This window comes from Mesoplodon mirus (assembly GCF_964341445.2).
Source record: "Mesoplodon mirus genome assembly, chromosome: 13".
NCBI classification, from domain to species: domain Eukaryota; kingdom Metazoa; phylum Chordata; class Mammalia; order Artiodactyla; family Ziphiidae; genus Mesoplodon; species Mesoplodon mirus.
In genome coordinates this window covers 24,710,433-24,853,856 of record NC_138989.1, presented here as the reverse complement: position 1 = coordinate 24,853,856, position 143,424 = coordinate 24,710,433, and the positions used below count along the sequence as shown (strand labels likewise).

Below are 143,424 nucleotides of genomic sequence, written 5' to 3'. Positions count from 1 at the left end.
ACTAACTGAAGTGAATTCAGTCTCACTCCCAATCACCTCACTTCCCTTTTTCCCCTAATGGCAGTTTTCCTGCCAATTAGAAATGCTACAGGCAATTTGAAGAAGGTATTTAGAATACTAATGGATGAAAATGGCTTTCAGCCACATCTATTTCATATAAATTAATCGCTGTGAGTTTTAGGGCCTTGGTTGCCTTGACTACACAACTGTTGGTGGCATACCCTGATCAACTCAAGGAGTGGAAATATTCCCCTGCCAGGTGATGTCAGCGAGGGGTGATACAAAGGGGATTAGAAATCAACATCTGAGGTATCGGTATCTTCCTGAGCTCGCTGGGATCCCTCCTGCCTCTTCCTCGGCTCCAACTGAGACAGCCAAGGAGTCGGGAAACCCAAAGGGTGTGCTGCAATTCTGCTCTGACAAGGTCCCAGGAAGGGAGTGCCAAGCCAACAACCCCCACTTTGGCTGTAATGTAGGGCTGCCCTCAGCAGAGGTGCCCTGCAATTTCCTAACCACCACTGCCCCCTTGTGCCCTGACTGGCCACATCCAACAATGTCCCACCCGCCCAAACCTCTAATGCAGCACTGCCCAACAGAAATACAATGCAAGCCACAATGTAATGTTTAATTTTCTAATAGCCACATTTTAAAAGGTAAGAAGAAACAGGTGAAATTAAGTTTAATAATATATTTTATATAACCCAGTATATCGAGAATATTAGCACTTCAACATGTAATCAATATAAAAAATTATTAATGAGATAGTCTACATTCTTTTTTCCATTTTAAATCTTCAGAATCTGCTGTGGGCTTCCCTGGTGGCGCAGTGGTTGGGAATCCGCCTGCCAATTCAGAGGACACGGGTTTGAGCCCTGGTTCGGGAAGATCCCACATGCCACGGAGCAACTAAGCCCGTGAGCCACAACTACTGACCCTGCACTCTAGAGCCCACGAGCCACAACTGCTGAAGCCCATGCACCTAGAGCCTGTGCTCTGTAACAAGAGAAGCCACCGCAATGAGAAGCCCGCGTACTGCAATGAAGAGTAGCCCCTGCTCACTGCAACTAGAGAAAGCCCGCGTGCAGCAATGAAGACCCAAAGCAGCCAAAAATAAATAAATAAAATAAATATATTTATTAAAAAAAACAACCTGATGTGTATTTTACACTTGCAGGACATCTCAATTCAGACAAGCCTTTTTCTTTTCCTTTTCTTTTTTTTTTTTGATGTGGACCATTTTAAAGTCTTTATTGAATCTGTTACAACATTGCTTCTGTTTTATGTTTTCTGGTTTTTTTGGCCCCAAGCCATGTGGGATCTTATCTCCCCAACCAGGGATCGAACCCTCACCCCCTGCATTGGAAGGCGAAGTCTTAACCACTGTACCGCCAGGGAAGTCCCCAGCCAAACCATTTATGTTAAGTGCCCAACAGCCACACATAGCTAGGGCTACTGTGCTGGACAGCTCAGCTCTAGTGCCTTGACCAGCACTGTCCCTGCTGGCCTAACCAGCACTGTCTTGTGTCCCAAGCCACCGGTAACTCTAGACCAATCTTCTCTCCTAAGCTCCAGGCTCAGAGAGCTAGCTGCCCTCTCAGCCCCTCCACTTGCCTAACAGAAATCCACTTGCCTAACAGTTCTCCAAAGCTACATTCTCATTTTCCACCCCCAAACCTATCTCCACAGCCCACTCAACTCAATGACATCACCATCCATTTGTTGCTGGAATTAAAATCCCAAGACTTATCCTTTTTCTTCACCCCCGCCCCACATCCAAACAGTCATCAAGTCTTATCGGTTCAGCCCATAAATACATCTGATTACTTGCCTCCATCTCCACTACGACCACCCTCGTCCAGGCCAACATCATCTTGCCTGGACTATTGTACTCACCTCTAAAATGTATCCATTCCTACCCTTCCACCCCCTCACTCCATACCCACAAGGAGCACAAAGGGATCAGACCTCTCACATCCCTCAGACTGCTCACATCTCTCCATCAGCTTCCCAGTGCCTTCTAATAAAATCTAAACTCCTCTCCTTGCTTTGCCACACCCTTCATTAACTGCTCCCTGCACCTCGCTGCCCATCACTTTCCCACCAGACTTACACTGCAAACATGCCAAACTCATTCCCACTTCCCTCTGTCTGGAATGTTCTTCCTCCAGACCTTTGCATAGCTGGCTCCTGCTCATCATTCGGGTCTCTGAGCGGCCTTCCCTCACCACCCTATCTGCCATAGTGCCCTCATCCTTAGTCATTTTCTATCCCATAACCTTGTTTTTATTTTCTTTATAGCATTCATCACTCCTTGAAGTTGCCTTCTGTCTCCTTCCACTAGAACATAAGCTCCACGAGAGAAAGAATTTCCCTTCTATTGTCCACCTCTGTTCTAGCAACTAGAACAGTAGCTGGCACATAGTAACCTAGGAATGAGAGTGTGAGTGAGTGAATGTTATTCCCTCCATCTGGAACGCTCTCTCCACTGCATGGTTGGTTCCTTCTCCTTCAGGTCTTAGGTTAAGTGTCACCTGCCCAGGGAGCCTTCCCAAACTGCCCTGCTTTATTTTCTCTCTCAGTATTCCCTTTGCTACTCTCATAGCACGATTTTGACCACAGTCAACTTGTTTACTTCCTTTTTTGTCTTCTCTGACCGCTCTTACGACCACTCTATACTCTGCACCCCAGAAACAGGGCAGCATCTGTACCGTTCGCTCCCATCTCTCACCGCCTAGCTCAAAGCTGCACGTGTGGACGGCCCACAAATGCTTGATGGACAGACAGCCTCCTGGCACCTCCCAGCCCCCACCCGGGGGTGTCCTGCCGGCCCCGCCCTCCTCCGGCTCCAGGAGCTGCGGCTCCCACCTCGTGGACCACGGGCCCCGCGCCTGACGGGAGCAGGGCCCCCAGCTTGGAAGAAAGGGGACGGGCCGGGGCAGAAGGAGCGGACAGCAGTCTCCGGAGCGGGGCCGAGGCTGAGACCCCCTCGCCCTCCTCCCTCCCCTCGCCGGCAGAGCCTCCTCCCTGCGAAGGTCTCGGAAGCCCCGCGGGCCGCGCTGCGGGCGCCTTCCGCCCCGGAGTCCCCGCCCCGCCTGGCCGAACCTCCGCCACCGGGTCAAAGCTGCAGGCCCGTCCCCGGTACCCCGCCGTGGCTGCTCGGAGCGCCCCCGCGTCCCGGGGCGATTCTCTTTCCCCTCAGTCTCGGGCCGCGGGCGTCGCGGTCCGGCTGCCCCGTCACCGAAGCCCGGGCAGGGGCAGGGACGCGGCCCCGGTCACGCCGCCGGCCCCGGTCGACCGTCAAAGGCCACGGTATCCCCTGCGGCCCAGGTCAGGCCGCCTCCGCCCCCTCCTCCTCCTCCGCGTCCCTCCGTCGCCCCAGGGAGGCCACCGAAGCCAGGTGGTGACCCGCTCGCCCCCGGGCCTCCGCGCCCGCTCCCACCCACGGCGCGGAGCTCCCGCCACCGGCCCTCAGAGGCCCCGCCGCCCCGTCAGGGTCCCGCCGCCCGGCTCCTCCCGCCCCCGCCTCTGGCCTCGACACGGCGACAGAGCCCCGAGGTGGCCCGAGAGGCCCAGTGGCTGACGAGGAACTTCGGGGCCCACTAGCCGTGTGACTTGACCAACTGACCTTCTGACGGGCTGACTGACTGGCTGACTGGACCGACAGATTGACAAACTGACTGACAGGATTACTGATGGGATTGACAGGCTGACTGGATTGACTGACAGGCTGACTGACGAGACTGACAGGTTAGCTGACAGGCTGACTGACAGGCTGATGGACGGGACTGACAGGTTGACTGACAGGCTGGCCGACAGGATTGACAGGCCGAGTGACTGGACGGCTGACTAGATTGACTGGCAGGTTGGCGGCTGCGGGTGTTGCCGTGGCCTCTCAGCCTAGGCCTCCGCCTGCCGCTCACTTCACGCCAACTCACCCACCACCAGCGGGTTCCTGAACCAAAAGGCGCCGAGGTGGGCGGCCCCAACGTCTTTCAGAGGCCGAGCCGGAGCCCTTACGCAGCCCACGGCAACACCTGGTGGCCGCGCCCGGAACGGAGGGGAGGGGTCGGGTGGGGGGCGGTAAGGGGTTGTGATGGGCGGGGATAACGGCAGGGCGTGGTTGTGGTGAGCAGCGTGGGTGGGCGGGGATAGAGGCGGGGCTACGGCTGGAGAATGGAGGGGCGGGACCTTCGCTTCTGCCCCTGGGTCTTCTTGTCCTCCCCGGCAGAGCGCGCGCGGGTCCCCCTGGAGCCTGAGCCACGAGGCAGGTCTGTCAGGCGACCTGATGGGGGAGCGAAGTTCCCGGCTTCCTTAGACCCGCTCCCCCCAGCAGCCTGGGCCTCCCGGCTGCGGCAGGGGACGGTGGGACCCTTCGGGGGCCGGGCCGACGCAGAGCTCCGCAGGGGTGAAACCTCTACACACGCGGGGCCCCAGAAGACTCTTGAGGAGCCTGAGGGACCTGAGTGAGCAGGTGGGGACAAGAACCGGTTGAATTTGCCTTGTTTCTGTCACTGGGCCCAGTCCTCACCCCCAGTTGCTCCGCAGCTCACCTGCCTTTCAAGGGCCTGTCTGGAGCGTGGCGAACACCGGCAAGCCCCCTAGGTGGCAGCAAAGTCCAGAGAAAGTGCTCCCAGAACGGACCCTCCCTTCCGCCCTAAACCCAGAAAGGCAGGGTAGAATGGAGCTACCTCGCAGAGAAGAACTGAAGTCCAGAGCGGCAGGATCCTGCTCACAGCACGCAGAGATTTGAACTGTGACTTGTGTCCCAGGAGAAGAGACACAGGAGAAGAGGACAACAAGGAGGGGCCAGAGACCTTCCATCCCAACCATGTGACCCAAGGGGCGTCCTCACCTGTCTGAGGCTCAGTTTCCTTACCTGTAGAATTAGGGACAAGAAGGGCACCTGCTTCACAGGATGTTTTGAAGATTAAGTGATATCCTGCAGGGAAATCACTTGGCACAGTGCCTGACACATGGTAAGTGCTCAGCAAATAGTCACATTAATAAACGTAAAGCAGCTTCCCATAGGCCTCCAAGACCATACCTAGCTGCTACCTGAGTGTGATGGTTCTGTTTAATGTGTCAGCTTGGCCAGGTTACAGCCCCCAATTATGCAATCGAACACTAATCTTGGTATTGTGATGAAGGTAGATGTAATTTAATCAATTGACTTTAAGGGAGATTATCCTGGATAATCTGGATGGGCTTGATACAATCCCGTCTGGAAGGCCTTAAGAACAGTTCTGAGGGGACTTCCCTGGTGGTCCAGCGGTTAAGACTCTGCACTCTCAGTGCAGGGGGTGCGGGTTCGATTCCTGGTCAAGGAACTAGATCCCACGTGCTGCAACAAATATCCGGTGCAGCCAAATAAATAAATAAATATTTAGAGCTGAAGCTTCCCTGAGGAAGAAGAAATGCTGCCTGTGGACGGCAGCTTCTGCCCTTGGCAAGAGTTCCAGCCTGGTGTTACGACCACCTAGAGGGGTGGGATAGGGAGGGTGGGAGGGAGACGAAAGAGGGAGGAGGTATGGGGATATATGTATATGTATAGCTGATTCACTTTGTTATAAAGCAGAAACTAACACACCATTGTAAAGCAATTATATTCCAATAAAGATGTTTAAATAAATAAATAATGGATTGTGGGATTGGGAAAAAAGAGAAAGAGTTCCAGCCTGAGCCTCACAATTTCAAACTTGCCTCACCAGCCCCATACTCACATAAGTCAACTCTTTGCAATAAATCTCTTAATTTGCATCTCCTATTGGTACCATTTCTCTGGTTGGACCCTGACTAATAGAGGAAGCATGTGTGTGTGTGTGTGTGTGTGTGTGTGTGTGTGTGTGTGTGTGTCGCGCGCTGGAATCACAGGGCCCAATCCTCATGTTTATTCACTCCTTTTTAAGGTCAAGGTAGCCTGTGCCTTTAGGGGCCTGTAGTTGGAGGCTAAAGCAAAACCATGGCTGTTTAAAGGCAGGGCTGGAGGGTGGGCCAGGAGGTGGATGGAGCGGAGGGCCCAGGTGCAGGCCTCTTACTCCCTTGCACCACCCCTGCCCCCAGGCTTTGGCCTCAAGGGTGCGACCTGCTTGTTTCCAGGCTTTTTCTAAGATCCTCTTTTCCCAAGGGAGGCCAGGCTCATCCTCCTCCCCCTGCAGCCGGTGTAGGATTGGAAGGAAAGGTATAAACCGTGCTGTCTCCCCGGTAGCCAGCTGGTGAGGAGGCTTCTCCCTCAGTCACCAGCCAGTCCTCGTGTCCCCGACCCTGTCTCTCCCACCTCTGTACCACGGGCCGTGTGTCACACGCACACCCACATCCCCACCCTCCTGCCCTAATCCCAACAGCTGCTGACATCCATCCATCCAGTCTACACTGGAGCACCATGCTGAGTGCTTTGCTCACCTCATTCAGCCTCAGCACAAACCGATGGGGTGGGAACTCCTACCGTCATTATCCCCATTTTACAGATGGGGAAGCTGAGGCACAGAGGTGGCTCCTCCTGGGGAGACCAGCCCCCAGGAAGGTCCCTGAAGATCCCCTAAGAACACCTGTGGTAGAGAGAAAGGGGCTCCGATCATGAAGCTCTGCAGAGCTGAGGGGTCTCGTCCCTTCTCAGATCCTCTGTTTGCGCCTCAGCACAGATGGTAGAAGCAAAGAAGAAGAAGGTGGCAGGCCTGAAGGTGCTTGGCTTCCCTTCCTTCCTTCTTCCACCAGGAAACTGGGGAGGCTGTGGAACATGGTCTGGGGGCCAGGGGATGGACTCCGGGGTCAGCAGGCCTGAGTCTGAGGCCTGGTGCAGCCACCTGCGAACGGTGAGTCCTTCAGCAAGTTCTGGAACCTGTCTGAGCCTCGGTTTCCCCATCTGTGAGATGGGCCAGTGAGGAGCTCCCGCCCTGGGCTCCTGTGGGGACTGTGAAGCAGCTGGCACTCGTCGGCACTCAGGCCTCAGGCCTCCAGGCTGTTCTCCCCACTTTTATTAGAGGGCTGGTGGAAGTGAAGGCCCTTGTCATAAACACAAGAGGTGGTCATTATTACTGCTCCAGAGACTTGGTCCTGCACCCCCTAAAACCAAACCAAAGCCTGCTCCTCCGAGGTCGCAGCATTAAGGAGGCACTCCTTTTAGAGGCCGCCCCTACCCCTGCCCCTCATGCCTCCTTAAATGTCACACCCTGGACTCTTCTCTTGCCCACCTTAGCAGAGTCACTCTCCACCCCAAGGCCCTCGTGCCATCCAGGTGTCACCCCTACCTGACCCTTACTCCCTATCCAGTCCCCCAGCAAATCCTGTCAGCTCAACCTCCCAAATATATGCACCTCATCCCTCCATCTCACTGTCGCCACTCAGCTTCCCACCCCCCAATTTCCCTCCTGGGCAAACTGCTCCCCACTCTGCCCCACACAGATTTTGAAGATGCAAACAGGATTGTGTCTCCTCCTGCTCAAAACACGTCCATGGCGCTGCCCAGGGCTCTGGCCTCCGACGCCCTGTGAGGCCTGGTCCCTACCACCTCTCCACCCTCGTTTTACACCTGCCTGCTCCCTCCTGCCCTGCAATTGGCCACCAGCCTCCTTTTGGTTCCTGCTGCTCTGCACACTCCCTCTGCAGATGCTGTTCCCTCTGCCAAACAGACTTCTCCCCATGCCATTCCAACCCCCGTACTAACTCCCCTCCCGCGCTGGCTGCTTTGGGCACTTGTGTTGAACACGTCCCTGGTGCTCTCTGCCTTCCCTTCTGAGCGCTACACTCGGGCTGCACAGCAACACTCACCGGGTGACTGCGCGGTTACCTAGGCCCCACCACACACACACAAGACTGTGAGCTCGCTTAGGCCGGTTTGCTCACTGTGGTATCCCCGGTGCCCGCACACAGAAGAGCAGAATCCATGCTTATAGGATGAGCCATAGGTGAGGGAGTGAGGCCAGGCACCTGCCTGACCTGGGCAGGGGACACATGCCCTGGTTTGCTGGGGGAAGCCCAGTTTTCATCTGTCATCCGGTATAATAATAATGGTGCCCTTATTCACTCTCAAGTGTCCCAATCTGGTGACATAGTAAATGGTCTGCCTAGTTATTAGAAAGGAGAAGGGCTTCACCCCAGAGCTTCTGCTCCTTCCCAGCCCCCGCCCTGGCTTCCCATTTTTTCCCTACAAGCCCAAAGCTTTTACTTCTTGTTCTTGATATCTTTTTCTTCTGTTACTAATCTCCCTACATTGTCCCCAAGCCCCCAGAAATAAATAAGAATTCTATTTGCCCATTTTACTGCAGAACTGTCCCCCTGGAGGGTTGCCATGGTGACCGAATGATGTCACTGCCCTGGAAACAGTTGCCCAGGAGATGAGTGATGTCACTTCCAGGAGATGATTGCCATGGAAACCCTCTTGGAACTAGGGGGTGGCCAGGAAAGTGAAGGGGGGGTGGAGGGCGGATGCAAAAGGGACAGATGTGAAAGGAGGAAGGAAAAGGGAGGGGGGAGAGCAGGAAAAAGGCCAGGAAGAGGATGGGGACCATCCCACATCCCAGAGCAGTTGAAAATAACAGAGAATCAGAATCTCCAAAATGCAAAAGTGCCCAGAGACCACCCCAAGCACCTGCCTCGTTTTTAGAGGCCGCTGAGAGGTGAGGACACGCTCAAGGTCACACCGCCAGTTTACAGGTGATGTTAGAACCAAGCTCAAGGGCTCACAGTCCTCGGTTTCCTACATGGCTCATTGGTAGATTTGGGCGCAGAAATGAAGGATTCCTTTTGGTCACTTCTTTTGTCAAAATTCCGGCCTCAGATCAGTCATTTACTCATGAAGTCAACAAATTCTTACTGTGAGCTGTGTGCTAGACGCTGAGAAGAACCTGAGTGGCATTTTCATAGTTACTGTATTATTTTATATTTTTATTGTATCCCCCACTAGTGTTAGCCCCACAAGGACAGGTAATTCACCAAGGTATCCACCCCCAGCACCCTGCCCAATGCCTACCACATAGTAGGAGCTCAACATGTTTGTTAACAAGACAGGTGATGAATGCCATCATGTGGTGCAGACCCACAGTACAGGAGCCCAGAGAGGGGCTCACAGTAGCTGGCAGGAAGGTGGGATTTCCTAAGTAGGGTTTGAAGAGGCCAAGATCAGAAAGCCATTCCAGAAGGCAGAGTAAAGACCTGAGCCAAAGTGAGAGCAGGATGAACAGGTGGGTCCAGCTGGGCATGCTGTGGTCCACCTCTTCAGTCATCCTGTAGCTGTAGCCCCTACACTTACCTCCCTTCTGGAAGAAGGAGCCCCGAGGATCGGAGGAAGACAAGCATCAAGGTCCACGTCCCTGGATATGCCTGGGGGTGGGGGTGGGGCAGCAAAAAAAAAAAAAGGTTGATCCGGCTGAAGAGGCAAATGTAAAGGAGAAGGTAACAGAGAAGTGGGCTGGAGGGAGGAAGAGGTCCCATCAATGGAGACCTGGACTGTCAGGCTTCCAGCCTCTGCCTGAAGGTGACACATTCATGACAAGAGCAAGGGCCTTGGAGCCCCACACAGATGCTCTGCCCCTTCCCAGCTGCATGACCACATGAAAGTCACTTTTCCTCTCGGAGCCTCCTGACTGGAGCTACAGCTCAGTTCACAAGAATGTTAGCTCTGAATTGAAATGCATGTAAAGCCCCACTTTGCAGGTGACCGCTGAGTCACCCGCAGAAGGCAGTCGGCAAATGTCCTTTCCCTCTCCCTCCTGGTAACAGCCTCTGCCCTTCAGACCAGCATGGGAGCTGTTCTTTGGGAAGATGAACTTGACAGTGGATTCCTTCGTCTTTAGCTCCCCACCTTTTGGAGCCCTTGCTTTGCTTGGCAACACAGGGACCCATGGTCCAGGGGAGGTGGAGGGGAGAGGTGCCCGGTGACTAGGAATAATCAGTCAAGTCTGACTCACAACCACCCGGCAGGGGGGCCTCAACCAGATCAGAGGTTTCATAAGAGACACCATTTCATTAGGCCCTGAAGGAAGGATTTGATTTGGGTAGGATGTCACAGAGGCTGGAGAAGAAAAGACAGAGACCAGAGAGGCAGAGGGGTTAGCTATCGTTATGACTTTTCTAGAACTCCTTTACTTCAGGTGGGGATCAAAAAACCCATGGTGTGGTGGGAAAAGCCTTGAGGTAGGACTGACCCGGTTTTATCTCAGTGTTACCTCTTACCAGCTACGTATACCACCTGATACCTCATCTCCTCATCTGTTAAAAATAGTATCATTCTGGGACTTCCCTAGCAGTCCAGTAGTTAAGACTCTGTGCTTCCATTGCAGGGGGCATGGGTTTGATCCCTGATCGGGGAACTAAGATCCTGAAAGCCGCGAAGCCCTTGTATCATTCCTACCGTCCAGGGTTGCTGTAAAGACTCAGAGACCATGCACTTAAGGTGCCCAGAACACACAAGGTGTTTGAAATGGTTGTTTCCATCAGCCCAACGGCTGTTCTTTGTAACAGAAGACGATCTGTTCAGTCCCACTCAGCTGTGACTCAGTGCCTGTGCCTGCCCCATAGTTTGGAAGTCTCCTGAGAACTGAGGACCCCCCCCTCGGCCTCTGAATGGCAAGTCCTGACAGCTGAACGTAGCCTATTTTACAGAACCAAGAGGCATCCTGAGCTTCCCAATCCCAAGTGACTTAAGATGGCCAAGTATTTACCCGACAATAGCTCCATTATCAAGAATCCTACCCTTTCCTCCAACTCAAACAAATGGACCTTTGAGCAGGGTTTGAGGAGTAATTGAAAATCTGAGCATCAGTTAGCATCAATGTATTTAAACGTTCCTTTCCAAGTATAATTCATTCAACTCTAAGTGAAAATATTAAAAGCACTGAAAGTGTCCCCATAATAGGATGTGTGTCATATCCATTTTTTCTTCTCAACCCCACGACTGTGGCCCGGTGAAAAGAACCATAAACAAGGATTTAGGGGATCTGAGTGCTAGTCTAGGTTCTGTCACTAACTTTGCATTGAGACTCTGGGAAAGCCATTCATTTCTCTGATCTTGTTTCCCTTGCAGTAGCACTGAGATGACCCCATCTCATTTCATAAATTTATATTGACAAGCTTTTTTTGTCTTTTTCCTTTGATATTGACAAGTTTTAAAACATCAGAGTGTGCAGAACTGGAAGGAAGCCTTTGAGATCACACAATAGGGAAGGCTTCAGCTTTACGCCATGTGTAATTTCAAGTCCTCTCAAAGAACCCCATTTACCACTTGTAGGGCTGATTGGAATTATGTGCCCATACTTCCCCACACCCCATTCCAAGACCCAAGAGGATGCCTTGCACATGGTACTTTGGGTTGAATTAAATCTTATATTCCAAATCCTACTCTTAAAAAACGAGGGGCCTGAGCCTCAAAGGTTGTTGGCTGCCTGGAGCCTACCAGAGGGCAGTTAGGACTCTGAATTAGAGGTCGTGGGCAGAGGCCATCCTGTGGCACCAGCTGATTCCAGAGGTCCACCACCTCTGCACCTCAGTTTCCTCCCCTGTAAGGTGGGAACAAAACTTTTCACAAGATGGTTGTGAAATGGAAACGTTAAGTGCTTTTTCTAAAGCCCTTTCTGTGAAGTGCACTAGGCACATAAAGCTCATGGCTTTAAAATACCTGACCTGGGCCTCCCTGGTGGCGCAGTGGTTGAGAGTCCGCCTGCCGATGCAGGGGATACGGGTTCGTGCCCCGGTCTGGGAGGATCCCATGTGCCGCAGAGCGGCTGGGCCCGTGAGCCATGGCCGCTGAGCCTGTGCGTCCGGAGCCTGTGCTCCGCAACGGGAGAGGCCACAACAGTGAGAGGCCCGCGTACAGCAAAAAAAAAAAAAAAAAAAAAAAAAAAAAAATACCTGACCTGCTAATTGGAGCAAAACCCAATAACGATTTTTACTGGCAATTAGGTCAACTTGAAATAGGCTTCCTAAGGACTACTTATTAGCATGTGGGTCATCCCTCTACTTCAGGATGAGAAAATAGGTTAAATGTCCATGCTCCACCAGTGTAGGTTCAAGGACAGAGACTGGGTGTGGCCACCTCCACCAGGCTAGTGTCAAGCTTCAGTCAAGAATAAGGTGTTTAGGGCCTTTGTGTACCTGAACCAATCCACTCGACAAGCACGTCTGGTCCCGAGCACCACGCTGGAGGTGACAGAAATCTTGAGTGGCTGGAGTCCACATCACCCAAGGAAGGAAGAGTCCACTTGGGGACGCAGGGCCTCAGGAGCGGCCTGAGGTGCAGGCAGATGGGGAAAGTGCACTAGAGGCCAGGCCATTCTCTTTCTTAAACTCAGAAGGAGGTCTGCTGTCTTATTTTTTAAATACTCAAAGCTTTCTTAATAATGATCACTAAAGTTTATTTCAGGGATCCAAGTTGTGTCCCTAATTAACATTTTATTCCATCTAGTGCAAAAGAGTATTAAGAAAAACTGAGAACATGTACCTACTTTGAGTGATACACAGCAACCAATGTTCCAGTAGGCTGAGTGGAGCTACACCCTCAAAGTCAGACACACACACACCTTCCAGAGGGGCTGTGCCATGGAACACGGCACTGGGGTCTGCTCAGCTCCTCCCGTACAGGTACCAGCAACAGGAAGAGGGGATCAGAGAGGCTGTTAGCTGGGTTCACACAAAACTATTTACAATTCATGAGTCTTTTGTGTACACTGCAAAACGTGTGATGGAATCAGGGGGCACCAAGACTTGCTATTCCAGAAATGCTTCAGGGTTTGAGAGATCAAACCAGGATTCAAAGCGGTGAGCCATGATAGGGCTCCTTGAGAGCAGGAAAAACAAAGACCATACACACAGAGATAATATCCCCAAAGCAGCATTTATTTACCCACTGAATTCCAAAACATTTAATTTAGAAGTCTGGCATTTCATAATTACCCATCTTGATTGACATGGGCTGACACACATGGCGCTGTCAGGATACACAAGGACAATAGCCAAATAGTTACAAAAAAATAAATCCATGATTCTTAAACAGTCGCAACCAAAACAAAAAGTTACAGGTATCAAAACTTTAGATGCATTGCATTGAAAAGAAGGTTTGTGCACATCATAATTTAAAGAGGCAAACAAGGCGCTACTGAAACCTCACGTTAAAGTTTATTATTAAGCTGATGGAATGGAGCAAGTGGTCTCTCATATCAGCTTCCCTTAACAGTTTTCCATTAGCTAAGAAAGAGGTGGGAGGGGTGAATTCACTTTTGCATGCACAGATGTACTGCTTTAACAAAACACTAGCAGCTGGTTTTAAGTGGACCATTTAAATACCAACTGTAGCCTGTGTGGTTAATTCTCCTAACTTTCCCGAGGCTTTCGCCTGCACTTCACCTAGATCAGCAGGCATAGGAAAATGCCTCCTTCAGAATGCACCTGTCTGCACAATTCAGAAAGGGAGCTCCCGTGGGCTCAAAGCAACCATCAGTCCAGCAATGCCCATAAATTTATCTGGAACTGCTTCCCGGGGGCAGAGAGCAGATCTGAGTAGCTGTGCTGCCATACAGATAGGTTTAGCACTAGATACTTAGTGACTGTGGTGAGGAAGGACCGGTGGTGATGGGGTGGGGGCGGGGGTGGGCCGAGGCGCTCAGTTGCCTTCTCCGGCTTCCTCGTCCTGCTGGTCGCTCGTCCAGAGGGTGAGGTTGTCTCGCAGCAGCTGCATGATGAGCGTGGAGTCCTTATAGGAATCCTCGTTTAGTGTGTCCAGCTCGGCTATGGCGTCATCGAAGGCTTGTTTGGCTAAGAGGCAGGCCTGCTCGGGCGCATTCTGGATCTCGTAGTAGAACACGGAGAAGTTGAGGGCCAGGCCCAGCCGGATGGGGTGTGTTGGCTGCATGTGCTCCTTGCTGATTTCGAAGGCTTCCTTGTAGGCTGCCTCCGAAGCTTCGACCACACTGTTTTTCTTCTCGCCAGAAGCCACCTCTGCTAGGTAGCGATAGTAGTCGCCCTTCATCTTCAGGTAGAAGACCTTGCTCTCATACTGGAAGTCATTGCAGTTCTTGATGAGGAACTTGTCCAGCAGGGCCAGCACGTCATTGCACACTGTTTCCAGCTCCTTCTCGATCTTCTCCCGGTAAGCCTTAACCTTCTCCAGCTTCTTCTCATTCCCATCAGCCGTGGTTTTCTGCTCGATGCTGCTGATGACCCTCCAGGAAGACCGCCGGGCACCGACCACATTCTTGTAGGCCACGGAGAGGAGGTTTCGGTCTTCATTGGAGAGAGGTTCGTTGAGCTCAGTCACCTGCAACATCCCCAAAAGATAAACACTGAGACCCGAGTCTGAAAACCCTGGAGAGAGATCTTCCCTTCAACCCAGTCAACAACCCTCCTCAAAAACAGGATTACGGACAAGCCACTCAAGAAAAACCAACTGGACAAGGATCCTATCTGAAGGGAGACTGCAGTCTAACAGAAGAGATAGATATTAACTCAAAATATTAGTGATAAGGACTGAAAACGTCATAATTTAGGCCTTCTAAGATGCCGCCTTCACCTTGGCGGAGGTGTGGGAATAAAGATGTTGATGGAAGTTTGTGAGGTGCTGGTACACAAGGAGGTAGTGGGGAAAAGCCCTGAGGCTCAGCTACTCTGCGTAAGATATTCTCACAGTAAAATCATACAATTCCTTTGTCAAATGTTCAAAGGTTATCACAGACTGGAAGTCTACTTCCAGCTTTGTATTCTAGAAAGAACCAATCACACCTCCCTCAAACACTTATTAACAAAGAAGAGCTTCCCAGATGAGCTCAAACACCACACAGATCTAGTGGCCAGAGTTTCACCCTGGTTACACATGGAACCCCACCGGTAAACCCAGCCCTCCTCCAACCCAAAACGGATGCATTAGTGACAGTAAAGTGTCCCCATCCTCTGCTGAAAGGAGGCATAACTACTCAGCAGCAAGCTTTACTCCTACCTGACAGGAAACCCTGACTGCCCATCAAGGATGGAAGCACCAATTATTTTAAGTGGAAACGTTAAATTTCAAATTCTTCATGATGCCAACTGCAAGTGAGCCAGCTGTGTCATCAGTAGAAGGAGCACTGGACTTTGCTGTGCTGAGCTGTACCACCAAAAAGTCATGTTGAAGTCCTAACCCCTGGTACCTGTCAACGTGCCCTTATTTGGAAACAGGGTCATTGCAGGTGTCATCAAGTCAAGATGAGGTCATACTGCATAAGGTGGATCCTAAATCCAATGACTGGTGTCCTTATAAGAAAAAGGGAGATCTGGAGACGAAAGCCAGTGCCATGTGATGATGGAGGCAGAGACTGGAGTGATGTGTCTACAAAGGCCAAGGATTACAAGGATTACCAGGAGCTACCAGAAACGAGGAGGGGCAAGGGAGCATTTTCCCCTGGAGCCTTCAGAGGGAGCACAGCCCTGCCGACACCTTGATCTCAGACTCTAGCCTTCCAAACTGTGATAAAATACATCTCTCTTGTTGTAAGCCATCCAGTTTGTGGTGGCTTTGTTTGGTGGTCCTAGGAAACTAATACAGACTTAGAATCAGAAAACTCTGGGCCCCAGCAAAGCCACTAACACACTAAATTGGCCTGTATCTTCTATAAAGTGGGGGGATTCCTCAACTATGTGACCTAGTGGGAAAGGCCTTTAATTTTTTTTTTTTTTTTTTTTTTGTGGTACGCGGGCCTCTCACTGTTGTGGCCTCTCCCGTTGCGGAGCACAGGCTCTGGACGCGCAGGCCCAGCAGCCATGGCTCATGGGCCCAGCCGCTCTGCGGCATGTGGGATCTTCCCGGACCGGGGCACGAACCCGTGTCCCCTGCATCGGCAGGTGGACCCTCAACCATTGCACCACCAGGGAAGCCCGGGTCTTTAATTTTAAAAACAGAAAAAGAAAAAAGAAGAGCACTTAGAAAACCACAAAACTCAACAAAAAGGCATTACTTAAATCAAACTATAAGGACAGAACTTGCTCCAATGGAAGGGAACAGCCAAGTCTGATGGAGAAACTTATTAACAACATAATAAAACAGACATGCTTACCATGGATTAAGAAGACTGAGCAGTAGAGAATCAGAAGTTTAAAAGAAATGAATTAAAAAGGATGATAGGTCTATTTGAAAAATTAGTAGTTCAAGAACATAAGCAACAAATGTAATCATTAAATGTGCAAAATTAGAAAACTTGTGCCAAATTCTTAAAAGTGAAACACGCAACTGTCTACCACCACCTCCCTCCTCAACAAATCCCAGACAAAATAAAAATACCAGCTCCCTCTTCTAACTTCCCCATTTCCCTGTCCCCAGAACCCCTACTCTTCTGCTGCAAATCATTAGCCAGGGATGGCCTCTCCCTCTTTGCCTAGTCAATCAACCCAACCCACTTCCTCCTTCAGTGTGGTCTTCAGCTACAAGCTGCCCCTGACATTCCCCAGGACGGCTGCCTGCAAGCCCGGCTCCTCCCTCATTCCTCCCCACAAAGACAGGAAGGTCTCCACGCTGGTCTGGGGCAATCCCCTCCTCTCTACTAATCCACAATCCACGCTCCCCTCAAGACCTGTAACCCCACTGGTTTTCTCCTCCAGGGAGTGCCTTTAAACACACTTCCTTACTAAAAATATAAAGAGACATTGTAGATATTTTTCTGATAATTTGGCCTTTTAAGGAAGCAACCCTTATAAATCAAAATTCCATCTCAAATACTATGACAAATCTCAGAATGCTTGAGTCCTTTAGCATGACACTTTTCTAGGCCAATATTCAGTAAAAACAAAACATGAGGCAAGAAAAGAATTTGAAAAGCTCCTCAGATCTTCCAATAAGTAAATCCAACTAAGGCCACTTGATGTTAAAATGCAAATGACATCCATAAGGAGCCACTATATACTTCATCCTGCGACCAGTAAAGCTGCTTTTGTTGGACTACTGCAAAGACACCTCAAAGTATGTCCCCAGAGCACATCATTAAAATTGAGTGCATATTTGAAATATTTATATATCACACAGTGTTTGCACAAGGGGTGGTATCATTACTCAAAAAAAATCTTAAGACATCTGGAGTTTAGCCTGAGCTAGCTGTGTGACCTTCAACAGAACACAGTTTATCTGGGCATCAAAAGTCAAATAAGGGGGACCAGCCCAAACAGTCTCCAAGGACTTCTTCAGCTCTGAAATCCTAGGATTCCATTTTTCCTGAGCAACTATAACAGGTGTGGTAAGGCTTGAGGTCAATACTATTGAATATCAACATAAATGTGGGTGTATCTGTGGGTTCCAGAAATCCGAGGATCCCTTCTCCATCAGGAATAAAATGCCAAAAAAGGCTACTGGGCAATATTTATGACACCTTCACAAGAAAAATCATTGACTAGTAGCGTCAGTGTTTATGTAACGATCACCTGGTCGCCTGCCAGTCTGAATGAATCACTATCGGCATCAGCTGAGTGTGACTAACGGCTACACAAGCATTGTTCTCAGAACCCCAGCCAGGGCCTAACTAGGAAATAACTGGATACGTTTAAATATAGTGTGTTTTAATACTCCTGGATTACAGCTCGGTTAACAAAAGGAAACTTATGGGAGGAAGACAGTTTTATTACTTGATCGGATAACTAAAGAAAATTGGGAGTTTTCCCCAGATTGGAAAATTACGGACTGAAGTAAAATCAGATGGCCTATTAAAACAAGATTTACAGCCAGTCTTGGCTGGTGATACTTACTGCAAATAACCTTCGCTAATGTTAGTTAGCACGAGTTCCCAACACTTCAAATTCCAAAATACGGGAGCCAGGAGACTTCAAGAGAAGTCTCATCACCTACTAAGAGGCGCAGACACTGGGAGGCAAACAGTGTAGGGAAAGGAAAGCAGGAACGGGTCCCAACCACCCTAAGACTAAACCAGCGGGATGGCCACCTGCGGAGTCTACGGAGACGATTTACTGCATCTCAACAATCACAAGTTTCCAAATGGTTTCTAATAAGGAACAAAGACTAGACACGGATTTCTCGAGACAGAAGAGAACTAGACAAAGGTTCTCAACATTCTTTCTACTCCAACGCCAGTTTCAACACTCTCGTTTCTGGTGCACACCAGCTGCGCCCAGTGCGGCCACCCCAGACATTATATCTTCACGTGGCTATACCAGCTGCAAGGGGTTCCACCACCTCTGCTTGCAGCCACTCTCCTGCCTTGTTCTCCCGCCCACCTCCCCAGCCCAGGTAACCCTACTTACAGGCTTCCTGAAAACCTTAAATTGATGGACCCTTCCCATTCAGGAAGGCTCTCCTCTCATCTCCTTTGAGGACTGGACCCCCTGCCAGCCATTCTGCTCATGTACGTCCTCACCACACAGCCTATGGCTGCAGCAACTCCTTTCACCCATTTTCTCTGCTCTGGACTACACAGCACTTCTGAAAGTCACGAACAACCTGGTCGGCTATGAATTCATTTATCTTCCTATGACACCACTGGCTTACTCAAAAATCCCTAAGAGCCTCCTCCCACTAACTCACAAGGCAATAAACTATGTGTTTGTGAGTAAAAATAGACCCGCTGCCAAAAACAGCCCAGGGACTATTTGGGAAAACTTAAAGTTCTCAATCTGGGAAACATCCAACCTCAGAAGGAACACTGAGCAAACAAAAAAACATGACCCCTGAGCTGCCAAGCCATGCTGCTCAAGTTGGGGTTGATGCGGCTCCTCCTGAACGGCGCTCTCATCCTTCACAGCTATACACACACACAGCCATCACCCTGAACTTTATAGCTACCCACATCCACATGCTACCAGCAAGCTTGCTTTTCATATCAGAGCTTATAACAGAAAAAAACAATCCTCATGAATAATTATGCAAACATAACCACATCATAAAATCTTTAAGCTTCTTTGGCAGAACCCTGTATATATTTTTTTTAAAAAAAAGTGAGCTTGAGGGATGAAAGCTTTTTTGGCTGATTGTTTCCCAAGTTAATGCCCCGAAAGTGAGGATTCTGCCTGTACCCTAGCTGGCAAAGCACCTGCCATTGGTCACCACTTGCCCAAGCCTGCAAAGACTGCCCTCTGTCTAAACCAGGGCGAGGCCGCAGTTCTGCAAGGCTGGGAGAGGGGCCAGCTTCAAGCTCAGAGCAGGTGAGTTCAGGTTATGAATATTCACTCTAAGCTTAACATGGGTCAAAATAGCTCCCTTTGTATCGTTAAGAGACCACCTTTGTCTTGCTCTAAACACAAGTAAACATTTTCACAGGTCTTGGCAGGCATTATATACAACCCCATCTGAACAGCGTCACTCTACCCTACTGCCCCGGGGCACCAGGACCGAAGGCTTCAGAAGCTGTGCCAGTTGCGATCACAGGGAAGTGCCAACACCCACCACCAAGGAGGGGATGCCACTGCGGCGAGGAGTGGGAGGGGCAGCCTCAACCCGTACACTTGGGAGCATCTCAGCAACAACCTAGACACTGAAATTTGGGGGCCTCTAGGCTTACAAAATATACTAAAAGCAATATGGAGAAACAATTTCCTAAAACACCACAACTATAATGTAACATAGTCTTGCACTTCTCAATTCATAGCAAGAACTCAAATTCAATTAATACTTTGCTTCTTAAGCAAAAAAAACTGGTCTTCAAGAGAACAGCACAATCCAGATGAGTCTGCCTTTCATGCTTCCCTGCTGCAGCTAAGAACCGTAAGTGGTAGATTCTGTTTTTAATCAAACTTGGCAAAAATGACTTACATCTAATAGAGGGAATTATTTGTTCAGTAAGCCCACTTATGTTAATGGCTTGGAACTTAGTCACCAATGATGACAATGGCTAATAGACCAGAAAGTATACTAGAAAGAAATATGATTCCTTAGCCTCATGGGGCATTGTCACAGTGGTTAAAGTGAGAGCTCTATATTTGAGAGTTCAAATCTTCCCTTTACAACTCGACCTTGAGAAAATTAATCTCTTCAAATCTCATTTGTAAAATGGAGTTAATAACAGGATCCATCCAGAGTTGTTCTCAAGATTAAATGAAAATGTACACATGGAATAAAAGCTACTATTTACTAACTGCCTGATAGGTAAAATGATAAATTTCATAAACTTGATGAATTGTAACATGGAAAACACATCTGGCGTATCCCCTCCCAAACCGTTTTTCTGGAAAAGTGTGACACTGCAGTCTACCACTAATATTAAATTCCAGACAACGATGAGAAAAATACATTTTTGGTTTCCTTAAGGGAGTAGTGAGGTCCTTGACTGTGGGAGCTCTTCCAGGGATAATGCAGCAACCCCAAATCCAGATGGGGACCACAACTCCCACGTGAGTGCAGCAAAGCTATGTGAACTGTTCACCAACTGAAGTGTCTTTTAACTGAGAATATTGCAAGAATAATGCAGAGACTTCTTCCTTCCTCAGTCAATACGTGACAAAGCGATACTTACATGGGAAACACGACTTGCTATTTTACATAGATTTCAAACGGTAGTACCAATGTGGCTTTAAGATGTCACACTAACCACAATTCTGGTACACCTCAAAATCATCCTTAGTTTCAATAACTGCAACACGGGTTAGGTCTCACCCTGGGCCACTCAGCTGTGCTCTCCTTTTACATACCACCTGCTCACTTCCCCACTTCCCAGGATCTCACAGTTGTTGGAATAACAGCCTCTGGCCACTGGTTGGACCTCTTCCCCTCCGACCCATTTCCTTAAGCTGCAGCTTTGTTGCCTGCACTTAAGATTGCTACAGATAGGGCCTCCCTGGTGGCGCAAGTGGTTGAGAGTCCGCCTGCCGATGCAGGGGATACGGGTTCGTGCCCCGGTCTGGGAGGATCCCATATGCCGCGGAGCGGCTGGGCCCGTGAGCCATGGCCGCTGGGCCTGCGCATCCGGAGCCTGTGCTCCGCAACGGGGGAGGCCACAACAGTGAGAGGCCCGCATACCGCAAAAAGAAAAAAAAAAAAAAAAGATTGCTACAGATATTCTTCAAGTCCTTCAGACATATTTCTCCCGTCCTTTGTCAATTTTGTAATCGATGTTAAAACACACCATGCCATACCAAACAATTTTGACATTTTAAAACTTCATGATTGCCCCTATGTTTTAATATAAACGATGACTAAGGGCAATAAGTGACATGACTGAATTATGTCTGTCCATGAATATTCACTAGAAATCTATCTGGTTAGTAGAATCACTTAGTATTATGCACAAATATTTTTATGCCACTTTATGGGTTTATCTCATTGTTCTCATAAGATGGTACTGTACTCATTTTATAGAGGTTATGAATTGTATAAGGGCATTCCAAGCCTGGTCTAGAAAGGACTTGGGTTTGAGAATCTTTCACAGTGTTTCTTTCTACTTAAGGGACAAGGTACGAGATGGGGGAGAGCTGGAAGAAACGTCTTTACTTCACTTCAAAAACATTTCTTGCCTCTTCAAATTAGGAGGAGAGGCAGGGAACTGCAGTTCTCAACTGATGTGAACCAACACCTTTGTTTCCAACATGCGTGATTTCTTAAAGCCTTACTGACAGCATCCTCCAGGTGACGCTGGTAGCATACGGAACATCAGTCATTACAGGCAGGCAATGTTATTAGCTACCATTTAAATTATAAAGGAAACAGAAAACAAGTTAGAAGAATGAAAGCTGAAAGCCCACTTGATAGTAACACCAACATTACAACTTTCACACTTCAGAGGACCAGAAGACAAGAGATGTGAGCTTCAAGGTCACAGAGTGGAGGCATCAGAACATCCCCTCACTCAGGTGCGGTAGAGAAGCCTACTTACCTGCCCTGAAGAAAACCCACACAACCCCAGAGGGTTATCAGAATTCCAACTCTTTCCAAAAGCTATATTTTAGGTCTATGATATTAATGAAATAGGGACTGAGTCTTCTCAATAACATTAAGAATTTAACGTACAAACATCAACTTAACAGGTAAAACATGAGAAACAGTTTTCCACTGACCCTTGCCAAGTCCTTTCCAATAAATATATTCCATTAATTTAGATGAGCAAAAAAAAAAATTCTTTAATAGAAGAAACAGACATACTGACCAAAAAAGTTCTTATTTTTAAATAGGAGTTACCTTGAGGGAATGTTTATCACAGTTCTGAAGTGACATAATTAGAGTATGCACTGAATTTTCAATGGCCTATCCAACCCATCAATCATCCCAGATACAGATATTACATATTCCCAATACATGAAAGGGTCCATTAGTTTGCAAAATCCTACCTTAATGTCTCAGAGAAAATCTGTGTACACAAGTAGGTAGCTGCAGGAAAGCATTTTTCAAGCCTGCTTTCGAAGACCAGAAAACCAATTATTTTCTCTCCACAAGCTGTATTCCATTCGGTTACATCTCTGCATTCTTTCCTTACTTCCAATTTCAAGTTGCCTCGGGTTTCCTATAGCTCCAGAACTACCTTCTAGTCATTTTCCCTTAGCCTCAATTCACTTTGCTTCCAGCCCCATCCCTTCTTTATTCCCCAAAAGGCTCCTAAAACTGCGGCCTTCAAGTCCCACTTGCAGGATAGGCGAGGGCCTAGCTAACATGTCCAGAGAGCGGCCTCAACCCGCACAATCCCAGTTCCACTCGGCGACTGGGGAGAAGAGGCGCACTTAAGTGTCACTTGCTGTGTGGACAGAAGTGGCTTCATCCCAAAGAAGATTAAGCTCAGGACCTCTTCCAAGGAAATGCACTCAGTCAGTCCTGTTTCTGTAAAATTTGCTAAACTCATATACCCTACTTTTTTTTTTCTTATAAGACCCCCAGAATTACACAGACTTCAGGTCCCAAACCTAAATCGTCCCTGGTCTGGATGAAAAGCTCCTACCTGGCCCACAACACCATGATCAACTCCGCATCACCAATGAATCAACAAATGGGTGGTGGTGGTTTCCAAACACCTGGTTCAACGTGTGACGTGAACGACATGGAAAAGATGACACTTCTTACCTGCTTAATCCTAAACACGGACCTCAACAACATGTTTCATATATTAATATCAAAAGCTTTAAAAGGATTTTTTCACATGACTCTGAAATTTTACGGAGCCTCGATATTTGTAGTTTTTTCTCTAGGAAATCCCCTCCCAAGGCCCTACGAAAGGCAAATGAGCTATATAACCCAGGGCAGTAATTCTTGAACTTAAACCCAATAGCACTTGCCATGAGGGCTGGTTCAAGTGCAGATCTGAGTCCCACCCCCGCGAGTTTCTGAGTCCGTAGGTCTAGGGTGGGGCCCCGGCGGATCCTCCCACGTCTCAGGAGGTTGTGCACTGGGTGAACATGGCACGTTGGCGGCCGCAGTTGTGGCTCTACCCCTCTGTGACCTTGACGCAGAGATAAGTAATGTTCATTAAGATAAAACGTGAACTACTGTGAGGAGACAGGGACAGTGGGAGGGTCACCGGAACTCTAGGTCTCAGACACGCAGGTGGTATCTAATCCACCGCATTGGCCAGGGTGTGGCCGGCCGCGACTCCTTCCCCGGAAATGGAGCTGCAGACGAGTCTCCGGGGGTCTCGGGAAGGCAAAGGCACAAGGGCTCGGCTCCCCCAGGCGTCAGGACCCGTTTTAGTCTCCGGGCAGATGGGCGCAACATCCAACCTGGGAGGGGGCCCCACGCCAGCCGCGCTCCCGCCCGCGTCCTCGTCGGACTTCAGGATGGGGGGTCTCCGCACACAAAGCGGACCCCAGAACGATGCCGGCGAGCAGAGCAAAAGCGGATCGACATTACACCGATTTCAGGTCGTGGCAGCGAAAACCAGGAGAGACAGGGCGCCACTCACTAGGTGATTCTTTATTACAAGTTGGGGTGTGTGGAGGAAGGCGAGAAGGGGTGACCCAGCCTGGCAGAACGGTCCAGGAGGAGGAATGCGGCTCCCTCACCCTCCCTCGAGCACCCTCCCCCACACGCGGCTCCGAGCTGGGATGCCGCGACCCCCGCCCACCCGCGGGGTCCCCGCAGCGCCCCCTCCCTGGACACCCCCCCGGCCCGGCCGCAGGAAATGGCGGGGCGCGGGAAGAGCAGGCTGAGAGCGGGCGGCCGCGCCCAGTGGGGCGGCGGGGTTGCCCCTGGCCCGGAGGGGGCCACCGCCCGGCTGCCCACCCCTACCCTGCGCCGGGCCCCCGGCCGGCCGCCCGGGCTCCCGGCGCGCTCACCGCCTTCATGGCGGAGGCCATGTCGTCGTAGCGCTCCGCCTGCTCGGCCAACCGCGCCCGCTGAAGGAGCTGCTCGCGGTCCCCCATGTCGCTGAGCCCTGCCTCGCCTCGCGCCCCGCTCCGCTAGCTCGCCCGCTCGTCTTCTCCGGTCGCAGGGGAGGCCGCCGCCGCGCACGCGCACTGGCTCGCCGGCCGGCCGAGGATGCAGGCAGCAGGTACCGCCGCTCGCCCTCTCGCTGGCTCGCCCCGCGCGCTGTGGCTCGCGCCGCTGACGCCGCCTAGGGAGGACAGGCGGCCGCGCGGGGGGATGGGAGCAGGAGAGGACGCCTGCGCAGTGGGAGCTGCCGGGCCGGGCGGCGCGGAGCTGCGCGAGTGGGAGGGGGAAGGGCGGGCCAGCCCTAACGGTCTATTTCAAGGTGACGTCACCTTCTATAAATAGCTGAGGCCACCGCCCCGCCCCAGAGCCGCGCAGGCGCCTAGCGAGTGCTGCATTTTACCGCCGCAGAGGTGGAGGTGGGAGAGGGGAGGACTGGGTTTGGGACGGCGGAGCGGGGGTGGGGTCTCGGTGATGGCAGCCGTGCAGTCAGCGCACTGTCACGACCCCATCTGGAAAGGCGTGTCTGAGTCCAGGTTAGAGGTCTGGCTTGAGAAGGGCCCCAAAAGCAAATAAACCTAGGGCTTGGGGAAGCCAGGAGGCCGCGTGCCCGAGGGACGGACGTGCCCCGGACCCGCCCCCCGCCCAGCCTGGCCGTTGGGTTTCTGGGGGCCACACCCTGAGCTTCGGTCAGCACTGGCCGGGCAGGATGAGGTCCGGCCTTTGGGGACAGCCCCACGTACATTCACTCACTGCGTCCACGTCCTGGGAAGTGGCCTTGTGCAGACTGTGCCCTCCACAGGAGGAGAGACTGAGTGGCCCCGCTGGGACGGGTAGGAGTCACCACACACTTGCTAGGAGCTGGCCCGGTGCTATAGGCCTTTCCAGGTATGATCCTATTTAATGCTCACAACCCTCCACCCCTGGTGGGCCCTGCTGGCCTCCCCATCTGTCAAAGCCAGACTAGTGACTTGCTCAAGGTTACACAGCCTGTAAGTGGTGGCAGGTTCCTCCTGTGGCAAAGAGGAGAGTGGACCAGCTGGTCACTGAACCCAGTCCTGGCGTTCCATGCTGAGGACCCCTGGTGCCAGGCGCTGGTCTGGGTCCCGAACAAGGGAGGAAAATCCCAATCACTAAAGCATGGCCAGACTTAGTACAACATGCCAAGGAGAGTGCAGGCGAAGGGGCCTTATGCTCTCTGAGCATTTTATTGAGCACCTACTGCATGCTCGGCACTGGGGGAAGGAGTAGCCACAGAATAAGTAAGATACAGCCCCTGCCTCTGAGAAGCGGAGGTCTAAAAACCGAAGAGCAGGTAAGCTGGACCTTGAAGGAGGTGAGAGTCAGGGAAAAGGTATTAGGGAGGGGGGTCCAGCAAGGGTGAGGGCTTGGTACTGAGGATAGAAACAAAATGAGGAGGAGAGAGGCCTGGCAGTGGGACATGAGGTGGGGTAGAACAAGATCATGGAATGTTTTCAGTGCCAGGCTGAAGATTTAAGGCTTTATCCTTAGGTAATCAGGAACCACCAGAGGCATGGAAGCCATATTTCAGGCCTAGAATCTTGCTCCACAGAGTTAGATGCATTAGAAGGGAGAGGGAGGGACTGGAGACTGGACCTTTTCTGGACCTCAGTTTCACCATCTGGAGAACTGGACTTGAAGGACTGTTTAAAGCACTGTAGAATAGAAGAAATCCTGGAATGTCAGAGCTGGCAGGACCCTTAGACTCACCACTGTCCAACCCCTTATCTTGCATAAGGGGAGAGTGAGGTATCAGGGGGAGGAGAGGCTGACTCCCAGCAGAGTGGGACCTCCATACTAGGTCTCCTGCCTCCTGGGCCGCCTTCTACCTGCTGTGATGCTACAGTGAGGACCTCAGTACCCATGACACAGCGTTTGGGAGGAAACCCCCACCCCAGCCTTCTCCATGCTTTGAGGATTCACCTTTGCTAACTACAAATGGAATCGAGGTTAACAAACCAGGCTGATCTTTCCCCTAGTGAATATCGTTAAAGAGCGTGGTAGATAATAACTTATCATCCACCGTGAGCCTGATGACAGGTTCCCGTGAGAGGTGGGAGGAGGGCCAGCACTGGGGGGACCTCCACAGTTCCTTCCAACCCTTAGAGGGATTAGAGCCCTTCTAACTTCTGATCATGTTGGACTGAGATTGATTTCAAAACAGTAAAAATCACGTAGACTGGAGCATTCTAAATAACTGATTTTGACATTCATAAATGTCAAATGGGGGACAACTTTGGTTTGCCCATAAAGGTTTGCTTTCCTTCTCACCAAACTTCACTGTCTCCACCTCCTCACCACCCACCCACCACCCCCACCTCAGCGCAGTGTACTCTGGCTCTACCCCTACTCCTCCATCTAGGTGGCCCTCACTGTGGCCACCAATCCAAGGTCACTGCACAGTCCTTACTTTCCTGGCTCTCTTGGCTGCACTTGGCACAACTGCTCGCCCCTCCTTGACAGGCTCTCCTCTTAGCTTTCATGTCCTTGCACTCTCCTGGCTCCCCTCTGCTGCTCCAGCCACTCCTCTTCTGTCTCCTGTGTGAGCTTGTCTTCTCAGCCTACCCGGAAATTCGGGGGTTCCTCAGAGCTCTGCCCAGGCCCTCTGCCTTATCCTGGGCGACCTTATCCACGCCCACTCTTGAACGGAAGGGGACATCTACCACGTTGCCAGCACTGGGCCAGGTGCTTTGCAGAGATGGGCATATTTTTTCCCTCAAGATACCCCTGTAAGGTAGGTAGGATTTCCATTCCCATCTTACAGATGAGGAAACTGGCTTGAAGATGTTCCATGTCTTGAGTAAAATCACACAGTTGGTAATCAGCAGAGCCAGGATTCAAGCTCAGTTCTGTCAGACTCCTAGGCCTGATGGCCCCACAATGTCGTGACGTGTGAGCTGACAAGGGGTCAAGGTGTGACTCCCCTTTGGGGGTCATTCAGATTGTAAAAAGCACACACAAGTCTCCCTCTTGTAGCTTATACACGTATCAGCGTCCATCTCCTTCACCCTCGGGAGAGAGCTGCCCACTCCCCAAAGTCTTGTAAATAAAGCCAGGATGACCACCTTGGATAGGTCACCTTCTCCCAGGGCTCTATCACCTACTCCCAGGGCTCTAAGTCCTATCAAGCAATGTAGCTTTTGAACAATTTCCAAGAGGGCCTCTGAACCAGGGGAAGGGGGCTGATGATCAAGGTCAGACACACTGTGTGGCCCCCAGAGCTCCAAGCAGGTACCCAGAGCAGGGGCCAAGTCCGCTGCATCTTTACCTGGCAGGGTCTCACTCAGGGAACAGAGCAACACTCTCCCCCCAGCTATCCAAGGACATGTGTGTGATGTGATGGGGAAGAGGATCTGAACTCAGGTCTAAATCTTGCTTTGCCAGTTTCCAGCTGAGGACCCTTGGGGAAGCCCCTTTTATTTTTGAATTTATTTTTTTATACAGCAGGTTCTTTTTTTCTTTTTTTTCTTTTTTTGGTTGTGTTGGGTCTTTGTTGCTGTGTGCGGGCTTTCTCTAGTTGCGGCGAGCGGGGGCTACTCTTTGTTGTGGTGCGCGGGCTGCTCATTGTGGTGGCTTCTCTTGTTGTGGAGCAGGGGCTCTAGGCACGCGGGCTCAGTAGTTGTGGCGCACGGGCTTAGTTGCTCCGCAGCATGTGGGATCTTCCCTGACCAGGGCTCAAACCCGTGTCCCCTGCATTGGCAGGCGGATTCTTAACCACTGTGCCACCAGGGAAGTCCTTAGCAGGTTCTTATTAGTCATCAATTTTATACACATCAGTGTATACATGTCAGTCCCAATCGCCCAATTCATTGCACCGCCCCCCGCCAGGAAGCCCCTTTTAAATGGGACTGACCATCCTGTTTCTTAGGGTTGGGGTTCGCAAGAGCACATTCACACCCTGCCTGCACCAGCCATCACAACTGTAGAAAATTCCTTGCTGCACCCCACCCTGAGCCAGTGGTAACGACTGCTTCTCACGCAGGACTGGATTTCCAAAGCGTTGCCAGAACCCTCTGCCAGAGCCCCGTGAATAGGTGACCCAGAAAAGGCACGTCCTGCTTTTTTCCTCGGGTGTCCTGGGACACTTTGAGCTCCCTGCGAAGTCTGGACACCAAGGGACGTGTTACAAAGAAGCTCTGGTATTGTTCTGAAGAAATGGCATTCACACTGTCAGCATGGTTACCGGCTTGAGACGGAGGGGCCACCCACCCACAGATTCGTGTCACCCAGATAGGATTTTCTTTTCCCCCCACCAAATGCAGGCCTCCTGCTGCCCGGGTGAGCCGGCTGATTCCAAGCCAGTGATGATAGCACCACCACCAGGAGCAGCAGCTCTTGCTGTTAATTGCCGGCTGTCTGACTGGCTTGGGGGTAGACACTTGACACCCCTGTGCCAGCTCCCCAAATCCTCACAACGCTGGGAAAGAGGCTGTTAACCCCATCATATGGAAAGGGAGACCTAGAACAGTCAGGTGCTTACTCAGTGGTCAAGGCGGTCACCCGCAGCCTCCCACTCACGGCCACTCTCTGCCAACTGCCTGGGCCCCAGTGTCCTTTCACTGATACCAACTTCCACCCCCTGTGTCTAAGATCAGCCTGAGCGCACAGATTTCAGGATCAGCCAGAGCCTCCCGCCACTCTTTGAAAGCCCGCTTTAGGAGCAGATTGGCTTCCATGGCAGCTTTTGGCATTAAGAAGTGTGAAAATGTCCTGGTAGCTGCAATCTGTGAGCTGGCAGAGCTCAGAGCCCCGTTCTCAGCACACACACACCCCTACACACACACACAGCTTGTTCAAAGGAGCTCAGCTCTGGGGGAGAAAGTGAAGCTGTTGCCTATGGAATCGCAGTTAAAATGAGGGCGAAAAAGGCTTTTGCTTCAGTTCTGCAGATGGTCAAGGAACTTGTGTTTCTTAGCCAGAATTTTCTAGATCCTTTGGCTGGAACCATCTGGATAATTGCCTCAAGCTTCTGTGTGGTTCTCACTTGGTCGGCCCAGGTGGGAGGGGCTGTGGTGGTCCAGGGAAAGCTGGAGGTCAGAGCCTGGAGTGCGGTGACTTCCAGTCTCTGAGCCTTGGATTTCCTGTCTGTGAAATGGGAGGCTACACTGGCTTGGATGGCAGAGTTCTGTCTTTTTTCCAGCTCTGAAGGTCTAGAGTATGTCACCACTGGAAGTTCAGTAAATGACATGGCAGCTCAAGAGGGTGAAGCAGGGATGCCTCACAGGCCCAGTGTCTGGACCACATCCATACAAGGAGTGGAGGAAAGTAGCAGGACCTACTCCACAGCAGGCCACGGGCAGCGGGTGGCCAGCGCACTCCCACTTGGTCAAGGAAATGTCGGTATTATCGTTCCGACTTTACAGATGTGGAAGCTGAGGCCCAGGGAGGTTAAGTATCTTGCCCAACTGCAGTGCAGAGAGCAGGGGGCAGGAACCCAGATCCAGACCCACTCCACCATCACCATTCTTTCCATGCCCACCCCTGACCTTCTGAGCGCCTGAAAACGTCCTTTCAGTCTTTGAGCTGCACACATCAACTGCTGTCATCAACTGCTGCTTAAACCATAACCTTGGAAGTGAGGGTGAGGTTTGCTGAGTTTCCACCAAGGTTCCCTGCCAGGCAACTATGCTACAAAACAGCTTTTCCTCCCCAGTATGTTAGTAGGAGGCAAGCAGATTGCTACAGCCTTCTGTCTTCTTCCAGACAACAGTGGTGGGCTGGCCCTGACTCAGGAGACAAAGGGATCTGGCAGCACCAAAGCCAGAGGAGAAGGCTGACTCCAGGGGGCTGGTCTCTGCAGATAGCCCTGAGCTGCCACTGGGGTCAGAGGTAGGAAGGACACCCTTTTCCCCCTAAAAGATACAAGCTCCTCCACCTGGCCCTTCATGACCTGGCCCTGGCCCACCTTTCCAAGCTCAACATCTACTTCCTGGACATCCTAGGGCCACCAGGCTCACAGAGCCTGCCCACAAGTTTCTACCAACTTTACCATTCTTCTACCTCTTACTCTAAGTCTTTAATACCCAGCTGAAATCTCACCTCCTCTAAGGAGCTTTCCCAGGTCTCCACCAAGAAGCACTCTCTCCTTCTGCTCACTCCCACTGTGACTCTGGAATCCACCACCTGCACGGACTTCTTTTGGTAGGATTGGTGTTTCCTGGCCAGGTATTAGGCATCAAGCCCTGTGCTATGCAATTTCATCTAATCCATGATCTCGTTTAATCCTCATGACAATTGTGAGGTGAGGAATTCCTCTTGTACCCATTTAAGCAGATGGGGAAAAGGAAGCTCTCTTACCCAAGGTCTTGGAGCTAATAGGGGCAGAGTCACTCTTTGTCACTTATACTACCTGCTTCCCACTTCATAAGGAAGTTGGCATTTCCCTCGTAAAATGTAAACACTGGAGGACAGGGCCTGCATTTCATTCATCATCTGAGGCCCTGGGGTGCCCCTCTTCATGAGTGCTGAATCGAATCTGATCACACCTTGTGCCTATTGCAGAAATGCCACCACAAGAGCCTTCTTTGTGAGTGGCCAAGGCCTTCCAGGAGGGAAACACTTTAAATTGGCTGACAGCTAACTGACTGGCAGCCTTGTGGAAGATAAGACTGGGGAGAGAGCCAGGGGAAGGGAGGCAAGATTGCAGGGGCTAGGAGGGGGCTGAGAGTAGGAGGAGGAGGAAGTCTCCCGGTTGAATTTGGCCACCTTGCAGTTACTTGGAGTATAAGATCTGGAGTTGCCAGACGCGGCCTCAAATCCCAGCTCTTCTGCAGTAGCTGGGATAGCCTGGGCAAGTCGCTGCACCTCTCTGAGCTTCAGTTTCCTCATCCGTAAAGTGGGCGTGTCGCTCACGTTGAACCTCCCACCCTCCCGGGGCTGATGCCGGGAGGAACGAGGTTGTGGATGAGGGAGAGAGTGGGTGCTGCCTGCCAGAAGCCTGTGACAGTGCTGTTATCGCCTTTATTTTATTTATTTATTTATTCATTCATTTTTGGCTGCATTGGGTCTTCGTTGCTGCGCACGGGCTTTCTCTAGCTGCAGCGAGCGGGGGCTACTCTTCGTTGTGGTGTGCGGGCTTCTTATTGCAGTGGCTTGTCTTTGTTGTGGAGCACAAGCTCTAGGCGCGCAGGCTTCAGTAGTTGTGGCACGTGGGTTCAGTAGTTGTGGCTTGAGAGCACAGGCTCAGTAGTTCTGGCGCACGGGCTTAGTTGCTCTGTGACATGTGGGATCTTCTGGGACCAGGGCTCGAAACCATGTGCCCTGCATTGGCAGGCGGATTCTTAACCACTGCGCCACCAGGTAAGTCCCCTGTTACCTCCTTTATATGGGACAGTTGGAGAATCAGCCCAAGCTGAAATGCCCTCCCTGTGAAACCACTGGGCCCTGAAGGCCTGGGGGCAGCATGGAACTCACAGAATCACAGACTCATACTAAGGATCTTGGAGACAACTCAGGCTGGCTTTCTTTCTCTGAGAGACAGCACTGCATGATGGGCTGTTAGGCAGCTCTGCCAGCAGATGGGCCTGGCTTCAAATCCAGCCCCCACTTGTATGTGGCCTGGTTCCTCATCTTTAATATGGAATTAAAAATAATTCCTCTGCCACAGCTCTTTGGGAGGATCAGAGACCCAGGCAATGACAGCTGGTTTTAGTGTTAACTATGGGGAACTGAGGCTCAGAGAAGGAAGAAAATTCACTCACAGTCACACAGTAGGTTAGCAGCAGAACAAGGTCTATGCCCAGGCTCCACCCCAAAGCCAAGGCCTGGACTTGTCCTTGGACAGCTGCAGCCTTACCTCAAAGAAGGCCGAGATGGGGAGTGTTGAAGGCCGAGGAATTCACACTGAGATCTCTTGTGGTATTCTGTGTCTCGCTGAGCTGAGGCCACTGCTTGGGTTGCCTATGGCCAGAGAATGTCAAAAAGCCCATGTCAGAGCCTGGGATCTTGTGTCCAGCCTGGGGTCTCATCCACAATATTACCCAGGGCTTTGTGATGTCACCCCTCTGAGCCTCAGTTTCTCATCTCGCCAAATCAAAGTAAGCCTCCATGGCAAGGTGAGGAATTCTGTGAAGGCACAGAGCTATTTTCATAACAGCTATTTCTGAGCTCTTGTCCTGAATCAAGCCCTGTGCCGTCACTCGCCATGGCTTCGTTTGGTCCTCATAACACCCGTGTACAGCGGAAACCCAGCTTGCAGATAAATGGCTGGGAAGGGGTAGAACCAGGGTCTGAGCTCCCATCCTGTTCCCTCTTCCTGAAACACTCACCCCTCCTCTTTCCAGACCTAACTCGGGCTCCTTCTTTGGGTTCAGCATAGACGTAGCTTTCTCTGGAAGGATCCCTCGGCCACAAGCTGGGCCAGGCACCTGCTCTGGTGCACAGTGCTGGGTCTGCCCCTCTGCGTTGAGACTGTTTCTCCCTCTCCTCCACCAGACGGGGAACCCCATGATGCAGGGACCTTATCACGCTCATGACTGTATCCCCAGAGCCTAGAACTGTGCTCGGCATACAGCAGGTGCTCAATAAATATTTGCCGAATGACTAAAGGCATCGTGCCAGCATCGGGATGCCAGCCGGGCCCCGAGGGAGCAGGGGAGATGGAAGGAAAACTCCTGGACTCCTGCCACGCCTTACATTAGCGGCATCTTCTCCGAGTCCGACAGCCGGCCCCCTGGGACGCCATTTGAGCCAGCTGAATTCCGGGCACTGCTTCACTTTGGAAAGGCAGCCACAGCCCTCATCAAGCAGCCCGGTAACTGACGTCACAGTGGTGCCAGGAGCTGCCCCGTTAATATTTAATGCAGACTCCACTGCGGCAGAGCGGCAGGCTAGAAGGGCTGAGGGGCCTGCAGAGTCCCCAAAGGGTCGTGAGGAGGGCACAGACAGGAAAGGGCTTCCTAAACCGGAAAGCCCCCAGCAGATAAGCATTACACCAATGCGTTTTAGCCCCTGGCTTAACTCAGAAAGAGCCAGGGCAGCACGTGCCTGCCGTGGGACAAGGAGACTGCTGACTGAGCCCTGGTGATAACTATGTGGGGGATTAGGGACTCCCGGGGACGTTTCCTGGAGACAGTGGAGGACAGAGCCCTGGCGCCGGCCAGACCTGGACTCCACCCCAGGTTTGCACTGTGCAGCGGTGTGACCTGGGCAGCAGCTGCACCACTGAGCTCTCAGTTAGTTCTCTGATCTGTGCAATGGGCATAATGATACCCTCCCTGAGAGGCTTTTGTGAGAATTAACATAAACGAATGATGTAAAGGACCCAGCTCATCACACAATAGGACCTCAGCAGATTCTGGAGTGCCTTCTCCCAAACCAGGTGTGTGGGTGTTTCATGCATTCATCGGCTGAAGTGATGCTGGAAGGGAGGAAGGAGCGAGGTTTGGACTTGTCACCATGGTGGGGCACCACCCCAGAGAGACATCAGACAGAGGATGGACAGAGAGCCCAAGATAGCAGGAACAGAAGGGCCCTTTTGCACCATCTCTTCTGATTGAACCCCTCATTTGACAGAGGAGGATGCTGAGGGCCCCGGAGGGAGCAGACCAGCCCAGAGGCTCATGCTGCAGAGCTGGGGTCTGACCTGGTCTGCAGTCACCGGCCTGAGACTGCATCCACTGAGGGATTTACCCAAGGCCACCCTCTCAGTGGGGGAGGCAGGTGACATGATGAGATGCTCTGTTCCCTGGCCTCTGCTTCTCTGGCCTGGACAAGGCAGGAGCCTCATCTTCCCCACCCCCTTCCTGGTCTCCCTCCAGCGTGTTTCCCCACAAATCCCGGGAGCTTCACAAAATGTAAATCCGACCACGTCATCCCCTGCTTAAAACGCTTCTGTGGGCCCAAGCTCAGGGTTGCCAGAGAAAATACAGGAGGCCCCATTAAAACTGAATTTCAGATAAACAATGGTTTTTTAGTATAAGAATGTTCCAAATACTGCATGCACATAATTATACTTAAAAATTATTTGTTTTGGGCTTCCCTGGTGGCGCAGTGGTTGAGAATCTGCCTGCCAGTGCAGGGGACACGGGTTCGAGCCCTGGTCTGGGAAGATCCCACATGCCGCGGAGCAACTAGGCCCGTGCACCACAGCTACTGAGCCTGCGCTTCTGGAGCCTGTGCTCTGCAACAAGAGAGGCCGCGATATTGAGAGGCCCGCGCACCGCGATTAAGAGTGGCCCCTGCTTGCCGCAACTAGAGAAAGCCCTTGCACAGAAATGAAGACCCAAACGAAGCCAAAAATAAATAAATAAAATACTGAATACATAACTACTTAAAAAAATTATTTGTTGTTATCTGAAATTCAGAGTTAACAGGACAACCTGTATTTTTATTTGCTAAACCTGGCAATCCTATGCAAATTGGATTCAGGAAAATGTTGGAGTGTTCAACTGGCCTCCGAGGCCCATTTGGGCCCCAAGCTCATCCTTTCCCTCTCTTCCACGTGAACTCTCTGCTTCAGAAACAGCTCTTTACCTTTACTTGAGAATCCCGAGCTCTCCCTCTCCTCTGGCCTTTGCAGATGCTGTTCTTCCACTGGAACCATCTCGGTGCCTCCACGCCTCCTGCTGCCCCACCGTGCTTGACCTGACATCCTTCAGGCCTCAGAAGGGTTGCTGCTTCCTTCTGGAAGCCTTCCTGGCTCTCCAGGCCTGGGTAGTACCTCTTCTGGGTTGCCCCCGTGCCTTGGGCAGGTCCTCCGTCTGTTCTGGTCCCTTGATGCAGAGTAGGGATTCAGCAGACATTTGTTGCATTTGCTAAATACCACAGCCCCTCGCACTTCCCCTAGCAAAAGTTTCCCCTCTTTCATCCAAGTCCTATGTGCTCAAATGTCACCTCTCCTCAGAGAGGCCTTTCCTGACCATCCTGGCTGAAACAGGACACACACACCTGCTGTCCCACCCCACCCTGCCCCGGCCCCACCAGTCACTCCCTGTCCCATTACCCTGTCTCATCCTGTCCACAGCTTTTACTGCTCTCGGGAATCACGATTTATTCACTTATGGACCCACCGTCCATCTCCTCCACTGGGCAGCAGCTTCCACAAGGGCAGGGGCCATAATGGCTCGTTCCTTGCCATCTCCCTAGCGTCTGTGGGGTGTCTAGCCCAGGGAAGATGCTGCAGACCATGGCTTGTGGTGAACTCGTGGGCCTGCCCCTTGCTGGTGTGGGCCTTAGGGGAGCAGAGTGGCGGGCATGAGCTCCCACCTTCCGTGTCCTCCAAAATCAGTACCCTTGGGAGGGCAGGAGGGCAGGCCAGGTGGCTGGCCTCTGTTTCAGGGGCAAGAGCTTCTGGGAGCACAAGCTGAGCAGGAAGGAAAGAAATCTGCCAAAACATTCATTTTCGGCGGGGGCTCAGATTCAGAGCAAGGAAGTCATTGGGTTTTCTCTCCTCCGTGTTGATTGCCAAGTACCAGCTGCCCAGCCACATCCTCCTGAAGGGTCGCAAACCTGGGACACTAGGCAATGGGAGGCAGTGTTGGGGGTACCGAGTCACTCCTTGGGGGCCAAGGATTTCTAAATCCCTAACACAAAGCAGATCCTCTAAGCCTGTCTTTTCCAGCACCAAAAAATAGGTCCAGCCACTGCCTCCACTGAGGGAAAAATGCACACCCAATAGCAAAAGACTCTGCTCTCCAATGCCTCTTGGAGCTACTGTTCTGCATCAGAGAGCCCATCACACTGTTCAAGCCAGCCTGCTCTCGAGTCAGGTGGCCTCCTGTCTGAATTGTGGCCGCACTGTTGACTGTGTGACCTTGGCATGCAGCCTGACCTTCCTCAGCACCAACCTCTGCATCTGTAAACAGTGGACAGTGAAGACCCAAGGCTGCAATGAAGAGTCAGGCAGGCCCTCAGCACAGCTTCAAGCACAGAGCAATGTTAAACTGATTGTAGTTAACTTACTAGTGTTTCTTCTCCTGTCCATGTAGGGGGATGGACAGCAAGGTTTGTAGTGAAACAAGGACCCTTCCTGGGGACTAGAGCCAAATTCTATTGGCTGATTCTATTCAGCCACTGTTCTCTAAACAGATGAGAGGACCCCTCAGAGCATCCCTCCGACCCTCCTGGAGGCCCCCTGATATGGATAAGTCAATGGTTTTTGGGTAGAGCCGTGACAAGGATTCAGGAGGCCTGGGTTGTAGTCCCAGCTCTGGCACAAATATGCTGTGTGACATGCAACAAATCACTTGCCCTCTCTGGGCTCTGGTGTCCTCATCTATAAAATGGATCATTCCTCCCTGACTTACCAAACTCACAGAATTGTTGGGAGGATCAGATAGGAGAGTGTTTTGGAAAGCATTAGCTGTTTGATGAATTAAAGGAAGACTGTTACTAAAACTGAAAGGACTACGGGAAATCTCTGTACCTTCAGCTCTGTGCCTTTGCTATGAACCTAAAAGTGCTCTAAAAAACAAAGTCCATTAAAAAAAAAAAAGGACCCCTAGATTTTCCACCAAAGACCCTCTAAAGCCTTTAAGTCAGGCAATATAATGCGGGTTCAGGTTCTGGCTTGTAACTTGCGTGACTTTGGGCAAATGAGTTAACCACTGGCACTGCCAGAGGTTTGGTTTTCCTTCTGCAGAGACAGTAGCCCTGGAGCAAGAGAAGGACCGGGAAGATGCTGCAAGATACAGGATAGATGAGATGAGGCGGAGAAGCCCAGCAGCCTCCCAACACCCTGGACAACCAGGGAGGAGGGTTCCCCACCTGAATTTGAGCTGAGGTGGGGGCTACCTGTTCCAGTTTGCATCCCCTGCAAGCAGCCCTCTGGATCTCAGCTCCACCCCAGGTAGATAGTGACTCAAGTTGTTCTGCAGAGACTGGTCCCTCTGCCCCTGTTGCTATGGCGCTGCAGCACAGCCTGGCCAATCAGGAAGGAGATGTGTATCTGAGCCTCTGTTGCTAAAGCCGGAGCAGGACGCCCAGCCAATGGGAAGGGCAGAAGAGTGGAGCCACCGTGGAAACCTCAGCCGCGAGATTCCAACCGGGTTTTTGTCTCCATGTCTTATTTGCAGGGGGTAGGCTGGGTTTTCTACATTCCTTTTTTGTAAAGAGCATCTTACAGCCCTTGGAGGACACCCAGGAGTCACAGCAGGGGTGCATGACCAGAGGCATCTTCAATAAGTCAGAAAGGACCCCAGCTCAGCAGGACACAGCTTCAGATGTCCCCTTCATCACTCTTCCCCCAGATGCTCAGCATCACCTGTGTCTATGATCTTAGCCCATCCCCACAGCTCTGCCTAGCCCCATGTGTCCTAAGACATGACGGTAGGCTGCAGAAAAATCCCCACCCCCAAAGTAAGAAGAGGACCATGGGGCTCACCCCGAAGAGTGCTCTTCCTCCCTGTAGCTTTGTGGCTCTACACAAACTGTTCCTCCTCTTCTGCTACGTGCAGGGTCGGGCAGGAAGAGGGAGAGAAGGATCAGACACAGGTGCTGCACCTCTGTAAAATCAGAGGATGGGGCAAGCGGGCTCTGTGAGTCCTTTCAGAGCTCACATTCTAGACTCAATGCTATTTTAACCTTCAGGCTCTGGATAAAGGGGATCTACAAGGACTAACTTTCCAAGGGGGAGCCCTGTAAATAATGCCAGTGGACATGAATAAGACTCAGATTGCTTTATGCCCTTAAAATGCCTGACCAGCAGGGCTGTCAGTTGTAGAGCCAAAGCCCACAGGGGTGAAGCTGGCCCCCCCCAAGGTCACACAGCTACCTGGATGCAGAGCCAAGACTGGAAGGCTAGCTCCCCGGCCCAGCTCTTCAGCCTGCAACGTGCAGCCTCCTTAAACCAGCCTTCTCACCCCTGAGCAGGCGTTCAGGGAGCGGTGCACACCCACACTCCTGACACCCTTATTTTGCAAACACAGACATAACAACAGCAAGGGAAAGTGTGTCCCACCCCTTCCCTGCTCTCTCCTGGCTTTCACTCTGTTGCCTGGCAACAGTTCCATCCAGAAACCTGGGTATCATCCTAGGCAACTCCCTCGCCCTCATTCTTCCCACCACACACATCGCCCCATCATGTCCATTTATCTCTTAAATGGCCTCACGCACTCCTCCCCTCCCCAACCCCTTCCCAGTCCAAGGTTCCATCATGGATTTCCTGGACAACTACATTGGCTTCTCACAGGTCTCCTGTTTTACAACTGCCCATCCCATCCCCCCACTTCCATTTTCTATAACCATAGCCAGACAGTCTTTAAAAACTACAAGTCTGAGCATGTCACCTGATGCTTGCTTAGAACCTCTAAGGATAAAAATCGAAATCCTGAACATGCCCAGGAGGTCCTGCATCATCGGGCCGACACCCCCAACTTCATCTTGCCATGGCATGTGCTCTGCCCTCTCTGCCTGAAACATTCCCCAGCCCCAATACACTTGCAATTCTTCTAGTTACTCCAACTTGCCCGTGAGTTCTCAGTTCAGTGGTCACTTCCTTGGGGAGACTTTCCTGACCTCCCTGTATAGGTTGAATTGCTCTGTTTTGGACTCTCCTGGCACCATGAACCCCTTTGACCTGTAGCACTTACCACAGTTGCAGTTTTACACTTATTCATGTCATTATTTGATTCATATCTGTAAGCCCTGCCCCCCTTGATGTAAGCTTCGAGTGGCTTTGTCTTGTTCTCTGCCTGAAACATATGGATAGATGGATGTGTATGTATGTATGTGCGTGCTATTGGATGATGGACAGGTGTATGGCTATATGGAAGGATGCTCTTATTTTCCCCAGGTCACTTAGAATCTAATCATATCTCCCTCTATTCTGTGGCAGGCAGTCCTGCTCATACAACATGCACCAAGCATCTCTCATGACCCAGGAATGTGCCCGCAGAGCCATGGGAGCCCAAGGAAAGAGAGATTGCCATGCCCTTGAAATTTAGGTAATAATAATAGCTACTGAACTTCCCTAGAGGTGCAGTGGTTAAGAATCTGCCTGCCAATGCAGGGGACACGGGTTCAAGCCCTGGTCTGGGAAGATCCCACACACCGCGGAGGAACTAAGCCCGTGAGCCACAACTACTGAAGGCCATGTGCCTAGAGCCCGTGCTCCACAGCAAGAGAAGCCACCACAGTGAGAAGCCTGTACACCACAACGAAGAGTAGCCCCCGCTCGCTGCAACTAGAGAAAGCCCGCAGCAGTGAAGACCCAACGCAGCCAAAATTAAAAATAAATAAATTTATATTTTAAAAAAATAGCTACTTACTAGACCCGTACTTTATAGACCACTATATGCTCTCCTCCCTGGAAACTCCCCACTCCTTCCTCTCTACTTATCCAGACTCAGGCAGCATCTCAAGGCTCAGTTTAAGTGTTATCTACTTCCCTGATCGCCCATACTCAGAAGCGCCCCAGCACAGACGTCTGGGCCACTCTTGCCCGTCCTTGCTCATAAGTTGCTTCACATTATCCTTTCTCTGTGATTCTGCTGCTCTCTACCAGACTCTAAGTAAGCTCCCTGGGGGCAGGATTCACATCTCCTAGAAGGCCTCGCTCCCTTTTTTAATACTCACAGGACCCTGAGGGTGGCAATAATTACCCCCATTTTAAATAAGAGGAAGCAGACTTGCCCAAGGTCACTTGGATAGTAAGTGGTGAAACTGCTGCTGAAAGCAGGTTGAATCTAAGACCAAGACCCTTAATTGGTACCCCCCCTAGGCCTGAATATTTTCTCCACCAGGTCCGAATGGAGTGGCCCCACCTGTGCCTGAACACTGCTGGGTGGGGCAGCCTTGTCTGTGGTTGAATACTTGCCTGTCAGAAACTATTCTAAGCCATGAACATGCCCACCTGAAACTGCTCCCCAGAGACCCCAAGGGTGCAGCCAGAACAAGCGTGTCCCCTCTTCCACATGGCAGCCCTTCGGTAATTTACAGCCAGCTCTCATGTCTCCTCTGCATCTTATCTTCTCCAGGGAGGGGCTGCAGAGCGGAGAGACAGTTAAACTGGAACCAGGAAACCTAGGTTCTCATCCCTGCTCAGCCGCTGTCCACGGACCAGGAAATTTCAAAAGAAATTAAGTAGGTGATTTGACAAGCCAGGACTTTAAGAAGAAAGAAAGAAAGAGGGAGAGAGAGAGAGAGAAAGAAAGGAAGGAAGGGAGGGAGGGAGGGAGGAAGAAAGAAGGAAGGAAGGAAGGAAGGAAGAAAGAAAGAAAGAAAGAAAGAAAGAAAGAAAAAGAAAAGGAGGGAGGGAGGAAGGGAGGAAGGAAAACCTATCACTGGGACTTCCTTGGCTGTCCAGTGGTTAGGACTCCGTGCTTCCACTGCAGGTGGCACAGGTTCAATCCCTGGTCCGGGAACTAAGATCCCACATGCTGTGCAGAAAAAAAAAGAGAAAGAGAGAGAGAATCTATCACTACCTCCATCAACCTTATTTCATAAACGAAAGGGCATCCTGACACATAAAAAAGGAGGACAATCTGATAATTAATTTAGCTTTATGAGAACACCCTATAGTGTCCCTATTTTTCTCATTTTGCCATGTCCTGTCTCAGACTCGAGGCAGGGGAACTGGCCCAGGACTGAAGCCTGCAAGGACCTCTGTTCCAAGCAATCAAAGGAAATACCATCAGCCAGAAAAACCAGAGCAGAGCGCTCGGCCTTCAGGACCCCAGAGTTACCCTGTTTTGAGAGGGAAGGAAGAGCTGGATGTCTGGCCGTGAGCCAGCAGAGCTCAGGAAGCCAGACAGACTTCCCCATCGCGTTGCTGCTTCACATCCAGTTTCTATCTTGGCTTCACCGAGCAAAGGCTCTCCCAACTCCTGTAACTCTGTGGGCACTGTGTGAAAGAAGGCAGCACGCAAGCAGTGGCTGCCCCAGGCCACGTTGCAAGCAAGTGGACCCTACTGGAAGTCAGGAGGGCTGTTCCAGCTCTGTGGCCAGAGGCCGGTGAGAAAGGCTGGTTGGTTCTGCAAAGGCAGCAGATTTTCTCTTGGGGCATTGTGTGCCCAGCCCAAAGGCTTTCTTTCTCCCCACTCCTTCACTTAATATTTACTGAACACTTACCATGTGCAAACACCGTGAGTACAAAGGTGGGCAAAGGATGACTGGGTCTTTGCTCTCGTGGAGCTTTGGGTCTCGTAGGAAAGGCACGGATCGATCCAGGGAAGGAATGAGTGCCCGCTCATAGCTATGACAAGGGCTGCAGCGCAGGTTCACAGTGCCTGGGGGCGTGCAGGGAGGCTGAGAGGCCATGGCCACACTGAGGAGGCATCAACCAGGGGCAGGAGGAGGGAAAGGTCATTCCAGGCAGAGTGCCTGACATGGGATGAGCATAAACCACACGAAGAACTGACATGAGGCCCGTGTGACTGCAGGAAATGGAGCAAGGGGGAAAGTCATGCAAGGTGAGGCTGGAGAGGGAGGTGGGGCTGCCAGGTTACTTCCAGGGGCTTGGTCTCTTCCCAAGTGGATTAGGAAGCCACTGAAGGGTGCTGAGCAGGCAAAGTGGCCAGGTAAGTGTTATTACTTGAAGGCAGAGAGGAAACACCAGTCAAACTAGTGATGACGGTGGTGATCACAGCAGTAGAGCTAACGGTACTGAATGCTGGGTCCCATGCACTGCAATTAAGCCTCTTCCTGCATTAATGTAATTCTCACATTCGCCCTATGAGGCAGGCACTGTTACTATCCCCACTTTACAGCCGACAAAACCGAGGCACAGAGAGAATAAGTAATTTGCCCGAGGTCACGTAGTTTGTAGGTGGTAGAGCAGGCAGGTAAATGAGCAACCTCTGAGCACTTAAAGAAATTACTGTCTTCAAGAAGTCAAAGGACAGGGAACTGCTGTCCTACAAGAGAGTCCGGGAACAGCAACCTGGGATGAACCTGATTTGTAGCTTAGGCCCTTGTGGTTGGTTCTGTGAACAATCACTCATTGAGCGCCTACTGCATGCCAGGCACACTGTGGTAAGTACTGAGGATGTGGAGGGGATGAAAAACAGTCCTGGAACCTGCATTCCAGTGAGGAGAGAAGACAGTACACAAGTGTGCCAGTGATGCAAGTGGTTTTGGGTGATGACAAGGGCTGTGCGGGGGAGATAACAAGGCAGTGTGATGGGCAGTGGCGGGCAGAGGGGTGGTGCTTCTCTAGACATGGGAATCAGGCAGGGCGACAAGCGACACCAACAATGAGGAAGCAACGGAGCCATGATCTTGGGAGGAGGATTCCAAGAAGAGGGGAGAGTCATGCAAAGCCCCCGAGTCAGGGGCAACCTTGGGACGTCCATGGAACAGAAAAAGGAGACACTGCATGGTTCGGAATGAACAAGAGGAGGTGAAAACGGAGATGGAGGCTTCCAGAAGCCCAGGCCCCATAGGGCAAGGAGTTGGGGTTTCATTCCAAATTGTTGGGAAGTCACTGAAGGGTTTTCAAGCAGGGGAGGGATGCAACCTGTTCGGTGTTTGAAAGACAGTATGTTGGTTGCTGTGAGGAGAGTAAATTCTTCAAGGCAAAGGAGGATGCAGGAGGACCAGTTCTGTGGCTGCTGCATCAGATAAAGGTGGAGACGGGAAGAAGGGTCAGATTACAATATATTTTTGCTGATGGATTAGGTCTGGGGGTTGAGAGAAGGAAATACAGAATAACTCCAAGGCTTTCAGCCTGAAAAACTGGGTAGATGATGGTACAGTGACTAAAACTGGGAAGACTGTAGGTAGAGCAGGTTTGGCTGGGAGCTGGGAGGACGCAACTAAATCAAGAGCTGTGTGTATTTTTTGTTTTGTTCTTGCTTTTTTTTTTCGGCCCTGTGGCGCGGCTTGTGGGATCTTAGTTCCCTGATCAGGGATCGAACCCCGGGCCCTCGGCAGTGAAAGCATGGAGTCCGAACCACTAGACCACCAGGGAATTCCCAAGAGCTGTGTTTTAGACACAACCAGTTTGTTATGCTCTCAGGTCTCTAGAGACCGGCCAAGAAGGCAGCTGGACAAACGGGTTGGAGTTCAGAGTTCAAGGCTAGAGGTCTCACATGGAGACTCACAGGCATGTAGATGGTAATTAGAATTACAGGACCAGGTTGCCCGGGGAATGAAATGCAGAAAGGAGGTCCAGGGGCTCCAGGCTGGGATCCTCCAATGTGCGGAGGCTGGACAGGGGCCCAGAGGCCAGCAAGGGAGGTCACGAAGGAGGCACAAGGAAAGCCCACCGGCTCTGCGCCAACCAACCCTGTAACCTCAGGCAAGCTGCTCTCCACCTCCAGACCTCAGCTTCCTCTCTGTAAACCAGAAGGGTGGCCCCACCCATCACCGAGGTGCCTCTAGCTTGTGTGACACTCCCACGGCCCCTTGCCGGATGAAGAAACCAAAGCTCAGCCTTGCCCACCTTGTTTCCAGGCCTCCTACAATACCCTCACACCGGATGAAATACAAAAATACAGCAAAACCCAGCCCAAAGGGCCACTACCAAGGGGCAGGGGGCAGGGCAAGGTCACGGTGACCTGGAGTAGAATCCAGACTCTGCCACTTGTCAGCTGGGTGACCCCAATCCTCAGTTCCTTATCTGTAAAAGTGGCCAGTAATACCCAGCATGAGGGGTTGTTGCTAGAACAAAGCCAGGTAGCAAGCAGAGCACCTGCATGGCTCCAGGCACGTGTGCCCCGGGTCAGGTCCTTTCCCCTCTAGGGAGATTCCTTCCCTGAATGAGAAGAGAGGGATTCCAGGGTGGCTCTACTGTTGCAGAATAATGCAGTCCTGCTGCCAGTCAACCCCGGGGCTGCCAGGTCTGCGTCACCCCCCGCCCGTCGCCTGCAGGCACGTGGCTGCCATCACAGAGACTGGCTGATCAGTCATCTGCCGGAACCTGGGGCGCCGCGGGGGCTGGGAGGTGGCAGGGGACATTGGCTCCTAGGCTGGCCATGGCTGTGGACCAGAGCCTCTTCCCAGGCTGCATTAGCGTGGCTGGCAAAGGGCAGTGAAATGACAGCAGGGAAATGCTTTATCAGAGAGCTAGTTGGAACTCAGGCCAATGTGTTCAGCCCCGATGAGGGCTCCTGGCTCCGTGTCTCTTAAAAGCAGCCCTGGGCGGGGGGTGGGGGGAGGCGGGGAGGCAGGAACTGCAGGCACAGCCATTGGAGGGGGAGTCGGGCTGGAGCCTGGATTCCTGGCCTGCCTCGGTCACAATTAGACTAATGGCTGCACTTACAGGGCACCTCCACCGTGCCAGACGCTGTGCCAGTGCTTTCCATAAAGGCTCATCAACACCCCTGCAAGGACTGCAAACATGTTCCTACTGAAAAGATGAGGAAACTGAGGCAGAGGAAGGAGGAGAAAGGCTTGCCCAAGGTCCCCCAGCCTTCAACACTCCTCTTGAGGACGCATCCAACAGGTGGAACCCTTACATAGCTTGTAAGATCTTGCGTGATCCGGCCTCTGCAGTGACACCAGTGCCCCCGTCCCTCTCCCTCCTGCCCCCCAAGCTTGTTTCCATCTCAGGGTCTCAGCCTCTTCCAGCCAGCTATTCCCCCTCTCTGCCGTCTCTGCCCCTTGCAAGCCCTGCCATCGAACAGGTCTCCACAGAAATGCCCTGGAGCCTCCCCTGAGCCCCATATGTGGTCGGGGGCCCGTCAGACCTCCCACAGTGGCCTCTCCGTGACCTTTGGAGCACTTTTCATAACTATTCTTATTCCACAGCCATAACCATAGTTATTTGTGTGGTTTTTGTTCGTGCCCTTCTCCCTCCTGTATCCACACAATGCCTGGCACACAGATGGTTCTTAATATATTGGTTGATGGGAGAGTGGAGGTTGAGTGTGTGAACAGTGAATGAGTGAACAAACCACAAATGAACCTCCCTCGTGCAGCGATGGGCTGGCTGTGGCTCTGCCAGGAGACCGTCTCCCTTAGAGCCTAAATCATAAAAACTGGAAACTATCTTCCAATCACAGGGATGCTGCCCAAGGAGGCGTGCATGGTGGGAAGTAGACCCCAGCTCCCTGTGTGGTTCCCCAGACCAGGCCGGCTTCTCTTTGTCGTCCCCCAGTCTCAGATCCCAGCGGTGGCAGCCAGGCTCCTGCAGGAGGTGGTGGTGAGGGGGTGGTCGGACTTGCCTCCTGTCTTGCAAGGGGAAGTGTGCCCCATTTCACTTCTGGTTTGAGGTGAGACACATCCCGTGTGTCAGACCACCCTGGAGTGCTCCCATCCTCCGAGTGCCAACAACCAATGGTGGCTCGTGCGGTGGTCAGGCCCTGGGGAGGCCAGACACGGCCCTCATCACTATGCAGGGAGTCTAGGCCACAAGCCCTGTCCTCCCTACTTCCAGGACATGGCTGCCCCACCCTGAAAGCCACTGTCAGTGGGCTGCTTTCTCCCACATCCCCCCCTTCTCTCTCTAAGGGAAGAGCTGTGAGGTGGAGAATCCCTGAGCCCAATCCTTCCTCTGCCACGTGTGTGCTCAGTAACCCAGGGTAAGTCCCTCCACTTCCCTGAGAAGTGGGGGAACTGTCCTCAGGCTCCAGCACTAGGACAATGGATGCACACTAGCTTGGGGTCCAATGTTACTTTTCTTCTGCTTTCTTTCCCTCCCTTCTCAAGCTTCCAGCCAGCTGGTGGTGTACCAGGCTCAGACACATTCAAATCAGAACGTTTGGACGGCCTCAATGCCCCTTTCTCTAGTCTTCCCCAGCCCCCCTGTGCAGAATTAAGCCCCCTCCTCTATTTCTGTAGTGCTTTACATGTCTGCTGCCCTCCACCAAGAAAGCAAGGCCGCCTTGGTTCGGCTTTGCATAAATGTTGGGCTGAAAAAATGAATTCAACCGATTCTAAATGAACACCTTTGTGGGATGGGGACCCGCAGTGGAGGATACAAGATGAGCAAGATGTGCTCTCTGCTCTTGGGGAGCTTAGATGCAGCTGGAGAGGCAAGCCATGTGTACAAGGGAAGGGAAACACAAGAGCCGCAGTGTAGCACGTGGGCGCTAAATACGACCAGGATTCTGACCCTGGTTCTGTCCATAACCTGCTATGTGTCTCTAAGCAGGTCTCTTAGCCACTCTGGTCTTGGAACCCAGCAAGAGTAATTGCTACAGGACATTGGGGATGGGTATGCCATCAAGAAAGGATTCAGATCTCCACCATTAGGGGCAAGTGGCGGGCCCTCTTCCTCCAAAGTCACAGGAGGAAGGGGCCCCCAATCTGTACCTCTTTCCCCATCAGAATCTAGTTCAGGGCTTCTCAACATCAACAGACATTGGGGACTGAATAATTCTTTGTGGCAGGAGCTGTCCCATGCACCATACAGTGTCCAGAAGCAGCCACTGGATGCAGGTAGCACCTCCCACAGTTGTGACAACCATCTCCACATGCCCCTTGGGGGTCAAAATTGCCCCCAGCTGAGAGGCCGTGGCCTCTCCTGGTTCTCCTCCAGCGCTGTAGCCAGGGGCTGGACAAAAGTCTCTCGGGCTTGCCTCTGGCAGAGCCCTGCCCACCCCCTTGAGCTTGTGTCAGCTCAGGTTCTGAGGACACAGGACTTGAGGAAAGGCAGGACATGACACCTTGAAAAGGGACCCCTTCCCCAAGACAGCAGCTGATCACGCCTCCCAGAGCTCTCATCCTGGGTAGGAGGAGGATCCAGGATGTGAACCACTAGGGTTGGATGAACATCAAAGGCACTAGGGAAACGTTTCTCTCCTGGGATGCCACGGGCTTAAAAATAAAATTTTCTGGTGCTTAAGAGACATTTGAGGATGAACAGGGATGGGAGGCAGGGGGACGGGAATGGAGCCTGGATAAGCAACCTGGTACGTGAGACTCCATTCCAGTCACGGCTGCCACGAGCTGCTGAGGCATCGACAGGGACGCCAGCCTTCTCGGAACTCAGCTTCCCGTCAGTTGAGAAGGGGAGGTCTGGAATCTTGTGGGCCCCCAGGTTTCACCCAGACTCACTGCCAAGGGAGACAGTACTCAGAGAGTAAGGGGCCTCTGGGGGTGGCACCACAGCTCCCCACCTCCCCTCACCCTCGTGGGGGAAGAGGGCACCTTCTTGGAAGGACAGTGTTGTGATTCAATGAGAAACAGATGGATCTTGCTGCAGCCAGAGAAGCAGGTGGAGGTCAAATTTAAAGGCTGGTGTGACTGAGTTCATGGTACCTGCACATTCCAGGCCAGGCTTGGGGCCAGTGTGAAGGCCAGGAGCTGCCTGAAGCACTTGCAGGCTGAAGTCAGGGGCCAGAGGGGAGGAGCCTGGGGAGAGAGGAAAGACCCCGCACCCTTCCTACCAGAGCCTTGAGGCCATGCCCACACCTGCACCCCAGCAGGGCCACACCACACACGGAGCATAGTCAGCCCAAAGGGAGAGAGGGGCCCCCAGGACGGAGCAGAGGGCGACGCCTCACGGTCCCAGCTACAGCCGGAGGGGAGGGGGACAGCACAGTGGGCAGGGCTGAGTTCTGGGGTCCCACAGACATGATTCCAGCCACTGTCAGCTCTGTGGCCTGAGGCTCCGCCACCTGGGGCTCCTACCCCACATCTGGTGTGACTCCGCCAAAGATTACAAGATGGAAAGGCATGTAAAGTATGCTACACTGCCCAGAACGCAGGGAACGCTCGAGAAATGGGGCAACCATTTTTATTTCATGCATCTGAAACTATTCAGTCTTCCCTCCCACTCTTTCCACTTTAGCAAAACCTCGTGGTGTCTCAGGTGTGTATTGTGTACTTGTTCCTCGTAATACCTGAAGTTTCCATTTTGTTTTGATGGGTCTCTTCCTACAAATGGGAGACGGGCTTCTGTGCCTCTCCAACATAGAATTTGGCAGTGTTGGCCCACCCTTTGGGGGTCCCGTGCCTGTAGGGGTCCCGTGCCCTGGGAGGTTCTCTGTCCGCCCCTGCTGCCATTGTGCTGTCACTTGTCGTTTCACCCTGCTCTTGAGTTCTCTTCCGGTGTGTGGCGACCTCTGCTCTGCTTTGGTCTGAGAACCAGATTTCCAGGCTGGTTAGGCCTGCGTGTAAAGTAAGAGGGAAGAATCCCAGAGAAGGGGTCTGCAGCAGGGTTTCTCAAACGGACCACCAAGACCGGAGTCACTCGAGCATCTGTTTACAGCGCAGAGTCCAGACCCCTTGAATCAGAATCTCTGGGGTAGGCTGTGGAATCTGTGATTTAAGCAGCTCTTAGGCACAGGAGCCTTGAGGAATCACGGGCGGGACTAACACAGCTCCTTCTTCTGCTTTGAAGCCCCTTTGGCTGATTTCTTGTTCCTTCGGTAAAGGCATGTGTTTCTTTCCCCATCATGTTTTCTGCACCCACACCTGTGTGGTTCCTCACCCCAGACTCATTTCTGCATCCAGGAGGCTGACTGGCGCTGCCCCAGGTGTACAGGGGCCCGTGTGCATCCCCCTGCCCCCAGCACAACCACAGAACTGAGAAATGTCTCCAGAGCTGCCAGCCTCGGGCCACAGCCCTGTTCCCAGTGGGCAGGAGCCAGGAGGCCCTTCTTCCTGCTCTTAGCAATGCGGCACCTCTGCCAACAGAGGAAACTTCCCAGCAGAAGTTCCTGGGACCCAGATAAGGCAGAACAGCCACAGCTGTTAGAGGAGTGCAGCCTCTTGACCATGCCAACTCCTACACATCCTACAAGGCCCAAGGCTCCTTCCTCTTTAAAGACTGCCTCGTCCATTCCTGCCCTCTGTGGTCATTTCCATCTCTAATCCCCTGGGGTTCACAGAGTCCCAGGCAGTCATCATCGTCATAACAGCTCATGTTTAGGAAGGGCTCACAACCTTCCAGGCATTGTCTTAGCTCTTTATGCGAATTCTCTCGGGCAATTTTCACAACCCCATGAGGGTATTATTGTCTCATTTTTCAGATGAGAAAACCAGGGCTCTGAGAGGCGCAGTAACTCACTCAGGGTCACGTGCTGGCAAGTGGCCCTGCTGGAATCTGGATCCGTCACCTAGAAAGGTACTAGGCCGGGAGCCGGAGGTCCTGGGTTCTCCTGCTGGTCCCACCCTAAACCTGGGGCAGGTCACTGTCTTCTTATCTGGGAGAAAATGAAGAGGTTGGACCAGATCTCCAAGAACTCCCTGCTCTGGGGCTCTTGCCTTATGGGACCAGCCTCATCTCCACCCGCGGTGGGGTAACCCAAGGCATGTCACGCATGTGTCGGGGACTCAATGGCGTCAATTCTCAACATGAATGAGTGCCTTCCAGGAGTCAATTCAGGAAGCCAGACCGGGGATCCCTTCAAGGTCTTTCTCACAGTTCTTGTGTCCCTCCTACATGCTGGACCCCGTGAGGGGCCCTGCAGTGTGCACCAGCTCCCTTGATCTCACCAACTCACTCCTCTCTCATTAGCTGAAGAATGTGCCAGAAGAAAGTCCCAGCAAGTGAGCTGAAACGGGTCAGCAAATAATGACAGTGTCGCAAGCACAGAAAAAGAGAAATACTGAGAGGCATGCTCGCAGGTTTGTTTGTCCGGGTGGGGGCTGGGGAGGAAGCTGAGGCCACACCATCCCTATTTAATAGGGGAGGAAACAGGCTCAAGAGACAGAACCATCCCTGGTTCTCACAGCTAAGAGATGGCAGGGCTGGAATTTAAAGCCAGGTCCTCTTGGGCCCAAGCCCACTGCTTTTCTCTTTCCACCAACTAATGGCTATCACATCCTTACACCCGGTGGTGGCCTTGCGATCCGCACACATCTTCCAAGTCTAATCAAACCGTGCCCTCCCCAAAGGCCGGGCTCCGCACCTGGGCAGCAGGGAGGGAGGGAGGTGGTGGGCGGGCCTGAGGGACAGGTGGGAGTCTGATGGAGGAGGAGGACTGAGTTTTGACTCCCAGGTTCGGTCTTGGACAAGTGGGTGGAAGGCGGTGTGGAACAGCGGGAGGAGGGATGCGGGGGGACAGTTCGAGGGCACGTGTTTCACGCCTGGCTCCCAAGGATGGGTGACTCGGGATTCTAACTCGTCAGCTGCCCCTTCTCCCACCAAATCATTCTCTGAGCCTTCTCCCGGGTCATCTTTGGAAGAGGGAAGAGGGCAGAAAGCAGGGGCGATTGCTGGCCTCACACGCAGGACACCAAGGATCACAGGTATGGCGGTGGGTGACCTGATCTGGATGTGCCAGCGGCTGCCGTGTCCACACAATGACTCAGGAAGCTGGCTCGGAAGCACGTGAAGACTCCCGGCCTGGGAACATGAGGGTGGGCAGCCTGCATTTGTGTACTGCCTGCTGGTAAGTCAGCTCTTTCATATATATCTGTCTTTAGATCCTTCAACCACCCTGGGAGACAGCCTCCCATTTTATAAGTGAAGGACACTGATGCTTAGAAAGGAGCAAAGATTCAGCAGAGGGAAGGGAAGGCGAAAAAGGAAAAGAAAATGGGTTTTTATGGAGGACCTGCTACATGCCAGGAATCAGCCAGTGCGCTCTCACATATGTTAACAGACCTATTCTTTCAAAATCTCTACAGGCAGCATCAACACCTGCATTTGCAGAGGAGAAGACAGGCTCTATTAAATAAGCTGGAAGCCCAGGGAGTGAGGGAGAGATTCAGACGGGACACCCAGTGCCTGGCCCTCGAGCCCAGAGCTCATTCATTCACCCCACGCGCTGGGCCAACAACCACTTCTCCAGCATCTTCCATTAGGCCAAACATTTAGGAAAAAAGGCTGAACCAAATAGTCAAGCACCCTGCCACGTGCCGCGTGTGATGGGAGGAGGGCAAGGTGCCGCGGGAAGATATGACGGGGTCCCACGGAGCTTCTCTGGAGAAGGGACCTTTGAGCTGAGGGCGGATGGATGACGGCCGGGATGAGTGAGGAGTGTTCCAGGGAGATGGAACAGTGTGTGCAAAGGGTCTGAGCCCATAAAGAGTTTCTGACGTTCCTGGTGGCTGGAGAGGAAGCCTGGGACCAGATTGTGCAGCCACGTCTAAGAGTTTTGAAGTTCAAGTCACCAAAGAGGTCTAAATAGGTGGGGAGAACAATCAGAGTGGTGACTGCCGAGTGGAGAAGGGCCTGGAGGGAAAGCAGAGACCAGGTGGGAGGTGCTCCTAGCCATGCAGGAGGAGGAAGAGGAGGTGAGGGCCAGTCTGAGAGCGGCTGCAGGGCTCCTGGGAGAGGGGGATGGATTTGCAGGCCATTGAGGTGGTAGATCAATAGGACTTGTGATTAACTCAGGGGAGGAGGGGAAGTGGCGGGAGGGGAAGTGGTGGGAGCTGTCAGGTCCCCCCACCCTCTACCCCCTGGCCAGTGAGGGCGGGGCTGAGGTTGAGGACCATGCTGAGTCTTATCCCATCGAGCAGTGGGTCCTAACCTCAGCCAGAGTCAACAGAGGCTTCCTTGGATTTTTTTCGGAATGCCGCGACATCTGCACGCCATGCCAGGCTCACCTACTTAGCAAGACTCACCTCCCACAACCAGGCCTGCGGGATCCCAGCACCTCATCCTGTCTGCTCATGAGGCCTGCCCGGAACTCTCCTCTCCTGCCCGAGGGCCCATGAAGAGAAACCTTTCAGTAAACTCACAGCCAGACCCCCAAGTGAATTCTGGAGTCCTCCCCAGCGTCTGTGGCCGCCTCATCGGCCTCCAGGGCCCCAGCGACAGGGCACGACTGCCCAGCCGAAGACAGGATTGCTGCTGCCCGGGACCAGGCTGGGGACAGAGATGCCACACGGGCCAGTTTATTCCTGTTTCTGCTCTGTACAGGTATATACAGTTGGTGTGAGCCTATGGTACATTATTTCACAAAGTTATCTTACATCCTTTGCACACTCCTCCTGGGTGGGAAGTACCTGCGGACGGCGGAGGAAAGGACGCTCAGCGGAGCCACTCTGTTGCTGAGGACGTGCAAGGGGGCGCCCTCCCACCTGCTCCCAGGTGCCGGAGGCTTCCGCAGTCTTCCTCCTGGAGCGGACGGAGGCTGGCGGGGGCCAAGCAGCACCCACAACCCCCACCACCCAAGCCTGCCTGACCCCACCGAGTACCATCAGTAGCAGGACAGTATCCCCCGGCCCGTCACGGGGCGCTGGCGTGCATCTTCTCCAGGCAGCTCGTCCAGAAGGTCACCAGCCGGTTGTCACGGTTGACGCAGAAGTCCGTGAAGTCCTTCAGCAGCCGGTCAGCAAACCTCTCATCGCCGGTGGCGCTGGAGCGCCAGGTCTTGGTCAGCATGGTGTTGTAGGCCCAGCTGTAGCCCACCCTCTCCTCGCAGAAAAGGCTCTGGCTGGCGGAGCTGGTGGAGTTGCGGCGCCGCCGTGGCTGCCCCGAGAACTTGCGCTTGGAGTAGGGCAGCTGCAGGAACACCGTGCCTGTGGGGACAGGGGACAGGTCACAGCGCTGGGAAGGAGGGAGGGAGGGTGTCTGAGCCAGCCCCCCCGCCCCGCCCCCGGGGCTCCCGGTCCTACCTCGGCCGCCCCCGACCCCGCCCCGTCCACACTGCGCCTGGAGCGCCTCACCTGTGACGTGGATGTACTGAGGCTTGGTCTCAGCAGGGAAGTTGAAAGCAGAGGCAGAATATTTATCTTGAACAAACCCAAACCTAAGGGAAGGACAGGGAGACAGGCCGATGAGGGCCCCCTGGGCTACAGGGACACGGGGTGGGGCGCGGGTGGGGCGCGCTGGGGGGAGCGAGAGTGTGGACCGCCAAGGGATCTGGAAAGTCTCTTTCAGGTGGGACATTCAGGCTGCTCCTCACTGTCCTCACCACTTCCCACCATCCCGGCCCCCTTTCCTCTCTGGGCGCTGAGAGCCTCTCACCTGCCCAGCTCTCCCTCATCCAGCCTTCATCTCCACCCAGCCACCCCCAACTCCGTCGCATCGGCCCTCCCCCCTGCGCCCACCCCCAAGACTGTCAGCTCCCCCGGGGAAGGCCCTTATCTTAACTCTGCTGAGCCGGGGCCCTCTCCCCTTCCTCTCAGTTCTCCCACACTAAGCACACAGTAGTTCTCAATAAAGGCTTTGCATTGAGAAATATCGTAACTGAGTCCCTTCCTTAAGGCGAGGAAAGCTGGGACCCTGCCTCGCTGTGTTCTGGAAATAGGCAGGAGGGGCCATTTTTCATCCATGGCTTGTTCTATTCCTGGTTTTTTTATTTCCACAAAGTGCATTTATCACACTCTACCTGCTAAGTGCTGTAAAGAATGCATTGGCAGATATGGCCCCTGCCCTGAGTCTGAGGGGTTTATGTAATGAAGCCTGTGATGAGGCAGAACTAAAGCAGGGAAAACCCTGTCTCCCTTCCTGGACTGAGCTCCAGGGAGGTGCTGTGTTGCATCCTCTACAGAAGCTGCTGGCTTTACACGGGCACTTGGTAATTATTTACTGAAGAACATGTGAAGTCAGACACATAAGCAGATCGGCTGATGGGCACCGCCAGCTCATCACTGTCAGCTGGTTCTAGCACAAGCAGGAACGGCTCTGGAGTCTGCCCTTCTTCCTCTCTACTTTCCGATCAAGGCTCTCTATTTACTCAGCATGGATCAGCAGGAGCTGCTGACAAACTCGTCTTCCTCATAATAACTACCATCTCCTGGGGTCCTACTAGGTGCTGGGAACGTCAGGGAACCCTCCCAACAACCCTGTGAAGGGGGAGAACTCGAAGGCAAAGCACCTCACGGTTCCTCAGCCAGATGCTGGTGGAGGCTGAGGTGAAACAGGCCTGTCCGCTTCCCACATCAAAGTCCTTTCCCACCGACCTCTTCATTGACCGCCCCGAATCGCACCCCCTCCTCCTGGACGGAGGAAGTCAGATGCCCTGGCATTCATTTCACAGCCTTTACCAAGCATCGAAGAAAAGGGCTGAGTAAGGTCTAAGGCAGGCCTGGGCCGGCTTGGGTTGGGGAGGCTGAAGAGTCCGGACTTTATGCTGCGGTTGATGGGGGGCTGTGCACGGAGGGGGGTGTGCCAGGTGGGGCGGGGACAGCTGAAGGCGCCTGAACAAGATGATATGACACTGAAGCAGGTACAGGAGGCTCTGATTTTCTATGAATAACACAAGGCAGCAACCGGACACTGAGTTAGTGATGTTCTAGAGACACAGCTGGACTGGCCTGGGGGATACAGCTAAGCCTAGGAAAGGCTCTCCCTGGTATACATATTAGGTACCAGTAAATACCTACTGAACGTATCTATTGCTTTTTAACCATTCATTGTCTTCTCAACATGTGTCAAGAGGTTCCTGACAGATTCTACAGTTTTTCATCTCCTGGAGAGTTTGGCTCCAGGTCTTGTAGGAGGCTGAGGAGAGAGCTCTCTGCTCTCCTACAAACTGGAAGAGGGAAGCAAGTCTGAAAAACTACAGCTCCAGGAACTGGACAGGTGGTGCTCATCTCTGAAACCAAGGCAGAGGGACTAGTCGGAGATAAGCAGTGAATCTGTCACTGGTGGACTGGGTCCATCTCCCCAGAAAGGGAATGAACTGGGCTTCGCTGTGGTAACTGCTATTTGAGACAAACACTGATGCCTCCCCATGCTTCCCTCTTGCTAAGGGACAAACCTGTGTGCGATGGCTTCCTGGAAAAGGTGCATTCGGTCCCAGTATGTTTCTGGTTCAAAGCCTAAAAGGAAAAAAGAGTAAATGCCGAGTTGTGGTTACAAGATTTGCAAATCTCCCTGGGTCCAGCCGTGGGTATCCTTCACTACTCTTGGCAATGCTCCCCCCTTGAGCCTGAGCTCTGCTTTTTCACACCACCTGCTTTCAGAAAGACCAGCCTCCACCCCAAGGAGGGATATCCTAAAGACAGTGACAGCCCTCAAGCTTCATCGGGGTCTAGAAAGGAGAGGAATATGAGTCCTCAGCGACCAGTGTGGGCTACTAGAACTTGGTATAAGACTCATCCTAATGACTGTTTGTGCCAAAAGCGGAAAGGAGCAGGATGTTAAAATACAACCAAAAGATAAGCTTGAAATGAATGTTATTTGCTTCTAAGGAGAAAAAAAATTCCCCACTTCCATTATAGGGGTGGGGAAATTGAAGCAAATCAATACAAAATGATTTTGGGAAACGTGATCAGCTGGGGAGGGGAGGGGAGGGGGCGGGGCAGGTGAGTGCCCGCCCCCACCGCCCACTTCGTGCTCCAGCCTGGCTGGTGTGAGGACAGGAGCAGGGTGAGGAGGTGGCAGGGCTGAGGCAGCCGTCACACAGCAGAGGCAACAGGCCGGGGCTGCTCTCGGGATCAAGGTGCGGAGGGCTGGGGCAGCAACCACACGAGACCTTGTCCCAGAGGCCAGGGGTGCCTGCAGGGGCTTTGTTTCTCTTTCCGTATTTGGAATTTTATATCTAGGTTAGATTTGAGGATTCCGGGTAACCAAAGAGCAGAAAAGAGAAAGTACTTTGGCTTTAATAGATAAAAACAGGCACAGTGTATTCTTGTCAGATTTTTAAGATTTTGAATTCCCTGTTATCAGAATGGGAGATAACAGGAAGAGAGGTGGCACAGAAGCAAGAAAATTGATTTTTAGATTCAAGTCTTTATTCCTTTCAACTAGGACTCCTTTCGTTCAGCCGTAACCATGGCAACCAACTGAGCTGCTGGTCTTGAAGACTGGGTTACGACTGGCAGGGAAAACCATCGGTTCACACAGAAATGTCCTCCAGTGCCAGCCCTGCGAGCACCCCTGTGCTGTTACAGCGAAGGTGGAAAACCCCAGAAGAGTCTTTGGGTGGTATGGGGGGAGATCTCGCCTTCCCCTCAACATATTAAAAACAGCAGTAGGAGGCGGTGCCTGGCTTAAAGTCATCAAATGCAGACATAATCACCTGCCATTTCAGGACGGCAAAAAACAGTCCCCCCTCGGCCACACCGTGAGGGTACATGAGAACGTGTGTGTGGGGGGGGGTTGGGGGGTGCTTTGTAAACCCTAAAGATCCCGGGATCTTCAGCCTCCAGGGGTCGTGGGGCTCACCTGGAATCCCAACTATCACTTAAAACAGTGTCTATACACAAATGTCTTCCAAGATGTAAAGAATGTACAGGTGGGCCTTCGGAACAAAAGCTCTTTGCACCCCAGGGGTGGGGGGGGCTGTTTCTCTGCCACTGAACACAGCACAGACTCATAAGAACTCAGGAGAAAGCATCTCCTTCACCTCAAAAGTTTTTCTCTCCACACTGATAATTTCTACGCCTGAGAGTCTACAGGGCTCTGACACACCAGCAGCGACTCTAGCTTTTCGTTATAAAAAGATCATCCATGAGCTCATGGGGTGCTTTGTAGGAGCTAATTACATGCTCATCGAAATGAGTGCTTGGTGATGAAAAGTCCGTGCTGTGTGAAGTCAGCTCATCCCTCCCATCTGTCTACACCTGCCCTCAGAGTCTGGTGGATGAGGGTGGAGCAGCGGGTGGGGTCGGCCCCATGGTCTCCATTCCGGGGAAGCACTCTGAGGGGGTCCCGCGTCCTCCAGGTGCTGACGCATCTCAGCTTTACACAACAGCACACTGTGTCCTGTTTTTGCTTTCAATGCCTCCCATTTCTGGCCTTTATTCATGGAGCAGCAGATCCAAGCCTCAGTGAGGATCAGATTCCTGCCGCCCAAACCAGTAAGGCTGGAGCAGAGAGAGGAGGGTGTAGGGAGAAGCCTGGTGCTGCTCGAGATTTACAGAGCACAGCGCCCTCTCCCACCCACCGTCCCCTCCAGGCCTTACGAGGGTCTTCCTGAGCTAGTGAGGCAGCTTTGGTCGCCCCCATTTTAGGAATAAGGCATTTGAGGCTTAGAGACATTAAGTGACTTGTCCAGGGTTGCTCAGCCACTAAGTGAAGAATCAGGATTAAAACTCTGGCCCCAGCACTTCCCTGGTGGCACAGTGGTTGGGAACCCACCTTCCAGTGCATGGGACACGGGTTCGAGCCCTGGTCCAGGAGGATCCCACATGCCACGGAGAAACTAGGCCCGTGTGCCACAAATACTAAGCCTGCACTCTAGAGCCCGTGAGCAACAACTACTGAGCCTGCGTGCCACAACTACTGCAGCCCGCGTGCCTAGAGCCTGTGCTCCGCAGCAAGGAGGGGCCACGGCAATGAGAAGCCCACACACTGCAACGAAGAGTAGCCCCCGCTCGCCACAACTGGAGAAAATCTGCGCACAGCAACCAAGACCCAACGCAGCCAATAAATAAATAAATAAATAAATTTATAAAAAACAAACAAAACCCTTTGGCCCCCTGTCTACGAGGCTCCTTCTTTTCACTGGCCCGTGAAAAGCTGGCCTCCATTTTACCAAATTGAAAAAAAAAAAAAAAAAAAGCTGGCCTCCAGGCGCCTAGAGAGGCGACCCTGCGGGAAGGGTCTACGCGGGTGACAGGCCCTCCGGAGAGGGGTGTCTCTTACTGTCAAACAGGTGCTCGCTGCCCTCCTTGAGCAGGCAGCTGATGTTGAGCGGGATGAAGAGCTGGGCCCGGAGCGGGTCGCCGTACAGGTAACTGGGCAGCGCAAAGGGACCCTCCAAAACCGGCACCAACAAAAAGCCACAGGAGGTGGCCTTGCGATGCCAACCTTGGACCTGGTGGGAAGCACAGAAACACACAGCGTCACCTCCAAGTTCACTCTGACAAGAGAAGTAACTTCCTGAGGAGCGAAGCCACCCGAGTGATGGCCTGCATATTGATCCACACGTTCACTGATTAATGTCCGCCGGCTCCAGACCTGCCCTGGGAGGAAGAAACACAGCTGAACCTCCTGTGAATCCTTGAAAGACCGGGAGGTAAGTGCGTGGCTCCTCACGGCCTAAGCTTCTGCAACTTTAGGGGCTCTTTCGGGAGGAACAGACTAGAGAGAGCTATGTCCTGCCCCTTCTTGCTCCATAGGATGTTGGAGGAAAGTCACAGGATATAGGTTGTCCTTCTAATTTTGTCCTTTATCAAAAATTTACTAAGTCCAAAGTATCAAATAGGAAAACAATCCACTCAGGCTGGCTGAGAGGGAAAGACGCGGGCTGCAAGATGATCATGGTGGCCTCTGGCCAAAAGTGACAAGAGCTGACCTCGCAGAATGAGAGCTGCTCTCTGCAAGCTCCCAAACGCCATCTGTCTGAAGACTGACCGAGAATGAAAGTTACTGGGGCTTAACGACAAACCTCCCCACTCTTAAGCTTTTCTCCCAGGAACACTCCTAACCATGACCAAAACACCAAGGTCTCTGCTTGACCAAGTAATTTCTAAGGCTTATGTAATATTTATCTAAATAAAATGTGGTTTATAACAAATGTGGACATGGCCTTAAAATAATAATTAACCTACACTCGAGATTCTTAAAAACTTAATAAAATCATGATAAAAATATGAGCAGCTTTCAGTGGGTTTTACATGAATTGATGTGAAAAGTGTACTTTTTAAAAGATAGATGCTAAACTCCTCTGAGGAAATAAATACTCTTCTTCTCGCCAAATTATAACTGTATCTGTGTGTGTGTGTGTGTGTGAGTGTGTGTGTGTGTGTGTGAGAGAGAGAGAACACTGTGGCTGTGTGGTTCTGAGACAGTGTCACCTGGTGGGGCTTCTGAGGAGGACGCTATCGCACTGGGCCAGAGGGTTAGTTCTGGCTGGAGGGAGTGGTCATCCCGGCGCTGACCCGCTGGGGAAGAGCTGGTGTCCCCTGCAAGCTGAGTGAAATGGGCAGCTGGGTGTCTTTTTTGATTTGGACCTTAACAATGTTCCCTGGATGGGAGTGTCTCCATGGGAGGGGTCCTCAAAGACAGTAATGCCATTTGGAGGCAGACAGAGACGTGGACCAATCTCTTCCACGTCTTATGGGGATAAAACTAGGCTTTTGAACCCCGGACAAAAAAACCTGTACGTTGCCAGCCGACACTGTGCTCCTTTCCCTTTGGTCATCTCCTAGGCTCTTCACAAACTCTTTTTGAACTTTCCAGCTGCTTTCAGCTGTGCAATGAGATGTTTGGGCCAGTGTTGGAGGGGCATGGGACTCAGTTGAAGCCATAGAGAAATACTCTTTGGGGCTGAAGGAAAGAGCATATAAAAAAGAGTAGGAGACTGTAAAGATGGCCCAGGAGGGCTCCTGGAAGACACTGACAGCTCGGCTAAGGAGCATTTATTTTAGACACACAGCCTGGGATGTGGGGTGGCCAGGAACAATGAGTGACCTGATGAGGCAGCTGGACCAGGGTGGACGAGAAGCAGAAACAGGCAGGAGACCAACTGAAACAGGGCTTCTCAGCTTTGGCACTCGAGACACTGGGGCTGGGGGATTCTTTGCCATAGAGGCTGTGTTGTGCTCTGTGCTATAGGATGATGGGCTACATCCCTGGTCTCCCCACCACCTGCTAGAACCCAGGGGCACCCTCACCATTTGGGGCAAGTAAAAATGTCTCCAGATATGCCAAATGCTCCTAAGAGGTCACACTTCCCCCATCCCTGTAGAGAACCAGAGTTAATAGCAGTGATGTTCACGAACAGAGGATTGTGTAGATAAACTATGGTACAAACAAGCAATAGAGTATTCTGTAGCCCCTAAAAATAATGAGGCAATGTCTTCCAAATTGAGCTGATGTAGTGTGTTCTTGGTTACCAAAATACTCAGGTAGCTTTGGAACTTTGAAATGGTAAATATTCATGATGTATAAAAAAAACATGATACAGGGACTTCCCTGGTGGTCCAGTGGTTAAGAGTCTGTGCTTCCACTGCAGGGGGCGCTGGTTTGATCCCTGGTCAGAGAAGTAAGATCTCGCATGCCACACGGTGCGGCCAAACAAAAAAAAAAAACACATGATACATAACTGTAGAATCTTAATTACATAAAAATGGATGCTTAGTTGCATAGATACACAAACGGGACCTAGAAGGACATGTCAGACTCTAAAATACTTGTGATTACGGATGACTTTGATTTTTACTTCTTGTGTTTTTTAGTTTCCTATTACACACATGTTAACTTTTAAGAAACAAATGTTATTTTAAAAACTTTCCCCCCAAAATGAGGCAAAACAAATTAAAAAAAAACAACAGTGAGGCCAACTTATTTATACTGATACAGAAGATATATAGGTGATAGGAAAAACACAACATGAATAGTAAATATTCTGAGCTACTATGTCTGTTAAAAAAAAAAAAGTAAAAGTAACAGGGCCTCTATATGCACAGAATCTCTCTGCAAGTAGCAGCAAAGTGGCAAGGCAGTAGATGGAAGTCCCAGGGAACAGGGTGAGGGTGGGAGAGAGGGTTACGTTCTGCTCTACACCAGTGATTCTCAACTGGGGGCAATGCCTCCCCTCCCTGGGGACATCAGCAATATCTGGAGACATTTTTGGTTGTCACAGGAGGGTATGCTACTGGTATTTGGTGGATAGAGGCCAGGGATGTTGTTCAACATCCTACAATGCACAGGCCAGGCCCCCCATGACAGAACCATTGGCCCTACGTGTCAGTAGCACACCAAGGGTCAGAAACCCTGACCTACAAACCCTTTTTGACTGTCTGAATTTTTCACTATGTTTAATTTTTTGAAAGAGGCTATTCCAACAGTCCACGTGAAGGTAATAGGAGCCTGAAGTGAAAACAATTTTTTAAGTGACGTGAATCTCTACCGAGCACCCGTGCGTCCATCTGCCAGGTGAGCCCAGGCCTGACTGCACATAAGGGGGTCTCACCATCTCAAAGAGCACAGCGGCGGTCACCGCCATCCAGTGCAGCTTGATCTCGAAGGCCGCGTTCAGTGAGAAGTTGCCGTGGTAGTAACAGCTGCACCACTCCAGTCGGTCTGTGCGGTTGTTCACGTCCACGTCCAGGGTCACGGTCCTTTGCTCTGGGACAGTGGCAGCTACATGGGGGTGGAGGTTGGTGGCCGGGGGAGGGAAAGGAAGGCAGGGGGTGAGGAGGAAGAGAAAACAACTGAGCATCCAGATGTGAAACTGCAGATTCCAGATGCTTCCTGGAAATCAGCTAGTCCAGGGCTCGGCAAGTGCTTTCCATAAAGGTCCACGTAGTAAATATTTTAGGTTTTGCAGGCTACAAGGTCTCTGTTCCAACTATTCAATGCTGCCATTATAGTGCAAAAGCAGCCTCAGATATTACCTAAACAAGTGGGCGCAGCTGTGTTCCAGTAAAACTTTACTTACAAAAACAAGTGGATTTTTAGGGCAGTCAGGCTACTCTGTGTGATACAATAATGGTGAATACATGTCATTATACATTTGTTAGCGTTGCTAACGCTGGGAACCTTCTTCCCCTTCTATATCATGTTGATTTTTTTCTGAGAAAAAGACTCAACACTACAGATAGACCAATTTCACTTAAGTAAACAATACAGTAAAGGTCTATATTCTAACCTGAAAAAATGCTGGGAAGAAGGATCTCATGTCCTAACACAGAGGTGGGAGGGGTGTTACTGGAGAGAAGTAGCTGTAATAATGCCGTGTTGGGTTTAAAAGGAAAAGAAACCCACTTCCTGTGGGAGGGGTGGTGGGAAAGGAAGCTGATGGAGTAAAATTCCACTATAACAATCATGGGAGCCATTGAAAACCTGGTAAGTAGATGTTTTCCCAGAAAACATGCACATATGAAAGATTTTGCCTAGTTTCAGAACCTCCTACCCTCCTGACACCCCTGAACAGGGTGAAGAATACCCCAGGTTGATAAACTACCCGCTGTAGACATAAATCTCTTTGCCCCTACTCTTCCTCTTTTTTGGACATATTTTCCCATATGCTTTTCCTTTTTGACCACACTTTTTGAAGTAACTAAGAACCAAAGCTAAACCAAATGACACAAATCTCATCCTGAGCTTCAGATGACGGCAGTCACGAGAGGGCTGTACCAGCAGCTGCAGAAGACTTTGGAAATGAGGATGTCCCTATAGAAACTGTCAGGATAGCCTCCAGAACCAAAATGACGACGCATTTCCCAGAAGCAGTAACCCTAACCAAGGGGTAAGTGCAGCACACGGGCTGGGACCCTGCACACACCCCTGTGGAGACCTTGGTGAGAAGCGGCGGTCTGTCCCCTGCCTCTCACACAAAGCACTGGCCACGCTGGCCCTGAGCAACTCTGAGAATCTGGAAACTGTGACGACTAGTAACGTTTCCATTCCACCAGCTAGGCAAGAATTCCAATTAGCCGGGCACGTCTGGGCTAACCAAGTAGAATAGAGAATTTCCCTGGAGTTCGGCCTATGTTACGTTTGCTTCCCTCCATCCAGAGGGTTTTGAGGGTCTCTCCAACCTGCCTTTGAGGGAAATCTCACGACGCCCTGCCTAGAGCATGCATTTTCTAAAGACGCTCACATCTCGACCCATCAGTCCGGTCCTTGAGAGCAGAGGTCACCACTGTTCAATAAGCAGGTGCTCACTCCATCTTAGGGCTGCAGGAACCAAGAAGGGGAGAGAAGAATCCCAGTGTGTATCCCTTGATGGGGTAAGCACATTTGGGGAGGGAGGGCAGAGAGGAGGGTCACACACAGGGTGAGTGCCTGGAATGGACCACCTCTGAGGTCCCTTCTTCTTCTGAGGTCCTAGGATGTTATAGTCATGGGACAGCCTCTGGCAAGAGCTAAACCAGCAGGGAGCACCAGCTCACATCCACTGTGTCCTGAGCCTCTTGGGAAAAGTGGCCACACTGTCTGTCCCCTCCTATCCATGGAAGATTAGTGTCCTGCCCTGATTTGACAACTGCTGAGCCCTGTTGGTTGGCTGGGACAATGATGAGCTTGACCCACTAGGCTGGTGGAAGCCGCACAGGAGCCATGGTGCTAACAGTCACAGTGTGACAGCCACGGGGGCCCTAACCCTGGTTCCCGTGGCACTGCCCCTTTGGCTGCCCCTCTGCTCAGCCACCTGCCAGTGCATCCCCGGGCTCCACCTGCTTGGGCACCTACCTAAAAGCGCAGCCGCCTGGCTCCGGCCCCCGAAGCTGCGGCTGAAGGAGCTGTGCCTGCTGGCGTAGGAGGCCGGCCGGCTGGGCAGCCAGGGCAACAGGAAGGCAGGGATCTCCGAGTGCAAGAGCTCCTCGGCCACGAAGGCCACCTCAAACCACTTGCGCTGGAAGCTGGCGAAGTCGTCCACCGCCGTCGTGTGCCAGGCAGTGGGCTGCTGCACGGCCACTGGGAAGGGCAGAGGGGAGGGGGGAGCCCTCAGTGCAAGCTCTCGTGTTCTCACCGGTTCACGCCCAACATGGGTGAATCTGAAAACACAACGCTAACAAGCCAGACACAAAAGACCACGGAGTGCGTGAGGCCGCCTGGGTGAAATGTCCAGAACAGGCCAGTCTTTAGAGACAGAAAGCTGACTGGTGGTGGCCAGGGCCTGGGGGAAGAGGAGTTTTGGAGGGAGCCCTAATGAGGACAGGGTTTCCTTTCAGGGCGATGGAAGAGGTCTGGAACTAGATAGAGGTGGTGGTTGCATGACACTTAGAATACTCCATGCCATTGCCCTTTAAAATGGTTAGTTTTGGGAACTCCTTGGTGGTCCAGTGGTTAGGACTTGGTGCTTTCACTGCAGCAGTGGCCCAGCCAGATTCAACCAAGATCCCGCAAGCTGTGCCCCAAGGCCAAAAAAAAAAGCCAAATAAATAAATAACTAAAATGGTTAGTTTTATGTTATGTAACCTCTCCTTCAATTAAAAAAATATTTTATCCCCGGTTTCAGACCTCTAATTTCAGAGCATGTGACAGTAACTGGGGGTTTTTCACCTTGAAGGTAAGGTGGGTGTCTACTGGTCAAACTCAGAATTTAAGGGAAGAGGGGTGATGGACACACTTGGTGTCTACGAGGACAAAACCTAGACGGATCCACTTCCAATACATGCTTGGATAAGAGCACCAGTGAGTGGCACCAGCCGCTTCATCTGATGGAATATTCCTGAAGCCCAGAGGCCGAGAAGCCATCTGTCTGCAGGGTGGGAGTCGCTCCCCTCCAAGGTCCCTGTGCGCTCGGGAGGGACTGGAGATGCTAGTCGGAACCCTGGGTGCCTGCAGCTCTGACCAGGCTGGAAATTGCTCCCCTTCTGGGAATTCCTTTTATTCATTAAAAAACAAAATACTTGAAATTTATCTTGGAAAGCTTGCTCGTCTTCCTGGGGGAAGAGATGGAGCCTGAAGGCCCAGCAAGTAAAAAGTGCTCTCAGTTAGATGAGAGCTGTCATGTTATACTCAGACCCACCTGCACTGAGTGGGGGTCGGGGGTGCTGTGAGTAAAGACAGAGACCAGCAAATGAGCCACGGGCATTTCCTCATCATTTCCCTCAGCCTCTTTTAGGTTTATCTTCCATCCACATCGTGCTCACCAAGAATGTACTGTGGCTTTAAGAAACCCTTTGTCACTCTGGTGATGCTCAAAGTAAGTACAGATGCTCAAGGAGGCTGACGGATCCGTCAACTTAGGGGACAGCATCACATGAGGAGCCCGAGAAGCACCGTCATTTAACGGAGCATGTCACCAGGAAACACCTGCCCCACGGGCAACAGTTCGCCTCACCTCGCTCAGGCTCTCTGTCCATCACTATCTTGTAGAAATAGAAGCCGTATATGAAGGTCCGCCAGACTTCGCCAGAGGCGTGTGTGATGAGCTGCTCTTCCAGCATTTTCTAGAAGGAGAGACAACGAAGCTCTGAAAGTCCTGCAGGGGAACATCTCAGAGGTGCAGCCCTCAAACCCCACTCTCCACCCCCATCAGCGGTGACGACTGCACTGTGTTAAATGCTGTGCCTGGTGTAAATTATATTATAAAATGCAAATGCATAATACAGTATCATCAGATATTTCAAACATACAGAAAAGTATAAAGAAAATCCAAGTCATATCATCAGCCCACTTCAACTAATTTAACTTTTTGCTATACAGACTTCAGAGCTTTTTGTTTAAAAAAAAAAAAAAATCTCGGGAATTCCCTGGCAGTCCGGTGGTTAGGACTTTCACTGCCGAGGGTGTGGGTTCGATCCCTGGTCGGGGAACTAAGATCCTGCAAGCTGCGCAGCGTGGCCAAATAAAATAAAATAAAAAATAAAAAATCTCTGTGGAGTCTCCCATGTCTCACTCCCTTTCCTCTCTCTCCAGAAATAAATGGTTAGCGAAATATAATTTTCATGCATGTTTTTAATAATTTTATTATATAGACATGTATTGATCAAACGGCACTGATTCCCCATGGGGGCCTCTGTGTGGACAGGACGGTGTGAACCGACTTCTCCCTTTCCCCTCCTCTCGAGTTTAATTCCAGTTCAGAACAGTGTCATTAAATTCAGCGAGTGCTTGCTCAGTGCCTACCATGTGCCAAGCAACACAGCGGGCGCTGGTGATGTGGAAACACAGTAAGGGATGGCCTGCGCTCGGGGGGCCTGGTCAGGGCGGAGGACAAATGAGATGTGGACAGACCCCACTCTACTGTGCCCAGTGCTCGACAGAGGGCGCACAGGGTGCCAAGAAGATGCTGAGGCAGAGGGAGGGCACTGCCTGGGGATCCTTCACAGAGATTCCCCCAAGGTTCAAAAGCACAGATTCTGCCCAAAACATTTCAGTTCCGGTGGCAGATTATGCCCGATGTTTAAGTCAAGGTAAAGTAGCGCCTTTCGAACCAAGACCTGCTCTGTGATTCGCTGATCCCAGACAGGCCTCACACTGACTAAAAACAGACTCTTACTCCACCTGGTGACCTCGTTACTGGCGAGGGCCCCTGCTCTGTGGTCTTACCTGCATGATGTCGATGGCCATGGCCTGCGTCTGCACCCCATCCACGTTGTTCACCAGCCAGTGTACCACCTCCGCACTGATGAAGCAGCATGGTGAGAGGCCCTTCTGCTCAGGGAGCAGCTGGACTCCTGTCCTGAGTTCCAAGGCAGCAACAAGCAGGAAGAGAAGGTAAAAAAGGAGGGACCCCACTAAAACATTTGATATCTGAAGTGACGATCCCCACAGCTCAATTTCTCCACACTAATCCTAGACTCAGAGAAATCCCTGTGACAGGACAAAAGAAGGTGTTACAGGGGAAAAGGAGAAGGGGGAGGAGAGAACCTGGCCTTCAGAGAACACCTATGCTTGTCGGGCGTTACACTGGGTAATTTACATGATTATTTCATTCAATCCTCACATCGATCCTGTGAATCAACCATTATAATCCCACTTTACAAACAAGGTAACAGAGGCTCAGAGAGGTCAAGTAACTCGCCCAAGGTCTCACAGCTGCTGAGCAGTAGTCAGGTATAAACCCACCAAACCACGCTGCCTGAGCACCACCCCAGCTTGGGCCACGGGATCCTCCCACCCCTGCACTCATTCATGAGAGAAGCCACTTACGAGGGGTGCTTCATGGCCTCCAGGATCTCCACCAGGGTGGAGGAGGACGTCAAGGAGCTGGCCACCAACTGCTGAGAGCTGTAACACAGAGAAGGAGAGTGAAATCCCCGAGTCTTGACCCTCTTGCTCTGCTTCTTACAGAGTTGGAAACCAGGATGATATGGACACTGAAGGCATTCAAGCAAATTCTGGACAGTTACATCCTGGAGATATCTCACAGGGGGGTTCCTGCTTCCAAAGTGTATACGTTTAAAAAAAAAAAAGGATTCAAAGTGGTTTTGTGTCCAAACTTGCTTCCTTTAATAAGCATCTCCCCTCTGAATAATCTGTCAGGCTTGACCCCTTCCAAGAAATCTCTCTAGAAGAATGCTCTGGGCCTTTCACACATCACATCATTTAATCTCACCAAAGAACGCTAGGTAACATGGTCAAAGCACAGGGGGCAGAATCCCAGGATCATCACCATCAGCTGGAGGGCCTCTGGTTTTTCTTGGCCTAAGTTTCCCCATCTGAAAACTGGGGATGATACTATTCCTGTCTTCCAGGGTTGCTGTGAGGTTAGTGTGTGTAAAATACTGTGCAGGGGACTGACACCCACAAAGTCCAAAATGGTAGACCATACTAAACACAGTAACAGTAACATCCACCCTTTGGAACTTGGAGACGTAAAAGGAGCTGGTGAAAGTCAGAGCTGGGAAGCGTCAGGGTCGACATTTGAATCCCGTCTGCCTGCTCCGGCGCCCAGATCTTTCCGTCACCTGCTGCCCAAGTTCTTCCTCGATGGTACTATGGTCTCTTAAACATGCTTAATACTCAGCGACCGAGCCCAGATTACTGGGCATGGGACACACAGGGCCACCCATCACACCAAACCTGGGGCTTATCCGGAAGCTCCTTAAACCCCTCCCATTCCTCAGTCTCAGCCTCCTCTTCCTACTAGGTGGGTCCAGGACCCACTGGAGCATTTCAGAATCTCAGGGTTAAAGAAGACTTTAAAGACCCTGGAAGTGAACTAATGCCTGAGTCCTCGCGACAAGAGTCTGGACAGAGGCCGCTCCATTGTGTGAACATCTTCAGTGGCAGAGAGCTCGTTTCCCTGAGGCAGGACCAGCTGCTTGGGAGCTCTTTATCGTGAGATGGAGTGTGTTCTCTGTAATTCAGTCATTGGTCCTGATTCGTGTTGTTTTTGGCCTTCTCATCTCCAGCCTAAACATTCCCAGTTCCTCTTCCAAAAGCAGAAGAGAACCTGCCACGTGAGCAACGAGGAAGCAGAGAAGTGCACGCCTTTCCTGTGCCCTGGGCTGCCGGAGCCAAAGCGGCTGCCAGACTTGGCAGGGACATGGGCCTGGGGAGACGACAGAGGCCAGACAAGGCCAGGCCTGCGGCCGCCTCCAAACTGACCACCTCTACCAGCCAGTATAGTCGAGATGCAGGTAAATCCAGCACAGGATGTGTGACATGCAAAGGAAACTGCGTGGCCGCTGACGGGGACCAGCCAGGTGAGCTGCCTCAGATGACCTTCTGCGCTCAGGTGAAAAGGTCCAAAGTCATGTCTCTTAGACCATTTAGCTGAGGACCACTCAGTCAGTGCAGTGAGGGAACAAGAGCAGACTGGACAGAATTACGATAAACCAAACACAGCTGGGAAGGATATAAAAAAGAAGTTTCTCAGATTTGACAACAGCATTAAAAGCTGGGCACTTCCTCCAGCAAATGAGCTCCAAGCAGCTTCTTTTTCCCCTGGTTATTCAGGAACAAGAAAAGAGCCATGGAGGGACTTCCCTGGCAGTCGAGTGGTTAGGACTTTGCACCTCCACTGCAGGGGGCACAGTTTCCATCCCTGGTTAAGGAACTAAAATCCCACATCCCGCACAGCGCGGCCAAAATAAAAAAAAAAAAGAAAAGAGCCACATTGGGACACGATAATCCACCCATTCACTGTTCGTCCATTTCCTCAGGTGGCGTGGACTGACTGCACCTGACATAGGCAAGGCATCAGGCCACGGACGCCCCGTGCAGCAGGACGGGTTCACTCCGGGCCCCCTTCCCGAAGCCCACTCCTGCACAGTGCCTGATGCTTCTCTGTGTCTCTGCGGCAACCTCTTAGCTGTCCTGTGAGGAAGGCAGGGCACTGACCACTAGCCCTGTCGAAAGGTGCTGGTGAGGACTGACTGTCTGGGCTCCCAGATATAACTTGTGGCCGAGTCAGACCTTGGGCCTGGGATCCGGACCCCCGGCCTCTGCAGCCTCTGAGGTCAGACCAGCCCCACCGCCCAGGAGCATGAGTTTGGCCTTTCTGAGTCTCACCTGCTGTCACTGGAGTTTGCAGAGGGGAAGCCCTGTTCCCCTGAGCTCTGCGAGTTCCCAAAGGTCTGGCTGTTGCCTCTGTCCACGGACTGGCCTGTGCTCACCCCCATACTGGTGCTGTCTGACATCGGGGTGGCTGTCTGGTCCACAGACACCTGTAGGAGATTTAAAAGTTAACACTAAAGGGAAAAAAAAAAATCAGGCTATTCACACGCACGGTCCTACCCATTCCTCTCATTCCCAGTCCCCGCTAGTCCCTGGTTGAGGAGCTAAAGGAGTCCAGGGACCACCCTGCTGGCGTGTGCCCCCTTCTATTGGAGCCAGTGGGGGGGGATTCCTGTGCCCCAAACTGAGGCCACGGGAGGCCAAGGTGCACAGTGAACCCCTGGGACCAGGACCTGACTCAAACCACAAGATTTACACTAAAGAAAACCCCCACCAAAGGAGTAAAGAAGTCAGCATCATTCCTCGGGGTTGGGAGAAGGGAGAGAGCATGGTTAGAGACAAGCAGCTCTCCCGGCCCCCAGTCTTCCTCACTCGCGTCTGTCACAGGTGCAATCAGTCTTCCCATTTGCCCAGGTTCACAGCTCAGGTGCATCTGAAGCTCCCTTCTCCAGCTTCACCTCTAAAGAGAGGCTTCGTCCTGTGGCCTCCCCTCCGCCGACTCCCATGACCCCTCAGGCGTGCCTGCCCCACCGCCTGGCTCCCACTGACCCACCCACCTCACACACACCCTACCTGTGAGCACTCCAGCTTCATCTTCCTAAAGGATAGCTCCAATCCCATCACTCTGTTACTCTGAAATCTTTCAAGTCTCCTCACAAGCTACCGAACTGAGAGCTGACTCGTGGCACCGGAGCTCTGGCTCAAACTGTCCCGCCCACGCTCACCCATGGCTCTGTTTCCAGCCAAGTCAACCCTGTGTGTTTAAAACTGTCTGTGTGCCCCACCAACCTGGGACTCCCTTCCCCACCAGCACGGGCTACAAACGCTGTGTTTCAAACGCTGCTCCCTTAGTGAAACGTTCCCTGACTCACTCTGCCCCCATCGCCAAACAGAAACTGTCTCTCTACTTTGGGTCTCTGACCCCTGCCTGGGAGCTGCCAGGTTTTGCTTCATGTCATGGTTTTCTATCTGTCTCATTCCCTTTAAACGGCCTGGAGGGCAGGACTATGACCTGCCCACCTAGAGAGGCTGCACCCCACAGCAAACATCTGGAGAGAACAGCAAGCCTTCCAGAGCACTTCTGGAAAAATCTAAGACTCCTAGTCCCTCTTACATGGGGTTCTCGAGTACTTCCAGAATGGAGCCTTATATTATCAGATACTCTATTGGATGATGGAAAAATCACTCCTTCTAAAACAGGATATCTTGGGACTTCCCTGGTGGCGCAGTGGTTAAGACTCCATGCTCCCAATGCAGGGGCCCCGGGTTCAATCCCTGGCCAGGGAACTAGATCCCACATGCATGCTGCAACTAAGAGTTCACATGCCACAACTAAAGAGCTAGAGAGCCGCAAGTAAGGAGCCCACCTGCTGCAACTAAGACCCAGCTCAACCAAATAAATAAATAGTAAAAAAAAATAATAATAAAATAAATAAAACAGGGCATCTCAACCATGGCATTATTGTCATTAGGGGCCAGATAAGCCTTTCTTGTGGGGACTGTCCTGTGCATCCTGGGGTGCTGAGCAGCATCCCTGGCTCCTACTCACCAGATGCTAGTAATGACCCCCTTATCATCTCCCTCTGCTCCAGCTGTGACAAATAAAAATGTTTCCAGGTATTACCAATCGTCCCCTAGGAGATAAAATCACCCCTGGTTCTAAAAGAACCAATTTGCTCTCCTATATCAGGCTCAATGAACTGTCAAAAAAAAAAAAGGACCAACAAGTCTTTGCCAGCACCATAAATACTGAGAAATGCAGCAAGAAGCAGCTTGCAATTACCAGCCACCACCTGCCCCCAACCAGTAAGACTTAGGAATAGATGCTACACCGTAAAATTAAGTTAGAAGCTAACGGAGGGGACTAGACTCAGTTCTCAGGCACAGAAGCCTCTAGATGCTGCCTCTCTGGTGGGGTCATCTCTCGTCTACTGCCCCTGAGAATTGCCCCACCAGCCTGAACCAGGAAGTGGTTAAGAATTATCCTCTAAATCAGAAATTGGCAAATATTTTCTGTCAAGGACCAGAGGGTAATTATTTTAGGCTTTGTGGGCTATAAAGCCTGTTGAAACTTATACAGTTTCTGTATAAGTCAAAAAGCACAAAAGCAGCCATCGATGATGTAAATGAAGGGGGGGTGGCTTTGTCCTGATAAAACTTTATCGACAAAAGCAGATGGTGGGCCAGATTTGTCCCACCCCTGCTCCATATCACACAACGTCCATCTTTCAAGAGGCTGCTCAGATGGGACTCCTCTGGTGGTCCAGTGGGTAAGACTCTGCACTCCCAATGCAGGGGGCCCAGGTTCAATCCCTGGTCGGGGAACTAGATCCCACATGCATGCCGCAACTAAGAGCCTGCATGCTGCAATTAAACATGCCTCAATGAAGATCCTGTGTGCCACAACTAAGACCCAGTGCAGCTTAAATAAACAAATAAATAAATATTTTAAAAAGAAAGAAAAAAAAAGAGGCTGCAGAAAAAGGCATTTTGCTCAGATCTTAATACCAGGAAAAGTTATGCTTCTCCCCAACAACTGGTTTGTCTTTATCTCATGACCACTCTGAATCCTGGAACAGATGTTTCCCACTTTTCTTTGGCTACCAGGAAGTGCAGAGCTGAATTTAGCAGGAAACTCTAAGTACGTTATAAGACCTCGTAGGATGTCCTGTCTTATTTTTTCTTTTCCTGAATTTCCCCATCTAGTCACATTTTTATTCTGGAGGTTGCATTTATTTCCAGAATCCACCTGAAGAAACTTTTTGGAATAAGACCAGTGGGAAAAGACAGACAAAGAGATGGACAGAACTGTCGTTGTCTCACACGGAGAGCTGAAAAGAGCCAAGCAGAGGGAGGTGCTTGGTCTGGGGTGGGTTTTGTCTTAGGAACCTCATTCAAAACCTTCCTTACAGAAGGACCCCAGTAAACCTGTGCAGATGGGACCTTCCAGAGGTGAGTTTAATCTCCCATCTCCTCTTTGGAGTGGGCTAGATTTAGTGACCTGCTTCCAGAGTATAGAAAGGGGAAACAGCAGCTTCACAGTGGAGACAGCTGGCAAGTACCACGTCACCAAGCGATGACGGTTCATGTCACCAGTGATGTTGTGTGAACCTTGTGGACCTCCATGGGATGTGATGAGATGGGTACTTCACCTCTGAGGATTCTTTTCAAAAACCTATAACTCCCGTCTCGCCATGAGAAAAACATCAGACCAACCCAGATTTGGAGACTTTCTACAGGATATCTGGCCAGGACTCCTCAAGACCATCAAGGTCATTAAAAAAAAAAAAAAAAACAAAAAAACAAAAAACAAGGAAAGACTGAGAAACTGTCACAGACCAGAGGAGACTGGGGAGACATGGCAGCTAAATGCAACGTGGTGCCCCGGACTGGACGCTGGAACACAGAGGACGTTCACAGAAAAAACGGTGAAATCCAAATAAAGTTTGGCATTTAGTTAATTAAACAAACCAACCAACAACCCTCACCGGCAACACCAACCCCTTCTCCTCCCACCTTCCCACACGCCCAAAGCTGTGGGAGAAGCTGAGGGAGGGGGCTTTCCCAAGGACGCCTCTGGGATGAGCATCAACCACAACACGTGCCCCCGTGGCCCCCAACCCCATGCCTGTCAGAGCCCTGCTTGCTCCTGCTGGAGGACAACCAGCCACCAGGACACAGCAGGACTCGCCAGCCCAGCCCTCAACTGTGCATTGAGGCCAGTGTCCCACCTGGAGACAAGGTGGGTTAAGCAGGGCTCCTGGCCTCCAGCCACCCAGCACCACCCGGGCACAGAGAGGCCTCGTAAAAGCACTCGTGACGGAATCCCATATACCTTGTAGAGCTGGAGAATAACCCCAGCCCCACAGCCAGGATGTTTTCCAAGGTTTATATCATCAGGGAAGGAAGGAATATCACCCCTCATCAAAACCCTCCCCTGGAGTTTGTGATTGACATGTACACACTGTTATATTTAAAATGGATAACCAACAAGGACCTATTGTATAGCACAGGGAACTCTGCTCAATATTACATAACAACCTAAATGGGAAAAGAATTTGAAAAAGAATAGATACATGTATATGTATAACTGAATCACTCTGCTGTTCACCTGAAAGTAACACAACATTGTTAATCGGCTATACTCCAATATAAAATAAAATGTTAAATAAACAAACACCCCCCCCAAAAAAACAAACTTCCCCTGCCCTCATGGTGCTCACCATCTGGGGGTGAGGAGGGGGGAACAGACATCAAACAAGCAACGTCCACAGGGCGTCGTGTTCATCCCTGTATCTCCCACGGCACTCAGCACAGCTCAATTTAATTTCACGTCAGTACAGAGCGCTCCCTTACTACATCTTACACGGGATCATTTTTTTTTTTAATGGTGGGTAACATAAACTCCTCATCTCTGTTTGCTGTTTCCAATTCCAGGAACTTATCCACTTCTGTTCTTCCGGTGAATTCCACCACGTGAACCTGTGTGGAGTATTATAGGATGTATAAAACAATTCTCTCCCGGCTCTGTTGATTTTTCTTAGGTTAAGTTCTAATCTAAGTCTGAAGCTTTTCACAAGAGGGTCTATTGTTAGAAAGTAAAAGGTTAAAAACTGCAACCGGAGTCTGTTTTAAACCACAAGGGCAGGTTGCCTCCTACAGATGGTGATTGCTGGATTAGGACTCAGAGGCCCCGACGGGGACCTGCCCAGGGTCACACTTTCACTGGGAAGAGCCCAGCACAGACCCAAGATGCCCTCTGGCCTCCCAAGAAAGGAAAGACACCAGTGTGAACTACAGAACAGTGGAGGGGCTCTGCCACTCGCTAGTTCCGGGCCCTCTGACCAGGCAACATACTTAAGCCTCAGTTTCTTCATCTGGAAAATGGGGTGATAGTACATGTACCTCATGGACTCACAGGCTGTTTGCAAAGCCCTTTGCACAGTAGCTGGTGGAGCAGGTCCTCAATCCATGTTGGTTTTCTCACTTCCACCAAATAAGTGTTCCTAAACCTTTGCCCCGAACCTCCCACGTCCGTCCTCCTGAGCCTGCCCTTCTCTGCATAAACCCTCTCCTCCTTTTCAAATCTCTGTGACCAGGTCAATCACATATACTCAGGGGCCTCAATAAAGGGCAGGGAGCCCAGGTTCTCTTCACCAAGATCTGTCAGCACAGCAATGACCGATGCTAATTATGGGGTGGGGGTAATGAATCAAGCATCTTGGTCCTGATTTAAATCCCAGCTCAACGCTGTACTGTGTGAAGCACAAGTTCTTTGGCCCTCAATTTCTCCATCTGTAGAACTGGGATAAAACATCTGCTTAACTCATAGGCTACGCTGTGAGGATGAGATGAAATAATACTATGAGCCTGGCACATACTAACTGAAGAGTTTGAAGGCTTGGAAGCCCCTTGAGATGGGTCCAAACCCTTTATGTGACACGCGAGTTCAGGACAGTCCAGAGGCAAGCTGCCCAGGGTCACACGCCCTCAGTCTATGACAAAGCACATGCCTGGTAGTAATTGCTTGCTCTGTTTCTCACCACTTCCTGCCACACTGCTATAAATTTATCTGCTTGTACTAGGAAGAAAAAAATAAGAGTTCTGTCCTTAAGTCAGCATGTATCATGTTGCTTATGTCATATGGACAAAAACACCTAAATAGAAAGATGCTGCCCCATGGCCAAGAGTCAGTGGCAACACATGACAAAGACGGGAACACGTAAGCCACACGTGCCAGCATGTTTTCTGACGTTAATCTCCTCATCCCCCTGTGTCATCACAAACACCAAGAAAGGAAGTGCACCTCTGAGACTGAATTCAGTTTCAACTGCCCCTCAAACTAGGCTTCGGCCCAATTCCACACGTTCAGAGCCGAGCTGAAGGCCAGGTCGCGGCTTCTGCGACGGACAGGCATGCACGGGCCTCGGGGCCCTGGGGTTGGACTGACCTGCGGGTAGAAGGTGGACGATGCTGTGCGCGGGCTGCGGACAAACTCCATAAAGAAGGCCCCGTCCTGAGGTCAGAGCAGCAGGAAGCAGCAGCAGGTGCGAGGGGGCGAAGGGACGGAACGCGGCCCAGCAGCGAACCATCGGGGAAGGAGGGGGAGAAGAGAGCAAAAAACAAAAACAAGGAGGGAAGGAGAGAAAGAAGGGCACGTGAGGGGAAAGGGGGAAAAAAAAAAGAGAGGGAGAGAGAGAGAGAAAGAGAGAGAGATCCACCCAGGAGGAAAATATCCAAATGCGAAGCATTAGCAGAAACTCACACCTTCCTGGGCAGAATATCCCAGTGGGGTGGGAGCCAGCACCTGGGGGAGGTGTGTCCAAGCACCTCAGATCTCATCAGAGCCTGGCTTGGCTGCCTGCATCCTCCCACATAGCTCTGAACATCCTCAGACCTATGCCGAGGGGAGGAGAAGGCCACAGGGCAGCTTGCAGAGGGGGGCATGGGGCAGGATTGGGGGCAGCGTCCTGGCCTCCCGCCTGGCTGGGTGAACAGCAGGCCTCTGGGAGATGCACGGAGGCCTGACGTTTGCGTTTCCGCCTGTAACATGGCAGCCAGATGGGAGAAGAGGATTCACTGCAGGAAAAGTTCTTGTTTAATTTTCTGAGCAACCTCAGGACACAGGAGCAGCAATACCTTCTCCCCCACTTGTTGTGTAACAAAATCATATGCAGTCCCCGGGAGGGGCTCCTGAAGCAGCCTTCCCCTCCCCACCCTATTCTTGTGGGGTTCAAGTTGCCCTGTACTTGAAACATAAATGACAGAGAGAACTTTTCCAAAGACCCACTCCCTCCCTCTTTCTTAAGGTCAAGAAGTGTCCTCTTGTCCCTTCAAAATCTTTTTACTTTTTATGCTTTATTATCACTGAAATTCGGAAATGCCACTTGACACACCTGAAGGTCCCTGCTTTCCTAAAACTTTTTAAATTCTAACAGTAGAATCACTGAAGTATTTCGGTGTCCATTCTACCAGGACTGCTGCCACGCCCATCAGCCACTACGAGCTCAAGTAACGAGCCGAGGAAACGCGTGCCTGCGGAGATGCACACTCAGGTACCCTCTACGCATCCGGACACAGCTGCTGCCTGGAGAGTGCTGGGCCATCTCCTAACACCTCTGCTTCTCCTGGACCACTTGGGAATCTACACCCAGCAGACAGATGGCTATCCACATGGATTTCAGTGTCCAGCTGGAAGATGAAGGAGTGTTCTAGACCACGATCTCCTATTTGGCCGTTGGTGTATTTTAACCATAATGCTTGTGGTTCTGTAATTTCTGTACTTCTCAGTACTGTCCCCCGCACTGTTTCTAATCCTCAAAGACGGCAGTGGGTGGACGTAACAGCTAGTGAACAGCACACAGGCACTTATGTGTTCTCACGTTCTATTTGCGTCCTTTCTCTGCCAGAACATACAGAAGCAGAGGTGCTAACGCTGCTGAGATGATGTACCCGTGAGTGAGGACAGGTGAAAAGACTTTCTTCACCAACAGGTCATTCTTGACGCACAGACTATCCTTGGGACTGTACCTAGAGTCACTGCCTTAGAGCTGGGTTTGCGGAAACGACAGCCTACAGCCTAATCCAGTCACCTGGTTATTCCAGCCTGTGAGCTGAGAACCATTAAGATTTTAAATGGTTACAGAAGAGCCCACACAATAGCCTTGATCTTCCCTCTCAGCCCACAAAGCCTAAAATACTTACTGAGGTTTGCTCTCTCTGGCTTATGGATGCTACACACTGCCTGCAGCCTCAGTTGCTACTTTTTCTCAGATTTTAATCCCTCCATCCTAGAAGTCTAATTCTAGGAACTTACCCTGAAGAAACAATCAGAGATGTGATCAAGTAATTATGTGCAAGGATGTTTGCAGTATTACTTGTAATTGTGATACACTGCAGAATAATTATACAAACTTATGGAATAATTGCCAAAAACTATTTTTTAAAATCCGGAAAAAAAAATCCGAAACCACCATTTTTTTGAACAAAAAATGAAGTTATAAACAAAGGTCTATCCATATGATGAAATATTATATAGTTATTTTTTAAACTCAAACTTTGGAGAAATAATGACACGGGGAAATTTTCACGATGTGAAAGTAAAATAAATAAATATGCAGATGGATATACAAGTTGACCACAATGTTGAAAAATAAAATACATCTATTGAATCTCCTTCATCTCCGAGTGAGAGAGACCAGGTAAGAGAATGTGCGGCCAGCTCACCTTGCCACATCAGAACGATCTCAGATTCTGAATTTCCAAGGAGAAGGAGTTGGCAGAGACACATCTATTGGTCTTAAAAGCTACAACAAGCCTGACCTGTGGAGCTTTCAGCTCCTCTACTGTACTCGCTATTCCGTATAGAGGCCAAAGCCTCAGGTTTTGGTTTCCGTCTCCCAGGATGCTCCCGTCTGACTACTTCTTAGGAGTCTAAGCAAACTGATGGGAATTTCATTCACCAAAGAGTGAACTCTCCCAGAAGCTGCTTCAGTCATTTTCTACCTCCCTCCCGCCACCAGGAGGGCTGAAGATGGGGCTGAGGGAAAACCAGAGGCCAGTGTCACAGCTTGAGCCGGATCTCGGATAGATAGAGTTTAGCTTGACTGATTTACATCTGCTTTCATCTAGCAGTTAGCGTCCTTACAACTGTGAGCAGGCAAGTCCCTGCACCAAAATAGCAGTGCTGCAAAGGGTTCCTCCAAATCCTCAGCACACTTAGTCCTGGACTCATGGGCTGTGTGTTACCCTCCATACTGGGTCCCTGAGCGCACACGCCAGCCCCCCGCCGGAGGCGCTCCTTTACCTTTCGTGGGCTGTCCACGTAGGTGGGAGTCATGGCTACACCGCTGCTCTCAGCCGGGGGGGCGGAGCTCTTGCCTCCATGCACCGCCGCCTGCTGTTCTCCCAGGCACCTAAGAGGGGGAAAAACACAGGGCGGTCCTTGCTCAGAGCCCCCTGGGGAAGGACCCACGTTAGCCACAACGAAGCGAACACAGCTCTGTTGCCAGCACCTTCGAAACACCCTCCTCCGCTTTGTTAATCCTCAGGCCCTATGTGGTGCCCTTAATTTCATTCATTGTCCTGAACGATCACCAGCTGCCATGGAAAATCAGAAAACAGCTCAATTTTAAAAGTCTCTTGGCAGCACCTGGGCTTATGTATTAATTTGAAAAGGCAAGTGACATGGTTTGAGTGACTCTGTCCATGAATACCATTTTTTTTTTAACTCTCTGGGAGAAACTTTTTCTCAGTTTTTATTAAATATACCAGCAGAAGTACATTCTGAACGTTAGGGCTGCGTTACCATTCGGCATTAACTAAACAGGGTGAAATGTGTCGACTCTTTATACATTTTGAAGATTCGTTAATCTTGCAAACGCACACACTTAAGCCCTCCCCCCCCCCAAAATGCCACACGCTAATCTAACAGGCATTTATCTCAGACACAAGACAACTATGGCTTTCTTATGACATCTCCTCCCATCTCAGTTCTGGTATCCATAAATGCCTACTTTCACATATACTTTCCTAATTTTTTTTTCCGTACTAAGATAAGCCATGAACTATGGTAACTTAAATGCTACCCCCAAATTAGACTGTTTTAATATACCACTGAATTTTTATTTGGTAAGTTCCAGGAGGCTGACATTACAGTCTAAAATGCTTCATTGTTACCATAACACACACTTTTTGTGGTGGGCACTTCGAGGCGCCACCCAGACCCTCTGCCGTGGCCCTGCTGACACAGGAGCTGGGCATGTTGTCCCCCTCCAGAGACGGCCCAGCTGCAGAGCCCGAGCCCCTCCTTGGGCTGCCTGTGGACAGTGAACCATCACCAAGGGGTGTAAAGGCCTGGCCCTGTTGGTCCAACCCGGCTCATCTCCCAATGTGGCTCTAGCTCCAGGGCTTGAGGGAGGTGCCCGAGGCTGTCACTGGGCTTTCCTGCATCGCAGCTTCTCCCTCTGTCCCCTCCGCCTTCCGCCCCCTCCCTCCCACGGGGGCTGAGCCCACGACTAAATTCTGTCTCCATCCGTTTCCCCGGGAAGCCAATTTGTGACATTTCCCTCATCTTAAATCCTGACACATCTCTTACTGATGGTGAAGTAACCTCATATCGGAGATTAAAAATCAGTTTCCATAGTAACCTGTTACATTCTCTCTTTTTGGTTTTTGTCATGGAAAATTTTCAAACCCATATGAAAATAAGGAGGATAATGTAATTGAACTCTTATCTACCTGGACCCCAGAATTATTTATTGATAGAGCCAATCTTGTTTCATCTATACCTATCCACCCGATTATTTGGAAGCAAAACTCACACATGCTCTTACTTCATCCATAAACACTTCAGCATATATTGTATTTTTAAAAGATTTTAGGACTTCCCTGGGGGCGCAGTGGTTAAGAATCCACCTGCCAATGCAGGGGACACGGGTTCGATCCCTGGTCCAGGAAGATCCCACATGCCGCAGAGCAACTAAGCCCGTGTGCCACAACTACTGAGCCTGCATTCTAGAGCCCGCGAGCCACAACTACTGAAGCCGGTGCACCTAAATCCCGTGCTCTGCACAAGAGAAGCCACCGCAGTGAGAAGCCCATGCACCGCAACTAGAGAAAGCCCGCACGCAGCAACGAAGACCCAACACAGCCAAAAATAATAAATACATTAAAAAAAAAAGATTTTACTGTGTGTTTGTTCAAAACAGGATTCAGTTAAAATCCCTACAATGCAGTCAGTTATGTCTCTCAAGTCTTCTTTAAGCTAAAAGCTCCACTCATCCCTCCATCTCCCTGCAATTTATTTGTGGAAGAAAGTAGCTCACTCGTCCTATAAATTTACAGTCTGGATGTGCTGATCATATCCCTTTATTGTTTATCGTGTTCCTCTGTGCCCCATACTTCCTGAGCACTAGAAATTATATTTAGAGGTTTGAGCACATTTAGGTTTGATGGGGCAGTAATTCTTCCTCAGTGTGTTGTGTGCTTCTACATGGAGGCCCCCAGCATCTGGCGATGTAAGCGGTCACTGGTGATCTCTGCTAGGTCCGTGAGCGCATCAGAGCCCACATGTGGTAACGTTCCAGCGCTCCTTCTGGACCCATTAGCTGGAATATTGGAGAGAGACACCTCCTGCACCAATCACTTGGGTACTCTGAGGTGTAATTCATATAAGAAAAGCAAACTAAAAGCCTGACTCTGCCTGGTCCACGTACAGCGCACTGTCTCTGCACCACATCGCGGTGTGTTCCTCTGGGCCTCATCCGCAAACACACACTGGGACGCTCTCCTGCGCCTCCTGGGGGCTGTGGCCTAGCCCGTGGCTGGGACGGTGGTGGCAGGAAGCCTCGGTTGCCCCCCAGGGTCCCCTCGTCTGATGCACATGAGCTGCCATCTACGTGCTGACCCGTGGACTAGGAGTCAGGGATTCAGAGACAAGTAGGACCCGTCCTTGCCCTTGGAGGTTCCTTGTCTCACGGCTCAGGGGAGGGGATGTCACAAAAGGACTAGCTATACTGTGCAAGCCCACACGTGAGAACACGCATGGGGCACGCTGCCTTCTTCCCAGAGGCCGTGACGATTGCCATGTGGGCTCTCTCCCTGCTCTGACTCCCTGATATCAGTTTATCCCCATCTAACAGGAGCCGCAGAGCTGCGGACTGGCACCTGCAGCCCAGACTGCCCACAGCCACGCTCCTGGGGCCTCTGCATCCCACAAGAGCCTGACAATAGGTGCACGCCTCCAGGCAAAGACCTAGGGGAAATGGAGGAAAGAGACATGCGTGGTAAGATGACAGGACTATGGGTGAAACTTCTGAAACTCTTCTTCGTATGGCTATAACAGTTTTCCATAATAAAACTGGATCTGCTTGGTGTAGCAAAACAATAAAGAAAAACACAAAGTAAAAAATGCTGTGTCAGCAAACGTCATGTAAAGGTCTTGCTCCCTCTGCTCGGCCTCTGGCTCTGAGAAAACGCACCACATCACCCGGGAGCGGTCATCTGGGGGGAGAATAAAGCTCGGGGCTCCCTGTCCTGCTTCCTGCTGTGGGGTCAGCTGAGCTCCCCACACACACCCAGGGACACTGCCACCCCAGTGCACCCCAGTGCCACTGCCACTGCCGTCCTCTTCGAGTCTGAGCAGAAAGAGGCTCCTTGGGGTGCACTGAACAATGACTCACTGACACATTAAAATAAGATTCCCCTGCCCCCAACTTCACACCCCTCCCAGCAACGTATGTTCCTTGTTCTTTTTTCCAGTGGGAAAGGTCTGTGATTAGCTACAGGGACAACCTGCCAGGTGGAGTTCTGGGGTCTTTCCTTGGTCAGATAAAGGTATTTTCTGGAGGCCCCAGCACCCTCAGTAATGAGCTCGACCTACCCCAGCTCTCCTCCTCTCATCTGCTCCCCTGTCACCACAGCCACGCTCTTCCCTTCTCTCCCCGCATCCCTTCCTCTCCATCCCATCCTCACCCTCTAGCCTCTGCTGCCTCTCGCCTGGACTAGTGAGGCTTCTGCCTCCTAGGCCCACCCACCAGGCCTTCCTGTACGCAGGACCCATCTCTGCAAACACCACTTCTGCCAAAGATGCTGAATGAGTATTACATGATATTAAGGAACTGCTGTGACTTTTTAGGTAAATTATGGTATTACAGTTTTGTTTTAGGAGTACTTATCTTTCAGAGATGAACACTGAAATATTATAGACAAAGGGGTGTGATGTCTGGGATTTCATAAGAAATAAAAAGGAAGATGAGAGCAAGCGGGATATAAATGAAACAAGATTGGCCGTGAGTTGATAATCATTGAAGCTGGGTGATGAGTAAACAGGGATTTATTACACGAGTCTACTTTTTTTTTTTTTTTTTTTTTTTTTTTTTTTTTGCGGTATGCGGGCCTCTCACTGCTGTGGCCTCTCCCGTTGCGGAGCACAGGCTCCGGACGCGCAGGCCCAGCGGCCATGGCTCACGGGCCCAGCCGCTCCGCGGCATATGGGATCCTCCCAGACCGGGGCACGAACCCGTATCCCCTGCATCGGCAGGCGGACTCTCAACCACTGCGCCACCAGGGAGGCCCTCTACTTTTTTTTAATCTGTTTGAAATTTGCCATTAAAATAAACTTTCAAAGCGTCGCTCTTGCTATGAGAATGTGTAAGAACAGCCTGGAATCCGACTTCCCATGCTGTCTTTGCAACTGCATCTCCCACTGGGCCTCAGGCTCACTCGTTACCTTCTGAAAGCTTAACATATTTGGGCTCCTGTGGGCATGGCATGGACCCCCTCACCAGACAGACACCAGGAAGTACAGCGGGGATCTGATCTGGCTGGAAGGATGGAGGGGGCAGGGAAGGCCTCCCAGAGTAGGTCCCACCTGCTCATGGCAATGTTTTCTCCTTTTCCCCAAGTCCTCCCCCTAACCCCCATATAAATGCATCCCTTTCTACAAGGACATCTTAAATCCTACCTCCTATGATGCTGTCCCTGCCCTCCCAAAGCAAGATGTGGTCCCACGGGGGTCCTAAGAGCTGCAGCACCTACTGTTTACAAAAGGACCACACACTCAAATGCCTAGAGAAGCTGGTCAGGTGGCCCTTGTCTGAGGGGCCAAGACAAGTCCAAGAGCAGACGGCGTGCTGGTTCTATGGTAAACCAGGGGCACAAGTCCACCTAAAGGGCCAGCCCAACGTGGCTGGGCTTGAACGTGAACCCAGTGGTAACTGAGCCTCCACCACTTCGAGCAAAGCTGGATTTTACCTATTACCCATAATATAATTTTGTAGTACATTATCTATATTTTTTGTACAATATAACCATAATGTTACATATTTTTTCATGTAAGAATTCATTAAAAAATCAAGATTTTTATATGAAATCTTCAAATGAAAAAAATTTGGCTCAAATATTTAAAAAATATTTTGTGTTTTTAGGGCAACGAAACTACTCTATAACGGTGGCTACATGTCATTTTAAGTTTGTCTAAACCCATAGAATGTGCAACACCAAGGGTGAACTCTGATGTAAATAAACTGTGCTCTCTGGGTGACTATGATGTGTTAATGCAGGTCCATCGATTGTAACAAATGTACAGTTCAGTGAGGAATGTGGATAATGTGCAGGGACAGGGTGTAGATGGGAACTCTCTGTACCTTCCACTCAATTTTGCCTTGAACCTAAAACTGCCCTAAAAAAGAAAGTCTATTAAAAATACAAAACAAACAAAAGACCAACCAACCAACAAAAAACACCTTGTGGACCAAACCAACTGTATCTGTAGTTCAAATCAAGCCCCAGACTGCAAGTTTTTAACTTCTGACCTACTTCATGACATTCGACACTTACTAGGTATTAACCTAGCTTTCTTTTCAGGTATGTGTCTTTTTGTCAGTTACTGGCTCCTTGGTAGACAGAAGTCACATTTCACCACACTGGGGCCTGCGGGATGGGAACGAGTATCTGTCCACCAGGCACTTACTTCTGAGTGGCTTCCATTTCCAGCAGGGCAGACAGAGCTGAGGTTCCCTTCTTCCCAACGGGGGGGCCGGTCGACTCGAGGGAGTGGGTGGGGATGGGCCCAGCCATCTGCAAGCCTTTCATGGCGGCCCCTTTCTAAAGCATAGAGGAGGAGACAGGCCATCAGATGCTGCTGCATCTGCTGTGCCTCAGGCTCTGGGAGCCCATCAGTGCAGTCGGGGAAGACGGGGTCTCAGGATCAGGAAATGCCAGGAAACGGGTTTTCACTTGAACTGAAGGTCCCAAATAGCTGTGGACTCAAAACACACTGCCTCCTTGAGGCGGTTTACGTATAGCATCTCATTTTATTCTCAATCACCAGCTCAACAAAGTAAATAACATCACATCTAATTTATGGAAAAAGAAGCTAAGTATCAGAGAAATGAAGTAACTTATCCCAAATCGCACTGCAGCTGGAATTCAAACTCCAGTTAACTGACTTCAAAACCAAGGTTCTTTCCACTACATAAGTTCTCCCAGAAATGATGCTGTGTACGAGCGGCAGCTGGCCTGGGTTAAAGAACACTGAACTTGAGGTTAAAAACAAAAAATAAAAACACAGCTGATGATCAACACTACTCAGCAATGGAAAGGAATGAACCGTGGATTTGAGCGACAAGTTGGATGAACCCCAAAGGCATTATGCTGAGTGAAAGAAAGCAGCCTCGAAAGGTTACGTATCGTATGATTCCACTTATAGGACATTTGGAAAAGACAACAGCATAGTGATGGAGGACAGACCAGTGGCTGCCAGGGGTTAGAGATGGGGGGACAGTGTGACTCTAAAGGGTAGTGTGAGACTGTTTTTGCACTGATGGAACTATTCCATGTCCTGATTGTGGTGGGGGTGGGGGTTATGTGAATCTATACATTTGTAAAATTCACAGAGCTGTATGTGTGTACACACACACACACACACACACACACACACACTCTGAATCATCCCAGATCAGCCCTTTATTAGCTCGGTGTCCTCAGACACATCCCATCACCCCCACGAGCCTCAGCGTCCTCACTGGGGAGTGAGTGGTTGAATGAAGGCCCAAGGATGCAGGAAACACTACAAGTGACATAAGTGACATTGCTGCTGTCACCCTCTAGAGCGAGTTTCTATCCAGCAATCCAGTCACATAAGCAGCTGTGCCTGACGCCGGGTCCCCAGTGGGGAGCTCACAAAGGACTGTGTCCCCGGGTCAGAGGCGTGGCCCCAGCCCGGTGGCTGGCTGTGTACCCCCCTTCACCCTGCTCTGGAGGAGAACCCACTGCTTTGGACTGAAGATAAATGCTGGGCAGCTGTGTAGTAAAGAAACTGGCCGGCGAGAGGCCCCAAACACAGGAGGAGACAGTCCCTGCATCCCAGACCGGGCCCAGCCCCCAAGGGGCCCGTGGTGCCTCACCCGCATCATGCGATCAGAGCGGTGCCGCCGGCGGATGCGGTTTAGGCCCTCCACGAATCGGATGAAGCCATCCAGGAGCTGCCATTCCTCCTCGTCCGCCCGGGGCCTGTCCCCATAGATGTCACAGTGGGCCTCCCCCTCCGTGATGCGCTTGGTGGCAGTGACACAGGCCGGCAGCAGCAGGAAGCGGGTCCTCCAGAACTTCAGAGACTCGATTAAGCTACAGAGGGCCAGAGGGGAAAAGGGGTGGTGGTGAGAAAAAGTAGATGATAAAAGCACCCCAGTAAGCATCCCATCTCAACACCCACGCCCCTGGGAGTGAGGATGCGAGCGTCCATCTGCCCAGGAGCACGTGCTCATCTGATGCTGCATTTCACGCAGGCTGAGAGGGAAGAACTCCAAGGCTGCTTTTACTTTCTATCCCAGAGACGTCAGAATGCTTCTGTGCACCCAGGCCCAGTGCCGCTGTGGCCTTTTATCATCACAACCATAAATCATGCATAAAAATGAAAAATTAAAAACAAGATGTCACAGGGAATTCCCTGGTGGTCCAGTGGTTAGGACTCGGCACTTCCACTGCTGTGCGCCCAGGTTCAATCCCTGGTCAGGGAACTAAGATCCTGCATGCCTCGCAGCATGGCCAAAAAAATAAATAAAATAAAATAAAAACAAGATGTCACAAAGCTTTTTTATATAGAATGGATAAACAACAAGGTCCTACTGTATAGCATGGAGAACTATATTCAATATCCTATGATAATAAAAAAGTGAAATAATGCCATTTGCAGGGATATGTTTGGCCCTAGAGATAGTCATACTGAGTGAAGTAAGTCAGAGAAAGACAAATATCATATGATATCACTTATATGTGGAATCTAAAAAAAAAATGGTACAAATGGACCTATTTATAAAATAGAAATTGAGTCACAGATGTAGAAAACAAACTTATGGTTACCAAGGGGGAAAGGGGCGGGAAGGGACAAATTGGGAGATTGGGACTGACATATCCACACTACTATATATAAAACAGATAACTAATAAGAACCTACTATATAGCACAGGGAACTCTATTCAGTACTCTGTAATGACCTACATGGGAATAAAATCTAAAAAAGAGTGAGTATATGTATATGTATAACTGATTCACTTTGCTGTACAGCAGAAGCTAACACAACATTGTAAATCAACTATGCTCCGATAAAAAAAAAGAAAAAATCTATATTTATATGAAACCATTATGTTGTACACCTTAAATATGTACAATTTTTGTCAATTATACTTCAATAAAGCTGAAAAAAGATTTTTTAAAAAGTCCTATGATAAACCATAATGGAAAAGAATACCAAAAAAAAAGAATGTATATATGTGTATAACTGAACCACTTTGCTTGACAGCAGAAATTAACACAACATTGTAAATCAACTAGACTTCAATTTAAAAAAAAAAAGATGTCACAAGCAGTCAGGAAAATGTGAAGAGCACTGACATTCCACCAAAGAGCACATCTTGGGACTTCCCTTGTGGCACAGTGGTTAAAACTCAGCACTCCCATTGCAGGGGCCCAGGTTCGATCCCTGGTCAGGGAACTAGATCCCACATGCATGCCGCAACTAAGAGTTCACATGCCACAACTAAGGAGCCTGTGTGTGGCAACTATGGACCCAGAGAGCCACAACTAAGGAGCTCATGTGCTGCAACTAAAGAAGCCCATCTGCTGCAACTAAGGAGCCCACGAACCACAACTAAGGAGCCCACCTGCTGCAACTAAGAGCCGGTGCAAGCAAATAAATAAATAAATATTAGAAAAAAAAAGAGCACATCTTCACCAGGTTTTTTGCTGTTGTTTGTTGTTTCATGTGGTAAAATATACATAACAAAGTTTACCACTGTAATGATCTCTAAGTGCACAATTCAGCAGCATTCAGTACATTCACACTGTTGCACAACCATCCACGTCCATCTCATCACTGAGTTTTTAACCCAATGCAGATGTGCTTTTTCCCTCCATTTTCTTTTTCTTTTTTTTTTTTTTTTCTAAAACAGGCATCATTTTGCAATCAGGAGAAAGGACAGAGACATTAAAATACGGACACACGGCGAGGATGGAAAGTGAAATTGGGGTCTCTGACCTGAAGTCCTCGGAGCCGGCAGAGCAGATGTACTGGTCTAAGTAATTCCACTTGTACTCCTCCAGCCGCTCGTGTGAGAATTCCACCCAACAGGAGACAAACTCCGAGTCTGAGTGGGAGGGGCAGAGGCTGTAGGTGTAGTGGATCTGGGCAGATTCGTAAGGGTACCTGAAAAACAAAGGGCGTGGCCTGAGGTCCAAACAAGGATCCCCGCTCCCTGCAAGTCTCCTGTATCTTTTCTGTCTCAAGACACTTAGCAGTATCCTTGGCACTCGACCCTCGACCACAGTAACTAAAACTCATCCCAGGGGACTGGTAATGGAGATTTCTCAGTTCTTCTTAAACTTTCTCATTCTTCTAGCCTCATACTCTTTATTTTTAATTGGCATGTTAAGACTCATGCTAAACATTATAAGCTGGATCAAATCCCTTTTGGAAGTAGGTGAGCTACAACCATAAAATACAACCCTAGAGAGCAAAACAGTAACTCTGAAAGAAAAACCAATGACTCAACCTCCTTGGTTTGAATTACGTGTTACACACATAATTCAGTATGTGGACAGTATGTGTTAGAAACGTAACTTAGTAGTTGGACATAATTTAGGACAGAGCTGAAAACTTTAAATACCCAAGGACTCACTTGGGAAGGTATCGCGTCACTGTGATCATCTTATCCTTCAGTGTGACTTTGTGGAAAGTTCTGCCCATGCTCAGCCAGTACTGGTCTTCCTCCTCAGGGCGGTTTCGGGACACAAGGCCTAACACGGAAAAAAATAAACAATTTCCTCCATCTGGTTGAGGGTCATTCCTTTAACAGGCAATTGCTTCTCTTCCATATAGATTTAGAAAAGGAGAAACAAAAGAGGCAACACTTTCTTTCCAGGGGCAGTTTCATGGAAAAGAAATATTCTTGGTTTAAAAAAAAAAAAAAAGTCCTGAAGTGGGCAGATTTTTCTGTTACTGAACCAGCCAGCAGGAGATTAGAGCCTGGGGGTGCCTACAACAGCTGTCCGAACAGCCCAATGCCTCGACTTAAATGGAACTCCACTCCCCTCAGGCACAAGCTGCCACCTGGCATCTGAGGCCCTCAACTGCGGGGGTGGCCAACCTAGCTTTCGGCCCTCAGCCCCCGTAACGCCCACACTGCTGCACCACGTTTCAGACTTATTTGCTTGAATTTCCTCCTCCAAACATTTGCTCCTGTTGCTTCTTCTGCCTTCTCTTCCTGGGTGACTGTCGAAATCCTAGGGATCATTTAAGGTCACCATCAAATGCCACTTCCTCCAGAAAGCTATCAGACCCTATTAGCGGTGAATTCTACCCTGGATGTAGCTCCTTGTGTGCCTCTGTCTCACACCCTGACAAACCAAAAGTTCCAGGAGGCCAGGACCCAAATCTTGTTTGTCTTTGTATTTTCAGTAGCACCTGATAAAGTGCTATTTCACAGAAAAGGAAGTAGGCAACCTGGATGGAGCAAGCCACTGACACGAAAAGCAGATTCATCTCACTGCTCTTGGGATAAGAACAAAATCCTTCACATGGGCCTGTGCAGCCTGGGTCTCCTGACATCTCCGGCCACATTGCTGGCTTATTCCCAGTGCTCTCCACGCCGGTCTTCTTTTGGGTGCCCAGAAAGTCTCACGAGGTCTTCCAGCCAACAGGGGCTTTGCACATACTAACCCTGCTGCCTGGCATGCTTGGCCCACCTGTTCCTGCCCTCCACTCCTCTCTCACTAAAAACTCCTGCATGTGTTTCAGGTACAGCAGCAGCTCAAACATTAACTCCTCAAAGAAGCCGCCCCTGACTCTCCAGACCAGATCAGGTCCTGTATTAAATAGTCTCGCAGCCCTCTGATTTTTCCCTCATAGTCTTTATTGCAATGTGGAATTGTATATCATAGTTTGACAAATGTTATTTTCCCCCACAGAGCAGGAGCTTCAAAAATACTAATGAGGGGATTCCCTGGTGGTGCAGTGGTTGAGAGTCTGCCTGCCGATGCAGGGGACACAGGTTTGTGCCCCGGTCCGGGAAGATCCCACATGCCGCGGAGCGGCTGGGCCCGTGAGCCATGGCTGCTGAGCCTGCGTGTCCGGAGCCTATGCTCCGCAACAGGAGAGGCCACAACAGTGAGAGGCCCGCATACCGCAAAAAAAAAAAAAACTAATGAGGACTTCCCTGGTGGCGCAGTGGTTAAGAATCTGCCTGCCAGTGCAGGGGACACGGGTTTGATCCCTGGACCAGGAAGATCCCACATGTGGTGGAGCAACTAAGCCCGTGCACCGTAACTGCTGAGCCTGTGCTCTAGAGCTCGCGTGCCACAACTACTGAAGCCCACGCGCTCTAGGGCCCATGCTCCACAACAAGAGAAGCCACCGCAATGAGAAGCCCGTGCACTGCAACGAAGAGTAGCCCCTGCTCGCCACAACTAGAGAAAGCCCGCGCGCAGCAATGAAGACCCAACACAGCCAAAAAAATAAGTACTAATGAACGAATGAATGAACACAGTCATATATTCATCAAGGCACAATGTCGTACACCAGGCGCAGTGGTTTCAGTGGTGGAGGACAACAAGATGCAGCTGAAATCATCCTGGCACTCAGAAAGGTTACTATTCAGTAGAGTCTATAATGTGCGAAGAAGGCATCACGTGATACATATCACAAGGGGCTTTTAGAGAAAATCCAGAGGGAATCCAAAGCTTTATCGTGAACAACAGGGCCTGGACCAGAGGACTGCTAAGCCCCCATTAACAGGTCCATGCTTCTTTGATCCTCTAACCAGAGGAAGTTTTTAAAAAATTTTTGGTTGCATTGGGTCTTCATTGCTGCGCATGGGCTTTTCTCTAGTTGCGGTGTGCGGGCTTCTCATTGCAGTGGCTTCTCTTGTTGCGGAGCACGGGCTCTAGGCGAGTGGGCTTCAGTAGTTGCAGCACGCAGGCTCAGTAGCTGTGGCACATGGGCCTAGCTGCTCCGTGGCATGTGGGATCTTCCCTGACCAGGCTCGAACCCGTGTCCCCTGCATTGGAAGGCAGATTCCTAACCACTGAGCCACCAGGGAAGTCCCCAGAGGAGCTTTAATGAAGCCAAAGATGGCCTGAGGTTTGGTGCTGGCTGGTTAGGGAGCAGGGGAGCTCATTAGCTACAAGGAGGAAGCAGGGGACTATCACATGCTCAGTGATGGCTCCAGGAAGTGACTGCCGTTGTGTGGTTCCAGGCTCCTGCATGTAATTCTCGCTGCCTGACTTGTTTCAGAGGAGCCCTCCAGAGCCCAGGTCTGACTCAGCCGATGCCACTGAGTCTCCGCCACTCACTAGCCTCTGCCACTCACGGACAAACCATCCCAGCTTCAAGTCACTGAGCTGCAGTGACAAACAAGGGGACATGAATCCAGAATGGGAAAAAAAAAAAACAAGTATAAACTTGAGGTTCAGGTAACATGAGAAGACCTACTGTGTCAGGCACTGTGTGAGACATAAACCCAGGCTCCTGGGTCTGGAATATTCACCCTGTAGTTTGACAGCTCAGGCCCTGCTTGGCTGCCTGGGACCCCAAGGTACTGCTCAAGCCAGGCTGGAACTTCCTGAACTTGGTCATACCCTCTACCTTAAAAGGAGAGTTGGAGATCAAAGAGGGTTTTAAGATAACTCTGAACCCAGTGGAGAGTTTAATTCTCATGTAAAGTTAGATTTAGAGGGAAAAAAAATGTGTGTTGAAAAACAATGACTCCTAAATGTATGTATTCCCTACTACCTTGAGAACCTGCTTGCATAAACTTAGTAGAGAAGAGAAACTACAGTCCAAAGAGGAGAGCTCACCACGGCCATAGAGTGGGCTGCTGCTGAGCGGGGGCGGGCCAGCGGGGCTGGGCTGCTGCGCCCTGGGCTGCACGATGATCTGGTAGCCCTGCATGAGCCGCTGGCAGATGAACTCCTCGAACACCTGCTGAGCCGTCATCTGCACACCCTCCTCGTCCCTCCTGAAAAGACAGACGGCTGTTCACAGGACATGCCTGGCCCGGGCATGTCACACTCCGTGTGACAGAGTCCCCCAGTCCTTGGCTTCATCCCCATGAGCCAGCCCTGATGACCACGTGGTGGTACGTGAAACTAACGATTTGTAAACCAGTCTTGGGAGAAACAAAAGCTGTGCATCTTTCCTCTGCCACTGACCTGTCGATGTCGGCCTCCGGGAGGAGATCATAGCAGCCCTCTGTGTAGTCGTTCTGCAGGCCCTGGCGGTCGGGGAAGTAGTCCGTGGTGAGGGGGAGGCACGCCGGAGTAGTGAGAGACTTCCAGTCCACGCCAACTGTGCAACAGAAGCCTGGCACTACAGGGGGAGCAGACAGTGTCAGAACTGCCTCGTGTGAACAGGGAGGAAGGTACGTGTAGTCACCAGGCAGGTGTAGGATGGCGGGGGGGGGGGGGGGACAGGGGGAGGGACGAAGGGAGGGGGAAGGAGAAAGTAGGTGGTGACAGGTGATAAAATTGCCAGGAAAGGGGTGGTGGGGGGGAGAAAGAGAGAGAAACAGAGGCTGTTAGACAATGCAGTGCTTATCCAATCCCATCATGCAAATGGGATGCACAGCCGATACTTTTCATTTTCTGCTGATTATGAGCTACAGCCGCGATGCCAGTGAGGTTACCGCAGGGCAGGCCAGGCCAGGCAGTTACACATCGAAGCAAATCAACATTCCGAGCCCGGAAGAGAGGCTCGAGCTGGAAGCCTCCCCTGGGCTGATGGAGGGGCTGGGTGGGGAGAGGAGGAGAGCGCAGCCGGATTCTGGAGCCAGATTTTGGAGCGAATAGCACACGGGAGCAGAACTCAGGAACACTTTCAGGATTGCAAAAATAAGTCACAGATCCAAAAGGGGAGGAAGAGGAATTAAGGAAGGATGTCTGGGAGTTACAAGGCCGGAACTTTAGGAGACAGAGTTTAACAGTCTAGAAATGAAAGCTGCCATCAGCAGAGTGGGCCCAACCACACGGGTATGTCCAAAACCGCCTGCTCTTTGGGTAAAGCAGGGTTTCTCCACCTCGGGGCATGAAGGCTATTCTAGACCAGATAACTCTTTGTTGTGGGGGCTGTCCTGGGCATTGTAGCATGTGAGCAGCTTCCCTGGTCCCTACTCACTAGATGCCAGTGACATCTTCTGGTTGTGAAAACCAAAAATACCTGTAGACATGACCAAATGTGCCCTGAAGTGCAAAATATTCCCCGGTTGAGAATCAGAGTTAAAGTAATGGGGCAGTTATCTCTCTAAGTCATTTAAGTGAAAATTATTTGTCAAATCTCCATGCGAGGGAGCAACGAGCAACAGAAACACTCCACGCCTCTGCCTCTGCATTCCCAGTGAGACCCTCATGCACCTCACTTCTCGTGGTGCCCTGTGGCTTACCGTATGCTGTACCCCCTCACATCACCTCCTTCGAGCAGGTGTGGAGGCATCATCGGCCCCTTTAAACACCTGGTCAAGCCAAACCCACCAGAGGTCACAGGGCCAGAAGCCACTCTGCTCAGGGATCTTTCCTCCATACAGTGACCGACACACACCACCCAGGGCAACAGAGCCTCCCTGAGCCCGGAGTTAGGGGACAAGAAGGGAATTGCACCCTGAGTCCCAGCAGGAAACATGCCCTGTGTGGCAGCCCTGCTTTGGGGAAGATGACTTGACCTGCAACAGGCCTAGCTCCATGGTCTCCACTCCAGGTCCTGGGCTGACTTTTGGTTGGTTGGTTTGAATTTTATTTTATTGTGGTAAGAACACTTAGTGTGAGATCTACCATCTTAGCAAATTTTTAAGTGTAGTGGAGGGTAGGGTGAGGCGGGGTGGGATGAATTGGGAGAATGGGATTGACATATATACACTAATATGTATAAAATAGATAACTAATAAGAACCTGCTGTATAATAAATAAATAAAATTTAAAAAACAAACAAAAAACAACAACAACAAAATTTGTAAGTGTCCAATTCAGTATTGTTAACTGAGGACAGTGCCGAGCAGCAGGTCTCCAGAACTTACTCATCTCCCAGGACTGAAGCTTTACGCCCACCAATCAGCAACACCCCTCCCCCCACTGCCCACCTCCCCACAGGTCCCAGGCAATCACCACTCCACTATCTGAGTCTATGAGTTTGACTCTATACAGGTCTTGTTAACTCCTTAATACTTCAAGAACTCAAAACACAGCCAAGGGGGAAGGGGGAGACGGAGAGGGATGGACTGGGAGTTTGGGGTTGGTAGATGCAAACTGTTACATTTAGGATGGATAAATGACAAGGTCCTAATGTATAGCACAGGGAACTACACTCAGTCTCCTGTGATAAACCATAATGCAAGAGAATATGGAAAAAAAAAAGTCTATATGGGTATAACCAAGTCACTTTGCTGTACAGCAGAGATTGGCACAATGTTGTAAGTCAACTAGACTTCAATTAAAAAATAAATAAATAAATTTTTTAAAAAAACAACACAGCCCACGATAACCTAGTTAACACCCCAATTCCCCATAGGGCAGACGAGGGATGAATTTGTTCACACTTCTTGGTTAGAACCAGCAGCAGAAGGTGGGCACACAATGCAGCCCCCGTGGGGAGGCCAGAAACAGAAGATACTCTATCACTGTGCCTTCTTACATCGTTCTGGCCATCACCAGCTTCCTGACCCTCAAGATTATAAAACCCTTTTAGAAATGGTGTCTGCGGGCACACACTGAGATATGGAGAATTCCAACCCCGTCGTGAGAAAAGCGCCCAATTCTTAGCTTGATGATGTTCTTTTCATGGGTAAAAGGTCTGTGTGGCCTCTTTTCTACCTCCAGTATCTTCAGGCCCTGCAGAGGCCTCTGAGGAGGTCCCACCTCAGAATCATTCAGTTAACCATAATAAACACAGATGACAAAATCCAGTGCTGGGGTTGTAGAGGAGAAACAGACTCATCTATTCAGGGCTGGCAGCTTTCTAGAAAACAATCAATCTTCCAACTATTCTGTGGAATATATTCCGAGGATCTGAACCAAGAGAAAAAAACACACCCACTACACCATGCATTATATGCTAAAAAACTAGAAATCACCCAAATGGCCACCATTAAGACATGATTATCCAAAGCATGATTTAATAATGTGTTTGATATTGCCATGAAAAATGACCAGTATGCCATACCTGGAGAAGTAGTGAAATGATTGTTAAGTTACTTAAAAGTGAGGATAAAAAGACTTGGTGATGTACATATATCCACTGGTCACAGTGAAGTAAAGCAAAGTCGATCAAGCAGTAGAATTTTTTTTTTCTGGTCTTTTGCTATTGTTGATATTTAGATGTTCAGCTATTTCAATAGACAAGGATGATCAAAGCAAATGCAACCCAGACAAACACTTCCAACTACAGGGATGTAAACAGTTTCAGGTCTTATTCCTTCCGACTTCTCCCCAGAGCCATCGTTAAGCATTTGAGAGCCAAGGCCAGCTCTGGGAATTCCGCTACCCTTCCTGTGTGGCCCCAAATCATATTCCAGAACAGGTCATTTGGCATCCCTGCCGCAGCTCATGTTCCATTGGAGAGGCTGCAGAGTCTCCCCTCTTCCCTCACCACCTGGAGACGTGTGAACTTCCAGACCATTCTCTTCCCACAGGGCTCCCTCTTGCTCCCCCAGTGCCTTGACCACCCACCCCACGCCCCCACCTCCCTGCCACCTTCCCCCGTCAGCAGGCCCCTCTTACTTGGGTCTGGAGACGTAGAAACACTGTCCTCTAAAGAATCCTTATTCTGGGTCCTAGGATTCATACCTGTGGAAAGATGAAAAGAATCTGTGTCAGTGAGACTCATTCTGCAAAAAAAAGTTCTGACCAGTTATGGTTTAAAAAAAAAGCCCCAAACTGTAGCTAAAAATAAAAAAACAAGTACAAATTCTGTGCTGAGTATCTCCAACAGCACAAAAGAATCCATCAAAGAAACAGAGCAATCTAAAGTTCGGGAGGGAGCCAGAACTTTACTCTGAAGTTATCAATACTGTTCGCCTAACTGGACTTTTAGGGCACATGCACAAAAGCAAACAGCAACCCACCACTTAGAATAAGAAATGGGACGAATTTCAAAGTAATTTCAACTAATTAGGGCAAACTTTAGCAAACACAAGATGACCTATTTAAATTTAGTCCACTTAACAGTCATCCTCTGAAATTTTCTTTCCTGAATCATGGCTTCCTGGAATATGACACAGGACATCAAAACACTACTGCAAGAGAAAAGCAATGATTTTGCCTGTAACTGGGCTGAAAGGAAAAACAGAGAGTCTTTGAAATGCAACTTATTGACTGAAAAGTAATAGAACTAATTTCAAAACACACATATCAATATTTAAATGTCCCTTTCAAAACACATTTACTAGGGAATTCCCTGGCAGTCCAGTGGTGAGGACACCGCGTTTTCACTGCCAAGGGCAGGGGTTCAATCTCTGGTTGAGGAACTAAGATCCCGAAAGCCGCGCATTTACATTTACTAGAAACTTAGGATAGGACTGGAAAGATCCTCACGAAACTGTCAACAGTGGCTATCTCCTAGAAGAAAGCTGGAGGAAGTGGTGGGAGGGAAAGGAGATCTTTGGCTTTTTACTGTAAATACTTTCGTGTCAGCTGAATCTTTTATAACAAGAACAAATACTTCCAAATCCCTTGTGAAATTTTTGAAAGGACAAGCCACGACCTGTGAGAAAGTATTTGCAAATCGCACCTCTGGCAGAGGACGTGTATCCAGAACACATAAAGAACTCTAAAAACTCCAGAGCAGGAGAACAACCTGATGAGGAAATGGGCAAAAGATATGGACACACATACAGAAGGCACGTGAAAAGATGCTCAATGTCATTAGTCATTAGACAAATGGCAAATCAGAAGTTCGGTGGGATACCTCTGCACCCGGGTCTCTTGGGATGGCTAGAAGGACTGCTCACGCCAAGTGCTGACCAGGATGTGCAGCAACAGAAACCCTTATCCACTGATTGTAGGAATACAAAATGGCGCACCACTTTGGAAAACAGTTTTGCAGTTTCTTTAAAGGTTAAACGTATATTGACCATTTGACAAAGCAATCCCACTCCTAGGAATTCACCTAAGAGAAATGAAAATTGATGCTTGCACAAAAACCTGTTATGTAAGTTATGTAAGTGTGGCTTTATTCACAACCCAAATGTCTTCCAACTGGTGAAGGGATAAACTAATACATCCATACAACGGAATACGATATGGCAATAAAAAGTACTGAACACGACTGTGGATGCCGGCAACAACTTGGATGAATCTCGAATTATGCTCAGTGAAAGAAGCCAGACTCAGAAGGCTCCAAGTTGTATGATTCCATGTGCAAGACTTGCTGGGAGAGACTAAAGGGACAGAGAACAGATTGGTGGTTGCCAGGGGAAGAGGGAGGGATTGAGTACAAAGAAGCAGCACAAAGAATCTGAGGGGTAATGGAAATGTTCTGTATCTTGATGTCTTTGTTGGTGCTTATGACTCTATGCATTTGTCAAAACTCATAGAACTGTACACGAAAAAGAGTGAATTTTACTGTATGTAAATTTAAAAGTAAATATATATTTTTTTAATTCAGAAAGATGATGTCACTTGGCCAAAACAATTTTAGAACTTCTTTTTTGGAGCTGCCTTCAGTAGATTTTTAAAAATTACTAGCCATCATAATAAGAAGATTCAATCTATTAAGTCAGAAAAATAACAGTGCTTCATTTTATTCAAACCCACACTAAGAGGCAAATGTGAGGTAGGTGTTATCCCTTTTCCACAGATAAAGAAACTGAGGCACAGAGAAGTTAAGTAAGTAACTGAAGATCACACAGTAACGAAGTGACACCTGCATTTAGACTCTTCCTGCGCAACTCTACAGATGCTTTTTATTTCCTGACTATCCAAAGGGGGCACCAGTTTTCATCTACTGAAAACGTTACCTGTTCTCTGTCAACAGCCAAAAGCCATTTATAGCTAAATTTTCTGAAAAAGCTAGCCTGACTGACAGCATCCATTTTCACACAAAGCATAACAAAGAAAAAGCAATGGGGTGGTTTTTCTTGTCTGGCCTGAGAACTGGTATGAAGGCAATTATAAAACCGGCATTCTCCGAGCGATGCGAGCAATAGAATTACTAATACATCGCCTCATGGGTTTGGATTCTAAATTTCATCGTCAGAGCACTTTTTTTTTTTTTTAAACCCAATCCAGACTTCGTCTACGAGAACTGAAATTCTTACCCTCATAAAGAAACAGTTCAACTTAGGAACTGTGTGAGCAATTGTTTGAGTTCAAAGAGGCAACCCATCAAAGGGTTCTCGGAGCACCTTTGGCTTCTAGGCCCAGAGCAGACCTGCCCATCTCTAAGGGATAAAGCATGTTCAGCCTTTTGTGCCTCCCCGGTCTTCCGTCCCCAAACACATTTTATTTGAAAGAAATGAAAAGAATTTAATGAAAAGAATTTGAAGAAATAAATATTTTAAAGGCTTCTTCGAAGCTACTTTCACAGTTTCCTTGCAGCTCAAGCCCAGTACACAGCCTTTCCCTGCAGCTCTGCCTCTGAGGCTCAGCTTTAGGCCTGCAGACTCACCACTGGCATGTGAAGAACCCAACGACCTGGGAGGGCGGGGGGGACACCTCCTGGGTGGGCGGCTCTGCTCCAACCCAACATTTGGGAATGAACCTCCCTCTTAAAGTTGAAAGCCAGACGCACCGCTCGGGGAGCCAATGCTCAGAAGAGCCAACTCAGCTCCGTCTCTTTTGACAGCTGTTCGGAGTCAAGCAGTGTGAATGTGTTCTCTGGTTGCTAACGTTCGGCCAAAAAAGGTAATCCGTATGGGGCCTTTGGGGCTGCTTCCAGGGGACACCTGTGCCTGGGGCGAGTCACTTCTTCTCTCTGGGCTACAGAGATGGTACTTCCCCACAAACACCCAGCCTGGCCTGGGTGAGTAACTCTGTGCGCTCTGATTTACTGGTAGTTCTCAGGCCAAATCTGCTGCACGTACCTAAAACTCAACACAAACACCAAGTTGCAGATTCTGAGTCCCGACAGTAAAGAGAAAGAAAACTTGGCATCCACTGATTTTCTTTATCAAAATTCTCTAGCACAGTTACCCCCATCAGGGGGATGACACTAACAAGTCTTATAAACGGGTGCCCAGTTAAAGAAACAGAGGGATAAACGCTGCCTGCCCAGACCAACCAACAACCTGGTTCCTGCTGGGCAGCACAGGGCCAGGAGGGAAACCCGCAGAGGTGCCAGCCCTGTGAATCACAACTCACCTATGAGTCAGGTCCAAATGCAGGCGAAATCGGAGTCACGCCTGCATGCCTGCACATGGTGCAAACCGCCAAGGCCAGGAGGCAGAGGTGGGTCACAGATGAGGTTTTCCTGTTTCTCTTCCATTTTTTAATGAGTGAAATGTTCACTAGTTTTGTTTCGGCCCCCACTTTGTCCCCAGACAAGGAACCGATGTGATAATTTTGCCCTTAAGGAACCCAATCTACTTCTGATCCTTCAACAACTCTGTGAGGCAGGCAGGCAGGTGAAGATCTTTATGTCCATTTCATGATCTAACTTCTATTTTCCAAGGGTCTCTCTGAACCACTGTGCTGAAAATAAACTCTATGGAAGGGCAAAGGGAGGAGGCTGAGAGACCAGTTAGCAGGCCACTGCAACAATCCAGGTGAAAGATGAAGGCCTCTTGGGTTGGGCTATGACTGGTGGAAATGATGAGATATGCTAAGATTCTGGATATACCTGAAGGTAGATCTGACAGTAACTGGTCATTGCACATGGCAATACAAATTAGAATGATTTTCCCTAATTTCTCTCTGTGGCTAGCTGACATAATTGATCAAGAAGTACAAGAGCGGGTTTCCTTGATGGCACAGTGGTTGAAAGTCCGCCTGCCGATGCAGAGGACACAGGTTCGTGCCCCGGTCCGGGAAGATCCCACATGCCGCAGAGCGGCTGGGCCCGTGAGCATGGTCACTGAGCCTGCACATCCGGAGCCTGTGCTCCGCAACGGGAGAGGCCACAACAGTGAGAGGCCCGCATACCGCAAAAGAAAAAAAAAAAAAAAGTACAAGAGCAAAGACTAGAGTCAGCTCCCACGCGAGGCCAGTGCTAGACCACCTCCCCATGGTCCCCAGCCCCTTAATTTTTTTTAATTAATTAATTTATTTATTTTTCTTGGCTGCGCTGGGTCTTCGTTGCTGCACGCGGGTTTTCTCCAGTTGTGGCAAGTGGGGGCTACTCTTCGTTGTGGTGTGCGGGCTTCTCATTGCGGTGGATTCTCTTGCTGAGGAGCATGGGCTCTAGAGCACAGGCTCAGTAGTTGTGGCGCACGGGCTTAGTTGCTCCGCGGCATGTGGGATCTTCCCAGACCAGGGCTCGAACCCATGTCCCCTGCATTGGCAGGTGGATTCTTAACCACTGTGCCACCAGGGAAGTCCCAGCCCTGGCCCCTTAGAAAACACATGCTCCTGGTCACAAAGGGACTGGGCAAGGGTAAGGATGACCCCATTTAACTATATCACCCTGACGGGAGAAAGAACCCAAGGAGCCGACACCTGCTCTAAGAAGCTAAACACTGTAGGACATATTTACGAATTGATAGCTCGTATACCAATTAAACAGAATAATTTTGTGGGTTGTTCAAATGCTGTCATTCTGGCAGCTTGGTTTTAGAAGTATAAATGTCTTTGTCAATAAACAAACTAAATACTGTGAGGAGAGGATAAATAAAGATAAGCTCTTTCAGTCTAGTGGAGAAGCAGACACAGAAACAAACAGTGGGCCCGGGATATGCCAAGTGTACAACTGCATCTGGAGTTACGTGGAAATGTGCCTCACACCTCCTGGGAGGGTGTGGGGGGAAGCAAAACCACCAGGGAGGGCTCCAAGGAGGAGGTGTTGTTGGAGCTGATCCATAAAGACCAAGTGGATGTTTACAAGGCAGAATCAGGGGTTGAAGATAAAGGAAAAAGCATATTCTGTAGTCGGACTAGTCTATGCACAGAAACATCAGGACAAAGATCTTCTGAGAAGGCACGACAACAGCTGGAATATAAACAGTGTTCATCTAATAAGAGTAAATGACAACAACAGCTCTCGTTTGCTGAGTGCTCACCGTGCGTGCCAGGCACTGTCCTTAGCGCTTTGCGTGGATTATTATCACACTTAATACTCAACCCTCCTCATAGATGAAGAAACTGAGGTACAGAGCAGTTAAGTACCTGGCCCAAGGGCCTCGCCGCTCTTTAGAGGTGGAGTCAGGACCCATGTCCTAAGATTCCAGAGCCTGTGTTCTTCCCATATGCAGGGCTACGTGGGAGTGGAGGCAGGTGAAGGTGTAAAGGCAGGTGGGGCCCAGGTGACGACAGGTGTTACAAGCTGTGAAGAACCACTAAACGGTTCATATGTGGGACAGAGAGGGTGATCAGACCAGACCTGCATTTGGAAATGGCTCATTGGTGACAGTACGGGAGATGGATCGGAGGGGACACAAACAGAGCAGGAGGATGATTTGAAGGCTACGGTGACAATCCTGGCCAGAAATGACACGGGTCTGAAACAAAGCAACGGCGGTGAGAATGGAGAATGTGGCCCAGAGTCAGAAAAGGAGGGGCAGGTGGGCAGGCGGGGGGACAGCAAGACGTGAGCTCAGCTGCTGGTAATTAAGGATGAGGTAGCCGGGGGTCATCCAGGTGGGGAGGCCCATCAGGTAGATGGATCTATGACTCAGGAGCCCAACAGGGAGAAGGTGAGCCCGAGGTGCAGGGGGCAGCAACCGCTTTCCCAATGCATATGCACCAGGGAACTCTTAGCTCAGAGGCCTCCAGGATGGTGTCATTTGAGGATCTTCCACCAATCGCTGAATAAGGATTCTTTGCAACTTCCCGCTTTTCCCCAGATCAGATTGTAAAACTCCAAGACTCGTCTTCTGAGGAATCATCTGGTCTACGTGAGCTACCCACCCCAGGCCCGGAAGCACTCCACGACCACTGTGGGCAAATCCTGGTGCTGTTACCACCAGAGCCCATGGTTCCCCAGCTTCAGGTCACCAGGAAACTCGATCAAAGTGTGGTCTCATGAGCCCCAGAGCAGCCCTCCTTGGTACAACTTGACCCCAAACAACCAGGAAGGTCAAACTCTGGGTTCCTATAAAATGGCTCCTTCTTTTAGCAAAACAATAGAAATGTTGCCTTTAGCATATTCTGAAGGTACTTTAAAAGAGTCTGGTAGACAAGTAACATTTTTAGCCCCCTGGGTACAGGGATAAAAAGTATCTTACTCATCCCCAAATTTTTATTCAATTTGTTTTCTCATTCAAAATGAATGACAGAAAAGATGCACTAGAAATAGGAAGGAAATAAGCATAATCCTTTAGTAATTCTCTCACTGCCAGTCCAGTTTCCGAGCCTTAGCTATAGGCCTCTAGAAACGTCGCTGGCTGAATCCACACATGAATGGAGGAAAACTTCATTCACCAACTTAATACAACTTCACTTTCATTACGCCTTCCTTAAGCCAAGTTCCACAAATGCAAGTTAACTGATAGAAAACTAAGACACAAAGTAGCAGCACCATTTTTTCTTTCAGTTTTAATGTTTTTCATATTCATTTTGTACAATTATCTGTCCTTTGAGGCTTTCCAAAATCTGGCCCCCACCCATCCAAATTCATGTTCCCCTACCCCTGTAAAGGCTCTCTGAATACTGCTGCTGAAATCAAAAACAGCAGGACACCTGGCTACTGGCTTGAGAGATAAGTGTAACATCTCCACATCTCTGGGTGTTATGTTGCCGCATATGTAAAATATACTTAACAACTTACTCCCTACTGGGATGATCGCATAAGATAACAGATATACAAGTGCTTCCAAAAAGCATAAACCCTGTATTAATACAAGTTCCTACTCTCCCTCCACTTAGAATCCCTCACCTTCTCACTCTCCTCCTGACCAAATTCTACCCCTTCGCGTCCGAGATGCGTGCCCACTTCTGTAAGCAACGTCACCCTTCTCTTCTCTGAACTCATAGCTGGAACCACACTGCTCCCTCTGGGTCTCTCCTGATTGTTTTTATGGGGGTGGGTTTGCCCACACACACACATAATTTAAAGCTCCCAGGCCTGGTGTTGCCCACTACAGTGATCTCATAAGCAGCCCTCAATCATGACTCACTGACAGTCCAATGATAAATGTGTTCTTGACCAACACGTTCTCGGCTAAAAACGTAAAGTGCAGCCCATTTATAATTCCATGCATTATACAGCACTGCTTCTAAATAGGTCATCCGAAATTGTGGCTGAAATGATCCGGAAATAGACATGGCCCTGCTTTTCTGGTTCCCACCTCGCTTCTAGGTGTGGGCCTGCTCTGAGCATCCCCACTGTGTTACCTCTTGGGTTGGTTACCTGCACCACTGCTGCTGAGCAGGCTGACAGAAAGCTCTTCTGTTCCAGTAAAGTTCAAGAAGGATGTGCCATCGCCAGGTTGGTGGGAAGTGCTGTGCCTGCAGAGAACAGAGCCCAGACACCTGGCTTAATGCAGATCATATCCTGCATTAAGATCATATCCTTTTATCCTGCTCACCCTGTCTCCAGGGGGGTTTCATCAATACCAGGCCTGAACATTTGGCCACACAGGCTGGCAAACACTGAGACCCATACCATGGCCGCCAGGCTGCGGGGCTTGAAGTGTGTGCCAGCTCTGGCCTCCTGCCCTGGCACCCCAGCTGCTTCCCCACTGCCACGTCAGACGCCTGCCCCCTCCGTCCTAAGCCTCCCCTTGCTGATACCCACAGGACAATGTGAGGTGTTTGAATAGAGGTACCAAGTTAAACTGGGAAAGAGGTTATGCCCTGCCTGTATCCCTCATCCATCCCATGGGATGTTGGGATGACTGAAAAGGGACCAAAGATTGCTCTTTGCAAAGGTAACAGATCACAGCAACAGCAGGTAGCGTAGCATGGACTCGAGCATGTCAAGGCTTAAATGACTTTCTTCCTAGGCTGACTCTCTTCGGATGCCTTGTAACACATTTAGGATCCTGGTTTGAAAAGACTTGTTTCTATAAACACAGGCCTTGGTTTCCATTGCTTTTAGCATCAACTTCTTCTAAACCCAACAGTGGAATTCCTCAATGACCAAAATGACAGAAGTCATAGACTGACTGCCCAAAACACACAGCGGGAACCACCTGCCTTGGAACTCGTTTTCTCCCATGACTGAGGATTAGGAGAAACTCATGTTTGAGGTTGACAAAGCGTGTCTTGAATTAAAGCAGAAGCTAAAGCAGGGCCTGGGGAATATCTCTGGCAAAAGCATCTCAGGCTATTTGCTGTGCACTGGCCCGGTGGCGGGGACGATGCTGACAAAGGAAAGGCCCTCACGCGTGCAGTGTCTCCGAGTCTCACGAACGTGACGTTTCGCGGGCAGTCTATTCTGCTGTTGCCCTGGGTGCCCGAGCGCGTTCTCGCAGTACCTCCCACCCAGTACCCAGTGCCCGGCCTCACCTTCCAGTGGCTTCATGGTATGCCAACTCCAGCAGCTCTGCAGAGGAGTGGGTCGGGTCCCTCTGCCCACTGCCCTGCAGCTCTGCCATGTTCTGTCGGGTCTGGTGATGGATCTGGATGGCCTCTCCAGATGGTCCTGCCCCGACAAAGATCCACTGAGCATCATTCCCCCGACAGCCAGTGCGGTGCACTTCACCTCAACCTTCCTTCCTTCCCACTGCTGGGATGCGGGTGATTGAAAGGCGACCACACCACAGAGGCATGTCCTGTCTGTGACCCTCTGGCTCCCAGATGGGACATCGCCTCTTCCAAGCAAGGCTCATCCTCCTGTGAGGCCTCAGTCTAAGAATATTTTGGGGTCCTCTGTCTCGCACATGTCAACTGAGACACAGTAAAGAAAGATAACAGTGTGGGAGACGAAGGTCCCTCCCAGGAGGGTCAACATGGGCGAAACGAGAAGGGACACACGAGAGAAACACCAATGACTCTGTTAGTACCTGAGACGATAACAGCTCCTACTTCAAGAGCAGAGGACGCACAAGGACAAAACGGACATCGAGTAAGAGATAAGTGAGAATTAGTCACATCTACGGAAACATGCTTCCTGGAGAATGATAGGTTTCAGAGCTGAGTGTCCAACCAGGTTAGCGGGGATTGAAGGAGAGGGTATTTGGGCAAACCCCAAACGTGGAAGAGGCAAAACACAAGCTGGAGGCCACAAACTCGCTTGGGAAAGAGAAAAACCTCTGAGGATGGGGTTGAGGAGGCAGGAGGTTGGGGAGCCTGGCAGAGGAGGGCCTCGGCTCTTAGAGGGCCAGGTGGGCAGAGTATTTAGTAAATACATTTAGCTTTAGAAAAGCATGTGTGATGGGGGTGGGGGGAAGCACAGAAGCAGGAAGAGCTGACGGTCATGGAAGAAACATCAATAGCTCTCATGAGAGAACTCGAAGGGAGCCAGTGGGGTCGATGATGGGGAGAAAGGGACACCAGAAAGAAACAGGTAAGGTGACAGATTAGGATAGAGATAAGAGGGGCAAAAAGGGGGTTGGGAATGACCCCCAATTACAGCCAAAAGAACCAGATTCATTGCTCACTTATTTAACTTGTAACTCTGAAAGCAAGTACCAAAGAAAATAACTGGACACTTGCAGGCATCCAGCAGGATGGCTTCATGAAAACACCCAGGAGGTGAATGTACCTGTTCCTTCCCAGCCCAGTAAGAGCCCATCAAGCTGAAGTTTAATTTTAGCCACAACTTTATAAAACCTTACTTTTATCTTCTTTAGGACAGAACACAGATCAAAAAGGATGAGCTAGGAAAAACAGTGAATTTGAAAAAAAAAATTTTTTTTTTTAGTTTTCATTGGTTTTGAACTTTATTTAAATGGTATCAAACAGAAAGTACACTTTTATGGCAGGCTTCTTTCATTATGTTTGTAAATTTAAACATGGTTTGGAATATGGCTGTAGTTTGTTTTTATTTCAGCTTCCCATTATAAAAAATAGAACTCGTTTATTTTAAGCTTTTTTTCCCCAATTTATTTAAACTAAAAAAAAGAAAAAGAAAAAAAAAGAAATTGTTTACTCATTTCTCAAAAAAAAAAAAAAATTTTTTTTTCTGCTGTCAGAGACCCTGAGAGGAAACAAAGTAACATAACTCCGTGTAACCAAGACTGTAACACTGACATCCAGAGAGTAAGGAAAGGAAGGAGTGAACAAGAAGAGGGACATTCGTCTCAGGAAAGAAAGCAGGTGGCAAAGCACAGTCCTTTTCAAACAGAAAAAGGAGCCCTTGGGTCTACACAGCTGGCTAGCTACAAAGTCCTCAAGGATCCTCACAAGAGCCCCGGGACAGACAAAGTGGGCGTGGCCACCCCATCTTCCAGGTGGGGCACCGCAGGTGCAGAGAAGACGACACCCTTGACCAAGGCCACTCAGGGGACGCCAGGACTAGGAGTGGCCACTCAGGGGACGCCAGGACTAGGAGTTCCCAGTCGGGGCTCTTTCTCGAGCGCCCAACTTACCCACAGGAAAAGTGTGCATCCAGCGCCTCCTGTTGGACGTAAGCTTCATGGGCATCCGCGAGGGTGCAAAGGGGTTGATCAGTGCCCGCTGGGGCATGTATCCCCCAGGTCGAAAGTGCAGCATGGACTCTGCGCTGCCCACGTGGAACCTCCCCGGCGCACTGGAGTCCCGCTGTGGTGGCTCCATCATGTTCTCCAGGACATCTGCCGGTTACCGTGGGGTGGGGGAGGCACAGAGAGAAAGCACAGGGTCACGGTGAAAGCAGAACTAGAAGGACGATCTGCGGAGGCTGACAAGGACCTTGGAGAGCGTACATGTTAGGGAACGAGGGAAATCAGTGAAATCGCCAAACTATAAAGGAATGAAATATTGGGTTTACTTTTTAAATACCTGGGAGAAGGGGGTTCTAGTTCCTAAATTACTGGCCCAGTGAAGCCACACCCAAACCTGATGGGGAGGACCACACATTGTCTGGAGACCTTAGATGTTGAGCTGGATGCAATGACTCAATAGTGGGTCTTGAGTTGTCTCCCTTTGGGGATGGGGCAGGTGCATTCTGCATGTGGGAGGAACAATACATGTAGATATTTGGTGACCAGAAGGGCAGACCCTAGCAGAGATAGCCAATGTGTTCACTAGACCTGTTTGATTTTCCTCTGAGACACACAAGGAGACTGTAGTTTCCAGTCCCTTTGCGCTGGGGCCAAATAACTGGGTTTCAGCCAAGAGAACACAGGCAGAAGTGACATGCTCCACCCGAAGGCCTGGACCACAAACCTCTCTATGCGTGATCTCCATTCTCCTCTGCCCTGCTGTGGAAACTTTGGAGACCAGGGTTGATGACCATGGCATCTGGGATGGAAGGACCATGGGGCCCTGAGTGACTGGGTGGATCAGACCCCCTCCCATTAATGCAGTGGCCTGGAACATGAGTAAGCAATCAAACGTTACTGTGTTAAAAAAATCTAAATTCTTGGGAGAAAAGAATGAAGAAATGGATGCATCCAGCCTTGACCAGGTAAGGAGATGGCATGATATTTAGACTCAACCTGTCCCATTCAATGGCAGACAGGTCCCTAACCTGAGTGGATCAAAGAGCTGAAACCTCCAACCAACTCCGTTGGTGAGCATCCTATGTTTACTAAGCAAACACCCAGGTTAGAAAGTGGGTCCAGCAGATACAAATTCCATGGCATCAAGGAATGTCTTGTCCACCATTATCTACCCAATTCCTACCAAAGAACATGGTACATAGTAATATTTAGTTCCTCAAGCCATTGTGCATGCAAGAAGAGAACATTCAGTTCTCCATGAAAACTGTATTTTTCACTGTAAATTAATGAATTGATGGTCCAATTTATCAAATAAGAAAGAATACAGTCTAGTTAGTTATCATGGAAATAAAAGGAGAGAACTCAACTTTAAAAAGTTGAGTACACTCTTTGAAAAAAATAAGAAATAGGACTAAGGGCTAAAATGGGTCAAAAATATGGGTAGAGGAAAGGGGAAATGTTTCCTATGCTACACTGGGTAGGTGGATGGGTGAGAATCCTTAAATATAACAGAGAAACTGGAAACAAAGGCCATTCACCGTTCCAGTGAATTGCTTTTTGGCTTTTCCAATAAACTCTCACATATCATTAAGGATGTTGAAATCAATTCTACCATTCAGATCATTTTTAAGAAAACTTGTTTTCAGGGGCTCCCTGGTGGCGCAGTGGTTGAGAGTCCACCTGCCGATGCAGGGGACACGGGTTCGTGCCCCGGTCCGGGAAGATCCCACATGCTGCGGAGTGGCTGGGCCCGTGAGCCATGGCCACTGAGCCTGCACATCCAGAGCCTGTGCTCCGCAGCAGGAGAGGCCACAGCAGTGAGAGGCCCGTGTACCGCAAAAAAAAAAAAAAAAAAAAAAAAAAAGAAAACTTGTTTTCAAAGCTACTTGGATTGGGACTTCCCTGGTGGCGCAGTGGTTAAGAATCCGCCTGCCAATTCAGGGGACACAGGTTCGAGCCCTGGTCTGGGAAGATTCCCACATGCCACTGAGCAGCTAAGCCTGTGCGCCACAACTACTGAGCCTGCGAGCCATAACTACTGAAGCCCACGTACCACAACTACTGAAGCCCGCGCACCTAGAGACCGTGCTCCACAACAAAAGAAGCCAACGCAATGAGAAGCCCGCGCACCACAACGAAGAGTAGCCCCCGCTCACTGCAACTAGAGAAAGCCCACGTGTAGCAACGAAGACCCAATGCAGCCACAAATTAAAAAAAAAAAAAAAAAAAAAAAGCTACTTGGATTAAGAGCAACTTTATCTCCTCAGAGGAGAACTGGCTTTTAGAATAACAAAGGTTTTTAAAGGATTAATGTGTAGCTTAACTTTTACTACAGATCCTTCTAAGAATACACTTAACAGAATGGGAATATAACTGTCATGCAAACTCAGAAATTTCCAGAAGGTGGGAAAAAGTTAACCCAGAAATTTTTTTTTTTTTGGCCGCAGAGCTTGTGGGATCTTAGTTCACCAACCAGGGTTTGAACCCGAGCCCTTAGCAGTGAAAGTGCAGAGTCCTAACCACCGGACCGTCGGGGAATTCCTAGAAATCTTCAAATGTATTAAAATTCTTTTGAATACTAACCCTAATTAATGTAGGTGACATAGATTATATTCTATAGTCGTGTAATTAAATATCTCCTCCTTTCTCTTTCAGAATTTCCTTTTTATACTTTGAACCAGTTTAAAAAAAAAAAAACTTTTTTCAGCAGTCAAAAGATTTCTGGCTGTTGGCTCAGTGTCTATGGTGCCTAATGAATGAAAGATGAAAGCGCCCTGCTCCTCGGTCCTCAGGCCCCAGGAGCCACCAGCTTCCCCTTCAAAGTGCTGGGAAACACCCCTCACCCTTTGGGAATCCTTCCAGGGTAACAGGAGGCAGCTGTGTGCACACAACAGTCCTAAGTCAGTGATTAAAAGTCAGGAGGGCTACTCCTCCATTTAGAAAACATTCTTGAAATATCAAAATTATGGAGGAGAATGATTAGAGGGAGGGTGTGGCTCTAGAGGAGTAGCAGAAGAGAGGCCGCGAGGATGGAATATCTTAATTGTGGTGTGGTTACATATGTCTACACATGTGCTAAAACTGCACAGACACACACACACATACACGCACACACACACAAATGCATGTACGACCAGTGAGCTCCGAATAAGCTCTGTGGATTGTACCAAGGTCATGTTCCTGGTTTTAATACTGTACTAGTTATGCGAGACGTTATCACTGGGGAAAATGAGTGAAAGCTACACAAGACCTCCCTGGATTTTTTTTTTGGGGCATTTCCTATAAATCCATAATTATTTCACAACAGAAAGTTTTCCAAACAGGCAGGAGGGGACTGTATACTTGAGTTGCAGATGCCACTGGATGGGTAAGATAAGATACAGGAAAAGCAGCACCTGTGCTCCCTGGGCCATGCCAAGTTAACAGGTCACTTGAAGTGGAATAGAGGAAAGAGGCTGTTTTAAGTGTGGCTCGAATGGAAATGCTAAGGAAATAAGTAAACACTTTAACCTTAGGTCTAAGAAAAGCTCTACCTTAATATATGGAAAGGTAGACAGTTACAGGGAAGAGAGAAGAAAGGGTAAAGACGAAAATAGTATAACACACACAAACAGTTAAGGCCATTCGTACTCACTGCACCTGCATGGAAATAATTAACATGTGGGATTACAGCCCACACCTATCCATAGCCCCGCCCATCCCCACTACAGGAAGGCAGCTGTCCCCACCCTGCCCAGCCCTGCCCAGCCCTGCCCTCTGACCTCGAGTGCTGGTGTAGCCCAAGGAGCTGCTGACTTCATACTGGTGCAGGTGGGGGTGAGGGATCATCAGGATGTTGGCGCTCCTGCCCAGGGAACTGTCATCAGAAGCCTGGCTCCTCACCTCCTCTGTGGGCAACGCCTGGCCAGGCAGGGAAGGGCTGGATGAGACATCGCAGGAACTGGCGCTCTTCCGACTGTGACTCTCCCGCTCTCGCACGGACCTGGTGGGTGAGAGACCAAGTCACACCAAGCGGGGGATGCTGTCCCACCTCCAGTTACAACTCCCAAACGGATCCCCAGCCTGGGCTACATGGGAGGCCAATAACGAAAACCCCCAGTGGGATCTCCGAGGAGGTACTGTAGGAGGGACTCTGCCCTGAGCAGCTGGAGACGTCGTGGAAGAAATGGGGGAGATGACTGACAGTCATCCAATGGCCGGAGTCCCAGGATCAGAGCTGTAAAGAAGCGATCGCTCAGCCTGACCCCACCTCATCCCACCATCAAGCTCATGTCACTGAGAATGGGGTTGTGAACCGATGTTACCCAAGAGGAAGCACACAGCACAGCCTGAGAAGTCTTCCAGCATCAAAAATTGAACCTAAATCTAACCAAGCCTCTAGAGAGAACTGCCAGTTTACAGCAGATTCAGAGACAACAGGAAAAGTTAAATGTCATATGGAAATAAACAGACAAAGGAAGAAAGCAAGACACTCTGCAGTCACAGAAAATGACATAAGAGAAAATGCAACATGTGCATCTTCTTCAGATCCCAACTCAAACTAAGTAACTGTAAAAATCACAGTTTTGAGACAATTGGGAAATCTACAGAGGGACTGGCTATCAGGGATATTAAGGAATTAGCGTGAGTTTTGTTACCAGCGACAAGGGTACTGTGATCACATTTTTTTTGTTTTATTTCTTATTTGTTAGAGAGACACATGCTGAAATACTTACAGGTTTAAAAAAAAAAAGAAAAGGGGTCTTCCCTGGTGGCGCAGTGGTTGAGAGTCCGCCTGCTGATGCAGGGGACACGGGTTCGTGCCCCGGTCCGGGAAGATCCCACATGGCCGTGGAGCGGCTAGGCCCGTGAGCCATGGCCGCTGAGCCTGCACGTCCGGAGCTTGTGCTCCGCAACAAGAGAGGCCACAGCGGTGAGAGGCCCACGTACCGCAAAAAAAAAAAAAATTAAATAAATAAATAAAAGGATAACTGAGATCTGTTTTAGAATACTCAAGCGAAATTTCAAATGTGGGAGAAGTGATAAAACAAGATTGACAACACACTAATAACTGTTCATTTCACTGGTCTGTTTGAATGTTTCCTTAATAAAAATTTTAAAAACAGTATGCCCTTATTAAAACATGAAACTCCCTGAGGGGAAAACCTCTGGAAACAGCAGGAAGAAGGATCAGCAGGAGAGGAGCCCAATGGGGGGGACAAAAATTCAGAATGGAAGAGTCAACAACTGCCGATAGGGCCACCCCTCTGGCATCAGAGCTGTTCTCTTTCCACCTGGAAGGATTTTAAGGGAGAGCTTAAATGGACCCTGAAAATAGATCCCAAGGGCTGACTACACTTTTCATTATTTCAACAGTAAATATTTGAGCACCAGCATAAGCTCAGCCCAGCGTGGGGATAGAGCACAGATTAGGGCACAGTCTGTGCCCTCAAGGAACACAGCCTGAGTCTCTGAGACACCAGGTCTTGCCGTCTTTGATCAGAAGAAAGAAAACCAAGGATCTTGGACCATGAAATGGTTCTTAGACACTCAGAAGAAAAGCACCGCCAAGGCCCTAGGCAGCATCTACGTGCAGGGCAGCTGTTGTTAACGGCACTCACTCTGAGCTCTAAGCATTCTCGGGACCAGACATCAGGATGGGATGAGGGGAAAGGACAGAAGAAGAGCACGTGGCCACTCTAAGCCCATTTTTCACAATGTGAAGAGACGGAATATTCCTCCAATCAGTGATTCTTCCAATCAAAGCACACTTGCCATGTCTAAGAAATGTGGAAAATGGACTCGTGGTACTTGGTCAACTAGGGAAAAAAATAAGCTAGAGCTCTGTTTCACATTTCATTAAAAAAAAAAATTCTATACAAAGAACTAAGTATAAAAACCAAGACCAAAAAAGTATTGGAAGAAAATACAAAAGACACGTTTCTAACCTTGGAGTGGGGATGGCTTTCTTACACAAGACCCAGAAATGAGTATGTTGGTAAATCTGACTATATCACAATGAAAAACTACTACATGACCAAAATACCATGGAGCAAATTTTTAAAACAGGAATAAAGAAAGAAAAGTCTCTCGCCCTCTGGGAATAATAAACCTAAAAGAAACTGTGGGCCCTGGGATCGATCGATTGATCAATCTATTTACCTATCTATCTATTATCTATTAGTGGCTGCCTATCTATCTATCTATTAGTGGCCTCCCAATGAAATGAAAATTCCAGAATTCACAAATTGCTTCTCTTGGCTAGAAAAAGCAGAATGCTGTCCTTATGAGGGGACAATACTTCATAGCAAACATAGCTAACAAAATGGCTGGGCCAGAGAACCAGAAAACAGACTCCCTAATGATCCACATACTATGGCTTCCACTTGGCTAATTTTAATTTAAGATATTTTCAAGGTTGCTCTCATGCAGGTCCCTATTGGGCCTCAGGTTTTCCTAATCAGCTTTTACATCCACCCCAAAGTGCGTCTGGCAGAAAACCTGCAGGTGGCGAGGCGCTGAGCCCGGGATGGGCCTGGCAGCCTGAAGACTTGCGCGTCATAAGCATCGTAATCCACTTGGATGGGAAGGGTGTTCTCAGATTCTTTGGGAGTCCCCAGAGCTGAAACACACAAATAATACAAACTGTCCTCAAAACACATTTCAACAAGAGGCCTTCGGATGGTCTTCATGAAAATCTGCAAGATATAGGTCATCATCACCATCTCCCCCTGAAAAAAATGGGATAATAACCCATTCGTCAGGTTACTAAGATTAAATGATTTATATGTCAAAGTGATATAGAGACTACTATTTACAAGCATTAAGTAAAGGCAAGATGATGGCAGCATTTCCTTCTGTGATCCCACTTTAAAAATATCATCTTGGGCTTCCCTGGTGGTGCCGTGGTTAAGAATCCACCTACCAATGCAGGGGACACGGGTTTGAGCCCTGGTCCGGGAAGATCCCACATGCCGCAGAGCAACTAAGCCCGTGCGCCACAACTACTGAGCCTGCACTCTACAGCCTGTGAGCCACAACCGCTGAAGCCTGCACACCTAGAGCCCGTGCTCCGCAACAAGAGAAGCCACCGCGTTGAGAAGCTCGCGCACCGCAACAGAGTAGCCCCTGCTCACTGCAACTAGAGAAAGCCCGCGAACAGCAACAAAGACTCAATGCAGCCAAAAATAAATAAATTAATTTAAAAAGTATATATATATCATCTTAATGTGTATATTTAGTCCTTTAAAACTTGCCACCCGATCCCTACAATTGACCTATGGAAAAGAAAAATAAGGTTTTGTTATCACCCATTTTGCAGCTGACAGGACAAAAATATACAGGATCACTAAGGGACCTTCCAAAGATCACACAAGGGGAACTCTGGTCTCCCAAACTTGGCTGTGAATTTTTTACGCAACCTCACAAAATCTTGTTGCCATGCGTTAGCTGACTCTTTCTAAAAGTGATGAAAGGAGAAAAAAATACTCACACGTATCACGACCATTTTTTGCTTTCTCAGAGGCAGGCTGCAAAATTAAATAGAGTTAATCACTCCTGGGATTTGCCTTGTTATTTATTTAATGCAGAAAACTATAAGGTTCTAAGACAAATTTCTCAAACGCTATTCATGACCGTTGGGGGATAGGGGGCTTCTTAGGCCTAAAATAACAGCATCAGTGACAGGCCCTAAAGGCTCTGCTGGTGGGTGAAACCTACCTTCTTTCCGGCCAGTTTTATTCGTGGGGTGAAACTATTACAAAAGAGCTGGCTTTTGGATGTGTAGAAACTGCAAAAGAAATAGACAGGGTCATTCATCTAAACCCCTTTCTTTCTTTTTTTTTTTCATTAATTTTTTTTTTTTTGGTCATGCCACATGGCATGCAGGATCCCGACCAGGGATCGAACCCATGTCCCCTGCAGTGGAAGCATGCAGTCTTAACCACTGGACCACTAAGGAAGTCCCTAAACACCTTTCATTTTAAACCTCAAGACACAGCTGGAATCTCAGCCATGGATCAGCCCTCCCAGGAACACCTTTGTCTCAGGCCTCACTGATCTTCCCAATTCTTTCTTTTGTAATTACTACAAAACATTAATTATGTTTTAAAATATTGTTCTATTCCTTTTTTTCCTATAAATTGTCTCATGTGCGCTAGTCCTGATTCCTAACTGGATTAGAATCTCCTCCTTGAGCTGAAATTAGCAGGAACACTGAGGCCTGGTCTCATGCGAAGAGGAGGCATGGGGATTTTTCTACAAATGGAGAGGCCCAGGCCCCGTGTTGGTCCACTACGGTCTGTGCGAGTTGGGAACAGGGGGAATTGGGAATAGTTGTGGAAATAAGTCCTTCAAACTTGTTTTTATGTTTTTCACCATAGACTGTTCTTATGTCACAGACATGGCTTTGCATATAGAGATGCTTTAAGCAAATGTTAGAACTTTGGTTTCCACATTCTCTTGACAAAAGATTTTATAGTAAGAATTTAACAGGTTTGAAGAAAAAAATGGCAAGGAAGCCAATGGAATCCCTGATCCTCTATGGCGAATCCAGATCTCACCCACCTGTGGTTTATCCAGTGAGGGATATTGTAGTCGTCGCCCAGGCGAGAGTCGCGAGGGCCACTCCGATTGTGCAGCTGAAAGGGAACAAAGTAGGGCCCAGGTCAGCTGGAAAGCAGGTAGGACCCGGAACTGCTCCAGCTTCTCTGATTCTAACTATTCTCAAGATGACCCTGCGCTGGAACCTGGCCTTTAGTGAGCACTGCAAAATCAATCACCTTGAACAACGGGACAGCATGCAGCGGCTGCTCCCCCATGCACACCAAGTCCACACCGATTCCTAAAAAAGGAAAGACAGAAAGAGTTGGTGGGGGGGCACTGTAGCGATACGTATCCCAATCTATTAGCCGTGTGATTTAAGTGGGTCAAGGTACAAGGCACAGCTGACTTATTCTCCTCACCAGCTCTGCCCGCGCGGTTAAGAAGTAGGTGCATTTTGTCTGTGTCCTCTTTACCAAGTCCCACCGCATCTGCCACTAATCAGTGCTTGACAGCTTTTGACTGCCTTGCAGATCGTGATTTGTCAAACAGACCGCCAGGCCTCCATGACTACAGTTTCAAGGCCCGAAAGGAAAGGGAACCTTGTCATCTCAGTAAAAAGCAAAATAATCCACATCATTCAACAGAGTTTCTTTACTGGCCATCGGGATTTACGTTCCCACCTCCATCTTGTTATTAGAACACAAATCAAATAGGGGGAGGGGGTGCAAGTCGGAGACGCACGGCACATCACAGAGGGAGGACTGGATGATTCCATGGTGCTTCCCAGGATGGGCTGATGGACACTGGATCCTGGAAACAAACCCCAAAAGGGGTTCTCCAGCGTCAAGTATGTTTGGGAAACTCAGAGTGCCAGTTATGTCCTCTAGAGATAAACAAGATACACTAACATATTCAAACTGGCAATTAGGAACTGTGCCGAACTCTGCATGACCCAGCATGTCCCAAGCCGACTGACCATGGAACTCTTTTTTGTCACCTGACATTACTCATGTCCCCAGATTCCAATGGGTAAGGGTAAATCAGGCTATAAACACAGCAGCGCCTCAGAAGCATTACCGTTATCTATCATCCGCTGCTTGGTCAGGATCATGAGTAGCCGGTCCACTTCGAACACACCCACCCCGGGCGTGATCACCACAGACATCTGCCCAGTTCGGTCAAAGTTGCGGTTGATGTAGTGCTTGTCAAACACTTGAAACAAAGCAAAAAGTCCTCCTGTGAAGATGCTACAGCTTATCAGAAACCAGCCAGTGGCAAGCGTCTCCATGCTCTCGGACCATTTCATCCATGTTTCTGTTAGAGCGGTTGTCACCTCCTGGCCTGAATTCACTTCTGTCCTTCCCCTTCTACAGTAAGAACTGCTTGAATACAGGTCTATGTCCCTGTTGCCTTTGTTAATATCCCTCTTCGAGGCTCAATACTTGCCTTGTGCAGCCTTAAATATCCAAATTTCATGTCGTTAATTTAAACCATCCATAAATGGATCTGTATTGAAAGTTAGAAGAATCAAATATTGATTTAAGACAATATTTGAGAGAGTGGACCAGAATCTTGTGATGACTTTGTATATTTGGCAAGTTAATTCTTCTTTCTTTTTTTTTTTTGGCTGTGCCATGCCATGCAGTTTGCAGAATCTCAGTTCCCCGACCAGGGATTGAACTTGTGCCCTCAGCAATGAAAGCACAGAGTCCTAACCACTGGACCGCCAGGGAATTCCCTAATTCTTACTCCTGAGCTGTGCGATTTTTACTATGGAAATTTAGTGCCATTCAAATGTGACAAAAAGGTTTACTAATAAAAGACCCTGTGCTCTAGAATCCCTAGCACCTGGGTACAGACACAGGGGCAGGCGATACACACAGTGAAGTGACCACACACCATCTCTTCCGTCAGTTGCCAGTGATGGACAGACACCTAACCAGAGCTGGGAATGTGGAATTCTAACCAGAGAGCAGAGACAGGGTCACTGCGAGCTGAACTCGGGTCTAGGAATTCCTGATGCTGCGGTTCCCAGAGCCACCCTCGTCCCCACCTTCCTCAACAAGGTGTTCAAGCCTTTTCTGGCTGCCCCCAAGAGTCCCTGTATCCTTAGAGTAAATTTCCTTTTTTGTTTGAATTCAGTAGGTTTCTGTTATCTGCAAACAAAGTATCTCAGCTAACACATAAATGCAGGGAGAAACGTTCGGAAGAAATCACATCACACTATTAACAATGGTCCCTCTTGGAAGGGTCTGACAGTGGAGGGAAGGGGGAGATTTTCATTGTACTTGATATACTTCTCTATTATTTGAATTCTAGGAACAATGGGCTCCTTCTGTAATTTAAAAAAAAAATGTAGATTAAAAAAATTACCTGGAAGCAACTGAAGGATGGAGTGGAAAATAATAAGAACGCAGTTTTTAGGAAAACAAAGGGCCCAAGGAGGACTTTCTCCAGCTCTTTACTCTTGGATCACCATGAGAAGCAGATGAGAAGAGCAAGTTGATTCCCAACAGAAAACCCAAGAGCTACATGGTGGCCATTAAAACCATCCAAACAGAAGTTACTGCTTTCAGTTAATCTGGGGGGTAGGTGGGTGGGGGCATCACCAGCTAGGTCTGGGTCTCTGCACATTAGTAAAAAGAAGGTCACAGCCATGTGGTCAGCAAGACATCCGCTCACTGTGGCTGGCGCCCTTACTCACCATTGAATGACAGATTGATGGCCTCTAGGTAGTTTCCTTGTGCTGAGGTAGAATTGTCTCCTTGAGGAAAGCCCTCTGAAGCAAAAGACACAAGAGAAGGAACAACATCTCATGAAAGATGGACTCGTAAGAAGCAAGTGGGGGGATTTCTCTGGTGGCGCAGTGGTTAAGAATCTGCCTGCCAGTGCAGGGGACACAGGTTTGATCCCTGGACCAGGAAGATCCCACATGCTGCGGATCAACTAAGCCCGTGCGCCACACTACTGAGCCTGCACTCTAGAGCCCACGAGTCACAACTACTGAGCCCATGTGCCACAACTACTGAAGCTCATGCACCTAGAGCCCGTGCTCCACAACAAGAGAAGCTTCTGCCATGAGAAGCCTGCGCACCACAACGAAGAGTAGCCCCTGCTCGCTGCAACTAGAGAAAGCCCAAGCACTGCAACGAAGACCCAATGCAGCCAACAATAAAATAAATAAATTTATTAAAAAAAAAAAAAAGAAACAAGTGGAAGGTGCCTTGCTCCACAGGCCCCTCCCCCTGCAAAAGGGACGTGACTGAACTTACTGCACATGCAATGATCAGTGGGACCCAACCTGACATAGAAACCCGGCCAGAAGCAGAAGCCATACTCAACACTGGAAGGGAAGCAAGCAGGAACCTCTTGGTCCCCCAGCCTCCATCTAACACCTCCTCCCCTGCCGCACCTTCCAGCACATAAATGCAGTACCTGCCTGTTCCAGTCGCACCAGCACTGGATACTGGATGAAGAGCTTTTTAATGGTCACGAGGAGGGAGGTCCACTCTTCTCTCCTCTCATTCTGCACCACCACCCTGAAAGGAGAACAATCACAAGATAGGTATCGAGCAGTGATGACACACAGGACATAGGGTCCCTTACTGGGCTTCAAGGAAAGGAGAAGAGGGGACGCCTGGAGCTGGGGTCATTTATCATATAGCAATATGTAGTAAAGTCGAATGCATTTAACAAACGTTAACAAAGAAGTGTAATCACATCGAGAGAGTGAAAATTAAAAATTGAAAACAAAAAATATAAAAACATTTCAAAATTGCCTAGAGATTATATAAATGCCAGTGCTGTGCAGGGAGATGAACATTCTTACAGACTGAATTACAATTAGGTAGCATATACGAAAAGCCTTAAAAGAAAACATCCATGTATATGTTTTTACACAGACAGCCAATAAACATATCTAGGTCAGGGAACTAGATCAGTGGAAAGGGATGGGTGGGAATCTGCTTACTGTATACCTCTGAACCTCTAAAATTTTGAACCATGTGAATGTATTCCAAAAAATAAGTAAAATTTAAATTTAAGAAGAGAAAGATACATTTCCATGTAACGTTAGGAATTTATCCTAAAGAAACACACAGGATCCAGAATAGCCAACACAGTATTGAAGAAGAACAAAGTTGGAGGACAGACACTATCCAACTTCAAGACTTACTATAAAGTTACAGTAATTAAGACAATGTGATATTGTGAATGAACAAATAGATCAATGGAACAGAATGGAGACAGAAATAGACCCACACAAATATAGTCAACTGATCTTTGCCAAATGAGAAAGGCAATACAATGGAGCAAAGATAGTCTTTTCAACTGGTGCTGGAACAACTGGCCGTCCACATGAAAAAATAAAAAATAAAGGAAGGAAGGAACAAGGAAGGCAGGAAGGAAGAAAGAAAAAAAGAAAGGGGAAGAAAGAAAAAAAATCTACTTGCAGTCTACCAATCAACAGCATTGGGATCATCAAACTCTCAGGATCCATCCCAGAACTTACTGAATCAGAACCTACATGTTAACAAATTCCCAGTGATTCATTTGTACACAGAGGTTTTAGAAGCACCAGTACAGTGGACCACAAACACTACAAAGGTGCTTTATAAATAACTCTACTGAGCTGATATTTAATGTGCTCTCTACAAAAAAAAAAATCTAGACACAGACATTACAGCCTGCGTAAAAATTAACTCAAAATGGATCACAGACCTAAATACAAAACATAAAACTATAAGACTCTAGAATATAACACAGGAGAAAACCTAGATGACCCTGGGTATTGTGATGACTTTTTAGATTCAATACCAAAGGCATAATCCATGAAAGAAAAATTGATAAGCTGGCTTCCCTGGTGGCGCAGTGGTTGAGAGTCCGCCTGCCGATGCAGGGGACACGGGTTCGTGCCCCGATCCCGGAAGATCCCACATGCCGCGGAGCGGCTGGGCCCGCGAGCCATGGCCGCGGAGCCTGTGTGTCCGGAGCCTGTGCTCCGCAACGGGAGAGGTCACAGCAGTGAGAGGCCCGCGTACAGCAAAAAAAAAAAAAAAAAAAAAAAAAAAAAAAAAAAAAAAATTGATAAGCTGGACTTCATTAAAATTAAGAAACTTCTGCTCTGCAAAAGACAGTGTCAAGAGAATGAGAAGACAAGCAGCAGACTGGGAGAAAAGACTTGCAAAAGACACATCTGAATAAATGACTATCATCCAAAATATACAATGGACCCTTAAAACTTTACAATAAGAAAACAAACAATACAATTAAAAAGTGGGCAACAGGGCTTCCCTGTGGCGCAGTGGTTGAGAGTCTGCCTGCTGATGCAGGGGACACGGGTTCATGCCCCGGAACGGCTGGGCCCATGAGCCATGGCCGCTGAGCCTGTGTGTCCAGAGCCTGTGCTCCACAACAGGGGAGGCCATAACAGTGAGAGGCCCACGTACCGCAAAAAAAAAAAAAAAAAAAAAAAGTGGGCAACAGACCTGAACAGACACCTCACCAAAGAAGATAGACGGATGGCAAATAAGCAGATGAAATGATGCTCCACCTCATACGCCATCAGGGAAATACAAATTAAAACAACAATGAGACAACACTATATACCTATTAGAAAGGCCAAAATCCAGAACACTGACAACACCAAATGCTGGCGAGGATGTGGAGCAACAGGAACTTTCATCCATTGCTGGTGGGAATGCAAACTGGTGCAGCCACTTTGGAAGACAGTTTGGTGGTTTCTTACAGAATTCTTACCATAAAATCCAGCAATTGTGCTCCTTGTTATTTATGCAAATGAGTTGAAAACTTATGTCTACACAAAAACGTGCACATGGATGTTTACAGAAGCTTTATTTATAACTGCCAAAATTTGGAAGCAACCAAGACTCCTTCAAGAGGTGGATGGTACAGCCAGACAAGGGTCCATTATTGAACGCTAAAGAGAAATGAGCTATCGAGCCATGAAAAGACATGAAAGAACCTTAAATGCATACTACTAAGTGAAAGAAGCCAACAGGAAAAAATTACATATTATATGATTCCAACCATATGACACTCTGGAAAAGGCAAAATTATGGAGACTCTAAAAAGATCAATAGTTCCAGGGGTTGGGGGTGGAGGAAGGAATGAGTAAGTGGAGCACAGAGGATTTTTAGGGCAATGGAAATACTCTGTACGATACCATAATGATGGAGACGTGTCATTATTCAGTTGTCCAAATGCAGTGAATATACACCACCAAGAAGCCCATTTTTTCATCTTGTTTGTTTTTGGTCTTACCCCTGGTCTGACTTTGCAATCCAAAGGGAAGTACTTTTAACACTATGATATGTGTTTCTCCAGACCCTTTTCAGTTTAGCCTGTTTTAAAATTGGACGTTCCTTTTTTTAAATTTGTTTTTGTTTTTAATAAAATCAAATATACTTTGGTAGAGAAAACAGCACTGTGAGCCTCCATGTACCTACTACTCATATCCAACAATTATCAAAGAGGATTACATCATTTTTAATGGGATGGCTGTATGATATTTTGTCAGTCTGAAATTCTACCATAATTTAATTCTTTATTGTTTGATATTTAATTTTTTTCTAATTTTTAAAATTATATGCCACTGTGAGAGATAGATACACAGTTATGCATCCCTGAGTGTTTCCTGTTTTTTAAATTCAGACTTTTTTAGAGCAGTTTTAATTTCACAACAAAATTGAGAGGAAGGTACAGAGATTTCCCATATACTCCCTCCCTTAACACGTTTCATGCCCCCCTCACCCAATTACCAACATTCCTCACCAGAGTGGTACATTTGTTGCAATTAATAAACCTCTAGTGACACACCATAATCACTGAAAGTCCATGGTTGCCCTTATTCTTTAGGAACAAAATGTTTTAATATCTATAATTTGCTCTTAAGTAAAATTTAGCCAAAAAACAAATGAAGTGGGGCTTCCCTGGTGGCGCAGTGGTTAAGAATCCGCCTGCCAATGCAGGTGACACGGGTTCGAGCCCTGGTCCGGGAAGATCCCACATGCTGCAGAGCATCTAAGCCCGTGTGCCACGACTACTGAGCCTGCACTCTAGAGCCCATGCTCCGCAACAAGAGAAGCCACCGCAATGAGAAGCCCGCGCACCGCAATGAAGAGTAGCCCCCGCTCTCTGCAACTAGAGAAAGCCCGCGCACAGCAACAAAGACCCAATGCAGCCAAAAATAAATTAAAAAAAAAATGAAACAAATATGGCATGATAATAACTGTTTAATCCAGGAATTGGGTATATGGGTTCATTATATTAATTCATTATTCTTTTCTGCGAGGTTGAAACTTTTCACAATAAAAAGTTTGGAAAGTCTAATTGCAATGTGGTATCCTGCATTCGATCCTGGAACAAAAAAGGTGCCTAAGCAGAAAAACTGATGAATCTGAGAAAAGTCTGATATTTAGTTCATAGCAATGTACCAGTCCTCATCTCCTAGTTTTGATAGATGTACCTTGGTTAGGAAATGTTCACAGAGGAAACTGGGTGAAGGGTATATGGGAACTCTCTGTACTATCTTTGCTACTTCTCTGTAAACCTAAAATTATTCCAAAGTAAGAAAGTTATTATTATTTTTTTTAAGTTAGGGAAGAAACAACCAAGGGAAAACAAAAGGCAAAAGCAACCCAAACATACTTATAGAAATCTTCATAGAATAGCCCCTTGTGATCCTGCCTAATTGAGGCTCGGTTTATTTCAGGAAATTCATCTGAAATAGAGAAGACAACATATACAGATCAGATTAAAAAGAGAAATTCAGTTTCTCCGCTTCCCCCTTATGGGTTGAAGAGTTGCATCACACACACACACACACACACACACACACACACACACACACACACACACACACACACACACACACACACACACACACACACACACACACACACACACACACACACACACACACACGTATCTGTTAAGTTGGTTTTAAGATGAATCACAGCCCACAGACTCCTCGAATCTGCTAATGGACTGTGTCATTTTCCACTCTACCCTACCCTCTAACAGAAAAGATGGGACAGATAGAACAGTGCCAAAGGAAAGAAAATGATAAGGAATGAATCGGGATGGGCGTGTGGAAAGCTTAACAAAAAAATAACTGTAGGAGAAAGACTTACGCACCAAGAGATTTTGCATCATAGAAAGTCCTAGAAAATAGGACCACTGTCACTTCATGACTACAGTTCTTCTCCTAGGGATGAGTAGAGAAAAAGAGGACTCAAGTTTATTCCATTTACTTCAATTCTGGGAGGCTCAGGGGCTCAGGCATTGGGTAGCATCATGTAATTGTAGGCTGCATAATGCAGTACACACAGCTCTGTCAGAGTCAGAAGGCTGGGACTGACTCCTGGCTCTGAAACTACCACTACATGACCTTGGGCAAGTTATGTAAAGTCCTAGGAATGTGGAAGGTGTTTTGAAAACTGCAAATCACGGGACTTCCCTGGCGGTCCAGTGGTTAAGACTCCATGCTTCCACTGCTGGGGGCATGGGTTCCATCCCTGGTCAGGGAACTAAGATCCTGAATGCCACACAGCACGGCCGTTAAAAACAAAAACAAACAAAAAAACCCCCTGCAAATCACCAATAAGTTGGGGGTGATGTCTCCCAGCTCTTGATTTGGCATAAAATAGATCAGCCCATTGTCAGAGGATCATGGTATTTGTACCTGCTTCATGGTGTTTTTTAACTTCTTCAGGACTGTGGTTTAGGGAAGAATGGAACCCATGGTGGTGGATGTAAGCACCAGACACTTCCACCTACTGCCAGGGCCACAGGACGAGGACTGGGTGCTGCTCAAGATGCACGGGTTGAAACCAAGGTAATTACCTTTGGACTGCGATGGGGACGAGTGAGAATACACATTTCCATGCAGTCTGGAGTTCAATATTCTAGAAGTAGGATGTTTACAGACGGCATGAAATTTGGCTTGCACCAGTGAGCCAGAAAGCTCAGTTTCAGTTCCTCCTGGGTCTTTGAAGACAACAGCCCACACTGACCAACCCCATCTCGAACTCAACTTACTAACCACACAATTCAGCATTCACCGTATAAGACAACATAATGAACATCACATGTCACCTTATATTCTTCCACCGATATCTCTCAAGTAGACAGAAATTCCTAAATACAAGCCACAGTACCAAGAGCAGACCTTCACTAGCCACCAACTAATTTATTGGACGCCTAGTGCTCCAAACGCAGCTCCAAACTGATCTGATTTTGGTGCAAGTTTTACACAGGAAAAATGCCTGACAGTGGGCTGGTGTGGGCATGAGAGCCTCTCAACTCATGTGCGATGGAGGAGGTAACATACAACAGTGGTGACGTGAATCAGGATTACAGAAACAGACAGGATGGCCCAGGGGTTACGACCTCAGGTGAGCAATGGATGAATGGATGGAACTGGATTAGAATCCTCGCTCTGCTTTTTTGGGCTATGGATCACAGGCAAGTTACCTAACCTCTTTCAGCTGTACTTTCCCTACCTGTGTAAGAGTGACAAGAGGATGAAGTGAGATAAGGCGGGTAAAACACTTACCACAATACCTGGTGTGTGCTCTTATATTTAGGTCTCTGATTCACTTTTTTTTTTTTTTTTTTTTTGCTGTACGCGGGCCTCTCACTGTTGTGGCCTCTCCCGTTGCGGAGCACAGGCTCCGGACGCACAGGCTCAGCGGCCATGGCTCACGGGCCCAGCCGCTCCGCGGCATATGGGATCCTCCCAGACCGGGGCACGAACCCGTATCCCCTGCATCGGCAGGCGGACTCTCAACCACTGCGCCACCAGGGAGGCCCTCTGATTCACTTTTGAGTTAATTTTTGTATATCGTGTGAGGTAAGACTCAAAATTCATTCTTTGGCATATGGATAGTCAATTGTCTTGAATCCATTTGTGGAAGAAGCTATTGTTTCCCTCATTGAGTGGACTGCACAATCTCATCTAAAATCAACTGACCATAGATGTATGGGTTGATTTTTGTATTCTCAATTCTATTCCATTGATTTACATAGCTACCTTTATGCCAGTACCACACTGTTTTGACTACTTTGGCTTTGTAATAAGCTTTGAAATTAGAAAGTGAGAGTCCTCCAACTTTCTTCTTCTTTTTCAAGATTGTTTTGGCTCTTCAGGATCCCTTGCAATTCCACATAAATTTTAGAATGAGCCTTTCCATTTCATAAAAAAGGTCATTGGGATTTTGATAGGGACTGTACTGAACCATAGTTTGCTTGGGTAGTATTGCCATTTTAACAATATTAAGTCTTCTAATCTACGAATATGAGCTGTTTTTCATTTATTTAGGTCTTCGTTCATTTCTTTCAGCAATGTTTTATAGATTTTAGTGCATAAACCTTGCCCTTCCTTGGGTAAATTATTCCAAAGTATTTTATTCTCTCTGATGTTCTTGTAAATGGAATTGTTTTTTAATTTAATTCCCTTTAAAATTTTTTATTCCTTGTTTTAATTTCCTGATCAGATTGTTCACTGCTGATGAAACACAAATGATCTTATGTGTTGATTTTGTATCCTACAACTCTGCTGAATTTATTAGCTCTAATAGTTTTTTTGTTTTTTTATGGATATTTGGGGTTTTTCTACACACAGGATGTCATCTGTGAAGATAGTTTTGCTTTTGCTCTTCCAATCAATATGGATGCTTTCTATTTCTTTTCTCTTTTCTTTTCTTTCTTCCTTTCCTCCCTTCCTTCTTTCCTCTTTCCTTCCTCCCTCCCTCCCTCCCTTCCTTTCTTTCTTTCTTTTTTCTTCCTTTTTTTTCCCTAGTTGCTTTGGCTAGAATTTTCAGTAAAACAATGAATACCAGTGGCGAAAGCAAACATCCTTATCTTGTTCCTGATCTTCTTAAGGTGGAACATTTTCAGTCTTTCACCATTGAGTATGATGTTAGCTGTGGGTTCTTCATAAATACACTTGACCATGTTGAGGTGATGAAGGTAATTTAAATCTAGAGTCTTATCAATTTAGACTTCAGCTAAGGTACCTCAATTAAATTCAGCTTAATAGAAAGAGTAAGTTTTAAAAATCTGCATTGAATAATGTTTACGCAATGAGATTTAATACATGAGAAGAAACGTACCTTCCATTTGGTAAAGAGATCAGCAAGGAAACCATTCACAGCTTTCTCAAAATACAGATCCCCTGAAAAGAAACAATAGAAAGAAGGTGGGAATTATCTTTATTTCTTGCTTACATTTCCTTCTCTCAGTAAATTAACAGGAATAGGACTAGTCAAAGAGAAGGTAGGTACTGCTACATCCTAAAAGCATTTTCAACCTAGACTTTCTATGGAGCCAAATTTAATATTTACCTCACTCAGTAAGAGGTCATAGCTTCAAGGTAAAATACAAGATTGAAAAGCTTTGATGATTGAAAAAGACAGTGTATCTTCAAAATGAGAGAACTTTTAAATATAATTATTCTCATAGTAACGCTTCAAGTTTGCTTGAAGGTGATCGGGTAGCCCCTGGGCATTCACTAAATTACCATTTGCAGTTTCTGCTGTTCTTGAGCATCCATGATGCCCTACATCAAAAATTAATTTGTAATTTTGCTAAACACAAATTAGAACTGCATGCACCATGAGGCTGGTGTGTTGGGCACAGTGTCCACACCTCATAGCAGCTTTATTGTACTCCACTTATTGTGTAGTAATTCTAATAAAATGAGACAAACTTGGTGATTTCTGTGAGTGATAGGACATAAAATGAAAGATATCAAAGAAGGTGCTGGTTCCTGGCCATAGAGTCACTCCCTCTATGACTTTTGATCTATGCTTATAGAATAATTGAAGATCTGAGAATTGATTTTTCATTAATGCTTTACCTCATTTCATGCAATTCACTAGATATATAAAATATTTATTTATTTTAGCATTTGTGGATTTGTTAAGATCTCAGGACATATCTTCAGAGAATGCTAAGGGATTGCTGTAAATGATACCAACTTGGGGGAAACCAGAAACTTCTCCCCATTAGCAGTTATGACCCGCACGTAGGAACAGTACCATAAATATCAAAATCCCACATTTCACAGCTCATCTGAATAAATATGTAAACCATAGCTGACGTAGAACGGAATACCACCTGAAAGAAACAAAGACATAATTGCATTAAAAAGTAATGATGGATACAATTTCAGTTCTGCAAAATGAAAAAGTTCTGCAGATCTGTTTCACAATGATGTAAATATACTTAAAACTGCTGAACTGTACACTTAAAAATGGTTAAGATGCTAAATTTTAGGACTTCCCTGGCAGTCCAGTGGTTAGGACAAGGCACTTTCACTGCCAGGGCCCGGTTCAATCCCTGGTCAGGGAACTAAGATCCTGTAAGCTGCGTGGCGCAGCCCAGAAAAAAAAAAAAAAAAAAAAAAAAAAAAGCTAAATTGTGTATGTTTTTTACAAAAAAAAAAAAGCAATGCTGGAAGATTTCTGTTAATTCTGAGACATGGAACTTCTAAAAGCAAGCTCCATCCCTAGCATCACAGGCCATGAGGGCAAGATCCTGTCCCTACCCTCTAGGAGCTCATGGCAGAGGACAAAGACATGCAAAACATTGCAACTATATACAAACATTCCTTGAAGCTTCCCACAAGAAACGTTGGAGAAGGGGCAGTGAATCTACTGGAAAAGTCGATGAGACCTCATTACAGAAGGAGAACTTGGGCTAAGATGCGCCAGTTGATGAGTTGTTGATCTAATAACTAATCCACATCGTACCCCCCTCCATACCCAGAATGCCTCCAGGAAAAGCCCTAGTGGTTTCCTTGGCCTGTGTGCTTTACCACAAAGCCCTTTCTTTTTTTTTTTTTTTTTTTTTTTTGCTGTACGCGGGCCTCTCACTGTTGCGGCCTCTCCCGTCGCGGAGCACAGGCTCCGGACGCACAGGCCCAGCGGCCATGGCTCACGGGCCCAGCCGCTCCGCGGCACATGGGATCCTCCCAGACCGGGGCACGAACCCGTATCCCCTGCACCGGCAGGCGGACTCTCAACCACTGCGCCACCAGGGAGGCCCCCACAAAGCCCTTTCTTTACCCAGCCCTTTCCTCCTCTAGCAGACTTTAAAGAGCCTTGGTGGAAAAGCAAAATGTATAAAATGTGTAAGTTGTAGGCATCAATATTCCTTTCCTTTTACATTTGCTCCTTCGAATCTTTTGTGTGCCAGGTAATTGAACTGATTATAAAGATTATCTCAAGTAAAAGAGCCTTGGGACATTAAGTGCCAGGAGCTATGCCAGACAACAAGGTAAAAGACACAGTCCTTGCCCTCAAAGCGCTTGCAGTCTGGTGGCAAGGCAGGTAAGAAACGCATCCACCAGAGTGTGACAAGTGCTGATATAGATACATGTCCCAGGTGCCATGGGGGCACTTCCAGCCTGGTGCATCCAGGGAGGCTTTCCAGGAGCAGGGAAGCCTGAGACTAGTGCTGAGGGATGGATGAGAGGCTTGGGAAAGGGGGAAGGCGAGGAGCAAGCACCGCAGACGGGAGAGAGCAGCACGCAAAAAGACACGGAGGCAAGAGAGCATGCTGCATGTTGGAGGGATGGTGAGCAGTTCCCATGGCTGGATGGGGTGGGGGGCTACATGGGAGTAGTGACAGATTAGCTCCAGACTCAACTGCCTCCCCTGATTTTTCCACTCAGCTGTCCAGACATCTCACAAACTGAAGTTCCCCTGAACGACTCCTCCCCGGCCTTCTCCATATGCCATCTCTCCACCAGCTGCTCAATTATTCCTTTCTTCACTCTTCACACCCAACGCATTAGCAAGTTCTGTGGAATCGACCCCAGAATGTTTCACCAATCTGCCCGTCTCTCCCCTGCTCTAGTGCCCAGCCTAGCCCACGCCACCACCTTCTAACTTCCTAACTCATCTCTCTGCGTCCACTCTTGCCCCGACAATCAACTCTCTGCTCCAGAGCCAGAGGGGCTGCAGCGGGTACTGTGGACGCCTAGCCAACATCCTTCCTTCCTAAGTCAGGGGAAGCCGATTCTATTCTGGGAGGCAAGGGACCGCCAAGAGACCAGACCTCCAGGTATGCTGAGCAGTTCCACATGACTCAACCCTGGTCAGTAAGGTATAAATGGAAGTGTGTCCTGAAAGGAAGCTGACTCGGCTGAAGCGTGCCCCGTTGTTGTCTTTCTTCCCTTCTTCCCTCCTCTGCCTGGCATATGGATGTGGTCACAGCAGCTCCAGCCAGGCCACGGAAGCCCAATCCTGAGATAGGCAGAACAGGAAGGCAGAAGGGGCCTTAGACCACCAGTGACTGTGGCGCTGTCACACCAGCCATAATTTGCCTACCCATGGACGTCTTTTATATGAGAGAATAAAGCTGACCTTTAAGTATCAATTTGCCACCGTAACTTTGGGAGTTTTTTTTTTATACAGTATTATCATTTTTTAAAATAAATTTATTTATTTTATTTATTTTTGGCTGCATTGAGTCTTCATTGCTGCATGCGGGCTTTCTCTAGTTGTGGCAAGTGAGGACGACTCTTTGTTGCGGTGCTCGGGCTTCTCATTGGGGTGGCTTCTCTTGTTGCAGAGTGCGGGCTTAGTAGTTGTGGCTTGCGGGCTCCAGAGTGCAGGCTCAGTATTTGTGGCACACGGGCTTAGTTGCTCCGCAGCATGTGGGATCTTCCTGGACCAGGGCTCAAACCCGTGTCCCCTGCATTGGCAGGAGGATCTTTTAACCACTGAGCCACCAGGGAAGCCCACTTTGGGAGTTTTGTTCAACAAAATCCAACTGAATGAATAAGTGATCTTTTAAAAGCGTAATTCAGGTATCACTCCCCCACTTAAAATCCTTCAGTGGGGAATTCCCTGGCGGTCCAGTGGCTAGGACTTGGCGCTCTCACTGCCATGGCCCCGGGGTTCAATCCCTGGTCAGGGGACTAAGATCCCACAAGCCGCTCAGTGCGTAAGCATGTGCCAAATTATCATGGTCTTTATAAGCCATACTTAAGAGTCAATTGCCAGAAAACTGGGGGAAAGATCACTGTAAAATACCTATGTATGCCCAGTAGAGTGGCAAAAACTTTAAAAATCTAAGACCTGGTGTTGGAAAAAGTGAAAAACAAGATTTTATATATGGCTACTAGGAGTATAAAATGGTCCGAAGAGTTTGAAAAATAATTTGGCATTACCTTACAGAGTAGAACCTATGACCCAACAAATGTACTCCTAATCAATGATGAAAAATATAGTGAGTACAAACGAGATAGCTAAAGTGGGGGGGGGCGGTGGGAAGAGAATACATTTTAATCCACTTTAATAAAACTCAAACATGAGCAAAACAAATAATATACTGTGTAGGGTAAAATACATATGTATTATCACTATGTAAACAAGGGAATTACAAAAATAAAATTCAGATAGTGGTTACCTCTAAAAACGGCCCCAAGTTCTCAACTATTTTGCTTGCCCAGGGGACTTCTGGTAATGTCTGGCGACATTTCTGGTGGTTATGACTTGCAGGGGGTGGGGATGGGTGCTACTAGCATTTAGTGAGTAGAAGCCAGGGATGCTGAACACCCCACAACGCACAGGACAGTTCCCCACAATGTTACTGCCCTTGGGGCCCAGGTGACCCTTTGTTCTGGAGGGCTGTTCTTTACACTGTAGCGCGTTCAGCAGCATCCTCCACATAACCCCAGTTGTGACGACCAAAGATGTCTCCAGACTTTGTCAAAAGACCCCTGGGGAGGCAGGATCACCCCCAGGTTGAGAACCACTGCTCTCAAGGGAGGCTGGGGGATAGGAACACAGCAGAGCAGACAGGTGCTTTCACCAGCGTGGGTAACGTTCACAGCCGTTCAGTTTGGATTTTTCCAACTGGAACAGAGTCACAGGAGGAGATTCCTTGAAAAAGGTCTTTCTTCGTGTTTACCAACACAATCTTCTACTGAATTTAACTTTCGCTATGTAGTAGTGGGCACAGAAGCCTGCAAGCTAGATGTTCCATCTCTACATCTGATACTCAACAGAAGAAAATGAAGATCAACCCCAAACTGGAGAGATCCAAATGTAAAACACTAGAATTTCAGGAGTCCCCAACTATATTACAATATTATCCAGCTGAGCTGATAGTAGCTGGTCACCAGCTTGATCATGAGATCAAGTTTTTGCTGGTTTCTGTTTTGTTTTTGATTTCACGACTTATAGACATAATACCACGGGGAAACAAACCCAAAAAAGCACTTTATCACCCTTACCCTGGTATCTTCGCTTATATAACCACACATGACCTTCTCATTCTTGACCCACAGCTCCCCGGCCTGAGCCCTGAAAGGAGAGGCACACACGTTATTACGAGTCCTACATAAACCGAGAAGAAACAGGGGTGCCTTTGGGGTGTCTCTCTCTACTCTATCATTTACACCCAAGTGACCTGGCCAGTTACAGATTTCCAGAGGGCCATGAACAGATTACACAACATAAAGAATTCTCAGAGTACGATGAATCTGTACAACAGGAGCTCTTAATTTGGGGGTCTGCAGACAACATGTGGGTCTAAGGAAGGGCTCTGGGGAACCCACGAACCCTCTGAAATGATACAAACTTTCCTGAGCACAGAATTGTACCTTCTGGCAAACCTCAAAAGGGCACACGTCACAAAAACAGTTAAGAGGCACTGATGAACAAATTTGCTAACCCCAGCTTTGAGTCAATGAGTTTCAAAAAAAACAAGATCCACTGTAGTATCAAATTAGAAGACAAGAAAGAAGTCAGGGGGCACAAAGGGACAGGGTCCCTATTCAATGAAGGTCATTTTGCTGAAAAATTTTTATGTCAATATTCAGTAATGTAATATTATGTCTTTTCCCCCTGCTTCTTTATTCTGTTTTTCATATTGTCTACAATGAGCAAGCACTGTATGTAAAAATACTTAGCATAGGCCTGATACATAGCATGTGCTGAACAAGTGGTACTTGACAGTATTAATTCTATAATCAGGACAAGTGTGTTGAGACTGGCCACCATAGAATCAGAGCTCAAGTCAGAGAAGATCCCAGAAGATCCTCTGCAGTGGGGCAGATCTAGCAGGAAAACACCCAAACTGGATGTTCCAATGGGCTTTAAGTATGACTCTCAAACAGATCTGTCTGCCCCAGGACAGCTGGGAAGTCAGGGCCAGAAATTATTCAGTGTTGCTCCCTCTGGAGTGTGAGTTAGAAAAAACAACAAAAAAAATTTTTTTTAAGTTAAAAAAAATAGGCAGCTAGGGCTTCCCCGGTGGCGCAGTGGTTGGGAGTCCGCCTGCCGATGCAGGGGACGCGGGTTCGTGCCCCGGTCCGGGAGGATCCCACATGCCGCAGAGCGGCTGGGCCCGTGAGCCATGGCCGCTGGGCCTGCGTGTCCGGAGCCTGTGCTCCGCAGCTGGAGAGGCCACAGCGGTGAGAGGCCCGCGTACAGCAAAAAAAAAAAAAAAAAAAAAAAAAAAAAAAAGGCAGCTAGTCAGTAATACCCAAAATTATATCTGGGAAAATGGTATCTCTTCACAATAAGATCAAATAGACTAGGTTTCTAAGTTCAATTTTTAAAAAATATTTATTTTTTTACTGAAGTATAGTTGCTGTACAATACTACATGTTACAGGTATATAGTATACTGAGTCACAATTTTTAAAGGTTATACTCCATTTATAGTTATTATAAAATATTGGCTATATTCCCCCTGTTGTATGATATATCCTTGTAGCTTATTTTATACCTAATAGTTTGTACCTCACACTCCCCCCCGCCTATAATGCCCTTCCCCACTTCCCTCTCCTCACTGGTAACCACTAGTTTGTTCTCTATATCTGTGAGTCTGCTTCCTTTTTGTTATATTCACTAGTTTGTTGTATTTTTTAGATTCCACATATAAGTGATATCACACAGTATTTTTCTTTCTCTGTCTGACTTATTTCATCTAAGTTCAATATTTTAAAAAAGCAGAGTGCTAACTGTTAGGAGATAGATTTTAGTGCAGTATTTTTCTTTAAAATTTTTCTTCAATATTTTAAAATACTGATTTTGAAGTTTTTTTTTAAAGAATACATTGTGAATTTACTGAGAGAAAAACAAAATGTTTACCTTTAAGGAAAAATAACATTTCAAAGGTAGGGTCTCAAGGCAATGAAACTATGTCCTTAACTGTTGACTAAATTACCAGATTAAAAGGCTAAATTACAGAGAAATTCTCTAATAATTTATTATGATTTGACTTGATTTTCTCATATGAGGCCCAGAACACTTTTTGGGTTTTTTTTGGAAAAGAAAGTGACTTTTGATTCAGTGTAGAAAGACTATAAAATTTTTGGAAAAATGGTAGAAGATTTTGTGGTTTAAATTTAACCATGAATGAGCAAGATATTAGGACAGATCTTGAAAAGTCTAAAACTGACATTATGTCAGGGTGTATGAAGGCACTTACATGGAGAAACAAGGAATTTAATTATGAAAGGAATTCTGAGAGGGTTTCTAAACCAGGACTCATCAAACTGTAGCCTGCAGGCCAAATCCAGCCCATCTCCTGCTTTTGTATGGCCCACAGCTAAGAGTAGATTTTACATTTTTAAATGTTAAAAAAAAAAAAAAATTGCAACAGAGACCCACGTGGCCCAAAGTCTAAAATATTTACTATCTGGTCCTTTACAGAAAAAGATCCTAAACCTACCGCTTCATTTTGCAGAGGAACAGATGCAGAGACTCCCTGAGCTGCCCAGCATCACCCTGCTAACCACTGGTGCCGCAGGAATGGAATACAGGTTTCCTAACTCCTGGCCCACTACCTGGGAGAGACCAGCTTGTATTTGATGGCATAAATAGGTTGCATTTCTTGTTCTGCTTGAGACTTCATCACTTCTTGAACTGTGCTTTAGTTGCTAAAATTTTTTCAAAGAATTTTTGACCTTATAACAACTTCTAAAACATCCCCTTTTGGAAAGAAAAAAATTAATCTTTTATCCTTTCTTTCTTTCAGGATCAGTAATTCAGACTAACCAAATAGCCCTCATTGCTGGTGAAAGGTCTTTACAAAAGGATTCCGGACAATAAAGGTAGGAGGAATGGCTGAATTAGAAAATCACCATCTTGCAATAATCATCAACAGATGAAACCATTCTGTGAAAAGCTGATGGGGAATTTCATTAACAGGGGACCAGGCTGCATCACCAGAATCCAGTGGTCAATCTCACATTAAAAGTGAGTCAAACAGATGTAAATATGCTTGAGTATATACAGTAAATTTCAAGAAAGACACAGTTTCCTCTAGGGAAAAGGACATATTTCTTACACACTTTTTTTGGTGCTGTTAAGCCTTCACTATGTGGATATTTTGCTTTTTGAATTCAGAGGGGGTTTCAAAAAGCCCCCTTTTCTCTCTTCTTCACAAACTGAAATACAGAAATCATTTTAATAAATCAAGAGCAGTGTGATATCTCTAAAAAGGGAGCAAATCAGGAACTATTGTGATAGTCATTTTATGTCTCCAAACCTGTTTCTTAAACTGTAAAACAAGAAAGTTTGATGAAATATGTTCATCTAAGGCTTTTTCCAGTTCTAAAATTGTGAGTCTACCCCTCCTTTGTTCAGAATACCTGGCGGCTTTAGCAACATCCACCCATCTTAAAACTACTATAGTGCATTTCAGGGTCTTTTGGATTGTTTTAGCTACCACAATCTAACGTTTTAAGCTATTGTGTGTTTTATTATAAGGATGTCCACGTGCCTCAGAGGCTGTATGTAGCAGTTACTGCACTACATGCTATTTCCAGTTACAAGCTAAGAAATCAAGAGTGACATAGTATCTACCTGATGCCAGCAAATTCCACCTTCTGAGTGATATAGGCACATGTGCTGACCTAAGGGAAAAGAGAGACAGATTCAACAATACATCAAGGCCATGAAAGGTCACAAAGAACGTCTCCTGGCTTTCGAATCTCTTCTATTAACCCAAAGTTCAATTAACATGGGCGTAATAGATTTATCCCATAGGAAAACCTGCTGGGGCAGGTATAACAGTAGGTTCTTATGGGTTTGGCAAGTATAGACAATAGTAAAGACCAAGTGGATAAGTGGCCAGCTTCAGTAATATCCTTATGTTCACACACACTTGCATACATATGTACATTTACATATGGAACATTTATTTCTCATTTTAGAAAATGGAACCTTCTCCCACCAAATAAAACATGAGCAAAGATATCTCTTTCTGAAAATATACACTGTGTGGACATTCTACCTATGATTTGTTGCTTCATAATAGCCAAAAAGTCCAAAAGGAGACTTTTCAGCAGCAGCTCACAATTCTGATGAACTGATCATGTTCAGCGGAAAATGTCCATTAAAAATAAATAAACAGGGGCTTCCCTGGTGGCGCAGTGGTTGAGAGTCCGCCTGCTGATGCAGGGGACACGGGTTCGTGCCCCAGTGCGGGAAGATCCCACATGCCGCGGAGCAGCTGGGCCCGTGAGCCATGGCCGCTGAGCCTGCGCATCCGGAGCCTGTGCTCCGCAATGGGAGAGGCCACAACAGTGAGAGGGCCACGTACCGCAAAAACAAACAAACAAACAAACAAACAAACAAACAAGGAAAATGGAAGGAGGGTAAAGCAAAAAAGTAGTCTAACCTGGAAGGAACAAGATCTGGGTTCCAGGGACTTCCCTGGTGGCGCAGTGGTTAAGAATCCGCCTGCCAATGCAGGGGACATGGGTTCGAGCCCTGGTACAGGAAGAGCCTGTGCACCACAACTACTGAGCCTGTGCTCTAGAGCCCGCAAGCCACAACTACTGAGCCTGTGTGCCACAACTACTGAAGCCCGCACGCTTTGAGCCCATGCTCCACAACAAAAGAAGCCACCGCAGTGAGAAGCCAGTGCACCGCAATGAAGCATAGCCCCCGCGTGCCGCAACTAGAGAAAGCCCGCACGCAACGAAGACCCAACGCAGCCAAAAATAACTAAACAAAATAAATAAATTAATTTTTTAAAATGTTAAAAAAAAAAAAGATCTGGGTTCCAGCCCAGAGTCAATTGTTTACTAGCTTTCTCATCTTAACTCCTCAGTTTCAGTTTTCACATCTATAAATTCAGGGTAATAAATGCCTGTCCACAAGAGGAGATGTGAGGAGCAAAAGAGATCAAGTGAAAACCTGAAAACTAAAGTTCAAATGTAAAATAATATTACACTTTCCCCATTCAAACCAAAAATGCAGAGTAAAACTCTCTGATAACAAACAAGCAAAACAAAGCTTATAAAAACCATGAAAAGAGAATGGGAGGAGACATACAACATGTTTACAATAATTGTCTGTGATGCTGGAATCAGAAAGGATTTTATACTCTTCTCCATACTAGATCTACATCTCCCTGGTGACATGGATTATTAACATAATGGAAAAAGTAACAGACTTTTAAAAAAATAATATCTTACCAAACTTTTCTTCAGTCGCCACATATCCCCACGGCCAATATATTGATCCTTAAAGGTTAATTCCACTAGGTCAAGGGTCACATCCTAAAAGGGATAATCAAATATATGTCTCTGCTTTACTCTGCCATACTTTATAGTCTAAGATAACACTCACTCACCATGGAGAAACCTTTTGACAAAAGGACAACTACTGGAAGACCATTCAGTAGTAGAACCCTGACAAACAGAATTTTACCCTGCCCAAGAAGGCTTTGCAGGACAGGTAAGTCTCCAACAGATACTATAGCTGCTGTATCGTGCGTGGTTAAGTGCAAAGGGCACCAGAGTAGTGATTCTGTGTTTTAGTCTTGATTCTGGCACACAAACATGACATTGAACTGTGGGCTTTATTTCCCTAGATAATGTCAATAACATCTTTTGGACAACGATTTTTACCTCTTAATTTTATAGCATCATTTCTCAAAGAAAAAAAAGAACACATAAAGAAATGTTAGTATTTTTATAGAAAATTTTACATTTAGCTTCACAAACACACATATACATACAGACTCTTTTTAGGACAAGATTTTTAAAAAGGGGTGAGGATTTTAAATGCAACCTACATTCTACCTATAATCTAAATGACCTATGTATGACCAGGTATTTAATAGCCTAACACTATACTTAAGTAACTCATTATTTCCTTAGAGACCTAATCTTGAGGAAGGGTGTTAATCATTCCTCAAAAGATATTCAAATCCAGAACAAAGACACACCTTAGGGTCTACGACATTCACATACACATCTTGATAAGGTCTTAGCCGAAACACTTGAGTCACGGTCTGGTCCACACTGATAGTTTCTGAAACAGAGAAGGAATCTGGATCAGGTAAATATATTCGAATCCATAACTACTCAGACATTCAACAAACAACACCCTTTGCCAAGGGCAAGACATGTTCTCAGCCTTCAGCAGCTTAAAACTTAGAGAGTTCTCTGCTTTTCAGGTGAAATAAGACCTGAACCCAAGCAATTAAAAAATGAGAGAGACAAACAAATAATACAGAGAGACAGAGATAGAGACAGACAGAGAGATGGAAAGAAATTAAGAAGCAACATGAAGTTCGAAGGGTTGTGAAAATTCAGAAGAGGAAAGAGATCCTTTCTCTTTTGGAATGAAAGTAGCAGGGCTAGCTAAGGAAGAAATAAACTTTTCGATGAGCCCTTAAGTCTGGTAAGTAAGAAACTTAACAGGTGGCAGAAAATGAGGTAAGAGTAAGAAGGACACTCAGGATCTGGATTTTACTGACTGTTTTCCCAACAAGTTAAAAAATACAAAAGAAGTGGTTGACACCAAAATCCTTTAGAGCAAATTAAAAGTTTTTCTTTTTCTTTTAAGTGCCACTTAAGGAAATACTTTATTAGCTCTCAATAAACATTTTAGTTCCTTGATCAGTACGGTATAGTCATTAGAGGAAAAAAGAAAGGATTTGGATCCAGAATGAGTGAGTAGAATCACTGCTCTGGCTCCTTCACTTACTGACTCCAGGCAAGCCCACTCATAACAGTAAGACAAAGTTTCCTCACTCTCTCAAGAATTGGTGGGAAAATCAAGAAAGATAAATGACAAACAGGGCTTCCCTGGTGGCGCAGTGGTTGAGAATCTGCCTGCTGATGCAGGGGACATGGGTTCGAGCCCTGGTCTGGGAGGATCCCACATGCCGCGGAGCAGCTAGGCCTGTGAGCCACAACTACTGAGCCTGCGCGTCTGGAGCCTGTGCTCCGCAACAAGAGAGGCCGCGATAGTGAGAGGCCCGCGCACTGCAATGAGGAGTGGCCCCCGCTTGCCATAACTAGAGAAAGCCCTCGCACAGAAACGGAGACCCAACACAGCAAAAAAAAATTAATTAAAAAAAAAAATGACAAACAGCTCCCAGTACAGTGCCTTGCACAAGTGGCAGGTAATCAACGATATATGTTCCTCCCCTGCCCCAACCCAAAGTAGGTACTTAAATATTTTGTGAAGAAAATATAATATTGAGAAAAGCACGCTTTGCCAACAATCTTTAAGTGTAAAGCTTCACCTATTCAGATTAGCCGTCCTCTTGACTCTAAATATAGTTTTTTCAGTGCCCTCAAAATGCTGACAAATGAGATTCCTTGGCAATTTTGATATCTGACAATTTTTTTTTAGCAGGAACACAATTTGATAAGGAGAGAAGTACTGTGCCCTCATTCCCAGAGATTGTGAAGAGGGGTTTCTTACAGTTTCTCAAACAGTAAAGTGTAAAAATCTTAGAGAAGCGAGATGGAATTTTTACCTTTCTGCAAATCCTCCTTAAGTGACTTGACCTGCAAAAGCAGAGGGCTGGGGAAAAAAAGAAAAGCAACAGAGAGAAGGGATGTTGTCAGCAGTAACTAACCAGCTTTCTTCACCACCCACAAAACACAAACAGATCACTCTGGACATATTCTAACTGGCAGCACAATGGGAGAAAGTTCCCTTAGAAAACAAACCCTGCACTTGTATTCACGGAAATGGATAAATGCTACAGAATTGTTCAGAGTTGTCATCTCAGCTTTAAAAACAAAAAGAATGGACCACTTTTTAAAAGATGATTGGTTTATCAAATCCTGGAGGGCAGGAGCATTTTTATCCAAAGGCAAAGAGCCATCTTCCCCTTCAATCCCCTTAGACAACATATCAACTGGAAAGAGCGGGCTGCCCAGTTAGTTCCCTGCTCCTGTCGGACGCTCACCTGTACTCATCGTTGGGGTGAGCAATCTCCACAATGTCTCCAAGCTTGATGTAAGGAAACACTTTGGGGTTCACGACTAGCTCATCATCTGAAAGACAATTCAGCCATCTCAGGCAGCAAAGAACTCACTTGGGCAGCAGGTTGCTGTGTATGTTCTCACCCGGGGTCCCTTACAACCCCATCATTTAGTATTATGACCCCATCTCGCAAGATGAAGCTCCATTTAAAATTGAGATTTAGCTCAACTGAAGGATTTGCACAGGAATCCAGAGCTAGTGAGTAGTTGAGGGGGATGGTGTTCGGGGACCTTTGTCTCCAGAGCTTTTCCTACTAGCCCGCTGCTCCCAAGGAGAGGGTAACTCTTCTCTGGGAATTAGGCCTCTGCGGCAATCCTTGACTCCCTCAAATAGCATGTATCTGGCATATGCCAGGAACAAAACAGCCGGGGTCCCACATATAGCAAAATCCTTTCTATCTACAGTGTTCGCAGAACTTCTCAAAATACTGTCTGAATGTGACCCTCACAATAAATCTTTGGATCTAACAGAAGCAAGGAAATGACCTAGGAGATAAAGCAACTTGCCAAAGGGTAGATAGCTATTAACAGTACACCAGGACTGGTTACTAGTCCAGGGTTCCTAAACAAACCACCTCTTACACATGAAAATCAAGCCAGATAAAACACCCTGGACTTTGGAGGGCAGCACCTGATCAGGGGAAAACTTCATATATCAGTTCACATTAGAGTCCAATGAGACCCTTAAAATATAAGGAGAATGTGATTTCATATGTTTATCTACCCCTGCCCCCCACTGCGGGTGGGGGAGAAATCTTTCAAATATAACAAACTCAGGATCATAAAGATAGGGTGATTTTTTTTTTTTCTGTTTTAGCTTCTAGGGAAAGACATGGCCTTCAGTTATGCTAAAACCATGACAAATAAGTATGTCCAGATTTCAAATATAATCAGACCCAACAAAAATTCAGCCTAGGAAAGCGAAGTACTGGGTTACTCCCACAGTTGCTTTTTTTTTTTTTTTGTATAGTTTCCATTGACAGATGTATACCAAATCCTCTATGAAGTCTTCCCCTCACTTCCACAGTCTGAATTAAGCTCCCTGAACACATATTCCTTCCTGTTCCATTTTATCATTTCCTTTTTGCATGTCTGTCTCATCAAGCTGAAAGCTCCGTAGGGAGAAGGGACCTTGTCATATTCAAAATCTTTATGTTTGATACAGGTATATACTTAATAAATACTTGTTGGATGTATTTTTTAAATTTGATTTTTACTTTACTCATTGAAATACAGTTGATTTACAATATTGTGTTAGTTTTCAGTTGTTCAGCATAGTGATTCAGTATTTTTGCAGAATATATTCCATTATAGGTTATTACAAGATAACAAGTGTATTCCCTGTGCTATGTAGTATATCCTTGTTGCTTATCTATATATAGTAGTTTGTATCTGTTAATCCTATACGCCTAATTGTCCCTCCCCCCTTCAGTAACCACAGGTTTGTTTTCTATGTCTGTGAGTCTGTTTCTGTTTGTTATTTAAATAAATTTATTTATTCATTCATTTATTTATTTATTTATGGCTGCATTGGGTCTTTGTTGCTGCGCGCAAGCTTTCTCTAGTTGTGGCGAGTGGGGACTACTCTTCGTTGCAGGCGTGGGCTTCTCATCGCGTTGGCTTCTCTTGTTGCGGAGCACAGGCTCTAGGTGTGCGGGCTTCAGTAGTTGTGGCACGCGGGCTCAGCAGTTGTGGCTCTCGGGCTCAGCAGTTGTGGCTGTTGGGGTCTAGAGCACAGGCTCAGTAGTTGTAGTGCATGGGCTTAGTTGCACCACAGCATGTGGGATCTCCCCAGACCAGGGCTCAAACCCCTGTTCCCTGCATTGGCAGGTGGATTCTTAACCACTGCGCCACCAGGGAAGCCCTCTGTTTCTGTTTTACATGTATGTTCATTTGTATTATTTTTTAGATTCCACACATAAGTGATATAATATAGTATTTGTCTTTGTCTGACTTATTTCACTAAGCATAATATTCTCTACATCCATCCATATTGCTACAAATGGCAGTATTTCATTTTTTTTATGACTGAGTAATATTGCTGGATGTATTTTATTTATTTATTTTTCTTTATAGTCCTGCAGCAGACTGGGTACAGCACAGAGCTACCTTTGTCTTGTACACATGAAAAAGAAGACTCGCATACATTGTATATACACTGTATATACTGTAGCCTTGTATCCTTCCCTCCTCTGTCAAAAGTTATTTCTGTTGCGTGTTCAATTCTGCTCCACAAACGTTTAGGCAGCTTCAGCTGCATACAAAGTACAGTGTTAACAACAGACTGTGGTTTTAGCAGAAATAGTGTTTTAAATATAGCAATGTTTAGTATATCCTTGTCCTGATAATTACAATGGCTACATTTATTAAGCAGGTCGAAGGAGCCTGGTACTCTACTAAATACTACACATACATCATTTTACTTTATTCCCATAAGACCTTATGATATAGAAACTATTATTTTCCCTTTTTGGCAGTCCTTGCCTTTGGGTGGCTTATACATATATAACACAGGAGCAAATGCATACTAAAATACAATTTTAAAAACACTCACTGTGTTGTTAATTCTAATTTCTGAAGCAAATAAGGTTGTTAGGACAGAGGGAAATTTATTCCTTTACAAAAGAAAAAAAATCATATGAGTAGGTGCTTTCCTATTCTACAGGTTTATAGACTCAAGGTGCTAAGAGAAATGGAGAAATTATTCTAAAGAGCTGGAATTTGTAGTTAAGGTAAACTAGGGGCTTGCCCGAGGTCACAGGGAAAGTTAGAGGCAGAGCTGATACCTGGATTCATGTTTAACACAGGACAAGATGCTGTGTCCTGCCCCATCTCACCATGCTTCAGAGCCAGGCAAAGGTTCATGCTTTGATCATACCTGTCTTATGCACATCCACTACTTCTCTTTCATTAAACATAAGTTTCTCTTATCTGCCAAACCAGTGCATACTGGAATTCTGCAGAACATACACAGTAAATATGTAATAAAAAGATACAAACAAATCAACAAGGACCTAGCACAGAGAACTATATTCAATATCTTGTAATAACCTGTAATGGAAAAGAATATCTAAAAAAGAATCTATATATACATATATATAGGTATATATATCTATATATCTGAGTCACTTTGCTATACACCTGAAACACAACACTGTAAATTAACTACACATTAATAAAAAAAATTTTTTAAACAAAAACAAATGAAGAGTAGTAAGCTAGCAATATTCACAAAGTTTGTTAAAATGCAGGATGCAAATGCTTCTAGAAAGGGCCTGCTACTCTCCCCACTACAGTATCACACTTGCTGCTTCACTCAGTTAAGCTACCTGCTTAGCCTCGATTGTCACAAGTCAGTTTGAAAATTTCAAGGCACCGGACACATCAGAACCTTGGCCAACTTACACAACCCCCCTAAGACCAATCAATACTGACCACTGCCCCCAAAGCCCTTCTTGTGGATGACAAGCTTGTAGACCTTTGTTGTTCTCATCTTGTACTGTTGTTTCCTTCATCTGTTCCAAGCTTGGGGGAGAGAAATCATCTTGCCTCCCTGCCAGTGAAACACAAACAAAAAGGCTGGAATGTCAGACTTTTCTTTGCAACTGCTCTTTGATTTCAGGGCAGTGAAAATACTGCCCTTGCTCAACTGAGAGGTGGCACCAACCCTCGGATGAAATTACTCCTCCAATTACCAGGAGGGACGTTGAACAAACAGAACCAATGAATCTGGGAACGAAAGGGAATTCGGGCCAGGGTCTAGTCCAAACTCCAAGAAGATATTTTATCACACCCTAAAGGGAAAACTTGGAGTGAATGAAGCATTCATTACCTTGCCTCTATATAAACCAATAACACCCAAATAGTAAAGAGATCTTAAAAGAGATTAGGCACACAATCTGTAGATGAGGAAAGTGAGAGCCAGCGCAAGGGACTTGCCCAAAGTCTCTGAGACAGAGAGGCATTCCCACTGCTCACGTTTCGCCATCGATGTCCTGGGCAAGGAGAGTGTAAATAGAGGAAGGCTCATTCCCCAAACCTCCATCTGCACAAACTCTCAGTGGTTCCTCCCCGCACCCCCCACCCCCATTTCATAGCTGATGCCACGGATGCTCAGAGACGGAGAGAGACTTGCCTAAGGTCACACAGGGGGTTGGGGGTGGGGCCAGGTTTCGAACCTGGGCCCCGGTCCCCTCCCTCCTGATCCCCAAACCCGGGCCCCGGGCGGGCAGCTCCACTCACCCGCAGCTCCGGAGCCCCTTCCCGCTTGAGGCCGGGGTTCCGGGGGCCGGACCCTGGCCAAGGCCCCCGCGCCTCCTCTGGACGCCCCGCCTACGCCCGCAGAGCCTGTGCAGATCCCGAGCCCGAGCTCCAGGCGCCAGCCGGCCCGCCCCAGCCACCAAGCGCTCACCTGAGAAGCCGCGCGGCTCCGGTGGCTCCGCCCCGGGGCACCGCCCCCTTCCCGCCCACCCGCCCTGGGCCGCTCTGGCCTAGCCTCAGCCTCGTCTCGGTGTCCGCGCCACTTCCACATCCGGGGCTCGTGTCGGGGGTGGGGCCTCGCGTGCGGCCTGTAGGTCGGGCTGCCCACCTGCGTTTCCCGCTCCCGAGCCTGAGGGCCGTCGTTCCGGGACAGGAAATCCTTTTCCTCCCAGACGTTCCGAAATAGATCCGAGCACAAGCGGTTCGCTTCTGACCTAGTGATTTCCTCAACAGGGCAAACTCGGTCGAATGTCCCCGGATCTGTAAACGATGTTATGGACCCTCGCCAGGCCTCTCAGGGCTACTGAGAGGCACAAAATAGAGTTTCTGGGAGAACTTTTTTAAAATGCAAAGGGCTAAGCACGTGCGATGGCCCCTGCTGGGAAGTATCCACTTGGGGGGCTTTTCAAATCCTTCCAAACCCCAAGAGGTGTTCCATGCTTCTCTGGTTGTTAACAATAGCTACCATAGCTTTCACAGACATTCTTATGTAATTGTCACATCTCTTTTAGGTGGCAGATACTATCATTTCACAGACAGGGGAACAGGCTGAGGACGCCAAACTCCTCCAAGGACAGATCCTGACCCAG

The 143,424-nt window shown here is 48.5% G+C and overlaps 2 protein-coding genes across 3 annotated transcripts; both read right to left on the bottom strand.

Moving 5' to 3' along the window:
* Positions 1-12,804: 12,804 nt before the first annotated feature.
* On the bottom strand, positions 12,805-24,413 carry YWHAH (tyrosine 3-monooxygenase/tryptophan 5-monooxygenase activation protein eta). Its single transcript, XM_082640516.1, has 2 exons — positions 24,142-24,413; positions 12,805-14,242 (listed from the first exon to the last, which is right to left on the bottom strand). The coding sequence occupies exons 1-2, from the start codon at positions 24,226-24,228 to the stop codon at positions 13,589-13,591; spliced, it is 741 nt and encodes a 246-aa protein (XP_082496642.1). The 5' UTR covers positions 24,229-24,413; the 3' UTR covers positions 12,805-13,588.
* Positions 24,414-51,846: 27,433 nt separating this feature from the next.
* On the bottom strand, positions 51,847-142,755 carry DEPDC5 (DEP domain containing 5, GATOR1 subcomplex subunit). 2 transcript variants are annotated; one of them, XM_082640394.1, is made up of 42 exons: positions 142,598-142,755; positions 141,791-141,908; positions 138,280-138,367; positions 137,842-137,888; positions 136,297-136,382; positions 135,542-135,625; positions 133,923-133,972; positions 130,341-130,410; positions 126,133-126,211; positions 125,206-125,267; positions 122,228-122,297; positions 121,739-121,811; positions 117,506-117,609; positions 116,775-116,849; positions 115,148-115,282; positions 114,307-114,368; positions 114,092-114,165; positions 113,246-113,315; positions 113,019-113,055; positions 112,028-112,148; positions 109,309-109,529; positions 105,494-105,697; positions 103,470-103,605; positions 102,370-102,467; positions 94,650-94,715; positions 91,098-91,254; positions 90,744-90,904; positions 87,569-87,686; positions 86,929-87,096; positions 84,800-85,019; positions 83,365-83,498; positions 77,698-77,806; positions 68,727-68,881; positions 66,420-66,497; positions 65,817-65,949; positions 64,606-64,714; positions 63,009-63,233; positions 60,787-60,956; positions 57,513-57,684; positions 54,682-54,742; positions 52,643-52,725; positions 51,847-52,495 (listed from the first exon to the last, which is right to left on the bottom strand). In XM_082640394.1, exons 2-42 carry the CDS (start codon positions 141,846-141,848, stop codon positions 52,203-52,205), a joined length of 4,716 nt encoding a protein of 1,571 aa, XP_082496520.1. In that variant the 5' UTR covers positions 141,849-141,908; positions 142,598-142,755; the 3' UTR covers positions 51,847-52,202. The 2 variants fall into 2 exon arrangements, with proteins under 2 accessions (XP_082496520.1, XP_082496521.1); XM_082640395.1 differs by lacking the exons at positions 51,847-52,495; positions 52,643-52,725; positions 54,682-54,742; ... (4 more) ...; positions 65,817-65,949; positions 66,420-66,497 and adding an exon at positions 74,698-74,841 and having other exon boundaries at positions 68,792-68,881.
* Positions 142,756-143,424: the final 669 nt, after the last annotated feature.

Excerpts from the sequence above, each read along its gene's own strand:
- DEPDC5 (XM_082640394.1), bottom strand. The coding sequence starts at position 141,848 with ATGAGAACAACAAAGGTCTACAAGCTTGTCATCCACAAGAAGGGCTTT. Across the intron at positions 94,716-102,369 it reads GCTCAGCAGCAGTGGTGCAG|GTATGAATCCTAGGACCCAG; the intron begins GTAACCAACCCA and ends ATCTTTCCACAG. Across the intron at positions 87,687-90,743 it reads CAGCCCACTCTATGGCCGTG|GCCTTGTGTCCCGAAACCGC; the intron begins GTGAGCTCTCCT and ends TTTCCGTGTTAG.
- YWHAH (XM_082640516.1), bottom strand. The coding sequence starts at position 24,228 with ATGGGGGACCGCGAGCAGCTCCTTCAGCGGGCGCGGTTGGCCGAGCAG. Across the intron at positions 14,243-24,141 it reads TGGCCTCCGCCATGAAGGCG|GTGACTGAGCTCAACGAACC; the intron begins GTGAGCGCGCCG and ends GGGATGTTGCAG.